The following is a 144,179-nucleotide window of genomic DNA, read 5'->3' on the forward strand; positions in this document are numbered from 1 at the left end:
ATCCAAAGAAATTTATTGAAAAAAAACAAAAGTTACAGGGACGTCATAGTTAGGTTCTGAATTTACTGGTACAAAACCATAGAAATTCAGCAGTTAGAGTTAGAGTTCTTTCAAGTAACTATGACTCGCGCTCTAAGGTAACTGTAACTCGCGCCTTCGCCATGCACAGCTAATTACGCCATATATTATGTTATTGATGAGATCTTGTATGGCATCTTCGATATCCTGGCAACATTTGCAATAACTTTATTGATATTACTATAACATCCCTGTAACCTTTGTTTTTTTCAGTGAATAAATATATATATATATATTATATAACATCCCTGTAAACTTTGTTTTTTTCAGTGAAAATATATATATATATTTATATTTATATATAGTGTTAAATGGTACTTACATGTATTTAGTTTACATTATATTAATATTATATAGTGAAATATTCAAGATTTACTATTTTAAACTATATTTTAAAAATCTATATTTTTTAATGTTTTATAATGAAAGTAGTGTGAAACGATATTTTTAAAAATATTTTTGACTCAATATTTATGTGTCACAATATTTTTGTGATCAATATCATGTCACTGACCCCATTATTTTCTAGGCGAGGATGTTGCAGCACTGGAGGTGTGTGATGCTGAACACCAGGTCTGGCATACATTTACTACTGTGTTGGGGCCTTTTAGCAGTAGTAATTGTTGAAGTGCATTTTGTGGTTAGCAATGGTGCTACTGCTATATGGGTGGGAGCATGCCCGTGATTACGCCTCACCCAGACCCCTGCTTAACCTCATTTTACTCCTCCCAAAACTCCATCGAATTTAGTAGTAAGTATTCCCCATTTTCCAGCCACGTCCCTCGTCCTCCCCACATTTACTAATAAAACGTAGGCGCATGTGTGCAGAGATCTCCACAGTCAGGGTGAAGACCTCCGCACATCATAGACAGACGAGGCAGAGATCTCTGCATATAGGTTAGTGAGTAGCATTTTGTAGTATGTTAGTAGTACTATTGTAGTACTAGCAAGACTACTACAAAATTCAGTTGGTGAATAGACCCCTCAGCATGGGTGACCAAGTATCACTTTTTTACACTTCATCACATGACTTCACTAGTCCTTGAGAACAAAGCACCCACCACAAATATAGTGAGTCCTTCCCCTTTCAAGCCACTCTAACACAGGACACATACAACCACATCCTGTGCCTGGCATCTCTTGTGAAACCAGCCATGGCACTTCAAAACGGTATGTAGAGCTGAGGCAGCGCCTGTACTGCAATGTAGTTGCCCTGTCAGTGAGGGCATATGTACGAGCACAGAGACCAAGGTTAATGCATGTTTGCGTAAGTATACATGGTCAAGTAGTCCTAAAATGTGCCATCCTGTGGGAGAACAGGGCCGGCTTTTGGGCAGTGCGAGCGGTGCGACCGCACCGGGTGCTGGCCTCAGGGGGGCGCTGTGTTTAGCAATTACTTACGAAACTTGCAATTTAAAAGCACCTGCTGAAAAGTTCCTTGTGTGTTTAGCCTTCAAAAATAATTAAAATGTCAAGATATCTCTTGTGATTAATGTTCGTGTTAGGGAGAGAGATGGGAGTTTTGATTAGTAGCAGCTTTGACTCAACATAAAGTAGCACAGAGGGTTAATATGCCTGCTGCAAAAAACAGAACTATGACTATACTATATTATGCCTACCACAGGCATAATATAGCATAAGGAGTTACAAAGTGGCACAATGCATGCATTGCGCCTCTTTGTAAATACGGCGCAGCGTTTTTGGCCTTCTAATGCCACATTAGTGTAAAAAAAGTGACAATAATGTGGGGTTAGAATGGCACTGGGGCTCTTAAATATGTCTCTATGGCAGTGCTTAATTTGTGCTTTTTGTTTCCGGTGAGGAGCACTGGCACTTAATTTTGAAGGCCTGCGCTTATATTTCTGCCTCAAACATTTACTGTGAGAAAAAGACACATATGGGAAAGACCGAGGAAGAGAAACACAAAAAAAAGCGTGACAATGGGGAAAAAGCAGAAGTCCGCAAGAGTGAGCTGAAAGGGCAGGGAGTGACTGTAAATGGACTGAAGAGGCCAGAGAGGCTTCAGGATTACGCTGCCTCTTTATTACCTGTTCACACATTTAATTGCAGCAGCCGTGTGTTTAAGAGGAGGGCTTTGGGCACCGGACCCTTTTTATTTCCAATTTAAGCACTCCCCTATGGGGCATATTTGAAAAAAGTGGTGCTGCACACAGTGCTCCGCCACTTTTCTTGCACCCATTAGCGCCCCCCTAACACCACCATGTGTGCGTCATATTTAAATTATGGCGCACCATGGAGATAGTTAGAGGACTAGCTTCAGAAGTTTTTACGTTAGTCCGGCGCTTTGCACGATTAGTGTCAAAAATGTTAACGCTCATCTTGCAAAGCACCCAGAAGCCCATTGTAACCAATGGAAGCCTCCTTTTATTGCCTGCTCTGAGCAGGTGTTAAAAGTGCCGGAAAAAATGACGCAAAGAAATCTGACAGATTTCTTTGCATCATTTTTTTGGCCCCCTAATGGTGGGATGCCCCCTTTGCATACATTATGCCTAGCACAGGCATAATATAGCGTAATGGGTTACAAAGTGGCGCAATGCATGCATTGCGCCTCTTTGTAAATACGACACCGTGATTTGGCCTTCTAATGCCACATTAGTGTAAAAAAGTGACAATGATGTGGAGTTAGAATGGCACGAGGCGCTCTTAAATATGCCCCTGTGGGGCATATTTGAAAGAAGTGGCGCTGCATACAGTGCTGCACCACTTTTCTTGCGCCCCTTAGCGCACCCCTAACGCCACCAAGTGTGCGCTGTATTTAAAATACGCCACAACATGGCAGTAGTTAGGGGACTCATGACAGACTTTTTGACGCTAGTCTGGCGCTTTGCAGATTTAGCATAAAAATCTTTTATGCTAAACCTGCAAAGCACCCAGAGGCCCATTGTAACCAACAGACACCTCTTTTTAACGCCTGCTCTGAGCAGGCATTAAAAGTGCCGGAAAAAATGGCACAAATAAATCGGACTGATTTCTTTGCGCCATTTTTTTGGCCGCCCCTAAAGGGAGAATGCACCTTTGCATACATTATGCCTGGCGCAGTCATAATGTAGCGCAAATGGATACAAAGTGGCGCAATGCATGCATTGCGCCACTTTGTAAATATGGCACATCGTTTTTGGCCTTATGCGCCACATTAGCGTAAAACAATTATGCTAATGTGTCATTAGAATGGCACTAGCGGCTCTTAAATATGCCCCTATATTTTATGTGGCTAGCTGAGTGGATTAGTAAAGCCAGTCTGTACAAGTGCTTTAAAACACATGAATGTATGTAAAAGGGGAACGATGGAAAGATGAGGGGCACATTTGCAGGGTGGTAGTGAGTGAAACCGAGGAGGAGGTCATGGGGTGCGGGGCGCCACAATAAACTGTCGCACAGGGCGCCACCAGTCCTAAAGCCGGCTCTGTGAGAGAATACAGGGGTGAGTACCAATGGCGTAACAAACTTTCAGGGAACCCCTGCAAAGTACTTGGAGTCCCCCCTTTGCCAGCCCACTAGCTACCACTTTTGCTGAGGGGGCCCCTAGAGTTCAGAAAACCCCTTCCCAGCACCGCAGGGGCTACGGGAGCTTATGTTACACCACTGGAGAGTACAATTAAAGCTCAGACAGTTTTTTGGGTCAGTGGACGTATCCACCAGTCCTGTTCCTGAGGAGAACCCACAACTAACTCGCAAGGGTTGCAACTTGTCGACGTCTGATGTGAGGAGGTGCTGCCCCTGCAATCATTTAGGACTTTGGCCAATAGGAGTTGAGGATTACAAACTATTTCAGCCTGCGAGGAGCATGTAGCCTCCTCATGAGATATTTAAGCAAATGCAAAAAGAGAGGGTATTTCAGCTAAGCCATCTCGTTTATTGTGGGAAAAAAGGTTTTATTGTTTTGGATTGAAAACAATGAACTTGTATTTTTTTAAAAGAAAATGAAATCATTCCTCTACAGTCCATTTTATTTATTCAAGCGCGGCACGCCTGGAATGCTTTTTATTGTGTGAATATTTACATCCCTTTAACGTTATTTTCTGCAAAATAGATTTTATTTAGAAAACGGAGAATGGATTAAATATTATGCGATTTACAATAATTGCCCCCACAGTTTTAGGTCTACGCGACTATCCTGTTCAGTTTTCTTTTCACTGTAAACCGAGCAAAGATTTCATTTCTTTCACAGAAAAATCCAGGACCGAGCTTGTCTGTGAGAGCACAAATAGTCATTGAGACCTAGTACAGTGCCTGGCTGCGAGAGTATACATGAAGAGACCTAAGGCAGTGCCTATATGCTTGAGTATATATTAAGCAAGGAGACCCTAGGAAGTGCCTGTCTGTGACAGTCTAGATGGGCGCGGAGCTCCAAGGCAGTGCAGTGCCTGTCTGTGAAAGTATTCATGGGCACAGACACTCAAGGCAGTGCCTGTCTATGAGAGTATGCATGTGCATAGAGATCCAAGGCAGTGCCTGTCTATGAGAGTATGCATGTGCATAGAGATCCAAGGCAGTGCGTGTCGATGAAAGTATGCATGGCACGGGCAACTAGGCAGTGCCTGTTTGTGAGAGTATGCATGGGCGTGGACATTCAAGACAGTGTATGCTTTAGCAGGGAGACCCAAGGCAGTGCGTCTATGTGAGAGTATGGATGGGAATGGAGAGATTCAAGGCACTATGGGGGTCATTCTGACTCCCGCCGGACGCGGTCACTGCGTGCCCGGCGGGAGCCGCCAAAATACCGTACCGCGGTCGGAAGACCGCGGTGGGTATTTTGAGGTTTCCCCTGGGCTGGCGGGCGGTCGCCAAAAGACCGCCCGCCAGCCCAGGGAAAAACTCCCTTCCCACGAGGATGCCGGCTCGTAATCGAGCCGGCGGAGTGGGAAGGTGCGACGGGTGCTGTTGCACCCGTCGCGTATTTCACTGTCTGCCAAGCAGACAGTGAAATACTTGTAGGGGCCCTCTTACGGGGGCCCCTGCAGTGACCATGCCGGTGGCATGGGCACTGCAGGGGCCCCCAGGGGCCCCGCGACCCCCCCTACCGCCATCCGGTTCCCGGCGGGCGGACGGCCGGGAACTGGATGGCGGTAGGGGGGGTCGGAATCCCCTCGGCGGCGCAGCTTGCTGCGCCGCCTTGGAGGATTCCAACGGGCAGTGGTAAACCGGCGGGAGACCGCCGGTTTACCCTTTCTGACCGCGGCTGAACCGCCGCGGTCAGAATGCCCTCGGGAGCACCGCCAGCCTGTTGGCGGTGCTCCCGTGGTCGGTGGCCCTGGCGGCCACCGGCCGCCAGGGTCAGAATGACCCCCTATATGTCTGAGATAGTATACATGGCCACAGACACCCAAGGCAGCGCTTGTCTGTGAGAGTATGCATGGGCATGGGCATTCAAGGCAGTGCCTGTCTGTGACCGTATGCATTGGCAGGGAGACCCAAGGCAGTGTGTCTCTGTGAGAGTATGCCTGGGCACGGAGAGATCCAAGGCAGTGCCTGTCTGTGATAATATGCATGGCCACAGACACCCAAGGCAGTGCCTGTCTGTCAGAATATGCAGGGGCATGAAGACACAAGGCAGTGCCTGTCTACTTGAGTATGCATAGGCATGGAGATCCAAGGGAGTGCCTGTCTACTTGAGTATGCATGGACATGGAGCCCCAAGGCAGTGCCTGTCTACTTGAGTATGCATGGGCACGGACACCCCAGGCAGAGCCTGTCTGTGAGAGTATGCATGGGCATGGACATTCAAGGCAGTGACTGTCTGTCGGTGTATGCATTGGCAGGGAGACCCAAGGCAGTGTGTCTCTGTGAGAGTATGCATGGGCACGGAGAGATCCAAGGCAGTGCCTGTCTGTGATAGTATGCATGGCCACAGACACAGAAGGCAGTGCCTTTCTGTCAGGATATGCAGGGACACGAAGACACAAGGCATTGCCTGTCTGTGACAGCATGCATGGGCACTGAGACCCAAGGCAGTGCCTCTCTCTGAGAGTATGCATGGGCATGGAGCCCTAAAACAGTGCATGTCTACTTGAGTATGCATAGGCATGGAGACCCAAGGCAGTGCCTGTCTACTTGAGTATGCCTGGGCATGGAGACCCAAGGCAGTGCTTGTCTACTTGAGTATGCCTGGGCATGGAGACCCAAGGCAGTGTCTGTCTACTTGAGTATGCATAGGCATGGAGACCCTAGGCAGTGCCTGTCTACTTGAGTATGCCTGGGCATGGAGACCCAAGGCAGTGCCTGTCTACTTGAGTATGCACGGGCACGGACACCCAAGGCAGTGCTTGTCTGTGAGAGTATGCATGGGCATGGACATTCAAGGCAGTGCCTGTCTGTGAGTGTATGCATGGGCAGGGAGACCCAAGGCAGTGTGTCTCTGTGAGAGTATGCCTGGGCACGGAGAGATCCAAGGCAGTGCCTGTCTGTGATAGTATGCATGGCCACAGACACCGAAAGGCAGTGCCTGTCTGAGAGAGTATGCATGGGCATGGAGACCCAAGGCAGTGCCTGTCTACTTGAGTATGCATGGGAAAAGGCACCCAATGCAATGCCTTCTTTGAAAGTATAATTGAGCAAGGAACCCCTGGCAGAGCCCGTCCTTGTGATGATACAAGGTCAAGGAACCCAAGGCAGAGCCCCTCTCTTTAATAAGTGCACAAGCAGCAGGAGGGCAGTGGAGGCCTGTAGGACGGTGCTTGGCCAGGAGCCCCAGGGCAGTGTCTCTCACCAGGACATTACATGGACATGAAATCCATGGGGAGTGTTTGAGTATGGGGGGGTGAGGTGATGCAGGGCAGTGCGAGGGTACATGGCCCAGCTCCAGGACACATTGCTACTCTCTACCGCAGCCTTGCATGGCTCCCTGTGTCAGTATGCCAGTGTAGTGCCCACTTTTGTCCGTCTACGTTGGCCGGGAGAGTCATGGGAGTGCCTGCCTACATACCAGTGCCAACATACCAGTGCCAACATCTGGCTACAATAATGTAGTGTATACTTGTATGAGCACGCTTCCAACAATTACTATGGCAGTACTTGTGTGGCACAATGCCAGTCAGTGTGACGATGAAATTGTGGTGTGTTGATGTTCCTGGCACACTGTGAACGATTCGATGGGGTTTCCTCTGTTTGGTATGCACACCTAAGCCACTGACCCTACACGTTGATGTACGCACCAATTCATGCACACACTAATGTACGCACCTATTCATGTATACATTGAGGTACGCACCTATTCATGTACACATTGATGCACGCACCTATTCATGCACACACTGATGTATGCACCAATTCATACGCACACTGATGTATGCACCTATTCATGTACACACTCATGTACGCACCTATTCATGTACACATTGCTTTCTATAGTGCAGACTCCGCCTGTCCAGACTTCAGTGTGTTTACCTTCGAAATACCAAGCTAAGGAGAAGCAGATGCTAACACAATAACAGAGCCCAGTAGAAAGCATTGCAGAAGCAATTGAACTGAGACAGGTGGAGGGATGATATAAGCACACAGGAGCAAGCATACTGTGAGTGGGGCGTAGCAAAGAGTAGACGAAACATAGCGAAACGATTCCAGTGCTGTACAAAGTTTGCACATACAAGTATGTAAACAAAGGAGTGGAAGATTTTGGAGTGCTGACAGAGAGCATTTACAATTACCGGAGTGAAATGATAAGTCCAATACAACAGCATGCCAGCTGGACATATGGACATACCCAAGTGCACATGAGTGAAAACACAAGGGGGCAGATTTTAGAAAAGTGGCGCTGCATCCAATACAACGCCACTTTTCTTGTGCCCCTTAGCTCCCCCCCAACGCTACCATGTGTCCAACGTATTTAAGTTACGGCACGCCATGGCAGAGGTTAGGGACCTAGCATCAAAAATGTTTACACTAGTTTGGCGCTTTGCAAGATTAGCATAAAAATGTTGACGCTAATTCTGCAAGGAGCTTTGGGGCTGATTGTAAGCAATGGTGTGCCTCCTTTTAACCAGGCGTTGAAAATGCTGCAGACAAATGTGCAAAGAAATCATTTAGATTTATTTGTGCCATTTTTTAAGACCCCCTAACAAGGGAACACCCCCTTTGCATACATTATGCCTGGCGCTGGCATAATGTGGAGCAAGGGGTTACAAAGTGGCACAATACCTGCATTGCACCACTTTGTAAATCTGGCATGGCGATCTTAAAGGCCTAATGACACGTGGGCATCAAAAAAATTATGCTAATGTAGAGCTAGAGCTTCTTAAATCCGGGCCAAGGTGAGAAACAGGAGGTGATTGGGTGTAGACTAAACACAAAGAAGTAGCAAATTTATATCACGAGGCTGAGCGTCACCTGCAAACAGATAAGCCATGGATAGCAGAGATCATTAAGAGAGGCATCTGCAGGCCACAGAAATAAAAGGTGGTTTGCAGTCACATGAAGATGTTTCTCAATTAGCATTTTTTTCGTAGGTGTTGGACAGCAGAGGGAGCAGGGGGTTCCAGGTATGTGCCAGAAGAGTGTTCCAGATTGTGCAGCATTACCCTAGAAGCACCTTACAAGGTGCATTTTAAAAAAATGCTGGGTGCCGAAAGATTTTTTATGGTTGGGTCACATGTTTTGTGATCCTCCAGACATAAATAATGTTTGAGGAAGGTAACTGGTAGTGGCGAACAGCAAGAAATTTTGGGGCACATTTACTGAAAGTTCACGAAATGCAGGGCAGCAAGGGAAAATTCTGCTCTGTGTTGTGTGAACGGGAGAGAGCTGAACAGTGCCACACCTACTAAGATATGACACTCTTCAGCTCTCTACCTCTGCTGGAGTGAATGAGGCTGCCTAGCGCTAACGCAGGCACCTTTGCATCATGATGCGAGGATGTCTGCGTTACAGGCAGGATTGTTTTTGCGTAGGAAGCAATCCCTTCCTGCAGAAAAACAATCCTAAGAGGCAATTTCCTCTTTATATGTGTGATGCAGAATGTATCACACATAGAAAGAGGAAATAAAAAAGGGAAATATACACATTTCTCCTTGTTACGCCATGGTCATTTTGGCGCAATCCCGTTCCACGGGTAAATGCACAGGAACGCCCATGCTCCACCCACGGAACGTCTACCACAACAAAATGTAACACAGCACAGTGCTGCTGCTTTGCATTGCATTTCTTTACAAAGTCACACAAGGAGGAACAAATCACAGTTTGCACAGCTTTGTAAATCTTATTTAAGCCTTTGTGTTGCTGTCACCTTGTGTGACGCAAGGACAATGCACAGTCTTAGTAAATTTGGGCCTTTATCTCCAAGGGTCTTCCAAGGAATTTGCACCCCTAAGCTAGACATTGCTGGCTTGCCTTTGAACATATTGCCAGGCTGAACATCGTGCAGAACAGCCAGATTTAGCACGAGCGCCACCTCTAGTTTCTGTCTATCCACTTTCTGTGCTTGGCTGTGCTTATCTTTAGTAATATAACAAATGGACATTTTTAGATACATCTCTCCATGCGCACTCCACACGATGATCTTGGACCTGGATTTTCATTTAACAAAAAACTGCATTCAGGGATGTGTTGTCTCCATTAATTTGCCTGGTTGCGAAATAAAAGATTTTTTGCTCCAAAGTGACTGAGAGCTTGCGAAGAGAGTGCAGCTGCAGCCGAGTTACAATTTTCACAAATCGCGGGAGTAGAAAACAACGTGATCGTTTGCAATATCTTCTTAACACCTTGAGGTGTTTTTTTTAATTCGCCGAGAGCGCCCATCTAAATGACCGCTTATGTGAAACTTTTACTTTTCAGTTTATATGGCAAGAAAAATCCAGTTAGTTATGTGAAACTGTTTTATTTTCATTTTTAATTTATGTAGCGAGAAAAGTCCGGTTAGGAGTTTACAACGCTAATTGCTCTAACTCAAGCAAACGCGAGACCGTTTGTATTGCAAATGCTTGTTTTTTTTATTTTTACGGCACGGAGACACATTAAACAGTTACAGCCATTTTTTATGGTTTTTTTAAGGTCGATGCGATTAGGTGATTTGCTCAAAATCACACCCTGTTGAGCCGATGCCGAGACTCGAACCCGTTTGGTGCTTTGAACTGATAAAAACCCTTCCCTTTGTTGCTTGCTGAGCTCACACACCAGACCAGGAGGTGGGAAGCCGAGCTCCCTGCTGCACGCAGCGCTACAAACCGAGGGAAGCCACGCCCGGAGCCTGTGCGCGTAAGTGAGCGCAGGTGAATAAACAGCGCGCCATGTCTGTCAAATCTACATCATATCACCTTCAGCTATGGTGAACCTACCCTCCGCCACCGCCGGCACGACTGCTCTGGGAATAACAAAGGCTCATGGTGAACCTACCCTCCCGCCACCGCCGGCACGACTGCTCTGGGAATAACAAAGGCTCATGGTGAACCTACCCTCCCGCCACCGCCGGCACGACTGCTCTGGGAATAACAAAGGCTCATGGTGAACCTACCCTCCCGCCACCGCCGGCACGACTGCTCTGGGAATAACAAAGGCTCATGGTGAACCTACCCTCCCGCCACCGCCGGCACGACTGCTCTGGGAATAACAAAGGCTCATGGTGAACCTACCCTCCCGCCACCGCCGGCACGACTGCTCTGGGAATAACAAAGGCTATGGTGAACCTACCCTCCCGCCACCGCCGGCACGACTGCTCTGGGAATAACAAAGGCTCATGGTGAACCTACCCTCCCGCCACCGTCGAGGCTCCTCTCTGCTGAAGCACCACAGCCCTGGATTTGCACCGCAGTCTTAGTTAGACTTGTTACAAGGGAAGGGTGAGCCAACGGTCAGCTATTTCCTCAAATCCGAGTTTACTCTGAGAATTTTGAGATTTATTAGCGCACGTCATTTGGTGATTTCAAGGAAAGAAAACTTGTATTGTCAGGTTTGAGAGAAAGCGGAGCGAATCTGGCGACCTTGTTAGGAACCAGGGGCCAGATGTATCCAGCAATTTTGCATTCGCAAACGGTGCGAATCGCAAAATTCGGCCGTTTTGGAATGCAAAAATGCCTTTCAAGATGTATGAAAGGCATTCGCTGTGCAATTTTAAGGAATCGCAAATTGCGATTCTTTAAATAGGAAATCGCAAATAGGGAATTCTTATTTGCGATTTCCAAAGCACATGTATCAAGCATTTCTGAAATGCGAATTGGGCATTTAGGAAATGCAATTACCGCCAAATCCAATTTGGTGGTATGCATGTGCAATTTTTAAAAATGCATTATAAACGCATTTTTAAAAATTACATGTAGCACACACATGCCTCTAGGGCATATGTGTGGTTCACATGTCCGCAAATATTTTTGGGGGTGCATCAGAGGGCGCCTTAGGCTGCCAGCATCCTGGGGTTTGCATTACCTAATTTGCAAATTCCTAACTGGAATTCGCAAATTGGGAAATGCAAAACCATTCGCACCTCTGGGCCTACAGGCTCATAGGGGTGAATGGAGTCCCATTCCCTAATTGTGATTCGGTAATAGCGATGGCGAATTTTAGGAAATCGCTATTAATGACTTGCAAATTTCATACATCCCGTTTTGCATTTCTTAAAATTTGCTATTTAAGAAGTGCAAACCGGGAGCTTGATACATCTGCCCCAGGTATTTCCCAGGCTACTTCTTATTAAGTCATCTGTTTTGGAGAAGTGCCCACCACTGCGTGCCTCTTTACACTGATACCAAATGCAGTCTGAAAAGCACTTGGCATTGAAGAAACAGACCATTTCGTACTGTTTTTATTTCTCCAGCATTGCTTCACTTTGGGCCATATGTATGAACACATTTTCCCATAGGCACAGAATGGGTAAAACCCTTTGATACATCTGGCCCTTTATGACGTGAAGCAGCTAGTTTCGATTTTTTAAGTGTTTAATTATTTTGGAGTAAGTTTTCGTCATTGTGTATTTTTGCTCTCTCGCGTCGAGACATATATGTCCATCTAATGTTTGTTAAAGGAAGCACAACAATTCCCTGATGCCCCTGCCGAACCCACCGCCCCCGATAACATTTCTGGAATGTTAGCAAGTGTGTTGTTTAAAACAATCAAGTCATCCAATTCCTGAGGGTTTGTTGTTCAAGGGTAGCTAAAATGCTCTTTGTCTTTTATGCTAGTAAATGTTATTCTTGGTGAAAGTTATTTTTTGATTTAATATTGCACACTATGAAAGATTAGCAGTCACTTAAACAAGCAGGGTTTTGTTTATGGACCCACCTATTTTAAGAAACTGCCACCATATCGTGATCATGGCCAAACATAGCCATGACTGTACAACATGACTTAAAAAAATATATAAACAAAGCCAACGGCTCTCGCATCGGTGAGACCTATTGGCTTTGCCAGTGCTTGTTTTCAAAGCGCACGGGCTAACCTCACGAAAAAACATAGGATAACATTAGTAAATCTGGAGGCAGGGCCGCCTCAAAAGCAAAAGCCTACCACCTAGATTGGTAATGTTGGCATGTATGCATCTGTTACTGAAAGAGGGACTCAACACACCGGGAAGGTGCTGCCAGGCATGGGAAAATTAACAAGATGCCCCCTATGTTTTGTCTTTTTTTAACCTTTCGGTTTATATGTGTTAGATAACTGGGCTGATTGGAGAAGCCCCCTAACTTTTTCCCCCCAGAATTTAACTTTTTGATAGTGTTTTCCTGACTCTGATGGTGCCCTGGGCACTGCTAACCAGTCCCAGGGGCTGTGCTCTGTGTAAAATGAGTATGGAAATTAGGCTCATTATAATTGGCTATGTCAACCTATCTATAAGTCCCAAGTGTATGGTAGGGCATATAGGTTTAGGGACCCCAGCATAGGTAGTGTACCCATAGTTGCACTGCTGAGGTGCCCAGGGTCATTTTAAAGGCAGGCTTGCCTTGCTGGCTGCTTTTAAATTGAAGTTACATGCAAATTCGACTTTGGAATTAAAAGTACTTTCAAAGTCTTAAAGTACCTTATTTTTACATATGTCACCCCTGAGGTGTGGCCTTGTGTAGGAAAGTACCCTCTTTTTGGCATGTTACCCCCAAAGTCTGCCTGATGTCAGTGTGTTTGACTGTGTCACTGGGATCCTGCTAATCGGGACCCCAGTGCTTATGCTCTCTCTCCTCTAAATGTTGTCACTGCATACTGGTAACCCAATATTTCATCCACAATGGGCATACTGGTCACCCCTTATAAGTCCCTAGTGTATGGTACTTAGGTACCCAGGGCATTGGGGCTCCAGGGGATTACTATGGGCTGCAGCATCACTTTTGCCTCCCATAGGGAGCCCATGCAACGGCTTCTACAGGACTTCCATTGCAGCCTGTGTGAAATGGTGCATGCACCCTTCCACTGCCATTTACACTACACCAGGTCACTTATAAGTCACCTATGTGTCAGGCCTTCCAACCCTGAAGGCTAGGTGCAGAGTACATGTCTGTGAGGGCACCCCTGCACCAGCAGAGGTGCCCCCACGTCGTCAAGGACCATTTTCCCAGACTTCGTGAGTGCAGGGATGCCATTTTACACGTGCACTGTACATAGGTCACTACCTATGCATAGCTTCAGAATGGTAACTCCAAATATGGCCATGTTTGGTATCAAACATGTTGGAATCATACCCCAAGGCTTTTGCAAGCATCGGTTGTATGATTCCATGCACTTTGGGGGCTCCTTAGAGGACCCCCAGTACTGAAATTACTGCCTTCTGAGGTTTTTCCAGGCATCCCCAGCTGCTGCCAACTCACAGACAGGTTTCTGTCCTCCTGTTGCTCAAGCAGCTCGTGCCCAGGAAGGCAGAACAATGCAATTCCTTTGGGAGAGAGGTTTTACACCCTCTTCCTTTGGAAATAGGTGTTATGGGCATGGGATGGGTAGACTCCCAGAGCCTCTGGAAATGCTTTGAAGGGCACAGATAGTGCCCTCCTTGCATAATCCAGTCTACACCTGTTCAGGGACCCCCAGTCCCTGCTCTGGCGTGAAACTGGACAAATGAAAGGGGAGTGACCACTCCCCTGTCCATCACCACCCCGGGAGTGGTGCCCAGAGCTCCTCCAGAGTGTCCCTGGGTTTTGCCATCTTGGATTCCAAGATGGCAGGGCACTTCGGGAGCATCTGAGTGGCCAGTGCCAGCAGGTGACGTCAGAGCCCTCCCATGATAGGTGCTTAGTTGTGTAGATGACCACCTTTCAGGGCTATTTAGGGTCTCTCTCTTCGGTGGTTCTTCAGATTCGAATTGCAAGGCTCCAGCAGGAATCCTCTGCATCCTTATCTTTACCTTGTAACCGACGGAAATGCATCTGGACCCTCCAGGAACTCTACAAACTGCAACAAAGAAGCAAAGATGACTTCTGCAACATTGTATCTTCAGCTCCTGCCAGCAACTGCAACTGTTTCCAGGTCGTGCATCCTCCAAGGACTGCCTGTCTTCAGCCTGCATCAGAAGAACGAAGGAATCTCCCTTGAAGTGAAGTAGTCACTTCCCTGCTTCAGCAGGCGCCCCTCTGCAGCGACGACTGGTGGCCTGGGTCCCCTTTTCTGAAGAAGTGCGTGGATCCAGCAACACGGGTGGTGGACTGAAGTGGTCCAGACGTCCAACTGTCCAACTTTGGTGGAGGTAAGAGCTTGCCTCCCCACGCAAGTCAGTACCCCCCTGTACCACGTGTTTTGCAGTTGCCAAGGCTTGTTGGCATCCTTTCACGAAGTTCTTTGTGCACCGTGCAGCACCAGCCCCCAGCACTCTTTCCTGCGACGCACAGCCTCCTGCGTGGTTCTCAGGCAGCGTGGGAGTCCTTTGTGTAGTGCTGCGTGGGCCTCCTTTTGCACCTTCTTTGTCCCTGTGCTGTGGGACTCCTGTGAGCGCTGCCTGATCTTCTGAGAGCCCCCTCTGCCTCCCCCTCCTGGGTCGAGTCCACCAGGTCTCTCCTGGTCCTGGGCAGCACCATTTTCCGCAAACCGCGAGCTTCGCGTGTGCCAAGGCTTGTTGGCAGAATCCATCGACGCAAACCAGACTGTAATCATCCATCCGCCGTGGGACATCATCTGCGCTAACCAGGAACCCGCATCTGTCTTCTTGGGTGCAATACTGACTGTTGTTCTTCTCCGGTGGTTCTTCTTTTGCTACTTCATCCGGGTTAGCAGGGGCTCCTGTTCTCCCTGGACTCTTCAGTGCTTCTTGGACTTGGTCCCCTTCTTCCGCAGGTCCAGAAATCCATTGTTGGTGTCTTGCAGTCCTTCTGGTTCTTGCAAACTCTTCTATCACGTGTTCTTGTGTGTTCTAGGAAAGTTACTGTGATTTACTCCTGTTTTCCTGGGCTCTGGGTGTGGGTTCTATTACTTACCTTTGGTGTTTTCTAAAACTCCCAGCGCCCCTCTACACACTACACTTGCCTAGGTGGGAAACTGACTTTAGAATTCCACTATGTTAGTATATAGTTTGTGTTCCCCCAGGCCCATTTCTAACTATTGTGATTTTCACTATTTGCACTGTTTTCTAACTGTTTTATAGCTAATTCTGCATTCTAGTGTATACACTGTGTATATTACTTACCTCCTAAGGGAGTATAGTCTCTAAGGTATTTTTTGGCATTTGTGTCACCAAAATAAAGTACCTTTATTTTTGTAACACTGAATATTTTCTTTCATGTGTGTGAGTACTGTGTGACTACAGTGATATTGCATGAGCTTTGCATGTCTCCTAGTCAGGCCTTGGCTGCTCATCCACACTACCCCTAGAGAGCCTGGCTTCTAGATACTGACTACATTTCATTAATAAGGGATAACTGGACCTGGTATAAGGTGTAAGTACCTTTGGTACCCACTACAAACCAGGCCAACCTCCTACAGCTAGGTGCTCCTAGGGTTGGGTACAGTGTAACTATAAGCAGGGACCTTATAAAATATGTTTTATAAGCCCTGATAAGGAAAAACACCCACATTTGTTTTTCCCTCATAGTAGTGAATAGGCTCCATAGGCTAAAATGAGGAGACTTTATCTTAATTAATAAAAGTCTCCAAAGAAGCTAGATATGCCAAGTTTGGTCTCAAACAGATTGTCATAATAAATGCAACAACTTGCCATTGTTGGATTTAACATAAGTAGTTCAGGGAAAGAGTTTTAGGATTCTTCCTAAGAGTTACCAGTTTCAGCCCCATAGTGCCCTTCTCTGATTGGCCAGCGTCTGGCAGCCTGTCCAGGGAAAGGACATTTTGGAGCAGCCTAGGACCCCCCCCCCCCCCATTTCCTGCAAACACAGACAACCAGGTGCCCTCTTGATTAGATTAAGAGAGGGCAGGAGAGATGTGTGTTAAGGATGTTTAGCCACACCAGTGGGTGGGCTCAGCCAGACCTAACCTCCAAAATTCAGTTTCTGCCATTTTGGATTTTTAAGGATTGTTGCTCCCTCGGATTGATCTTTGCCACACTTCCCAATAAGTGGCCATCCAAAGTGGTAGTGGCCTGCCTGTGATTGGACAGTTGCCTCTCCGGCTTTTCATCCTAGGAGCAAGGATAAATATAACAGAGCTGCACCCACACCTCAGATCCATACAAGGCACAACGACAGAAGAAGAAGGAATGCCCAGCTGGACCCCTGACCTGCATCTGGACACTGCACTCTGAAGGACTGCACCAGCTGTACACTTGGGCTTCACCACTAAAAGGACTTTGCCTGTCTTCAACTGGTTCAAGAAGGGACTCCCTGCTTGCTACAGGTGGAAAATAGCTAACCAGAGTCCCCTGCATCGAATCCTGAAGAAGCTGACTGCTGTCCAGTGGTCATTTTGGAGTTTGAGCCTGGTGCATTCTGGGAGTTGGAGAACTAGCCCTCAAGGAGCAACTCAGAGCTTCTGGATCCTTGGTGTGGGCTGTGGACTCGTAGAGGATCCTCAAAGACCTTCTAAAAGAAGATCCAGAAGTTTGGAGAAGATTGGAGAATGTTTGGAAAAAAGCTCCATGAAGTGATTGACCTGCTGTGGTGAGTCAAGCCGGCTTACCTCAACTGCAAGCTGGCTTACCTCAACCACGACCCGGCCTGACTTGTAGGTTCGTCCTGCTGAAAAGCTCTGGAGCCCCAGACTTCCAGGATTTTACCGGGGGCTCCTGGAAAGGTGATCCGATGACCCTGCATCGAAATCAGCTTGCTGTGGAGGGTCGACCCCTGTTGGAAGGAAAAAGCTCCAAGAAAGTGACAAAATCCGAACGTAAACAGTTGACCAGGACTTCCTGTGCAGGACATCCGAGGAGGGCTTCAGGGGCGTCACATCAAGATTCAGCTTTGGCCCAGACAAAGATTTCCATCCTAAAAAATCATTTAAGTCCGAAGGTAGAATTCTTCACCGAGGTCTCCTGTAACGCCTATCCGAAGAGGACTCCAGGGATGTCGGATCGGATTGGTGACTTGGTCCCACTGAAGAAAATCTTCAAGAAAAAGACTAAGTCCAAAGGCAAACTCTTGACTGAGGCCTCACGCTTGCTGTAGCCGAACAGGGCTCCATCACGGCCGGCCTCAAACTTTGAGTTTGCCCCGGTCTAGTGCGACCAGATGACCAGATTGGTGCTTTTAGTTTCTATGCGCTAGAAAACATTAATTCTTTAAAAATTCATATCTCTGGTTCCCCTTATCCGATTGTAATCGTTTTGGTGTCATTTTAAAGATATAAATATAATCTAGTTTTATACATTGGTGTTGGAGTTTTATTGTATTTTGTGTTTTACTCATTTACTATTTTGTGATTTTGAAATGCTTTACACACCTGCCTCCTAAGTTAAGCCTTGTCGCTCGTTGCCAAGCTACCAAGAGTTGAACGGGGATTAATTTATTGAGACCTGACTGAACCTAGTGGGGGTTAGTGGCCTATTGCTAAGTGTAGGTACTTACCTGCCCTTACCAATAATCCACTTTCCAACAATATTCAATCCTCCCTAATGTTCTAGATGCCCAGAACTTTATAAAACTGTGTACATTATCAGCATATTTATGTAAAGCTGGGATTAGTTCTCACGTTTCCAAGTTCCATCACCATCTAGTGGTAGTGTCTGCCACCCCCATAAGTTGCCCGTTAGCACTTCAACTTATCTCAAAGCAACCAAAAGCACAATAAAATGCGCACATAGGCATGCTCGTGCGCAGTACAGACATACACCCAGGCAAGCATGCACATACATATATGCACATGCACGTACACACACAGCCACACACACATTAACAGACAACATTCACATGCAGACACAGAATTACACATGTATGCTAGAGAAGCTGGGCAGTAGGCGTGCATTTCCAGCTTGTGGCGCCGCCTCCCAACACTTTCTGTATTGCCGACATAACAAAGAACAAAAAGAATACCTACCACAAACAGAGATAGAAGCAGGAAAAAATAGTGTGCACAATGAAACGTAAATGCACACAAGTGAAAGGAGACAAGTAATGCAGGCGTGCTCCCTAGGCAGCAACAACACGTGAAAAGGAAGAACATTAAAGCTACAACAACCACACACAAGCAAGCTTTTGCAAACTACGGCAAAAGTTACCAGTTAGAAGCGATGGGTGGGCTAGAAACTCACAAAGTGAATACAGCATGTCTTAACAAGACAGTGCACACTCTGCCTAGGCTCGATCTAAAAATGACAAACCTTCTGCGTCTTTCAGTTTATTTTACTAGGTTTTGTAATGTCTTTTTTTTTAAAATGATTATGGTTGTTTTTGATGAAGATGTTTTGAGTCTATTATAGAGAGCCAGTTAAAACCAGACCTAGAATAATAATGAACAGGCAAAATGTAATGAATCAGATTGCACCAATAGTTCTCTCATCTCAGCAGCGGAAAAATACATCTCATCCAATGAAAACAGTGTGAGCCCAAAATGCTTCTCAATGAAACAAACACAAGAATAGAGAGGAAAACCATACATTTAACAGCAGGGTTCTGAGATAGACAACACAACCATGCAATCATAAACAAGGGGTTGATCCAAAGCTTACTCTAAGAGTATTGAAAACAATAGGTCTGCAACAGACAGCTAAAGCTGGCTAGAGAGCGATTTCAAAAGGTGGTATTGGGTAGGTTTTACTAATATTGAAGTTCTGTACTAAGATCATTCAAATTACATCTATGCCAATTACAGTTTTACAGCAACAATTAAAACCTTTTAGTATGGATTTTTCATCGATGCTGCTCATGACTACAAGTTTCAACTGTTTCAAAAATTTAAGAAAAAAGCTGATGTTTCAATTTCTGAAAATCTCAAACGACATGATTTGAGCACACATTTCAATCATGTAAAGCTGCAATGAGTAACAGTTCATGTTGGGTAAGTGGGTAACAAGTTATTCCTACTCATTTTAAATATTAAAGTCTTTGATCATGATTTTGTTCCACTATCATGAAAGTAATAACACAACATGTCTATTTTAAAGTGTTCCTGCCACCCAGGGGTATCAAGGCCCTGAATAAAAGATGTTTATTGTTACCCAACAGTACTCATTTTATGGACGTCAGTAGGATGCAAGGCTGACTGGACTCACCGGGATTTGAACCTGTGACTATGAGGTCGAACACAGGCCCCTACAGTGAAGGCATTAGTCCAATAAGTCACCAATTTCCCTGGCAGGGAAACCACTTGATCCCTCATTATAGGCATAGACAAATTTTTTTCTTTGCATGTGATATGGAAAGTACAAATGATCATCCCTGCAGAAATGTATGTGGAAATGAATGCATTAAAACAATTACTTATATTTCTTTCTTCTGATCAACATGAAAGCACCAAGCAGCCAGCCCATGCCGGGGGTTTCAAGTTCCAGCAAACCCATTTCAGATGTGATTAGAAACCTAACTTTAATCTGTGTTCGTTCTACATTAATTGTGTGTTGACTTTTAAGTTTTGTTGACTGCATTGAGATCTTGGAGTTATTGTGATTTCTTAGGGAGAGCTGTGGTCAGCGTGACGGTATGAAAGATTGTCTGCCAAGTAGGGAGACTTCTGGATTTAAGGAAGACTCTTATGCACTTAGATCTACCAGGAGGGACCTTCCTTTATTTGTTTACCATATGTATGTTTTGTTATGATTGTTTGTGCATTGGGAGTGGCAAGGGGTATGGAGGTCTCAACAATGCTCTATTTTTTTAGGCTCTGTGTGGAATTTCTAATGCTGTACTACTTGCCTCTGTTCACAGGCACTGTTAGCATATTTGCATATTCATGTACCTTCTTAGCTCACAAGGCCTATGATCAATGTGTGGAGAACAGTATACCCTCTACCTTACCATCCCAGAAAATGACGGCAATACATCTCTGACACGATTGCTGTGCTGTCTGGATGGCTAGGAACGTTCTCCATAGTACATTTCTCTCTTTTCTTCCAAATACCCAATACTTACTTCTCTTCTCTTGAATGTGTAATGGGTGCCACTGTGCTGGAAGATGCCTCATTTATGTTGGCCAGGGTGCTCTGCCTGCTGCTGTGCTGACTGTGAAGCAGGTCCTGTGGGAAAGGACACATGTATCCTGGAAACCCCATGGCAGTAGAGAAGCTCATGCGATCAGGATTCGCCATGGAGAATGGAAGCAGTGGGAATGCTTGCAGCTGGTAACTCCAGTAAGCTGAATGCGGCTGGAACGGTTGACTGGACTTGGAAGTCGTTGTCCCTTCCTGGCTTTTCCACAGGTTATCGGCAGACCAGGAAACCTCACCCTGCTGTGGTGGGGTCAGACAAGGGTTGGTGGTGATGACAGTATCTCTCAGCTTCATGCCTCCTTTGCTAGAAATAGAAGTCCTCCTGGCACACTCCATCGCTGTGCAAGTCCCACTCAACAGAGATGGAGACCTCATTTCTCCTGTCTCTCCTGAAATTTCTTTATGTGGTTGTCTACCCACTCTTTTAAGGGTCACCTCAATCGTGTCATAGTGCTGAGTCCCTTCTGGGGATTGCCTCATCTTGTATGGAATACTAGGAGGATGACCGGAAACCATTGAGGGTGGCATGCTGTTTTCACTTGGTGATATCCTATGAGATGAAGGTATGAAGCTCTCAGAACAGGGCATACTTTTTGGCACGCTAGTTATCAACCTACTGCAGCATGCTGTCTCAGCATCAATCTTTGTTGTTATTATTGTATCATTGTTGATGCTTCTAGGTAGATCCACCACATTTTCATGTCTTTGAGGAGAAAGCTTCCCCAGCATCTTGAGGCATTCCTGCTCCAAGGCATCCATCTGCAGAAGCTCAGCAGCCGTCAGGAGGCACCTCAGGTCTTCAGGATTCACACTGAGATCCTCTGAGTAGGAGAAGTCCAGGATCTGTTGGAAGGTCCTGTCCGAGAGGAAGTCTAAACTGCAGTGCTTTCCTGCACCTTGCAAGAGGCTTTGAAACTTCCTGCTGGAGCAGCCCAGCACCAGGCTGTGAGCGTGGAACTCCTGGTTGCCCACCACAATGAGAGTGTCACACAGTGTCCTTGATCTTTGCATCTCGCTTGCCCTCTGCAGCAGCAAGCCAGAGGAAAGAGGGTTCTGCAGCCTCACCCTTGTAGACATTTTTAGTTAGCAGTATGTACCTCTACAGGCCAAGGCATGGACAGCCGCCCAGTCTCTGTGAAACAAAGGTCTCCTGAAACAAAAGAACAGGATATTTGAAATAAAAGCAAAAGGTGCCCAAGACATTACATAGCTCCAAGCTTTGGAGGAGGGGCAAATACTCCCTGAATAAGGATGTTATACATACAAAAGCAAAGCTGATATTTGAATAATGGGTGCCTGGCCACATCTACAGACATTCCGAGGCCATGCATATTGTTTGACCTTATAGATAGAGATAATTTCTCCTGTCTCTTCACAATGGAAAAAGCCAACAAAATCTTTGTCCACTAAACCCCTGCGGGGAGCTCCACTCAAGCCAATTATAGTGCAGTTATCATACAATTCTAATTGGGATTTCTATGTCTGTCAAGTGAGAAGAGCGTAATGCTTTACCAGGAACCCACAATCTCTTTTATGCGTATTAAAATCCAGTGGTACAGGAGTCTATTGAACCCTTCAGCAAGATCAAGAAACAGATCTCTCTATGGGAGGTGCAACACACCAAGTTTGTTCCAAGCTAGGCTAAAGGTGATAATTAATGGATAAAATATTATCTTTGCAACTCTGACACAGTCATTCAAATTCATTAAGAAACCTATGGGTTAAGGTAGAAAGTCGCAGAGGAAAATAACATTGCAGCAGTAGAGGGACCCTCCAGGGGGGCTGATTCTACTAGTGACATTGACTAATGGATGCCTATATGCAAAGTTGTTTGCTTTAATGCCAGGGCTCAGTAACTGTCAATATCCTGTCAATAAGTTGCTATTTACTTATTTCACCATATAAATGTTCCACTATTTGACCATATTGAGCTGAGTGAGCTATCAGATCTCTTAAAGCTTGTTTAGACTTCATCTGATTTGCTCCTAGCCAAAGACATTACAATTACATTCCAAATTGATCACACTCATGTAATGGGCTGTTTTTATGTTTTAAGGGATTAAATAGCCTTACAAAAGCCTGTCAGGTACTGGAGTACCTGGATAGACACAGGCTGTTTTAGTTTCCTGCAGGAGACATCTTAATCCTACCAGACATGTGCAATTTGCAGCAACATTCTGCCTCTTTAGGTATTTCTCCTCTTACAGTGCTTACTCCAGGGGAGTTGCAATCCTCAACAATGGATCACTAGACTTCAAATGCACTTGTGTTACTACAGAGGCATTTAGTAGATATCTTGTGGCTCATAGAATCATATGTGACATTCCACTCCCACTTTTCAATATACATGGCCATAACACAGATTCCCTAGAATTCTTCCTTGAAATCATGCTTTGTCTGAGCTGTGACCTGTTGGGGTGGGATGGGGCAGATTTCAATGTTATTTTAGATTCAGCAATAAATAGATCCCAGATATCACATGTTCCTCCCAATTCTGCATCCAAAATGCTGTCTTTCATTATGGATATGCTAGAGTTGGTAGATATACTCAATGTCCTAAAGCAACTTTTGGTTGCTCCTTGGATGTTGGCATTGGCACATGCACAACATTCACTTTATCACAACTCTCCACTCCAAATATGTTTGTAAGTACTACTCATTGATACCCCTTGCAAATTTTGGAGCTTCCTGTCTGCCGACTGAGACTTGATATTTCCACAGGAGATGACTGAAGACATAAGGGAATTCTTTGACATCAGTTTAGGCTCAGTCTCTTGATATGCTATGGTGTGGGAAACCTTCAAGGTCTTTATTAGAGGAGTCAGTATTTCCAAACAGGCTAGAGTCCTTAAGTCAATCTGCAGGCATCTAGACTGGCTGGAGTTAACTTTGCAAATGCTAGAAGCTTGCTGTGCCACTGACGATTCCGAACAGGTAGGACAGAAATATAGGTGGAGCTGAACTTGAAGCTACTGTATATCAGGGATGCAGCTGATAGTAAGGGTGGCTTTCTAGGCATAGAATTAATCAAGCAGAACAATGGTCAAGGTGTACATTTGTACAAAACCTGGCCTGGCTTCTTTATGGTCCTACTGTTCCAGGTGTGTCACATCTGTTATTAAAGGTGTTGATGGGAGGGAGGTACTGTTGAGTAGAAATATCTTTCATCTTTCTACCACATTTTAAGAATGCCTTTATGCCTCCCAACTGGTAATCATGGCTCCGCAAATAAGGCAATTCTTAAGTGATCTAACCATGGCATGCATTAATGACAATCATATAGTAGATGGGGGACATTAAGAAGGCCCTAGATGATTTTGTGAATTTGAATAGCCTTACTTCTGAGTTTTATAAAACTTAAAAAGACGTCCTGACTCCACCCTAGCCAGAGTTGTATGTTGAGGCACTGAACAAGACGATTCTGCCCTTCTTCTAAAAAAGCAATTATAAAGGTCTTCCTAAGCATGAGAAAGACTCAAGTTAGGAAACTCATAAAGGCATTGTTGCTGACTCACTTAGACAAAAAGATTTTTGCTCAATTAATAGCCAGCAGACTAAGGGCCTCATTACGATTGTGGTGTTCCAAGGACCACCACACTTGTGTTGACGGTCAGACTTCCGCACTCGAGGTGGTCCGACCACCCAATTAGAACTTTGGTGAGCGGAACCGCTGAAAGACTGCCATCCCCACCAGGATCATAGATCCCAACGGATGACGGCGGTCAGGCTTGTAAAAGGTCATGGCAGCGCTAAACTCAGCACCACCAGCTCATTACAACCCCACTTTCCAGCAGCCTTTTCATGGCGAGGACCACACCATGAAAAGACTGGAGGAAAGCCAGTGCTTGGGGCCCCCATGACAATATCCTAGCCCTGTTCCTGCCGGTCAGCCCGGTGAGAACGCGTATTACAATGCTCCCGCCGGTCAGCCCGGCAGGAACACTGTTATAGGCTTGGGGGGGACGTTACCGCCATGGCGGTGGCATCCTGCCAGTGAGTTTGGCGGTCCCGTAGTGGGACAGCCATACTCACAATGAGCCCCTAACTTCACTGGTCATTGGTCTGGTACTCCCAAATCACAGACGTTACATGATAGAGCTGGTTTAATCTTCATTTTTGCCGTCATTGACCAAATAAACCAAACTACAATCAATCTCTATGTTTCCTGCGGCCGAAAAAACATTTAACTCTCTGGAGTGGCCATTTCTGAGAGAGTTGCAATACAGCCTGGCAAGGCAGATTTCATGCTTTGCCTTAATCACCTACCCTACTCTAGACCAAACACGTAAGTGAAAAAAATGGTTTGCTTTCTGATATCTTTCATATGCGTAGGAGTACCTGGCAGGATTTGCCCCACCACCCCTGCCACTATTGCCCTTGGTATAGGGCAACTGGCACGCTGATTGCAATATTTACATTAACACAGAGGGTAGCATTCACCAATGGGCATTCTCCGTAAAAGGATGACATTCTGCTGTTTGTGAAGCATCTAGTATTAAATGTTCCACCAATTGTGTGAGAAATTATGGATTCTGTGCTTTTCAAGGATTAAAATTAATTGGGATTAAGCTGACCTGTTCTCTTTGTCAGTGGCTGTGGCACTCCTGAGTATGGAATACTGGCTTCGATGCTGCACTGATTTTGTTAGGTATCTAAGGATCAATTTGCTCAGGTTTCTTGAAGTTGTTATCCCTGATAACTACGGCCATCGAAAAGCTGTCTGTACAAGTGAAATTCAAATATCCCTAGTCTGTTGTGAGTAGTACTGCTTTAATTACAATTGTAGTACTACCCAGATTTCAATAGCTGTTTTGTAAGTCAGTGGTAAATTGGAGCGATGGGTTACTCAAGAGCGGAAGTGCCTGGGAGTAGGGATGAACATGTTCACCAGTTGCCCAAGGTATATGGAACTCTATTTGTTGAACCCCGTATGGGAAATAGGTGGGCAGATGGATGACACTGGTTGTAGGGTGCATCTCTCTGACAGGTCTCCTTCTGTTGAAATATGAGGTAAGTTGGCATCAAGTGGAACCAGTAATGAGCAAAATGTGCTACACAAAAATACCCCTTAAAATCTGGGACTGAAAATCCACCTTCTACAAATGACAAAGTTGAAATATTCCATTGCAGCCAAGGCCAAACAAAAGCCCACAAGATTCCAAGCAACAGGAGACAAGTGTCAAATGAATGAGGCATTGGTAATTTCCAGCTCCCATTACCTCAATCATTTTTCACTCGTCATTTCAACTCCCTTGATATACATAATATTTGTTTCTCTGTCCCTGGGGAGAACTCCTAGCTGACAAGTAATCCCTTGAGTGGGCAGGAAGACACCTCCTTGGATCCACTTGTGAGGGTACATCTGTCTCCAGCAACCAGACCTGGACACTATGGGCCTCATTACAACTTTGGTGGTCAGAATACTCTGACTGCCCAAGCCGCAGGGAGGAGGCAGCTGTCATACCGGCTGCCTTCCTCCTGGTCATATTACGTTGTTCCCGACAAACTGTCCGGCAGGTACATCGTACAACGTTCCCATTGGTCAGACTGGCGGGAAGAGTGCTACAGTATTGGCCCGGGCTCCCTTAAGGGAGCCGGGGCCAATACCGTAGCAAACCAGCACCCTTGGAATGAGCATTGCCTGCAAAGCAGACAGTGCACATTACGAGGGTGCTGGGCGGAGGACGGGGCCCTGCATTACCTATAACATGGTCGTGGGCAGTGCAGGGGCCACCCTGTGTCCCCCAGCACAGCTTTTCCACCAGCCTTTCCATTGCGGGTGAACTGCCATGGAAAGGCTGGCAGAAAGGGACTCATGCTTAGCACGGTGGTGCTGAACTCAGCACCGTCGTGGCTGACCACGAGTCAGACCACCGTCAGCACATTGGGAACCATGTTCTTGGCGGGCACGGTGGTCCCCTGGTGGTCTGACCACCAAGGTCGTAATGTGGCGGTTGAACCTCCTGGAGTACGGCGGTCCGTCCGCCGCCCGTGAGTCTGCTGGTTCTTCGACCACCAGACTCGTAATGAGGGCCTATGTTTCAGTTATCCTGTATAGTCTGACTGCCGTAAGCTTGTAGCGTTTTATAAGGGGCCATCCACATTTCTGGCGGACCAGCTGTCATTCACACCTAATTCTCTTTGTGGTGAAAGGACCAGAAACTGTGCTTCAAAGGGAGGCCCACACAGTAGGCCCTGGCAGGTCTTCCAGATCAAACCTTATTAAAAGAGAGATACTTTGAGCTACAGGAGCAGCCTTCAGAGGTTTACAGGAGCTGGTGCAGATGCGCAAGGGTAGAGTGTGGAGCAAGAGAGAGACAGGGAAAGGAAAAATCTGCCATAACACTTTGTCAGGGCTCAAACTTGTCAAACTGTCCCTTTCAAGATGGTGGTCTGTCCAGAGAGCGGTAGTCTGATAGAATATCAAAGCTAAAAATATTGTGTTGACAGAATATTGTGTCGAAAATATCAAGGACCAAAATATCAAAAAGGGCGAGAAGGTAAGTGCAAGTAGGTAAGTATAGATTTACTATTCTTAACTCCATATCTAGGTACCTAATCTATATATATATATATATATATTTCTTTTTTAAGGTACATATATGTGAAGTTAGGTATAGTAAACCTTTGATTACCCATAGAAATGTACCTTCACGATATTCGTGTCATGAATATTTTTGAGATATTTAGTCCACATGATAATTTGAACTAGATATTTTGTTCAAACACCCTCACAAATCCACTAAAGGTTCACAACCTAAGCTGCTGTTATGGGCTTTTCTGTGATGTTAGTTCATGTTTGACTAAAATATAAAGGAGGCATTCACAAGTGGAAAATGCATTGCAACAGATTAAATCCCTATTTGTATCGTATTTATAACCCTCTGGTTTCTATTCCAGTGCTTGTTTTCTTCCTTGCAGTTTGATGCCTTTTGGATCTTCTTATGGATGAATTGGGCCAGCATCTTTCTCTTCCCTGATGTCTGGGTGAGTTTAGAGCCAGACCTACCTGCAGCTACATCAATCTCCATCTTCAAGCATGAGCTGCCTGATTGGCAATGGGTCTTTCACCTTTGTTGTTTTTTTCCCCTATTTTGGATTCTAATAAGGAGACACGTGACATGTTTCATGTCTAATATTGAATGCGAGGGGCACAGTGGCTACTGGAAGGAGCCACCTTTTCATCAGGCAATCAAGAATAAAACCTGTTGCTACCTCCAGTCTTTGGCACATACCTACCTATCGCCTACCACTTGGACACACATGAAATAAACCCTCACCTGCAGCATAGCAGCAGATGAGAAGAAGGCTCACAGGGGCATGGTGGCAGAGACAACATGGGCAGATGTCTGGGCCTAGAATGTGCCATACAGAGAATTTGGCAGTCAGAGTAGAAGGGGTTATGAATGTGTTAAAGGCTCGAGATGTAATCTTTGCTGGCACTAAAGTCACTTGAGCACTGCAAACCTCAGCAGTCATCTTGGTTTTGAGGAGGTAAACATATCACACCTAGATATCAAAAGCATTGATTGCCAATAGGGATCTAGTGGAGATTTACCCTCAGAAAAGGTTAGTGATAAAGCATCACCTGTTCACAAGTTAAGATGTATTGAATCTGCAAATAAAGAATTACTCACATGTGCATAATGCGCAAGCCAAGAGGCATACTGATAGTGCTGAGAACTATTACAATGGAAATACTAAGCAGAGCAGCGATTGTTGATCTCAGAGACTGCACCACAAACTATAGCAAAGAGCAAGACTATCAAATACTTACTCAAGGCCCAGGTCACATGATCCAAGGTGCACAACCTAAAGGAAAAAGATACACGAAATGGTGTAAGACAGTTGATAAGACATTCATTTTGGTTTCAGTTGTGTTTGCAGTGTGTAGCACATAAATCAGAATGCAACTCAGCATCAATAGAGAGATGATGAGAGATTTGGGGAGGTGTTGGTACAATCTGTTATGTCAAGGGATAGAGTATTGTATGAGGGTTATAGCAGGATGATTCCTGTTTCTCAGTTCTTTTCTTTGGAGCAATCCAGTGCTTAATTTGTGCTCGTTGTTTACGATGTGGAGCACCGGCACTTATTTTTTAGGGCCGGCTCTTATTTTCTGCCTTAAGCATTTACTGCGAGCAAAAGACTCATATGGGAAAGACGAAGGAAGGGAAAAACGCGTCACCTTATAGAAAGCAAAAAGCTGCAAGAGTGAGCTGAAGGGGCAGGAAGTGGCAGTAAATGGATCAAAGCAACCCTAGATGGTGTCAGGATTACGCTGCCTCAGTATTCAGTGCTCGCACATTCTATTGCAGCAGCCGCAAGTTTAAGAGGAGGGCTTTGGCCACCGGCACGTTTTTATTTACAAATGAAGCACTGGTGCAATCAGTGTGTCAGCAGAGGGTGCTAGATGGTGTATTCATCAATGGACGACCGCCCGTTCCTGTCTGTGCCAGTATCTTTCTTTCATTCTCTCTGCACCATTGTCCTTCCCCGGTGGGGGGTACAACACTGCCACACTTGTTGCTATGGATGCTGTCACAGGAGGGAAGCCGAGCTGCATGGTTCCCACCAAAAAACAGACCTAAGCGCTGGATGATACTGCTGCACAGGAAATGAGGGAAATGTCTGGGAATTTTAGTTGGATTTTGACAACCAATCCCAGACTGTTTTTGTCCTGCTTGACCAGCTTCTGGCAGAAATGGGGCAAGAATAGCAGAAAAGAGAAGACTTGCCTGCTGCTTCTTTGGTGAACTTCCAACTGCATGAAATAGGACGGGAAGAATCTTGTCTCCTGCTTTGTGTTGACTCTTTAGAACTGGGCCATGGAAACATCAGTATCAAGGCAGTATATACAAATAAGGTGGTATGAGTAGCTCCAAGAAAGGGCTCCTGGTGCTAGCCCCCTGCTACCACTAAGTCCATAGAGGTCCAGGTACTGTCAATGAAGCCTGCTGGACCTTCTTGAACTCTTCTCCTGTGGCAGGAGAGTAAAGAACAAACTGTAACAGTAAAAGATGTGCCCTGCCAGTACGGAAACCAAGGACCAACGACAACCAGGCATTTCTAGGGGATCCATAGCAACTTCAAGGTTAGAGCTGGAATGCTCAACAGCCATATCTGACCTTGTGGCATCCTCAGCAGGTACAGTTTCCGGCCTTGACACAATATTACTATAGAAAAGCATCAAAGTCTGAAGGTAAAAACTTTGACCAGGACAAACCTCTGTGGCTTTCCTTTGAGCATTTCTAGGTCCTCAAATTCAGCTGCCCTGTGACTAACATTGGATTTTTGGTTGCATGTTGGTTTTAACCACATGTTTTTATTTTCATTTTCGACACAACTTTCAATTTCACCAACTATTGTTCTTGCTTTATTTGGTTTTGTAATCCTTACATATCTTTTTTCAGGTCCGACTTGGTTTGAACATTATGGGGGTTATTACAACTTTGGAGGTGTTAATCCGTCCCAAATGTGACGGATATACCACCAGCCGTATTACGAGTTCCATAGGATATAATGGACTCGTAATACGGCTGGTGGTATATCCGTCACTTTACTGTCACTTTTGGGATGGATTAACACCTCCTCCAAAGTTGTAATAACCCCCTTTATGTTCTTTATCTCATAACAATATTGTGGTTTTAGAATTTCTGAACATGTATCATCTCTATTTCTGTGGAGAAAGATTTGCTGCTTGCGATCAGTGCCAAGTGTGAGAAAGTGATTCCTCATACAAACCAGTTTTGCTTTTAGGAGTCAAATATTTTGGCTCTAGAGGGAGCTCTGTGGCAGTTTAAATCTAGATTGTTTCCTCTCTCCTACACAGCTTCACATTTTCAGTTTTCTGGGGGGATCTTTTTTGATTTGGCTGCTTTGCCAGGTCTGTAAACCAGAACTATGAAGGTGCTGTGAGCCCAGAGCTGAAAGTGGTGGTGCTCAACCACCCTGCTTCATGGATACACCACACTGAACCGGAGAACCACCGGCAACCCCCACTGCAACTCTTTCACTTACACACAGAGCTCCATGAGTGCCAAACCTCAGAGTGGGGGTAATATAAAACAATAACAGTGCTGGTTAACTGTTTAAAAGTTGACATGAAAATGTGACTTGTACGGCCATGTAAAATGTTTTGATCCTATGAATAAGATGATGTACCACCTGAAATACCAATAAATAAACATGTTACAAAAACTATAAAGGTGCAGTGTAAGTCTTCAGCCTGGCAAGGAGCCATGAGCTGGCAGGGTCCTCAGATTCTGGGAGGAAACAAGGGGGGGCAGATCACTGTAGTGTATGAAGAAGAAGAGGGGGTGGGAGATCCTGCATACGATAAACCACCTGCCTCTTCATCTCATGTGCCCTGCATAGAAAGGGACACCACCTCTCCCCAAAGCATGCCTCCTCCAGTGAGTCAGCAACGCACATAAAAAACGAAAACAATTGTAAGGCAAAAAAGCTCCAAAATGAAAGAAAGGCTCCCTTGGCCTATGAACAGCGCGTGAAAGGGGTGGTACTTGAATCAGCAGCACCAGTGCTTGGCGCTCATGGTGGCATGAAGGTAACTATACAGTAAATCCCATGCAAAGGTCCTGGATCCTGAGTCAGACATAGAAGGAAAGGAAATAGCAGAAAAAAGCAAGAACTCCTGCTGCTAAAATGAATAAAGATCCATGCTTTGCCAGCTGGAGAAGACACCACAAGAGCTGTCTAACCTCCAGATGAATCTCTGCCTGCAAGGACTTGTTCCTCAGTTTGCTGGCAGGGTCCTGATAATACTGAACGCTTGGTCCACGGTGGGGACCTTGTGGCCTGCCCTGGAGCCTGCCTCTTGCATCTGAAGCTATCTACAGCTGAAGTTATCCATCCTGGAATCAAGCCTGAAGAAACAAAACCACAAGAAAAAAACAAGCATTTGTAATGCAATGGGTCTCAGGTTTGATCGAGTTAGAGTTATTAGAGTTGTAAACTCCTAACCGGACTTTTCTTGCCACATAAACTGAAAATGAAAAGATAAACAGTTTCACGTAAGCGAGCCGTGGCTTCCATGAGCATGAAGCAAACACACAAAAGGAAACAGAAGTTAGCTTGCAGTGAAACGTATCAGCAAAACTACAATTATCCATGTTACGGGCAAAAGGGCAACTATCTATGTAACAGGATCGATGTCATGCAAAGTGCTCGACTACTGCCCAGCAAGATCGTGCTGCCTACAAAACTAAGAGAAAAAGTAGTCCAGAAACCATATGGAAAACATGGAGCCTCATATGTTTTCAGTAGTTGGCCGGTGAGCTGGAAGAGGGCTAAATACCGGAAAAGGCATGATGTATGCATGCCTTTCACTAATCAAATCAACTGAATTTTAAAAGGCAAACCCACAAATTAACCAAACTGATGGGCGTGGTTACAAGCCTGTAGAGAGATAACGACAGGGACACAGCGCTTTGCACACTCAACCCTAACAACGTGGAAAGTTCATGTGCCAGCTTGCGGTGGGGAACTCTGACTTCTGCTGAAAAAGCTCTAGCTTTGGCTCAGTGTCTGTCACCGTGTGCGTAGTGGGTTAGCCATGATTAGTCCTTAGCTCCCCTGAAATTCTAAGAGGGTATTTTGTCTTTTTTTTAAAAAAAAATCTGCTACTCCACCTACATATTTGGAATGAAACAATTTTCCCAAAGCTTTCGACTAGAATTGTTACATTTTGTTTAATAGCTATTGAAACTAACATGTGGTTTAAACTTAAAGTTTTACCTTTTATTCTACTTAGAACATTACGTTCTTTGTGTCTATAACTTTATTTTTATTTGGATGGGTTCGTTACAATGGCGTAACCAAGGTCCCTGCAGCCCCCGCGGTGCCGGGGTGATGTTTCGAGCTCCAGGGGCCCCCCTAAGCACAGTACCCTGGCCTGAGAGCCATTGAGGTAGTCCAGATGAGCCCCACTCTCTGTTCTTTGCAAGGGGGGCCCTGCAAGTTTCGTTACCTCCCTGGTTTGTTCCACCTAATACATCGCATGCATTCCTCTGCAGAATGACCTTGCTGCACAGGCTCAGATCAAGACTGCCTCCACAGTCTGCTAGCAGGTTCTTTGGCATGACTAACACAAGGCATCTTGTTGGTTGCAATGAGTGAGTAATCAGTAGAAAGTGTGGGAAATACTGCACCCCTCAAGCAGTGATGAACAGAGTGTCCCACATCCCCCATGCCCTCCCGCCTCATCAAAAGCATAAGAAACTATTAAATGGCAGAAATGAAGCACTGACAGACAAGGGACAGACCCCTCGCTGCTCTGAGTGACTGGAAAACTGTACTGAGCATCTGAGTCACATAAAGAACATCCTGGCACCCATGCGCACTCATTGGTGCCGCAGGTGAAGAGGCACAGGGGCCCAGAGCCATGAGTGGTCCATTGAAGACTGATAAGTGCTGTATATTTTGTAGTCACAACAACAATCAAATGGGCCATCTTCCTTGCTTGCTCCAGGGCCCAAGGTATGACATCCTTGCTACTGGCCCAGTGATGTACATATATACTACCAGCAGCTAATGCGGGTGATTCTGCTGCGTTGGTTCCAAAATTGGCGATTTTGGAACCCACAGGTGTCTTTGTAGGTCCACCATTTTGTTTTCTCTCAAAGCCGCGCCCCACGTGGCCTCTTTCATGTTAGGCTCTCGTGGTTGGAAAGGAGCTCTCTTGGCTGGGCTGTTTACACCCTGCACACTGTCCACATCGAAATGCCTACATTACTCCCTCTGTATGCGTTGGATTTCTTACAGTGGTGGGGGAGGGGGCAGCAATGATCTCCTGGGAGAGTGTGGGGTAAGGCGCAGACAGTAAGGTACTCTAGTGCAAAATGTTTCTGCCTCCAGCTGAAGCTTTTTCTTTGCGATGGACTGTTCATGAAACGATGGGGATCTAGCAGGATCTGGCAGCTGTTACTGAACTAGATCGGGGATCCGCCCGGCCCTACTTTGTCCCTCTGTCACACGCTGGGACCAGGACACAGTCAGCAGGGCCCGAACCATGTTTGGGTTCCATTTGGAACAGCAACCTGCAGGGGGTGGGGGAGTCTTGCTATTTCTGCTTCCAGCTGGGCCATAAATCTAGGCCTAAAGCAAAGGATTTATGGGACCATCAGCCCTCATATCACTCTAGCTGGCAGCTATCTGGAGCCTAATACCGACATACAAATGCAATGGAGGGAAACAAAGGCACACAACTTGTTGTCACTGCACAAGTTGTTTAAAATAAACTATTATTTGTAGTCAGGAGTTTGACTATGCTCAACCCTTGTATGTAGAAGTTATGTACGAATGTCAGGTGTATCTGTAAGAGTGATTACACTAATAATGCTTTAAGTACCACTTAGTCATTTACTTTCGTAATTCATTCTATAGTGCTGCTCTTCCAGTGTAGTGTGTCAGAGCGCTTTATATCACACATCATGTAGCGAGAATAAATCATATGTGTGAAAATCAATCTAAAGGAAATGTTACATAAGTGAATGAGGGTCACAAGGTATAGGAATCACATAACATCCTCATTGGTAGGGATTACTTTTTTAAAGTGCATGGTCTAGAGAAACACAAAGTCATGATTTAAAAAATAATGCAATTGATGGGGTTGTTTGTACTAATAAGAATGCATTACTACTCCAAGAAACCCTTTTAGCAATTTAAGAATGATGAATGATTGAGAACAAATAAGGTTCAAAACCCATGCCTTGGCGTTTGCATGCAGCTCTTTGATGCCAGTGAACAACATAGATGCCAAGGCCATTCCTACCTTACAAATTTATATAGATAGTAAACGATATAGGCACCTTGAAGCCTTTGGGTATATGCACGCTTTACAAATTTGTTTTCATTTAATTTCATAAAGATCTATGAAGCCAAAATGGCCATTAGCTGCTTCCTACAATTGAAAACTCTTAAAAGAATTTTTAATTTCATCGAGCCAGCTTGTACGCTATTGTCCTGAACATGCTATTTCAGTCGATTAGGGGAACTCGGTCTACCAGTGGCTAACTTATGCTTTCTGAGGCAGTTTAAGGAGACCTCTTGTTCAGGTTGGATCTTCCTTGCATCCTTAAGGAAAGTTTTTTTTTTCACCCAGCTGACATCTGGTCATAACTCATCTTTGGTCCTCCCCCTTTTCCCACCCTGCATGTCTGCCATGTAGAGATGTTTTCCATGCTCTATGTCCATTCTTCTGCCCGTTTACTTCTTGCGCAGAAATCCCTGTCGCACCCTTCCTGTTGACCAGCCAATTTCCCTCCATTTTGTGTAGCTCCGCTCCACCCTCCCCGTGATGGCCTCAGACATCTCATGCATTGTGTGCATGTTGGTGAATTTGACGTGGCTCGTGGGTTCAAGTCTCACCTGCTGCATCAGGGTCCTGGAGGAGAGGGCCACCGTCTGAACAAGTAGTTCTACCTGGGGAAACACTCCTGTCTGCTAGCTGCCTGGATATTTGATGTAAGGCATAGGGAAAAAGAGATGTGCAATGCAAGCATGTGCAATTTGACCTAGGGTGTCTTTGCAGTGTAACATAAAGTAGGGGGATGTGCATTTCTTGCCTTCCCTCTTTGTGGGTGCAGGTGTTCTGGGGCATCCAGCTCAGCAGACAGCTGATGGAGAGCGCATGGGGCTTACAGTTCTAGTTCTAGGCAGGCTAGCAGCATTCAGAGTATGCCTTGTCCCCCTCACCAGGAGACCATGCTGTGCATGTAATTTAGGATTTGTTTATTCTATCTTTGCTTTCTTTCTTTCTTTTAATTTCATGTCATGTCATATTATCCGCATTTGCATACTGCCTTCTGCTGTCAGCATAGCATCAAAGATTTTCTTAATCTGGGTGCCCTTTTCATATGGTTCTTGGATTTTTATCAAGTGGTTGTTTGTGGTTGTTTTTCTGTGTTGGTTTATTTCTTTTCTTCAAAGTATTTACAGTACTATCCTGGTCTGCCTCTTCTCTCGCTTGACCAGTTTTAGTTTCCCTTTGAAGTTTTTCTCCTTCTCTTCGTCAGTTGGTTTCTGCCTTCCTCACCCCTTGTTTATTTCATTTAACTTTATTTCTCATCCCGGAAATAATTCAGCTTAAAGTGATATTTCAGGTACATGCTCGTCTCACTCTGCTCTCATATGGTCACTCTTATCATATCCCCAGTCCTTTTAATGTTGGTAACTATGAGGGTGCAACTGTCATGGTTCTTGTTGTTTACGTGTTATTGCCCGTTGGCTGCGCCCATGTAACTGTTATCAAAGTACTAAGCACTGTAATGCCATTGGGCCATATTAGCACTACAGAAAACATGAAGCTCTACATCGAAGCGCGAACATCAAGTCTCAGACATTAAGGGAAACCTACAAGAACTAATGTAATGTGAACCTCAGTACAGCAACAACTAACCCAAAGATACAGATGCATGAGGGGTAAATCGTGGCTTAATTCCATAACTCCAGGTGCATCAAAAGAGGAGGATAACACACGCCAAACCTATGACTGTGTGTCCTGTGGAACATGCGTCCTTATGCCTCCCCTAGAGGAGTAAAGACTTTTTCTTCCTTCCCAACTTTAGGTCATCCATTGACTAATTCCTGTGTGACAACAAAGTGGTTCTGGTTCCCTGTAAATCACAAACACACATGGGCCAGTCCAAATGGCTTGTCTTAAAATCAGGAATGTGCACACACGGGGGTTAACTTTTACATTTTAATTAAGGTCGTACCAACCAGTAACATGCATGTTTGATAATGACTTCATAATGGGAGATTCAGATCTTGATGGTGAACTCTAACTGGTCCAAATAAAACTGGTCTGACTGTCCTTGGGTGTGAAAATGCTTCTCTTCTACCGTGGGGCGCTCTGCAGGATCAGAGTGAGGCAAAGTGGATAGCAAGCTGTGCCAAAAACAATATAGCTAAAGGCTTTCACTTGGTCTTTTCATTAGAATTATAAATGTAGCCAGCAAAAAATACTACAAAACAGAAAATCAGTTGTATGGTCTCAGCACATGAATTGCACAATACACGATCCAGATCCACAATAACCAGGTCGTTTAGAATAAGTAACAAATGCTCTGTACAAGGAAAAATAACAATTGCTCAGAGAGATGTCCGGTGTTGGACATGGGTCTCCTTAGGGAAAAATCCTGAAACGTTTTGCTTTTTTCCCTCTGCCTATGCTGTCGCTCCATGCTGGGCCTTAGGACTCTGGACGCTTCCACTGCTGCCTGGCAGTGAGTTCTCCGTCCTACCTTTAGTAGGAAGAGGATGGGGGGACGTGGCAGGCAACGCACCACGGTTGGCCCTGTAGGAAAGGTGTATTAGATACCTGGATGGGGGAGACCGTCCCTGGTTCCTAGGAGTCATATGGGTGCCTATGTTGTCCCAATTGGCAACCACCTTAGCCACGTCCAAGACCTGATTGACTAGGCCAGCGGGCCAACCCCATCCCCAGAGGACCCCAATATAGGGTCAGAGCATGAGGTAGAACCAGACAAGTCCCAAAGGATGTGCTTTGGTAGGGAAGGCCACCTAGAAGGGGGGCCCCTGCCAGAGGGAAACCGTCCGTGACCCCAGGTTTGGAGCCAGTTCCCTTATAAGCGGCTGTGGGGTATGAGCCCTGACCCCTGTATGGTAAGGGGGGAAGGGGCAAGTGCGGGTGCCCCCCAAATGTGGAGACTGCTCTGACCTGCGTATTGCGCACCGGGTCTTGCTGGCACTGGGCAGACCCCTGTAAGGTGTCCACTTATGCCCCAGTACACGTGGGGTTCCCTATCCATGGAGGGCCGGGGCAGTGGCCTGCCTGATGCCTAAACTGCATTGGGGCATGTAGGAAGTTGGCTCTGTATGCACTATTTCAAAGTAAGGAATAGTATGCACAGAGTCCAAGGGTTCCCCTTAGAGGTAAGTGGCAAAAAGAGATAATACTAATGCTCTATTTTGTGGTAGTGTGGTCGAGCAGTAGGCTTATCAAAGGAGTAGTGTTAAGCATTTGTTGTACACACACACAGGCAATAAAGGAGGAACACACACTCAGAGACAATTCCAGGCCAACAGGTTTTTGTATAGAAAAATATCTTTTCTTAGTTTATTTTAAGAACCACAGGTTAAAATTTTACATGTAATACTTCAAATGAAAGGTATTGCAGGTAAGTACTTTAGGAACTTTGAATAATCAAAATAGCATATACAGTCTTCACATAAATCACATATAGCTATTTTAAAACTAGACAGTGCAATTTTCACAGTTCCTAGGGGGAGTAAGAGTTTGTTAGTTTTTGCAGGTAAGTAAACCACCTACGGGGTTCAAGTTTGGGTCCAAGGTAGCCCACAGTTGGGGGTTCAGAGCAACCCCAAAGTTACCACACCAGCAGCTCAGGGCCGTTGAGGTGCAGAGGTCAAAGTGGGGCCCAAAACGCATAGGCTTCAATGGAGAAGGGGGTGCCCCGGTTCCAGTCTGCCAGCAGGTAAGTACCCGCGTCTTCGGAGGGCAGACCAGGGGGGTTTTGTATGGCACCGGGGGGGACACAAGTTAGCACAGAAAGTACACCCTCATCAGCACGGGGGCGGCCGGGTGCAGTGTGCAAACACGCGTCGGGTTTGTCGTTGAAATCAATGGGAGACCAAGGGGTCTCTTCAGCGATGCAGGCAGGCAAGGGGGGGCTCCTCGGGGTAGCCACCACCTGGGCAAGGGAGAGGGCCTCCTGGGGGTCACTCCTGCACTGGAGTTCGGATCCTTCAGGTCCTGGGGGCTGCGGGTGCAGAGTCTTTACCAGGCGTTGGGATCTGGAAAGCAGGCAGTCGCGGTCAGGGGGAGCCTCGGGATTCCCTCTGCAGGCGTCGCTGTGGGGGCTCAAGGGGGGCAACTCTGGCTACTCACAGTCTCGTAGTCGCCGGGGAGTCCTCCCTGAAGTGTTGTTTCTCCACAAGTCGAGCCGGGGGCGTCGGGTGCAGAGTAGCAAGTCTCACGCTTCCGGCGGGAAACGCAGTTGTCTTGAAGTTGCTCCTTTGAAACAAAGTTGCAGTCTTGGGTGAACAGAGCCGCTGTCCTCGGGAGTTTCTTGGTCCTTCTAGAGCAGGGCAGTCCTCTGAGGATTCAGAGGTCGCTGGTCCCTGGGGAAAGCGTAGCTGGAGTAGAAGTGGGGAGACAGGCCGGTAGAGCTGGGGCCAAAGCAGTTGGTGTCTCCGTCTTCTCTGCAGGGTTTTTCAGCTTAGCAGTCCTCTTCTTCTTAGGTTGCAGGAATCTGAGTTCCTAGGTTCTGGGGAGCCCTTAAATACTGAATTTAGGGGTGTGTTTAGGTCTGGCGGGTTAGTAGCCAATGGCTACTAGCCCTGAGGGTGGCTACACCCTCTTTGTGACTCCTCCCTGAGGGGAGGGGAGCACAACCCTAATCCTATTGGGGGAATCCTCCATCTGCAAGATGGAAGATTTCTAAAAGTCAGAGTCACCTCAGCTCAGGACACCTTAGGGGCTGTCCTGACTGGCCAGTGACTCCTCCTTGTTTTTCTCATTATCTCTCCTGGACTTGCTGCCAAAAGTGGGGGCTGTGTCCAGGGGGCGGGCATCTCCACTAGCTGGCTTTTGTTTCTGTCCTCAGAGAGCACAAAGGCCCTCACCACATGGGGTCAGAAACTCGTCTCTCAGCAGTAGGCTGGCACAGACCAGTCAGTCCTGCACTGAACAATTGGATAAAATACAGGGGGCATCTTCAAGATGCCCTCTGTGTGCATTTTTTAATAAATCCAACACTGGTATCAGTGTGGGTTTATTATTCTGAGAAGTTTGGTACCAAACCTTCCAGGATTCAGTGTAGCCATTATGGAGCTGTGGAGTTCGTTTTTGACAGACTCCCAGACCATATTCTCTTATGGCTACCCTGCACTTACAATGTCTAAGGTTTTGCTTAGACACTGTAGGGGCATAGTGCTCATGCACCTATGCCCTCACCTGTGGTATAGTGCACCCTGCCTTAGGGCTGTAAGGCCTGCTAGAGGGGTGACTTACCTATGCCACAGGCAGTGTGAGGTTGGCATGGCACCCTGAGGGGAGTGCCATGTCGACTTAGTCATTTTCTCCCCATCAGCACACACAAGCTGGCAAGCAGTGTGTCTGTGCTGAGTGAGGGGTCCCTAGTGTGGCATAAGACATGCTGCAGCCCTTAGAGACCTTCCCTGGCATCAGGGCCCCTGGTACCAGGGGTACCAGTTACAAGGGACTTACCTGGGTGCCAGGGTTGTGCCAATTGTGGAGACAATGGTACATTTTAGGTGAAAGAACACTGGTGCTGGGGCCTGGTTAGCAGGGTCCCAGCACACTTCTCAGTCAAGTCAGCATCAGTATCAGGCAAAAAGTGGGGGGTAACTGCAACAGGGAGACATTTCTTTACAGGGCACCATACGATTCAAGAGCCCAGGGGATGAAGCCCTTTCCCTCTAGCAATGCTGAGTGACATCGCACACGCCATCCATATGGATTGAGACTGGCACTGATACCAGGTTGCAGGGTTAGAGTACCCCAGCAGAGCCAGGTATGGATGGGGGGTTAGCCTCCCCGACCACGGGCATACATGATCACGGCCGAGTGGAGTAGTTCCTGTGGGGGGCATGCATGGCCTAGTGACCATCGTGAATATATTTATGCCTGCGTATTTCCTAATAGGAACTGAGCCTGTGTGCTCAGGCTAACTCAGGGCGCATAAACACCATGTTGGTGGTTGAACCGAAGTGTCACCTGCATTAGCAGGCAGGTGCGTGCAACCAGGGCATGCATGCCTGGGAAGTGCCGAATACCCATGTGTGTTCGCACTACCCATGATAGTTGCTCTACCCATACTGTTATATGGGAAGCCGACTGGTGCAATATTAAATTGCAAGGGGGCTGCCTCATACTGTTTGGTATCGTTAAACTCAGGAAGACAAACTTGCATGGTTGAGCATGGTAGTTTCGTCACCACTGCCTGAGAAGTGGCACTTCAGGAAAGTGGTTCTGGTTCCCTGTAAATTATGTTTCATTCCATCGGTCCCAGGGGAAGAGCACATCTGCACATTCCCCAGATGGCAGCTATAAAACTCAGGCATCCAGAATGACAGATTCCTGCCCTTTGGGACCTTGTCGGGTAGATGTGGGGGGGATGTGACACTTGGCCTCCAGGAGCCAGAGCCTGGCACCCATAAAGATACAGATCTGCATTCCAGGACCCGAGGGCAGACGGAGGAAATTTAGGGGAGATATTTGTGGTTCAAAGGAATACCCTTTGAACCATCCCTGACTTCAAAGCATTAACCTAGTACAAATAGGGGTACTCAATGCCCGCAACTCAGCGTACCGCATGATACGTGGGACCAGTGCGGCTGGACCGTGTCAGCGGAACCTGGGTGACCAGGAGGATAACTGTCCAAGGAGGGGATCCACGCACCCTTCCAGGTTACAGACTGGCCTGTGGCTGGTTGTTTGCTGCTGTGTGTAATCCTGAAAGTGACTCTCCAAGGGCAGGTTGGCTTGCCCTTGTTGTCAGCATAGGTCTCAGGGACATCAAAGACCACCAGAGGGGGACTGTGAGAAATTGGATTATTGGTTGACTGGGGTGTGAGCCCTTGTCACACAACAGTCATAATCCCTTCCATGGTGATCCACAAAAAGTCATTGGTTTTATCTATGCATAACCATGGGTAGCTTGGCACAAAAAGCAGTCAGGCCAAACCAATTTAGAACAATAGAGAACATTTTAATAAATGATTTGACACCAAAACCATGAAAATACAATTAGTAGAACCAGAGTCCTTAATCTGTAAAGTTTAAGGTTCAAAATAGCAAGTCCTCAGTTTTGGAAAATAGCCTTTTGGGCACCTTTAGCACCACAACCAAGGGAGACCTCTTGGGGGTTCAAGACTCATTCAGGCTGGGTCCAGGTGCAGATGTAAGATGGTGTGAGCCTGTTATGTCCCTGTGGCCCAGAACAGAAGACCAGCTAAACTACCCCTTGGAGTCACTTCTGGAGTCCTGGGTGCAGGTGGTGATTCAGGGCTCTACAGGAGGGCTGGTCTCTAAAGGTTCCAAGCAGGCTCCAGGCAGCAAAGCAGTCCTTCCAGGTACAGCAGCAGTCTGGCAGAGTGTACAGTGGGTCACAGCAGCAGGCAGTCCTCTTAGAGTCCTCCCGCAGGTCCAGTAGTGAACTGAGGAGCAGGTTTGAGAGCCGTATTTTTATACCCTGGTGCCATGCAGCTAGGCGTTGGGTGAAGTTTCCAGAAAGGTTTTCTGAAGTTCCAGGAATTTCCTACCTCCTCTGCCCTCGATCCTAGCTGGCTGCACTGAAAGTGCAGGGTCAATTGACCTATTGTGTGGTGGCAGAGCTCAGACTATTCAGTTGCAAGTGGGGCTGTGCTTAGCTTCGCCCCCTTATCAAGTCAGTTAATGGCCCATTCAGGCTCTGCTAATCCCTCTATTGTGTGACTGTCTAGGGTGAATTCACAAAGTCCCAATTGCCAGTTATACCCAGTCATGTGACCTAAGGCAGGGTACAGGCACAGGGGACTAAGGGCAGGGAAATGCCTACTTTTTAAAAGTAAAAAGAACAGATGATGGACAGAATGATGAACAATGCAAACATTCACCCCCAGTCACAAAGACCTGGGTTTAATCCATCGTTTTTTTTTGCTCACCACGCCACCTCAGTTTGGACCCAGCCATATGCAAATCAGTTTTGACCCTGCCCCCTGTGGGAACAGTCCAGCCCAAACTGCCAAGCCAGGTCCTACCTGGACTGGAAACAAGCATCTTGGGACCAGTTTCAGGGTATCACCCTTCATCAGCCAGACTAGCTTGACCCCAATGGCCTTGGAGCAAGAAACCCACGTCTGGGCATACCCTTTCCACTTAGGGCAACAAATGCAAAAAGAACAAGTGATGGACGGAATGCTTAACAATATCAAACAGTCACCCCCAGTACAGAGATCTGGGCCTAAATCCATCGTTTTTTTCCTACCCATGCCATTCCAATTTTGACCCAGCTATATGCAAATCAGTCTTGACCCTGCCCCCAATGGGAACAGTGCAGCCCGATCTACCAGGCCAGGTCCTCCCTGGACCGGAAACAAGCATCCCGGGAACGGTTTCAGGGTATCACCCTTCATCAGCCAGGCTAGCTTGAATCCAGTGGTGTAGTGAGCAGGGGACCCATGTCTGGGCATACCCTTCCTACTTAGGGCGACAAATGCAAAAAGAACAGATGATGGACAGAATGCTGAACAAGGCAAACATTGTTGCTGGGTACCTGGGTTCTGCCAGGGAAGTCCTAAGGTTGCCATAACATTTTATTAGCCTGGAAGAGGGAGTGGGTCTTCGTTCGGAGTGTGTGAGTACTGTGATACACATTTTTGCTGCTACTGCCAGCCCCGGGGCTCACCCTGAATTACACGTGACACTGATTGTGGGGGAATATGAGCGTGGGCCCAGTGCGGACAGCGCATAGGCATTTTATGTGGCTGTGGGGAGGGAATGAGCATTTTCTCCAATGTATATACAGTAATTGATGTCCAACGCAGCGAGGCCTATTATCATGTGTTGCTTTGTTCATTCAGATTCACGCCCATGTTTACATTGTTTATTATTGTGCGTTGTGTGCTCATCGACCTTTAGGCTGAGATCGCATTGTAATGAAACTGTGTTGATCATATGTGTGTGTTGATTACAAGTTTTCTATACATAGAATCCGTGTGAAGTCTTTTAGGGGATGTTCAGCTGGGGTGTTGTGGGAACATGATGTGCTGTTGCCGTACACATTGGGTTGTCGGCTGAGAGGACGTTCGTGTGCAAGCGGGAGGGCCCTTGCCTTTGGCTTTCAATCAACCCAAGTACTGCCAATATTTGAACCTGCTTCCTGCTGGAAAAGCCACAATGAGTGTGGTGTATTGGAGAAGGAATGCATTTCATGGCGTGTGCCATCTGGGGAGCCACCACGTATCTTGCCGGGTGTAAGTGCAGTGCGCGCTTCATCCGTTTGGCGTAGCGCTGGCTCCAAAACCCCAGTTGAGGGTCGCTGGATCTGGTATTACCCTGATTGCCGCACCGTGTTTCCAGCGGCATCCCTCCTGCCATCTGGATCCTGTCCCTCCCCCTCTCTCTGAACGTTTCTTTGATCTGTTGTCTCAATGCCTGCTTTACTAGCTATTCCTTCCAGGATTAACCATTTTATTTCATCTGGTTTATGACCTTTGTCCGGGTAGTGCTTAACTAGAGGTGCATTAATCTCAGTTCCAGCAAAAACAGTATGAGGAGAGTCAGCTGGTGTGTAGGCTATTAGTTTGGTCGACGCACCTTAAGTAAGACTCACGGATTACTGAAATTGAAGATCCAAGCTTGAATTTTGGGCAGACAGATGACCATAAGATTTCTCAGATATGTTTGCAGCATTATAAAAACATTTATGAAAATGCCAAGTCAATCCCTAGATGAAGTCTTGAGGAATGTTTTAGATTGGTGCAGCTCTCGCATTTGACAGGTGCTCAGGTAGAGATATTTCAGGAGGCAATTTCATTGCAAGAGGCTGCCCTTGCTTTGCAAGGGATTTCCAATGCCAAGGCGAGTGGGAGTGATGCGGTCCCAACTTAGGTGTATAAAATGTTGGCGGAACTATTCAATAGAGTTCAAGGGGGTGCTGACATTGTATTTACCTTTAAGGAATCAGTGGTGGTAAGCTTTTTAAAAAAGGATAAGCCATCTTTGAATATAAATTCATATTGCCCAATAAGCCAGATCAATGCAGACTGTAAGATCTGGGCAGCACTATAGTCGGGTTGGGCAAACGGTGGTTCATAGTGACCAAAATGGGGTTTTGCCAAATAGAACAATGGTGGCGAACATTCATTATCTGGTACAGGCAATTGACATTTTCTCAGGTTGCCAAGAAGAAGCTGCAATTGTAATGGTTGGTGCCGAAAAGGCATTCGATCTTGTCAATTAAGATGTCTTGTTTTTCTGTACTTGATAGGTGTGGATGTCCAGATAGCATGGTGGAAATTCTTAAAAAGTTATATCAAGGGGCAGAGGCACAAATTATAATCAATGTAAAAGTAGCTGGTATGACAAATTAAGCGAGGCACCCGCCAAGGCTGTCCAATGTGATGAATACTTTTCTCTTTATTGAGCTACTTGCGGCTAGAATACATTGTGCAGATACTAGGGTCCCTCAGCTTCAAGGCGTGTCCAAGCTCAAATTGTTTGCATACAATATGGTCCTATTCCTAAAAGCAGATAGGGCCTAAATATTACTCAAGATTATACTAAGCTACTTGGCTATAGGGTCAATCAATCCAAAACCGAGACACTTTTTTTCACCCCCAGCCATCGCTAGTGCCTTTCAGCTCAGCAGAGCAATATAATAGCAGGCACCCAATTCGCTATCTTGGGGTGTACATGAGCAATAATTACGCAGACTTGTTCAAAATGAATTACATAAGGATGCTGGAGAAGGTGAGAGGTCTTCTGACTAGATGGTCGCTCCTGCCTCTCATGATAATAGGGAGAGGTTTATTGATAAAATGTCCATTTTGCCCCCGTTTTTGTAAGCAAATCTTCCAGTTAACGTCAATAGGGCTTTTTTAAGGAGTTAGACTTTCCTATAGTTAGGTTTTTATGGGAGGGTAAAAGCTCAGGGGTGAGGTCTACAATCCTTCAACTCGATAAAGAACAGGGTGAGCTGGCCGTGCCTGATTTGGAGGCTGCATGGTTGAATATTATAGTTAGAAGGGATTAGACAGAGGGTGGGTTTGACACTTTATTTGGGAAAAAATGGAGCAGGAGTTTGATGGCAGTCTCCCCGCATTATAAAGATGGCAAGATTGCTGAAAATAACAAGATACAAGGTGCTAGGGGAACTTAATTGGATAGTAAAGATTTTGTTTCGAGCAAGACAAGTCCCTTCGTGCCACCGTTTATTAAGGCTGCAGGACCGCCAGGTGTTAGTATTTTCTATCTCAAAAGCCCCATGTAGGGTTTGGAACTCCCGAGGATATCAAGTGTTAGGTGATTTTTATGTTGGGGGTAGGATGTTAACTTGAGAAGACGCCCAACAATGCCAAGTGCCACAAGCTCTGGCATAGTTTTATGCAGATTATAGGTTTTATGACTAGCCACCTGCAAGAAATGAGCCAACCTAATGAGGTCTTGATAAAATTATCGTTTAAAACGCAATTGATTGGGCTAGGAAACTGGTATAGGTCTCTTTGGAATCACTCAAACTGTTTTCCATTTGGGGAATATTTGAGTGAAATAGAGCAGGAGGCAGAATGCTGGGTGTCAGCAAAACAATGGGGGCATATTTCTATGCTAGGTTATAAATCCCTCAGAGCAGCTAATTTTGAGAGAATGGGCTTCTTAGCAAGGTGGATGGCATACTATACTCCACTGGCAATGCATAAGATGTTTCCGTCCATCCCAAATAAGTGATCTAGATGTGCTCAAAATGACCAAGGGGATTGGTTGCATACTTTTTTCCTTTGCCCCAAACTGTCAGAGTTTAGGGAGGAGCTTTTTAAAGCTTTGAGTGAGTGTTTTTAAGCCATAATCCATCCCAAAGCAAAACTAGTCCTTTTTTGGGGCATCTTGTTCGACCTCCCAGTTTAATATTCATTGTCAATATTTTATTGCTGCATTTCTAGCGGTAGCTAGAGCTTTGATATTACAATGCTGGCGGACGACTAAGGTTCCAACGTTTAAGATTTGGTTAGAGAAATTTAAAAGGATGAGTAAATTTGAAGAAGTATATGCCAGGAGAGTTGGCAATACGAAAAGATATATGACTGTATGGACACCATTGGAGGACCTAGCCAGGATGAACTAGCACCTTAGTACTTTATATTGGGTGACCTCGAAGGGTTTACGCCAGGTGTTTTATTATTTTAGCACCTTCATTGCACAAACAATGCTGCTATCTTTAAAATGTGTTTGGAGACTAAAGCCTAAGCACCCTAGCACTTTAAATTGGGGGGTCATTCCAAAGGGCTTATTCTAGGCACTTTGTTACCCTTGCAAAATGCTGCAATCTTCTCTAACGTAGTTGTGTATGGTTTGAATGTGCTTCATTTATGCACTGTGTATTGGGAATGTTTTCAACGTATGATAGGTAGGGGCAATCTATTTAGTAGTAAGCTAGCCTGATGATGTGTCTCCAGTCGTACTAAGCCGGGTAGGTTCGGACTGTAGGATAAGATGGTAGGATTGCCTTTTCCAAAGAGGGTGCGCTACATTAGACGCAGTGGATGAGGGGTAAATTGTGCTTCTTCATCTGTATTCTTGGCGCTATTTTGTGGTACGGTTATAATGTGGGAGTTATGAAATTTCATAGTGTGTGTTTTTTAACTATTGTTTGTACATGACACTTTAACTTCCAAAGTGTTGCAATTTTTTTTTATGAGGGGTGTTTTACAATGTCGGGTCCCTCAGAAGTCACGATATTCCGAGTTAGGTATTGAGAGCAGCGAAACAACTTTTTAAGCTTAAGATAGCTTCAAGCACTAGGGAACTCTCCATTTCTCTTCACTGTATTTTGCAATGATTTTGATTATTGTTATTGCTCTTCTTTTAGAAGGAGGGTTTTATTGTATATCGTTTGTTAATTATCTGGCTATCTGCTCAATAAAAATATATATTTTTAAAAGGAACAATACATTCTGATAACATATATGGTTTTATCTTTGTTTCAATTAAATGTAAGTGTAATCTGCCTAAAGGTCTGTTTGGTGACTTCCAAGAGACAATCCACATTCCTAAGGGGCTCCTGTTCAAACTTAATCCACAAAGTGGCTAAGGGAGTCATCAGCTGTTAGTTGAAAGAGGACCAACAACATAGAACTAGAGTAGGAGGGAAGATGTTTCACAGATGTTGCAGGTCAGATATTCTTGTAAATTTCCCCAGAGAAAACTTGTATTTTGAGCTGGTGGACCAGCAGCAAACTTTGGAAGCCTACAGCAGCATGTAAAACAATGGAGATGGAGAAATTAAGCTGGGATTATTTTTTGATCCACGGTGTGAGTGACTGTCTTTATGGGGAGAAGGAAATAGGTGAAGAGCAGAGGGCAGTAACAATTTCAACTTTTTGGGTTTCTGTGGTGAAGAGAACTGTTGCTTACGATTTGTGTAGAGTATATTCTGAGAGAAGGAACCAGAAAATATAGCTTCACCACCCAGGAAGGAGTCGGTTATTCTAGTTTGATTTGCCCGGGCGGTATCACCAATCGCTGCCTACTCACTTTTTTGTTTTGCCATTCTATATTGATTAAGGCATCACAATACACCTGGCATGGGGACACCTGATATGAGCAGCGAGTGTCTGCTGGAGGTCGCCAATGGTTCCATTGCCAAAAGGAACAGCAGCGGGAACAGTGGGCAGCCTTTACGAGTCCCATGTTGAATATGGAATGGGTCTGACCGGAAGCCTCTCCAACTCACCTGTGCCGTAGGTGAGTCATAAAACCAGCAGACTTTGGCTATAAAGTCATCGCCTAGGCCAAAGCGTTGCAGGATCATGAAAAGGTACCACCATTCGATCCTGTCGAACGCCTTTTCAGCATCCAGGGAAACAGAAAGGGCTTCATCCCATAAGTCTCTGGCCAACCATAGGGTGTGTGCAAGGGTATGGAGATGGTTCCTGGATGATCGGCTGGGTACGAATCCCACGGGTGTGTGGTGTATGAGGGACAGGCATCACCTTCCTTAGGCAGGCTGCTAGGACTCCTGCCAGAATCTTAATATCCCTGCAGAGCAGAGAAACGGGCCTGTAGCTCCAACAGAGAAAGGGGTCCTTCCCCTGCTCTGGTACGACTGCTATTGTTGCCTTATTAGAAATGGAACCTAAGTAGCCCATGTGTTCCGTCTCATGAAAGACCTTGTACAGGAAATGAAATACGTCTTCACCTGCCCATTTATAGAATTCTGTAGGGAACCCACCTTCCCCTGGAGACTTATGGTAGGGAAGCCTACAGGTGGCCGGAGCTTTCTTCATTTTGCTTATTTCTCCCCATAATAAACTCCTGCCATCTTCATTAAAGCTGTGCCTTCAACAAATGCATCAAGTTGGGTGGGATCCTCTTCCGTCTCTGGGGTATACAGGGTCCGGTACAAGTCTGCGAACTTGCAGACAATATCTTGGGGGCAGGTGAGGAAAACTCCGTCCGCGGCCTGGATAGCTGGGATGGCTAGTGCAGCCTCCTGTTGTCATAGTCGGGTGTCAAGAGGTGGCCTGCCTTCTTCCCCTGCTCATAATAACATCCCTTAAGCCATTGAAGGACATATTCCGCCTGAGAGGCATTCAGGGCGTTTAGATCTATTCTGGCCCATTTGAGTCGAAGGTGGACAGAAGGTGAGGGGTCCGGGTGTAGCTGGCCTATTCACTTTTAACAGAGAATATTCCAGAAGCAAAGAAGGTAAAATAAATTCACCACAGCTGCATTGAAGGTGGTTATGACTACCCAGGTGCAGTGCTTGATCTGTAAAACAAATAAGTGCCAGGGCCCTCGCAGGAGGCCAGTTGACCCATTGCCCTGGCAGCAACTTCAGTGACAGAAACAACACAACTATTAAACATCACGACCTACAAAGCTATAAGAATGGCTTAGGTGACAATTATCAGTCAATGTTAATGTATATTGAATTAATAAACAACTGTTGTTGTGTTCATCTCTAATTTAGACAAACAGTGCCACCATTTGGCAGACTGTTATATGTGGCGTTGCTGAGCACTGGAAACCACTGGCTGAAATTAAGCATTGCAAGGTGAAACCTGAGAAGAAATATTCCTCTCTATCATGTTCTGTAATATCTAGAGCTGGAAGGCTTTTCTAAAGGCTACTGGCTGTAGGCTCTTGCTGGCCACAAGGACGAGGAAATCCTGGTCTTGCAAGGAAAGTCTTTTCTGTGTTTAGAGTTTTGCTCTTGTGGGTGGAGAGTAAAGAATGTTCTGGAAGAGCGTTCTGCCTGAAAGAAAATCTATGACCCAATAACAAATGGACATTTCTCCTGCCTGGTCTGTGAAGTCTTTCCTCTGTGTCCTGGTAGCGCAGAAGGTGTTGTGGGTGAAGACAGTTTGCGGTCCTGCAAGGAAATCCTAAAACAAACTAATCAGATTGAGGCATTTTCAGTAGACCTCAGCTGGAGTTGTAAGGTGCAGCTTGCATCTGAAAAACCTGCCTGCTGTCCAAGGAATCATTTGTGTAGATTTGAATGCTTAAGAGGTTCGTTTCAACAGAAACCACCAATACATCTGTCTGGAGGCCACTGGCAAGCCGACAGCCTCCAGACCGCCATATTATGAACTTCTCGCAAGGCTGGGCGGCAGAATCAGTGCCTTGGCGGCATTGGCTTCGGCTCTCAGGGAGGCTTTTGCAGACAGTGCACATTCCGAGTGTGCTGACAGGGGGGGCCTCTGCACTGCCCACGACATGGGCATGGGAAGAGCAGGGCCCCCCCTGTGGCCCCATCTCTGCCTTTCTACTTGCCTTTTCATGGCAGGGGAAAGGCAAGTTGTGACATTGGCATGGCTGTACTTGAACTGGGGATGCATGATCTGGCAGTGGCGGTGGTCTTGTGACGGTCCGACCGCCAGCCTCCCAATCTAATGGTCAGACCACCAAGGATGTGACAGTTGGACCGGCACCGTGGGTATGCGGTCCATGGACCGTTGTGCTCATAATCAGGCCCTAAGTGCCTTCTAGTCTACACGCGATTACATTTGTTAATATTTAGAGCAAGTAATGTCTCAATATTGGCTACAGCAAACAAAACTCCCACATAATTGGTTGTATTTGAGAGAGACAGGAGGCTTGACTCACCCAGTGTAGCAGGCATACAAAATGGAGTCAAGTGAAAATACTATAGGCCCGAAGTGGAGATCTCCACAAGAAAAGATGGGAGAGGTGGAGGCAGAGCTGTCCAGTCATAGGTTAGTGAGCTGCATTTTGTGGTACACGAGTGATAATGTAAGTGCTGGAACAGAGTGGGATCCAGCCCGATCCTGGATCTGGCAGCTGTTATTGATCTGGAACATTGCCTACTAATATGCTGAATTTGTCACTGTGCAAAATACCAACACCTGGATACAATTCAGCAGCGTCCTCACGCTGTCTGCTTTCTGGCCAGAGCAGCAATGTACAGTCAGATCTATTATTTTCACTTCTACTGGGCTCATTACAAAAGCCTGATTCAAAGGGACATCAGCCCTCCTTTTGTTCGAGCATGATCCTGGATGGGAGCTACTTGGAGCCTAATACTTAGACACCAATTCAATAGAGGGAAACAAAGGCACACAGCTTATCCATTCACAATTACTTTAGAGAAACTACCATTTGGAGGCAGGATTTTGATTTTGTTCAATCCCTGTACATAAGAGATATGCATGCACTGTAAGGATGCCAGATGTGTCTGGCGGTATGAGTATTTACTCAAATAACAATCGAAATAGCACTAATTTTATTTAATTCTTTTATACCGGTATTCATCCCAGTGTAGGGTGTCGGAGGGCTTTACATCACATTTATACATTGATAGTAAATCACTCAAGTTTGTAAGTCAATCTATAGGAGTGAGGGGTTCAAGTAGTAGGAGTCACACATCGTCTTTACTGGTAGGGATTATGGGGGTCATTCTTACTTTGGCGGGCGGCGGAGACCGCCCGCCAAAGTAACCCCGTCAGAACACTACACCGCGGTCGAAAGACCGCTGCGGTGATTCTGAGATTTGCCCTGGGCTGGCGGGCGGCCGCCAAAAGGCCACCCGCCAGCCCAGGGGAAATCAACCTTCCCACGAGGACGCCGGCTCAGAATTGAGCCGGCGTAGTGGGAAGGTGCGACGGGTGCAGTGGCACCCGTCGCGTATTTCAGTGTCTGCATAGCAGACACTGAAATACTTTGCGGGGCCCTCTTACGGGGGCCCCTGCAGTGCCCATGCCATTGGCATGGGCACTGCAGGGGCCCCCAGGGGCCCCGCGGCACCCCTACCGCCATCCTGTTCATGGCGGGTTTCCCGCCATGAACAGGATGGCGGTAGGGGGTGTCTGAATCCCCATGGCGGCGGAGCGCGCTCCGCCGCCATGGAGGATTCAGAAGGGCAGCGGTAAACCGGCGGGTGACCGCCGGTTTACCCTTTCTGACGGCGGCTGAACTGCCGCGGTCAGAATGCCCTTCGGAGCACCTCCAGCCTGTCGGCGGTGCTCCCGTGGCCGGTGACCCTGGCGGTCACCGGCCGCCAGGGTCAGAATCAGGCCCTATATGTTAAGAGTGGTTGGCTGGGAGAAGCACAAGGTCAGGATTTAAACATATCACAGTGCTTGGGGTTGTCTGTACTTATAAGTCTTATTACTACCTAAAGAACCGATTTTATAGCAGCCTTGTAATAACAACAGATTGAGAAAAAACAATAAGGTTTAAACCCATGCTTTGCAATTTGCATGCAGGCCCTTAATGCAAGTTCATAGCTTACTGTGCTATATTAGAAGGATTGCAATTTATATCTACAAGAAAGAGAAGGATCTCTGTATCAAAAGCAGTAACCAACGTACCTATGTACATAAAATAAAAACCTGTAATTTGCATGTTAGACGGTGTGCTTTTCAAGAGGAACAATAATCTTCCATGCTACTTTATGAGTGGAAATTGAAACTAAACAAAACACAGATCTCTCCATTAACCACCAGGGTTATCTTACCATTAGTATGATCTCCTGAGATTTACTGGGAACACAAAGCTCTCTGCAGGAGGTGCCTGAACCCCAATAGGTGTTTTAAAATGCAGCCTTTGCAACCAATTAAGCCAGACCAAATTTACTATCACATTTCCCCTTGTTGCCAATTTCCTTGTGGCAGAGTATTTAAAAAATAAATGTACAAGTTGACTGTCAGACTGCTTGTCATGACTCCATCCTTCATGGCACCACCTTCTTTTTGTTGTCATGCCTAGACACACAATGTTTTGTTTCCCAGAGGAAATTGTTTTTTGTGAATCTGGCTCTATGACTTCCATTGATTTAGGAGGTAATCAGAGATAGCAGCTTAGTTTTGAATGTTTATGTTAGGAGGAATGCAGCAGAATCAGCATACATTTATATCTTGGAAACCAACATTCCCTCTTATGTATATTGACGTCTTTCTATGCATTTACTACCAGCAGACCACAGGATGAGAAATGGCAAAACAGTCTAACATTGTCAAATGATATTCTATTTTAGAGACTAACTGCCTTTGTCAGAATGAAGTATTACCTGGTTAATCAGTGCTAAAACCCCTTCATATACCTTTCAGTCTTGGTTGATTAGAGAGATGGGTCTGTAGTTATGTGTGAGAGTGTAATACTCATTGTAGGACTGATAACAATAAGAGCATCCCAGAAAGATTCCAATACCACAGCATCAGAAACGTACTCCCTCACTGAAAATAAACATATAGGCGCATAGAAAATATCAGCTAGAATCCCATGTGTTTTTCGAATTTTACAGTTGCAAATCGAGTTTTATCCCAAGTCAAGATTCTGAAACATTTCAGACATTGAGTCACTTGCAGGGCAAGTAAGCAAGACAAAGCCGTAGAGACTGAGTTCATGCGGACACTAGACCACTAAATGCAGTTTCAATTGGGGCCTGACTTAGATGTGGCGGAGGAGAATACTCCATCACACGTGATGGATAGGCCGTCCGCCGTATTACGATCCCATTATATCATATGGGGATCGTAATACAGTGGACGGGATATCCGTCAAATTTGTGACAGAGTATTCCATCCACCAGGATCTAAATCAGGACCTTGACATCTTCACTTTCTGATTAGCCTGAGCACTTCTGGGGATTTTGTGGAAGAGTCAGTACTTAAGGCCCTTTCAAAATGGAGCCAATGCCTGACAAAATGTTGTTTATTTCCTATCGCTCTCTGATTTGCATTAGTTTGCTTTTAGCTGTTTATCAGTCCATTCACCTTTGTTGTTTTCGTCCTTTTCAGGTCTCCGTGGTTAGGGCTTCACCTTGGTTGCCTTCGATAAATATTGGTCTCTACACTTGATTCCATGGGTTGTCCTGTTTACAGGTTCGGTTCTGAGCTTGAAACCAGCCAATCTATTGGTTACTTGGGGTTCCCGCCTGGCATCCTCATCTGACTGCAGCTCATTACTGCACATTCCACCATTATGATGAAAAAGCCTCATTCTTCTCATCTGCATAGCTTTTTGGTTTCACCAAAATACCATATCTTAACTGTTGTATTCTGCTTACCTTATTGCTGTTCCATAATCCCTTGAAATCCTAGATGTTCCCTGCTAGAGGTCCCCAGAAGGCTCCACTGTTTAGGACAAATCGACCTAGTGAGCGAACACAGTCCTAGATTTCTTTTAACCCCTTCTCACTGTTTTCCACCAGTTCCTCCGAGCGGTGTATCTCCTAACAGATACCTCTACACAGGGATTTAAGGACATTGAGTTTTGTAGGTAGGTCTGCCTACTCGGAACCTGGCATCTTGTGAGATCGGTGCTTCCACATTTGTGCTGATAATTCAGCGATGTGTAAAGAGGTAAGAAATTTGTCAGTTAATCCTTATTGATGTGGGGGCAATAAATATGAGTGACAATAGAATTTGGCATAGATTGTGGACATTTTTAGAAAAGTATTCTGCAGAGCCTAGCAATTATTCACTGTTAATCCATATGGCTGAGAATGTCAATTTGTTTTGACCTCGGACTATTAACTATCATTCTACGTTTCTTACTGGATTCTGCATCTCTTTTAGGATACAATTCTATTCATATCTAGCTTTCTGTAGCTCGTCGAATGGGAATCAGCATGAGAAATTATAGATACATGCAGCAGTTGTCTGAGATATCACTCCATCTGCATTATCTTTAAATGAAAGCATTACTCTGATATTTTATTGCGGATGTGGGAGCACGTCATCGTGACCTTTGAAAGGTCTCAGTCAACATGAGAAATTGTCAGATGTTTTTTAATTTTCCTTAAATAATGCTGCATAGTATTATCTAGTGAGATTCGTGAGTAAGCAAGAGAATGTTCTGCTCGATGGCCTCCAAACCTTCACTCTGTCCTTAAGGGCATTTTACATGCCACAACAAATCTCTTACAGGGCCTAAGCAAATATTATCACATCACCCTCACACTGCTGGAACTCCATTGGCTCCCCTTGCCGACCTGCACCATCTTCAAAACCAGCTGCATCATTTACAAAGCCATTACTGCCAGCACCCTCACTTATCTTTCAGATATGATCACCATCGGTGGAGGTGCTCAGTACGCCCACAGCCAGGATACCATCAGACTGTAGACTGAGAAACGTAGAAAAGAAAAACAAGGCAGCAGGTTTTTTCAATTGATATACTTTGGATCTATAACAACATTCCTGTATCTTCTGTATCATCCCACGCTGCTCCAATACAGGAATGAGTTGAAGTATCACCCCTTTAAAGAATACTACATCACAATGAATTAATTGTCCACACCTTGGGTACCTCAGGGACCTCTTTTATCAAAAGATTTTATGCTTGTTGTGACATTGTACAACCCTCCCCTGCTTCTTGCCTAGGTTTCAGCTATAGAAATACTATATACATACATATGAATACACATGTGCATACAATGATATATGTGTTTATTCTACATCTTGCTTGGGTGATTTAATATCAATTGCCGACTACCCAGCAGGAGCCAGATCTTTCATGCTTCCTGTTCACATTAGATATTACATCCCCTCTCTTAAGACTGAGGTCTAATAGGTAGAAGCCCCTAACAGTACTGCACAATTCTGTGGTATCACGTTATATTCACTGCAACCTTAATGTCCTTGTAAATAGTGCCATGTTCACAGAATCCAGTTCACTCAATATTTGAGAAGGCGAACGTGTCACCCAGGATATGAAAAGTCAATTCTAGACTGAGTTTTATTGACCATGGAGAAGATGATAAACGTTTTGTGCATAACAAATGACTATAGATTGGGAGGTGGCCTCTGACACAAGTTAATTCTCAACCATCAAGTACTATTTAGATGGTAACCAGCTGGATTGAGCCTAAGGAACAGTGAACACAATGCAGTTAGAGAAAAACAAAAAGGGATAGGGTGACTTAGCTCTGCAACCCTCCAGATACATATCAATGCTGTAGTGCTGCCCCTGCAAAGAACAGAGTGTAGCATTTTTAGAGGGAGTAAAGCAATCCATGGGTACCTCTCCACTCTACTCCTTAACAACAGTAGAGAATGGGAAATTCATTAGTTGGGTTCTAGAATACAAACCAGGCAAGTTCACTGGGAGGAAAGGTAACCGGCAACCTGATTAGAAATTACCACATATTATTATGCAACCAATAACTTTCTGAATAGTGTGCTTGAGGCTCAGATCGGCATCAGCATGCTGAACAAGTGATGCAACCACTCACAATGCAGAGAGAAAAAAAATATTCTACACGATGCTATCATTAAAGTTATAGAACAGTTATGATACTGCCTTCACATAAGACATTTAATTAACTAGTACTGGTAATGTATCATACTCACTGGGCAGAGAACACAGCCACCACAAAACCATTTTACAGTAGGATTTCTATAATAATACAGCTCTTGACTCACACATGTCTACCTCGGTTAATGGGTAGGAATTAAGAAAAGCAGTTAAGCCTGTAATACAGACTTTTACTAACTGTGCCCCACATACTATGGTAAGTATTACAAGGTATTACAAGGTAAATGGAGCATGACTGCTAGGTGGGTTGCCACTGCCCTCAATTATAAGTAGGCCGGTGTTCACCCATCAGAATTCTCTAGATGTGGGAACAACAAACATGATTTACAAGCCTTAAAATATGGTCCTTAAACTCTCCTTGGGAATGAGCTGCAGTGTAGCCTAGCTCCGGTCCTTGGCCCCTGTCTAATCCTCTACCAAGGCACAGGGGGAACATGTAATGCCCCCACCACAAGGCAGTGTCCCTGTCTCCCATCCCCTATCTGTCCCCCACTGCGCACTGTCCGCCACACACACGTCTATCATCTGCTCAGAGCAGGTGGGAAATGTATTCATTAAACCTACTGAATTTGGAATTTCATGCAGGATTCAACCTGGTAAATATAAGTCAATGTGGTTATTTCCCATTCTGTGTGTTGTAACTGATAGGAGGAGAATACAATGGGATCTAGTAGCCTAATGCATGAATTCAGGCCATCCAGTGTCTCTGCACTTATATCTTCCTAACTCACAATAAAGCCCTAGGTGGTTCAAGGTTTGTGTACAATCTCAAGGATGCATTTTGGCAATGCACAGGAGGCTCCCAGGAGCCCCACAAAAATCTCCACATAGGTGGATGTAGTCACACAGTGCATATGTCTACCTATCCCCACCCCTTCTTCAGATTATTGCTGGTCCTCTCTCAGTGAAATTTCAGATTGGCAATTTTAAAATGCCCAACCCGTCTTTCACTGCTGCTCTGTTCCTGCTGTATGTTTGTGTTCATCTCTGTAATGGGGACACAACATTTATTTTGTAATCCAGAACACAGTCCAGGTCTGTACAGTGTGCACATGGTATGTATGGTAACTACAAAATGGGTTGGAAATATCATTTGACCACAAAAACATGGTAAAAATATTGCAACCGCAAACATTTTATGGGAGATAACATCAAAGATAATTATATTGTTTCTTTAAGTTAGTCAATAATATTGATGTTAAAATATAGCATACTAAAATATTGTACCAAAATAATATATAGCTTGTATTAATATTGACATTTGTATGTTTATGTTTGCTGACATAAAGATGTGTTTTTTCTGGGGTGTGGGTTACTGAGGGGGTTTTGGGTTGGTAGTGTTTTTACGAAGCTTTTCTTACTTCACTTAAATAATGTCTGTGTTCTTTTTATTTAATAGGTTCACGTATGTTGCTATTTTAATTTTTTATGGGTTTTGGGGCTTATCAGGGGGTTGCATGGATAGGGTTTAGTATTATGGTAATTGTTTTGGGAATAAAAGTGTAATTAATGTTTTGGAGATTGGAAATGTTTCCCAACCCCATCATTTTTGCACTTTTCAAAGTGTTTGTGGAACTGGAGTTAGACTCGCACTTTATATTCCCTTCCCCCAAAATACGGGGACTGAAGTTAGACTGGAGTATAGAATAGTAAACGTAACTTCATTCATTTTTATACTTTTTCCAATGTTTGTGGTAGTCATGTTACAGTAGTAAATCTTACATCTCCCTCCCCCCACATTTTCTTCACATTCCCTAATGTTCGCAGAAGCTTAAATGGTGAACCTTACCCCCACTATTTTTCGCTTTACATAATGTTCATGGAATTTTTGAATAGTAAATTATAACCCTGTCCAATTTAAAAAAATGTCTCCAAATTACGTGGCTCTTGAGTTTGAACAGGTAATTTTACCGCTTCACACTAGCACTTTCCCCAATATTTGTCATCCTGGAGTTTGAATAGTAAATTATAACAAACCACCACTATATGTTTTCACTTTTCTCAATATAAGCAGTTTTAGCAGCAATTTATTACATTCCCACATGTTTTCGAGATTAGAGTTAGAATAACAAATTATGATCTCCCTACCCATTTAACACTTCACCCAATATGTGTTGGATTTGAGTCGGAATAGTACATTTACCCCAATCATTTTTGCACTTTCACCAATGTTTGTAGGACTCACGTTAGAATAGGTAATCTTATCTCCCTCCACAATTTTTGCACTTGGTCCAGTGTTTGTGAGAGGTAGAAAAGTACATTATAATCACCATAATATGTGAGACTGGAGTTTGAAAAGTTAATTTTACTCCCTAAAGTTTGGTACATTTCCCAATGTTTGTGGGGTAAGAGTTTTAATAGTTAACTATAAAACATTATAACTCCACCCTTTTTTCTCAGATTTCCCAAATGAAAGTGGGACTATAGTAAAAATAGTAAACTACAACCTCCTGAATGTTATCACTTTTCCCAATTTTTGTGGAACTGGGGTTAAAAAATGAAAATATAGCTTCCAAAATTTAGGAATCCATTCAAGGTATGTTGGGTCAAAGTTAGAATAGTAAATGAAACTCTGTGTCAACATCAGGACAGTGCGCGCTCTACGGGCGACGTAAATGCTAAAACCCAGTCCTTGTGCAAGGGCATATTTCATGTATTGTGTTTCTATGCAGTATGTTAACCTTTTGCATTGCAGAGCTTTTGCCTTGAAAAGTCATTAATGCTGTTTGTAATACATTGTTCATTTGCAAGGCTTGTTTGCAGGATTACAGGGTGTGGTCCTTATTCTAAGACTTTCTAGAAGCCTTTCTTGCAGCATGGTTGGGTGTGGTTCACGGGCGGGTCTGGGCTCTATGTAAGGGAGCCAGCCCAGCTCCACGTGCTCACTATTCAGAGGTCCCGGTGCAGAGCAGCAGTATTTTCCTGAGCTCCTGTCCCGGAGGCCAATCAAGTCATTTCCAGGCCTGCCCTCATTTATTTGGTGATCTTCAAGCAGGGCGGTAAGGCAGAGGTCGGGTTAGGCCCCCGACTCCGTTTCCAGTGACATTTGAGTTTTGGGCCTAAACATAAAACCGCATGTGAGATTGTTTTCCTGGCATTTGGCTCTTGGCAGCAGTGTACGCAATCTTTTCATGGCAATTGCATCATGATGTTCAAATTGGCAACAGTGTGCGCAATTCATTCCTGGCATTTAATTCTTGGCATTCAGGTCGGCAGTGTGCGCAATCATTTCATGGCATTTGCATTGTAAAGTTCGAATCGGCAACAGTGTGCGCGATTCATTCCTGGCATTTGGCTCTTGGCATTCAGGTCGGAAGTGTGCGCGATCACTTCATGGCAATTGCATTGTGATGTTCGAATCGGTAACAGTGTGCACGATTCATTCCTGGCATTTAACTCTTGGCATCCAGATCGGCAGTGTGCGCGATAATTTCATGGCATTTGGTTCTTGATGTTCGAATCGGCAACAGTGTGCGCGATTCATTCCAGGCATTTAACTCTTGAATTACAGATCGGCAGTGCGCGTGATCGTTTCATTGCATTGCATTTGAATCTAGATGTGCGAATCAGCAACAGTGTGCGTGATTCATTCCTGGCGTTTTAACTTTTGAAATACAGATCGGCAGAGTGCGCGATCATTACTAGACATTGAAATCTTGATGTGCAGTTTGATTAAGGTGTATAATAATTCCTGAACATTTGAGTCTTGGAACTCTTAATCAGAGTGTGACGTAGCAGTGTTATTCATGATTCTAGTACAGTGCATCCATGCAGAGAAAACCAGGTGCTCTTTGATTTTTGTTGTAATGCAGTGATTATTCTAAGAACTATTAGGAGAGCGTTTATTGTTCAAAATATGATATGTTAATTCTGAAATGTTCATATTAAACTTTGCACAACCTTTCTTGATTTCCAGGTACCTAGATTCCTGAGGCCTAGTTATAGTGAAGCTTTAGGCCATTCATGTTTTCAGTATAAGTGTTATTTGAAACAAAGCTTATTGAAAGTCATTGTGATTAATCTTCCAATTGTGTAGTTTAACTCTTGCTTCCACAGGTCTCCTTCCCCGCTGTTCCCAACCCAAAACTCATTCCCCCACTTGGCCATTCTTTAACTCTGTGCTATAATAACTAGTGGAGTTTGGAGCTGCCAAGAGGTGGACATGTTGGGAACATGCGCAAGCCCCGAGGATCTGGTCTCCTTGACAGAATAGTGAGCCCACAAATTTTTAATCCTCCTGGTTTGCGCTAGGTTCTCAATATGGCCACATTGGATGAGTTAGTTAAAGTTATCACGCAGCTCCAATTAGATGTAGTAGCATCCAAAGACATAGCAACCAGCTTAGCTGAGAGAGTGAGTCAGTTACAAGACCGAGTAGAAAAGAAGGAGCAAGGTTCTTTGGGTGCGGGTTGGCTTGGTCCTCCTTCTCAAGGTTCAGGAGGTAATCCTCCAACTAACATTTCCCTCAACGTTCCTTCAGCCATTCCTCTGGCTCCTCCAGAGTGGTTTTCAGGGGATCCTCTGAAAGCGTAATCCTTTTTGATTCAAGTAGAATTGCATTTTACCTGTCGACCAAGCACTTTCCTCGATGCCCGATCCAGGGTGGCCTTCCTGTTATCTTATCTGACTGGAGACGCGGCCACCTGGGCAATTCCTCTTGTTCGTAAAGACAGTCCCCTGCTTTTAGAACTGGAGAAACTTTGTCCATGAATTTGAAAGAGTGTTTGATCGAAGAACAGTGACTCTATCAGCAGACAGAGAACTGTTAGAATTGCGACAAGGCAATAAAGATTTAGGGGGTTATTCCAACTTTGGAGGAGGTGGTAATCCGTCCCAAATGTGACGGATTTACCACCAGCCGTATTACGAGTTCCATAGGATATAATGGACTCGTAATACGGCTGGTGGTATATCCGTCACTTTACCGTCACTTTTGGGACGGATTAACACTTCCTCCAAAGTTGGAATAACCCCCTTAGTTTCCTACTTGGCTAGTTTTAATCGGCTGATAGCAGAGACATCCTGGCCTGAAGAAAAGCAAGCAGCCATGTTCTACCAAGGACTCAAAGAAGAGCTAAAAGACATTCTTGCCCAGATCGATCCTCAGCCTACAGATTGTCAAGATCTGATAAACCTTGTTTTGAGAATAGACCATCGTCTTGCAGAACGACAGGGAACACGCAAAAAGACTGAGAAATATTCCTGGCGTATTCACGAACGCAGAGAATCAAGAACTCAGAAAGAGAGTACTCGCAAACCAATGGAAATTGGAACTATCAGGCAGCCTTTGACAAAAGACGAAAAAGACCTACGTAGAAAGAATGGACAATGTCTTTACTGTGGGCGCAAGGGTCACTTTGCCAAAGAGTGTCCTATAAAACCAAAGAGCAAACAAGGTCCTATCAAGAAAATTGCAGCAAATGTACAAACCGAGCAGGAAAACTAGATCACCCAAGATGTAAAGAAGGGTTGCTCTTGGGTGTCACCATGGACCCTTCATAGTCAAGGCATCTTAAGTTAGACATCGAAGTACAAGTAAAGAAGAAGAAATATCTTAAGAAAGCCTTAGTGGATTCTGGGGCTACTGGTAACTTTGTGGATGCACAATTGGTTCGAACATGGGGGATCCCATGCACCAAGAAGAAAACACCTGAAATAATACAAGACGTAGATGGAAAACTCTTAACTGGCGGTCCAGTGACTCTGCAGGCCATCCCCTTATCGGTGACCTGTAATGGGGGAAATCAGAATATCAAACATGAAGAGAAAATTATCTTGGATGTCATCCATGCTCCTCAGTATGGAATCATTCTTGGACTGCTGTGGTTAAGTTATCATAACCCTGAAATCAACTGGTCAGAACGAAAAATCATATTCTCCTCCATCTTGTGTAATGAAAAATGTCTCCAGACATCAAGAGTCACAAAACCTTGCAAATCTCACATAGCAACAGCTGCTGAAAAAGATGTAACGCTGCCCTGGCAGTACTCATCCTATCTAGATGTATATGATGAAAGAGAAGCAGAAACCTTGCCACCTCACAGACCATATGACTGCCAAACTGATCTGACTTCTGGTGCTATACTCCCTAGTTGTCATGTGTACGCATTGTCAGAACACAAAAATCAAGCATTTTTTAGGGTGGTGGTACAGCCATTAAAAGGCTGGTGAAGAACGAGGTCATAATCCACATGGCAGAGCTGCATGCAGCGCTGCCCTGGCAGATTCCAACCTCCACCCGCCATCAACCCATCAGAATCACCGAACCAACGTAGATGGCGGAACCCTGGCAGTCGCGGGGCTGGTGGTCTTAAGACCGCCAGCCTAGTAATGAGGCCCCTAGTGTCTCTGTTCCTCTCTTTTATCCAGTTGCCCTTTTCCCAGTTCTATGCATAACCAACATACTGTCAGTGTATGAGTGGAGTAATATCTAAATGTCAGATGCAGAGAATCTTTGTTTTCTAATTAGAGAGCTGCAGCACACAAGGCTCAACACTTCTAGTGTTAAGTGACAGTACAATTTAGAGCTAGTGCGATTAACATCTGGTGACTCCAGAAAAGTAAATAATTTGTTCCTAATTTTGATTTTGATGAATCTGGAGTCTGAGGGTTATATGTAATTTCATAGAAAAACAATTTTACTGAATACTATTATTGGTAAACCAATTGACCTAAACTGTTTAATAGAAAATGATGGATGCATGGCATTTACCTTTTCATGGAAATAACTCATTGAATGTCTTTTATTTCAAAACTGGCTTTTGCGTGTTTATTTTTTGAAGTGTAAATATTGCAGGTCTTACTTTCAGAAACATTCCTATCTGAGGTTTATTTTTCAGTGCATTACTTCAGGGGACATTACTTCAGTTGTATATCTTTACATTGCAAGTTATTTCAGATGCTTTCAATTCACTGACCCCTCACCTCCTCCTCTATACACCATCCATCCCTGACCCTTTATAGCCACTAATCATGATTAATTTCCCCCCTTAGCATCCCCTCACTATGCCTAAATCACACCTGTCTCTGAACCCTTAACACCCATCACCGCCCTAAATTCCATCCATTCCGAACCCTAAAGCTTTTTCTACCCTTAAGCTTTGTCCATCCCCCAACTACTAAAATCCCTCACCACCGCTTAACACTGCCTAGACCCAAACCCTATAAAAATCCTCACCACTTCTAAACTCTAATCATCACAAAACCTTAAAAACCCTCACAGCCTAAACGTTGCCCATCCCTGAACCCTAAAAGCCCCTTAACACCCCTAATCTCCACTCATCTGTAAAACCTAAAAACCTTTCACCACTCTAAACTCCACACATGCCTGAATCTGAAAAAGCCTTTTGAAAACTGAGTTTTACACCTATCCCAGAACTCTAGAACCCTTCACTACACCTAAATCCAATTTTTATGTCATTTAGGATTTTTCCTTATAATTATCTTTCCTTTAAAATGTATCTTTTAATTCTTTGATTTTTTTGGATTTCTTTACAATTATCTTTCCTTAAAATTGTTTTTCATAATTTGGTTTCCTCCAATGTGGTTTCTCAGGGGAAACATCCTCAACAACGACTCAGGAACAACGATTACATGAAGCAACGCAAGCGTAACCACGCTTACTGGAACAGCAACTGCCTTTTTCTCTGCTTTAACCATGCATGTGCTGAACAACACATATGTATGGTTAAGGCAGAGTGGATCGGGAGAGGATGCGGTATGGTAAGTGGGGTTGGGGCTGGGTTGGAGGTAGTTTTTTGGGGTGTGGGATGGACTAAGGGCTTGGGTGGGGATTGGGGTAGTTTAGTTTTTAGAGGCGGGGGTGGGGAGGATCGGGGTAGTTGTGTTTTTTAGGGGCAGGGGGTCGGGGTAGTTTGGTTTTTAGGGGCGGGGTGGGGGATCGGGGTAGTTCTGTTTTTAGGGGCGGGCGTGAGGAATCAGGGCAGTTATGTTTTAGGGACGGGGTGAGGGTTTGGAGTAGTTTTGGTGGTGGGGGGACGGGTAGTTTTGTTTTTGGGGGTGGGGGATCGGGGTAGTTTTTTTAAGGGGCGAGGGGGGGTCGGGTAGTTCTGTTTTTAGGGGCTGGGTGGGGGGTTGGGGTAGTTCTATTTTTAGTGGCTGGGGGTCAGGGTAGTTTCGTTTTTAGGGGTGGAGGAACGGGGTAATGTTGTTTTTAGGGGCGGGTCGAGGTAGTTCTGTTTTTAGGGGCGGGGTGGGGGTGTCCCAGTACCTTTGTTTTTGGGGGTGAGGTAGTTTTGTTTTTGGGGGTGGGGGTTGGGGTAGTTTTGTTTTTAGGGATGGGGTGTGGAGATCGGGTAGTTTGGTTTTTAGGTGTGGGGTGGGGGATCAGGGTAGTTTGGTTTTTAAGGGCGGGGGTGGCAGGATCGGGGTAGTTTGGTTTTTGGGGTTGGGGTGGGTGTATCAGGGTAGTTTTGTTTTAAGGGGTGGGGTGGGGGGCTCGGGGTAGTTTTGTTTTTGGGGCAGGGTCGGGGATTGGGGTAGTTCTGTTTTTAGGGGTGGAGGTGGGGGATTCGGGTAGTTCTGTTTTTAGGGGCGGGGTGGGGGGCCAGGGTAGTTTTGTTATTAGGGGCGGGGTGGGAGATCGGGGTAATTTTGTTTTTAGGGGCAGGGGTCAAGGTAGTTCTGTTTTTAGGGTCAGGGAGGGGGGGTCGGAGTGCTTTTGTTTTTGGGGTGGGCTAGTTTTTAGGTGCAGGGTGGGGGTAAGGGCTGGGGTGAGGGGATCGGGGTAGTTTGGTTTTTAGGGGTGGGGTTGGGGGATCAGGGTAGTTATGTTTTTAGGGGCGGGGTGAGGGTTTGGGGTAGTTTTGGGGGTGGGGGGTTGGGTCGTTTTTTTTGGGGGTTGGGGTTGGGTGTATCAGGGTAGTTTTGTTTTAAGGGGCGGGGTGGGGGGTCGGGGTAGTTTTGTGTTTGGGGCAGGGTGGGGGGATTGGGGTAGTTCTGTTTTTAGGGGTGGAGGTGGGGGGTTCGGGTAGTTCTGTTTTTAGGGGCGGGATGGGGGGCCGGGGTAGTTTTGTTTCTAGGGGCGGGGTGGGGGATCTGGGTAATTTTGTTTTTAGGGGCGGGGGTCAAGGTAGTTCTGTTTTTAGGGTTGGGGAGGGCGGTTGGAGTGCTTTTGTTTTTGGGGGTGGGCTAGTTTTGTTTTTGGGGGTGGGAGTCTGGGTAGTTTTGTTTTTAGTGGCAGGGGTGGGGAGTGCGTGTAGTTTTGTTTTTAGGGCGGTGGGGGAGGTTGGGAAGGTATAAGGGCTCAGGGTGGGTGGGCTGTATCTGGGGTAGTTTTGTTTTTAGGGGTGAGGGTTGGGTTAGTTTTAGTATTAGGGGAGGGGGACTTCTGGGCCTTAGGGCAGGTGGGGGGTGGCGTGCTAGAACCACGCATGCTGTTCCCACACATGCCTTTACTAGGCATGCTTATGCAATGAAAATTAGTTGTAAAGGCATCGTGGTAAAGGCATTCATTGTAACAACCTCTTACAGTTATCTTTTTCTGAACCCAAGAACCTCCTTACTATTTCTTAGTGCTACCCTTTTCTGAACCCTAAAAACCCTTACTACCATGTAACGCTACCCTTCTCTGAACCCTACAAATCCCTTACTTTCACGTATTTCTAAACTCTACCTGATTTTGAGCCATAATAAACCCTTAATGGCACCCTCCCTGAACCCTAAAAACTGTTACTACCCCTTAATGTTACCCTTCCCTAAATCTTAGAAATCTCTTGCTAACATTTACCTCCACTCTTTTCTAAACCCTAAAATGCACTTCCCACCTCTAACAGCTACCATTTCCAGAGCCCTAAGAAGCCCTCAACACTACCTTTCCCTGATCCCTAAAACCCCTACAACCTCTTAATGAAAGCCGTCCCTTTATTCTAAGAAACCCTTACTACCCCTTACAGCTACCCATCCCTGAACCCTGAAAACCCATACTACTCTTTAATGCTACTCTTCTCTTGACTGAAAACCCATACTATTCTTTGACACTGCTCTTCCCTGAACCCTAAAAACTCCTTACTTACCCTCAATGCTACCCTTCCCTGAACTCTACAACCCCCTTAATGCAACCCTTTCCTGAACCCTACATATCCCTTAATGATACTAACTCTTGAACATTGAAAACCCTAACTACCCTTAACATTATCTTCCTTGAACCATAAAAACCCCTTACTACGCCTTAATTCTACATATCCATGAACCCTAAAAACCACTGCTACTGCTTTACACTATCCTTCATTCAACTGTAAAACCACCCTGTTACCACTAAACACTACTCTTCCCTAACCCAGACACCTTTACTCCCCCTTAACGCTGCCCATCCATGAATCCTAAAAACACCTGTTACCCAATAAAGCTACCCTTTTGTGAAACCTTAAAGACCTTACTATGATGAATGCTATCCATTCATGAACCCTAAAAAATCTTTTCTAAGCCTTAATGCTACCCTTTACCACCTCTGAACAGTAGCTTTCCATGAACCATAAAACCCCTTGCTGCCCCTTAGTGCTATGCTTCCCTGCACCCTAAGAATCCCTTACTACCCCTTAATAGTACCTTCCCTGAACTCTAGACTCTTTGCTATTCCTTAACGCCACCCCTCCTTGAACCCTAAAAAGCATGACTACCCCTAAACACTATCCTTATCTCAGTCATATAAACCCTTTATTATCCCTTAACACCACCCATCTCAGAACCATAAAAACGCCCAACTACCCTTGCTTGAACCCTAAAAAACCCTTACTACCCCATAACAGTACTTATCACTGTACCATACAAATCTCACTACCCCTTACTGCTACTCTTCCCTGAACCCTAAAAACTCATACCACCCTTAACACTACCCATCCCTGCTCCATAAAAACCCTTACTACCCCTTAACGTAACACATCTCTGAACTCTAAAAAGCCCTTACTACCCCTTAATGCTACCTTTCCATGACCCCTAAGAAAACTTACTATGCCCTAACACTGCTCAACCCTGATCCCTAAAATAACCTTACTACCCATAACACTACCCTAAAAATCCTTCCCAGCCCTTAACAGTACACGTCCTTGAACCATAAAAATCCCTTGCTACCCTTCCCTGAACCCTGAAAGCCCCTTACTACCCCTAAATGCTACCCTTTCCTGAACCTACAAAGTCCTTACTACTACAGATGTTCTGGTTATAGGTAAGATTTATTGATAATCAAAACATCTAAGCACAGTACTTCGGACACCCAGTCTCTGCTCTCCAATCCACGCAGCTCTCCTCTCTGAATTCTCCAACCGTTCGGAATTCTGGGAGCGTGCAGTGGAATGAAGAGCGACTAAAAATAAACAATAATCCTATACAATTAAATACACGTAAAATAACGTTGTTTACAAATATAATAAAACTTAAAAGTACATAACACATCTTTCCCCTTTGAAGGATGAATGAAAACCTATATACAAAACGTATACATTATGTCCACAAACAAACTCTTCTAACCATTTGGGCTTAACACTTAGGGACTCATTATTAGTGTGGCGGTCCATAGACCACCACACTTGGGGGGTGGTCTGCGTAGGAGGCTGGCCTGGTTTGTAGTGGGTACCAAAGGTACCAACACTTTATACCAGGCCCAGTTATTCCTTATTAGTGAAATGTAGTCAGTGTCTAAAAGCCAGGCTGTCTAGAGGTAGCTGTAGGCAGAGCAGCCAAGGCTGAACTAGGAGACATGCAAAGCTCTTGCAATACCACTGTAGTCACACAGTACTTACACACAAGAAAGACAATACTCAGTGTTACCAAAAATAAAGGTACTTTACTTTAGTGACACAATGCCAAATATATCCTAGAGGCTATACTCTCTTAGGAGGTAAGTAAATTACACAATATATACACTAGTAACCAAAAACAGGTAAGTACACAGTAGGAAAACAGTGCAACTACTGAAAATCACAATAGGTTGCAGTGGGCCTACAGGGAACACAATCCACATACTAAAATAGTGGAATGAGAAAGTCGGTTTCCCACCTAGGCAAGTTTAGTGTGTAGAGGGGCGCTGGGAGTGTAAGAAAACACCAAAGGTAAGTAAAATACCCCACCCCAGAGCCCAGGAAAGCAGGAGTAAAACACAGAAAGTTTCCTAAAACACTAGAAGTCGTGATAGAAGATAATGCAAGAACCAGAAGAGACCGCAAGACGCCAAAGATGGATTCCTGGACCTGAAGACCTGTGGAAAAAGGGGATCAAGTCCAAAAAGCACTGAAGAGTCCAAGGAGACCAGGAGCCCTTGGTAAACTGGAAGAAGGTGCAAAAGAAGAACCACCGGTGAGGAGACAAAGTCAGTATTCCACCAAAGAAGACAGATGCGGGTTCCTGGTTGGTGCAGAAGATATCACACGCCGGATGGATGAATGCAGTCTGGTTTGCGTCACTGGATTCCGCCAACAAGCCTTGGCACACGCAAAACCCGCGGTTAGCAGAAAATGCCGCTGCCCGGGACCAGGAGGGACCTGGTGGCCTCTACCCAGGAGGGGGAGACAGAGGAGGCTCTCAGCAACTCAGAGAGCCCTCAGAAGACCAGGCAGCGCACACAGGAGTCCCACAGCACAGGGACAAAGGAGGTGCAAATGTATGCCCACGCAGCACTACACAAAGGATTCCCACGCTGCCGGAGAACCACTCAGCAAGCTGTGCATCGCAGGATGAAGTGCTGGGGGCCTAAGCTGTGCTTGTGCACAAAGAACTTCTTGGAAGGACGCATACAAGCCTTGGCAACTGCAAGTCATGCGGTGCACAGGGTACTGTCTTGTGTGGGAAGGAAAGCTCTTACCTCCACCAAAGTTGGACAGCTGGACATTGGGACTGTCGGCATCACTTTAGTCCACCACCCGTGTTGCTGGATCCATGCATGGAGAGTGGACCCATGCCACCAGTTGTCACTGCAGAGAGGTGCCTGCTGAAGCAGGGAAGTGACTCCGTCACTCCACAGGAGATTCTATATCAGGACCGGAGGCTCGGATTATGCTTTCTCTTTCTTTACTGAAAATCACAGCAGCCAATTAAAACACGATTAAACAAAAAACAACATTTCCCAAAGTGCTCTAGTGTATAAGTCACATGCACCAATCAACCATAGTGACCTTAGTCCATAAAGTCCATAACCTCTAACGTCATATCCTCTTTCTTTGCTGCTTCGCAGCAGATAAGTAACTTTTCACTTTTTCTATTCCCTCTTGTCAAACTGGGGGGAACGCGATCCAGAATTTTGGCGGAAATTGCCAAGGAATTTTGGCATTATTGCCTGAAACACAGACTAGTGGTGTTGGCGGAGTATCTTCCGGGAGATCAGAACTTAGTAGCAGACTGGAACTCCAGATATCTGACGGATCCCAGCGATTGGAAGCTGGATCCACAGATATTTTAACAAATTATCCAGGCTTGGGGTTTCTGCGAGATAGACCTTTTTGCGTCTCGCCTCAACAATCAGGTTCCGAAATTTTTCAGTTGGAGACCGGATCCTCAGGCCTCGGCAACGGATGCTTTTCTACAGAACTGGAACTCGTTCCAGTGTTATGCATTCCCGCCGTTCCTATTGATACCCAGAGTCCTGGCTCAAGTGAGGAGACAGAAGGCAGAACTGATTCTAGTGACCCCGTCGTGGAGGTCTCAGCCGTGGTTCCCTATTGCCCTTCAATTAGCATGTGCTCCTCCACTGCTAATTCCTCCTCGTCTGGACCTCTTGCTCAGTCCGGAGGGCCATCAACATCCCTTGATTGTTTCGGGGACTCTAACTCTGATGGCTTGGAAGGTTTCAGGGCAAGATGGAAAGCCCCGGGAATTTCGCAACAGGCTGAAGGCTTTATCAAGCGAGCATGGGCAAAGAGTACCCACAAGAGATATGCATCGGCATGGCGTAAATGGGTTAGTTGGTACAATGGAAGAGATCTTAATCCCATGGGGTCAGGTATTGACATGATTATTAATTTTCTGGCTGAGTTAGCCTCTTCAGGTTTGGCCTATAGAACAATCAATAACTTTAGATCTGCAATTTCTGCAGGTCATTCACCTATTGAAGGCAAGCAGGTAGGTGAACATCCGCTAGTATGTAAACTGTTGAGGGGTATCAGATTTTCGAATCCTCCTCAACCTAAGTACTCTGTACTTTGGGATGTGAATGTTGTGTTAAGATTTTTGGATTCTTGGCCCAGTAACAAATACTTGTCCCGGAAACAACTGTCAGCTAAATTAACTATGTTACTATGTTTAGTCTCATGCAAAAGAGTCTCAGACGTGAGAGCCCTAGATCTATCGGGGAGACTTTATTCTCCGGAGGGAGTAACCTTTAGTATCTCCAGAAGAACCAAGAGCAATTGCAGGTCAGTAACGTACCCTTGGTTTCCAGATAATTCAAAATTATGTGTGGTACAGTGTCCTAAAGATTATGAAATATCTACAGAAGAACATAGACAGGACAAGAATGGGCAAGTACTAATTGCGCTTCAGAAACCCTTTAAACCAGTTGCTTCGGCCACTCTTGCGAGATGGTTAAGATGGCTTATGAATGAAGCAGGTATTGATACTAGTCATTTTGGAGCTCATTCAGTAAGGGGAGCAATGGCTTCTAAGTCTTTTACACTAGGTTCCAGTTTAACGGATATTATGAAATCTGCAGACTGGTCGTCTGAAAGTACTTTTCGTAAGTTTTATTTTAAGCCTGTTTTGGATGTGGCCTCTGTTGTTATGGGTCAGCTTTGAACTAGCATAATCCGAGCCTCCGGTCCTGATATAGAATAAAAAAAATTCTATCTTACGCGCTAAGAATTTTCAATTCTATTAAGGACACGGAGGCGAGGATTATCCCACCCATTCATGAATATAGATAATTTTATTGCTCTTAAAAAATTTGTATTCATTGTTACCCTCCCACTGTTTATATCATATAATAAGACGTGAAAGATATTAAAAGGTTTTTACCATTATTTTGAAGATATTACCGGCTGGTTTTTTATTTTTATTTCTTAGGAACTGATCAGAAGAATTCCTGAAGTTCTTTCCATCCAGATGTCTACATTATTGGAAAACCGACTTGATGTTCAGTCTGGTCTCCTTCGTTGGTTTCTTCCTTCCTAGATGAGAGTTGGTATCATCTAAAGACTTTGAGATCGTGAGAAAGAAATTACAGTTTTTGGTTGAAGCAAAGAAAGAGGATATGACGTTAGAGGTTATGGACTTTATGGACTAAGGTCACTATGGTTGATTGGTGCATGTGACTTATACACTAGAGCACTTTGGGAAATGTTGTTTTTTGTTTAATCGTGTTTTAATTGGCTGCTGTGATTTTCAGTAAAGAAAGAGAAAGCATAATCCTCGCCTCCGTGTCCTTAATAGAATTGAAAATTCTTAGCGCGTAAGCTAGAAATTTTTTTATTCCTTTGGTTCTTCTGGTGCAGACTTCAGACAGACAGTCCTCAGAGGATGCACGACCTGGAAACTGTTGCAGTTTCTGGCAGGAGCTGAAGATAGAATGTTGCAGAAGTTGTCTTAGCTTCTTTGTTGCAGTTTTGTAGAGTTCCTGGAGCAGTCAGCAGTTGATCGTCAGTAGAAGATGAAGTAAAGGATGCAGAGGATTCCTGCTGGAGTCTTGCAATCCGAATCTGAAGAAGCATCCAGAGGAGAGACCCTAAATAGCCCTGAGAGGGGAATTGGTCACCTAACCAGGTAAGCACCTATCAGGAGGTGTCACTGATGTCACCTGCTGGCACTGGCCACTCAGATGCTCCCAGAGTGCCCCACCACCCTGGAATCCAAGATGGCAAAACCCAGGGACACTCTGGAGGAGCTCTGGGCACCACCCATGGGGTAGTGATGGACAGGGGAGTGTCCACTCCTCTTTCCTTTGTCCAGTTTCACACCAGAGCTGGGACTGGGAGTACCTGAACCGGTGTAGATGGATTATGCAAGGAGGGCACCATCTGTGACCTTCAAAGCATTTCCAGAGGCTCTGGAAATATAACCCTCCCATGCCTGTAACACCTATTTCCAAAGGGAGAGGGTGTAACACCCCTCTCCTAAAGGAAATGCATTGTTCTGCCTTCCTGGGATTGAGCTGCTCAAGCCCCAGGAGGGCAGAAGCCTGTCTGTGAGGTGGCAGCAGCTGAGGCTGCAGTGGAAACCTCAGAAGGCTGGTATTTTAGGCGTCCACTGTGGAGCCCCCAGAGTGCATGGGATTGTGCAACCAATACTGGAATCAGTATTGGGGTACGATTCCCAGTTGCTAGACACCTTACTTGGCCATATTTGGAGTCACCATTGTGAAGCTATACATAGGTATTGACTTATGTGCAGAGCACACTTAAAATGGCGTCCGTGAATTCACGAAGTGCGAGAAAATGGGCCTGGATGATGTGGGGGCACCTCTGCAAGTGCAGGGGTGCCCTTACACACAGGTACTTTGCACCCAGCCTTCAGGGTTGGAAGACCTGATAAATAGGTGACTCATAAGTGACCTTGTGCAGTGAAAATGGCTGTGAAATAGTGCATGCACTATTTCACACGGGCTGCAATGGCAGTCCTGTAGAAGCCTTTGTATGGGCTCCCTGTGGGTGGCAAAATAAATGGTGCAGCCCATAAGGATCCCCTGGAATCCCAATGCCCTGGGTACCTAGGTACCATATATTAGTGACTTATAAGGGGGGACCAGTATGCCAATGTGGAGTGAAATACTAAGTTACCAGTATGTAGTGACACATTTAGAAACAGAGAGAGCATGAGCACTGGGGTCCTGATTAGCATGACTCCAGTGACAATTTAGAAAACAGTGGAACACACTGACAAGCAGGCCATTAACCATAAGCACTTTGGTCCTGACTAGCAGGATCCCAGTGACACAGTCAAAAACACAATGACATCAGGCAGAAATTGGGGGTAATATGCCAAAAAGAGGGTACTTTCCTACATTCTGGCTGCCGCCACTGCGGCGGTCCAACCGGCACATTACAACCCTGTTGGTCAGACCACCAGGAAACCACCAGCTCCGCCAGGATCTTGGATTCCGATGGTCTGGCAGAGGTCCTAATCTGCCAGGGCAGCGCTGCAAGCAGCGTTGCCCTGAGGATTACGACCTTGTTCTCCGCCAGTGGTTTCATGGTGGTAGCACCGTTATGAAAAGGTGGGCATAGAACAGGCGCAGGGGGCCAGAGGGGGAACCCCTGTACTGCCCATGCAGTTGTCATGGGCAGTGCAGGGCCCCTCCGGCCAGCACCATCGCAGTGTTCAATGTCTGCAGACAGTGAACATTGCAAGGAGTGCTGGTGCACTCTGCAAGTGACAGCATTGCCGCCGGCTCGATTACGAGCTGGAGAACATGCTGTAGCCTGTTTCCGACTAGGCCAGCGGGCGGAAACTTACGTTTTCGTCTATCGACCTAGCAGGATACCCATGATAGCTCCGGTGGGGAGGTCACCACGTAGGCGGCGGCCACCCCTGGTAGTTTGGTGGCCCGGAGTTTTCTGTCCGCCAAACTCGTAATCAACTCCTTAGTCTTTTGTTACATTTCTTCTGTTGTCCTTTAACAGGTATACCCTCTTTTAGCTTTTGTTCATGTACAGTCTTGTTTTCTCCTTGTTCCTCTATCTGATTCCTTACAACTTCTGCTGCCATATCTTGACTATCCAAATGTGGTCATTCACTAATTATTTCTGCATTAACTTGCTCACTCCCTAAATTCCTAATTTCTATGGAACATTCATTTTCTTCTTGCTCAACATCCTCCATGAAAAATGTTTCTGTCTGCTTAGACAAAGAGACATTATTATACAATTCAGCGTTACCCTTGAGAATGGCAATTCTTTCGAGATTCCAAACCTTGCCATCGCTTAAAAGAACAGCATTGCGTATAACTTTAGTTACTTGTAAATGGTTCTGAAAATTGACTTTCTCCTTTTCTTGATTTCCATGTTTTTTTTCACTTTTACCCACATACCTTTGTAGACATTGCTTGAACCTCTCCTAGAGTCATAAACTTCTTTATATTTTTTGTGCTTATTGATTATTTTTTCCTGATTTCCCCAAAATACAACTTACAATCAGCAGATTGAATCAACCATTTTGGGTTGGATTTGGTTCTCTTCAGGTTAAAGGTAACTTATCTACAACTATTTTGTTGTTTATATGACGGTAATCAATACACAGCCGGATTTTGCCTTATTCAATTTCTCTAATTCACTTTCCACATGTTTTCTAAGAATAATAAGAATGTGTCTCGCCTTATGCATTTTTGACCAAGCCTTGCTTTTTAATACTATTTGGTGCTCAAAGCCTTTTAACATACCAAGGTCTCCACTGAAGACCTTTACATTTATTTAATATCTCCTTCCCCACAATCTTTATATCATCAACAATCATGACCGACACAGGACTGTTGGGGTGCAGAATCATATGTAAATCTCCTTGGTCTCTCCACCCTAACACTGATGGTCCTTTCTTTGCTACATGTAATTTTCCTACAGACTCCCTCCCTTAACGTTAGAGTTATATATCCTAAAATATAGATTTTTTCGCCAGACAATATTTCTAGATTTATGTCAGGTTCCAATAAATGTTTTTCAAGGTTTTTTTTTTTAATTTAGAGCTCCATACTTCTTCATTTACAAATGTAAATGGTGACCCTGAATCCACATACATTTGCACATCCACACCTCCTATGGTCATTAAACTTATTGGGTTTTTTTAATTATTCACTTCTGAATTCTCACTTATGTTTAACACAAAAGACTTTGTTAAATCATTTTAAGATTTTTCTTTTTGTTACATACCCCAGCAAAGTACCCAATTACTCCATACCCCAGCAAAGTACCCAATTACTCCACATGCTGAACACCTTTGCTTTATTGCCGGACGGTTTTTACTAGAAGCTAAATGAGAACTGCTATCACATCTATTGCATTTTAATCCTTCTTTTTTTATATAAAATTCTAATTTTTAACACTCCCTTTTTTACCTTGTTGTTACTTTTGTTTTTTATTCTATTGACTACTTCACCACATGACTCTTTGTATTCTGTTTTGAAGGCTTTTGCACTACGACTTGATTATTCAGCCTTCCTTACTATCGCTAATATATCTTTTAAATCAGCATCTCCATTTACCCACAATCTTTCTTGAATTGCATGATCGTATGTATGCATGACTACCTGAATACGAATAAGTTGTTCTTGTGAGTGATCAAATTTACAATCTCCTGCTAATTTCCTCAGAACTGTTACATGTTCATCAATTGTTTCCCCTGCCTCTTGTTTTCTCTGAAAGAATTTGTATCTTAAAAACCCAATGCACACTTTAGGTGCGAAATGATCATCAAAATCTCTCAAAGTATCCTCAAAAACGTAGTCACCTCCCCCAGATGATTTTGTCATTCCTTCATGCAGTTTCAATCCTTCTGGACTAACTAAATGTAAAAAATCTCTTTCCTTTCTGGTTTCATATTTCCTTCCTCGCCAATAGTTTCCAAAAAGTTTAGAAAGTACGCCTTCCATTCTACCCATTGCATACATGGATTTCCTCCTGCTGGTGCAAAATTATGTGTTGTCATGTTGAAAAAGTTGAAGATGTACGATAAAAATTTAGGACAAAACCAGTGCCCTTTCTTCACACTAGGAGTGGTTCGATGGCAATATTAAATAACCAAGAGTAATAACATCTCACCTTAGGGACTAGATCACTGGTAAATATAAATAAGGTGAAAATTAATGTTGCAACGCTTACTGGAAATGCCCCCCCTACAAAAATGTTCCACTTGTACTTCCACTTTCGTTGCACATAAAGAAGGAAATACCTCTAGCTTGACGTTCGCTGGCGATAGACAATTCCTGAACAGTGAAACTCGCCGGGGCTAGTGAAAATATTATAGTTATATCGATGACGGTTTCTTTATTTCTGCGTTAACTACAGCCGCATTAAGCCTAGAACTGGATTTCCTTCAAACTGTAACTAGAAAATGTCCTTTAAGATGGTCGCATGTAAGGCTGTGAGGTACTGCGCTCAGGGCGGCAAAACATACTGACGTTTTATAGCTATACATGGAATACGTTCCTTGCAGTGTAATGCGTAGCCAGCCGAGAATCTTCAGAACAATGGCTGCAATTTATTGAATGCCATCCCACGAGCCTTAAAACGCATTTAATGGAGTAATGATTTAACGCAAATTCTTGTTGTGCTTCAGTTATTTCCAAAATCACTACGTATATGCAAAGTAGTTTTCGCGGAGAAAAAAAATAAACAGTACCTTGCAATATTCGATAATGCACTGTGCCAAAACGGAATCGCAGACACTTTTCCAAACATGGTGGGTTCTTTCATACGATGTTTTGACAGCAAAAACTTGTCGCCAAAATTGTTATGTTGGATGGACGGAAGTTCAGGTTGTAAGTAAGATTGATTGATAGTCAAAACATCCGAGCACAGTGCTTCAGACATTCAGTCTCCACTCTCCACTCCACGCAACTCTCCTCTATGAATTTTCCAACTGTTCAGAATTCCAGGAACATGCAGTGGAATGAAGAGCAACTAAAAGGACACAATATTACCATACAATTAACCCCTTCACTGCCAGGCCTTTTCCCCCACAGGTGCCAGACTTTTTTTGGCTATTTGGGGCAGTTTGCACTTAGGGCCTCATACCTTTTTGTCCACATAAGCTACCCACACCAAATGTGCTTCCTTTTTTTCCAACATCCTAGGGATTCTAGAGGTACCCAGAGTTTGTGGGTTCCCCTGAGGGAGACCAAGAAATTAGCCAAAATACAGCAAAAATGTTGTTTTATTTAAAAAAAAAAACAAATGGGAAAAAGGGCTGCAGAAGAAGGCTTGTGAATTTTTCCCTGAAAATGGCATCAACAAAGGGTTTGCGGTGCTAAAATCATTATCTTCCCAGCTTTCAGGAACAGGCAGACTTGAATCAGAAAACCACATTTTTCAACACAATTTTGGCATTTTACTGGGACATACCCCATTTTTACTATTTTTTGTGCTTTTAGCCTCCTTCCAGTTAGTGTCAGAAATGCGTATGAAACCAATGCTACATCCCAGCGACCTAAACATTTCTAAACAGTAGACAAAATTCTGAATTCAGCAAGGGGTCATTTGTGTAGATCCTACAAGGTTTTCCTACAGGCAATCCCAGCTAAAGTTAAAACATATTGAAATTGAGCTGAAAAAAAACAGCATTTTTCTCCACGTTTTACTCTGTAACTTTTTCCTGCAATGTCATATTTGTGAAAACAATATACCGTTAGGCCTGCTGGACTCTTCTAGTTGCAGGGTTATATAGGGATTGTAGATTTATCAAGGACCCTAGGTTCCCAGAGCCAATAAATGAGCTGCACCTTGCAATGGGTTTTCATTCTATACCGGGTGTACAGCAATTCATTTGGTGAAATATAAAGAGTGAAAAATAGTCATCAAGAAAACCTTTGTATTTCCAAAATGGGCACAAGATAAGGTGTTGAGAAGCAGTGGTTATTTGCACATCTCTGAATTCTGGGGTCCCCATACTAGCATGTGAATTACATGGCATTTCTCCAACAGACGTCTTTTTTACACATTGTCTTACATTTGAAAGGAAGAAATGTAGAGAAAGAAAAGGGGCAATAACACTTGTTCTGCTATTCTCTGTTCCCCCAAGTGTCCCAATAAAAATGGTACTTCACTTGCGTCAGTAGGCCTAACGCCCACGACAGGAAACGCAACATGGACACATCACAATTTTACATTGAAAACTGACATGTTTTTTGGAAAGTGCCTAGCTGTGGATTTTGATCTCTAGCTCAGCCGGCACTTAGGGAAAACTACCAAACCTGTGCACTTTTTAAAACTAGACACGTAGGGGAATCCAACATGGTGCGACTTGTGGGGCTGTCACCAGGTTCTGTTACCCAGAATCCTTTGCAAACCTCAACATTTGGCCCCAAAACACTTTTTCCTCACATTTCGGTGACAGAAAGTTCTGGAATCTGAGAATAGCCACAAATTTCCACCCAGCGTTCCCCCATGTCTCCCGATAAAAATGGTACCTCACTTGTGTGGGTAGGCCCACTGCCCACGACGGGAAATGCCCTAAAACACAACATGGACACATCACATTTCCCCAAAGAAAACTAAAGTGTTTTTTGGAAAGTGCTTAGCTGTGGATTTTGGCCTCTAGCTCAGCCGGCATCTAAGGAAACCTACAAAACCTGTGCATTTGTAAACACTAGACCCCTAGGGGAATCCAAGACGGGTTGACTTGTGGGGCTCTCACCAGGTTCTGATACCCATAATCCTTTGCAAATCTCAAAATTTGGCCAAAAAACACTTTTTCCTCAGATTACGGTGACAGAAAGTTTTGGAATCTGAGCGGAGCCACAAATTTCCTTCCACACAGCGTCCCCCCAAGTCTCCCGATAAAAATGGTACCTCACTTGTGTGGGTAGGCCTAGTGCTTGCGACAGGAAATGCCCCAAAACACAACATGGACACATCACATTTTCCTAAAGAAAACAGAGCTATCTTTTTAAAAGTGCCAACCTGTGGATTTTGGCCTTTAGCTCAGCCGGCACCTAGGGAAACCTACCAAAACTGTGCATTTTTTAAAACTAGACACCTAGGGGAATCCAGGATGGGGTTGACTTGTGGGGCTTTCACCAGGTTCTGTTACCCAGGATCCTTTGCAAACCTCAAAATTTAGCCCAAAAACCCACTTTTTCCTCACATTTCGGTGACTAAAAGTTCTGGAATCTGAGAGGAGCCACAAATTTCCTCACCCAGCATTCCCCCAAGTCTCCCGATAAAAATGGTACCTCACTTGTGTGGGTAGGCCTAGTGCCCCCGGAAGGAAATGCCCCAAAACACTATCTGGACACATCAAAATTATCAAATATAAAACTACCTGTTTTGCAGGGCGGGGGCACCTGAGTTTTTGGTCCAGGGCTCAGCAGCCATACAGGAAAACCTACCAAACCCAGACATTTCTGAAAAACTGGACACCTGCGTTTTTGGTCCGGGGCTCAGCAGCCATACAGGAAAACCTACCAAACCCAGACATTTCTGAAAAACTGGACACCGGAGGGAGTCCAGGGAGGTGTAACTTTCGTGGATCCCCTAGTGTTTTCTTACCCAGAATCCTCAGCAAACCTCAAATTTAGCTAAAAAATCAAATTTTTCCCACATTTCTGTGTGGGATCACCGCACCAGGACAAATTTCCTACCACCCAATATTCCCCTCAGTATCCTGGTAAAAATGATACCTCACTTGTGTAGGTGGGTCAAGTGCCTGTGACAGGGAAGACCCAAAAACATGTTAAAATTGAGGGGGAATCAAAGCGGGTCCAAAAGGCAAGTTTGAAAAAAAAACATTTCTGGGCAGACAAGTGGGGCAGAATTGTTATCGGTATAGATGAGACTATACTGGATGGTAGGAATTTTGTGGATTCCTGCAGATTCCGTAAGGTTCTATCACAAAAATGTGGAAAAAATTTGTGATTTCCAGCAAAGTTGGAGGTTTGCAGGGCATTGTGGGTTGGAAAATGGTGTGGGGTGCATGTGCCGCACACCACCCTGGACTCACCCAGATGTTTAGTTTTCAGATGTGTCTAGGTCTTCTGGATTTTCCTACATGCCAGTGTCCCAAAGTCCAAAAAGTGCAGCCCTCACCATTCCAAGGGGGACGATTTTGAGAGTTAGCCAAGCTCTCATGGCCCAAATGTAAAACCAAAACCCAAAATAATCAAAGGTCCTCTTGCTTGCTGTGGGATAAGATGTTTTAGTGTGCGGGGTAGAGCTGAAAGACTGTTACCCCTTTCAGTAGGGGTGGGGGCAGAACCACCCCACCATGCAGAACAACTTTGGCCCCATTTATTTGGGGTGGGGTATGGCCATACCGCCACCCTCTTATTTTGAGGAAAAAATCTTCCCTGGTCTCAGCTGGGCTTTCTGCCCCTTAGGGGCAAATGGGCCTTCCAAAAATATGTCGATATGCCCCCATATGGGGCAGATATGGCCAACGGTAATGTGCCCCCATGGGGAGCGACCCTTGCTCATGGGGCTGCCCCACCAAACAAAACACACACATACACACACACCAATCCCTAGTGCCTAACTGGTGTCTGCCCCCCCCATCCCAGTGGCAGATCGGCCTAATAGAAATAGGCTGATCTGCCCCCAAGGGGAGCAGAAATGGCCTAAAATAAATGTGCCTAGGGGGTTGCTCCCCTTACGTGAAACTGACAAAAAAAATCCTTGTTGTCTAGTGGTTTATGCCCTCCTTGAGAGCAGAGTGGCCTAATAAAAATAGGCCGATCTGCTCCCAAGGAGGGCAGAAATGGCCTAGGGTTAATTTTGCCCCCAGGGGAACAACCCTTGCCCAATAATAAAAAACTTACAAACTCCCTGGTGTCTAGTGGCATTTCTGGTGCCCGATCTCATTGTGATCGGGCAGCAGAAATGCTGAGCGAGACATGAAAGGAGAGGAAAGGCCTTTTCTCTCCTTTCATGCCCCTCTCGCCCCCACCACGTGATCAGAGGAGGAATGTTTTTGCACTTCTCCTCCGATCTGGAAGCTGAGCTTCCAGCGTGGAGTGGTAGGCCTCTGATGAGGTCAGCGTGCAATCGCACACTGACGTCATCAAATGCCACGGGAGGGGGGGTCAGGAGAGGTGGGGGTGGAAGAGGAAGCGATTCCCCTTCCATCCCTGCCCCGGGGATGGGGGTGTGAGGCCCCCAGGGGTAGCGCTAGCGTTTCCCCGAAGGCCCCTATCGAGATGTAACGGTTACGCTGTGGGCACCCGAGCGGTGCTGTCCAGGATGTAACCGTTATGTCCAGGGCACCCTAGGCGTTAAATAGACATAAAATAACTTTTTTACAAATATAATAAAACTTAGAAGGACATGACACCCCTGTATCATAATCTCTGGTGATGAGTTAATAGGTGGTTTCAGAAATGTTGTGATAAGGTCTAGTGGCGTAACATTAGCCTCCGCAGCTGCCGCAGTGTGGGGAGGGGCTGAGCTTGTGCAGGGCACCCTCCGCACTGCTGGCACTGTGCACGAGCAGCAGGCCCCTGGCCTGAGAGCTTCAGACTGGGTCCGAGCGGGTTGGAGGGGGCCCCTCCATGTACTCTGCAAGGGGGCCACCTCAAGTTTTACTACACCACTGATAAGGTCCTTAGTGGTGTCAAGTAGCACAGAAAAGCTTACCTCTTACCTCTTTAACGAGTTAAAGAACGTTTTTAGGGCATCAGTGGAAGCACTTTCAAGACTACATTTTGAGGTTTATATAGAGCGGAGCTGTGGTGCACTGTCGCTCACTAATGGAGTCATTTGCAGATTGTCAGATGTTTTCCTGTTATGCCACAATTTGGTAATACCATTACCACAACCTTTATCCTGACATTAACACAGATTTAGAGATACATGTGAAACAATTGTTTCAGTCTCTTTTTCCACATTTATTAGTGTATTAAGAGGCGCTGAATGCATTACTTTTTTATTAATGAGAAAAGTATGAAAAGCATTGAAAACCTCTTACCACACATTTTACTCTATTCTTGGCAAGTCATCACATACTCGGAATGACCCCCAAAGTAGTATGTCAATGAATGACAAAACACAGCAAATATTAGTGCCTTACTTTTCTAAGATAAACTTTCCTTTTAGGTGTGGCTTGATAGTGCAGCTTTTGGCTGACACATTTTAAGTAATTTTAAAATATGCATAGAGTGCCCCAGTGCTTAATTTGTGCTTGTTGTTTCCGGTGCTGAGCACCAGCACTTATTTTTGAGGGCCGGCACTTATTTTTCTGCCTCCATCATTTACTGCGAGCAAAAGGCATATATGGGAAAGACCGGGGAAGAGAATAACGAAAAAGCGTCACAATGAGAGAAAGCAGAAAGCTGTTTTGCAAGAGTTACTTTGGAAAGGTTTGTGAATCCAGATGTTTCTAAATTTGCACTCACGCAAGACTTGAAACAGCCAAACGCAAAGTTTCAAATATTTTTGAGATTCGGATCCCGGTATCTCGGGTAAAATACATGCTACATGTTAACAGCCTTCAATTCCTGGGCAAACATGTTTTCCGAAAGCAGCGAGTTCTACAATAATCGTTCTTCTGAACCCATCTCTAAACACACCTTTCAGGAAGTGCCGAGACATCACGACAAAAACCATATTGTGCTGCGCAACTATTCACCGTGTCATCTGAGCCCACGTGCACTAATGCAAAGCAAATACCTGAATACTGAACCACAATTTCTAAATCTGCAAGTCTAGATTCCGGACGCCGCATTTTTGTAGTAATGTGAGCCTATCCTGCAGTCAACAAATCTGTAAAACAAAGCCATGGAACAGAACACGCTCACACCGAGAGAGGGGAATGAGCGTCGAAAGATTTGAGGTAAACAACAGACACACCACCATTGTCTAAAAAAAACTCTCTGCTCGCAGGCAAGAGTGCAAAGTTCCAGGGCCGAACTGCATAGCATGAAATTGCAAAATAACGATTTGTTGTTCAATTTGAATTCTGGCCTAGTGAACGTCTCCCGTTGTGTTGCACGAATATTCGACTTCAGAAGTGTGATTTATAACCACTCAAACACAATTGTTTTAGATACAATAAAAAATGTGTGACATCTTCTATACTCCAGAAAATTAAACTGGTTAATAGTAAAACCTGTTTGACATGCTCTTCAACTGAAAGAACTTTCCCACTACCCCGTGCTAAAAATCCGGGTTTAAAATCTGGGTGAAATTTATGGGTTTATTTACACACGTTTCTTTATCATTTTCAGATATAATGTTGGATAATTTGTTAGAAGACTGGTCAGGTTTTGCTGTTTAGGGGAATCTTGACCAGTTGTTATTAGCCACTGCTTTTCAGCAAGTTACATGTAACTGGAAACATGGAAATGATTTAGCGTGCAGACTATGGTGCCCATGCATCTCATCATCAGGGCCGGCTTTGGCACTGGTGGTGCCCAGTGAGACAATGTTTGTTGACGTCTCCCAGTGACCTCCTTCTCCGCGGACACCCTCACGTCTGCCTTCCATAAGGGCCCCTCATCTCTCCATAGCCCCTCTTTCACGTGCAGTTTATTTGTTTTATAGCACTACTCATACCAGTGTAGGGTGTCGGAGCACTTTACATCACGCACATTATACAGAGGCAGTGAATCACACGTGTGTGAATCAGTGTATAGGACATGTTCCAGAAGACAATGAGGATTACAAGGCGTAGGAATGACGTGTCATCCATACTGGTAGTCTGTGGCCCATATTTATACTTTTTTAGCGACGCATTTGCGCCGCTTTTTAACGCAAAGGCGGCGCAAACTTTCAAAATCCAATTGTATTTTGTAAGTTTGCGCCGCTTTTGCGTTAAAAAAGCGGCGCAAATGCGGCGCTAAAAATTTATAAATATGGGTCTGTATATTTTAGGAATGTTTGGTCTGGAGAACCACAAATTCAAGATTCCAAATACGCCCCATTCGTTGGCTTTATAAGAAGAATTTATTTCTACCTAGACAAACTCTTTATAGCAACATTAGGATACTGAAAGGCTGTAGGGAAAAACATAACGTTACAACTTATACCAGGGAGCTCTTTGATGAAAGTTCATAGGTCACTGTGCTATATTAGGATTGTAATTTATGAAACGCAGAGAACAAAAGGCTCTCTTTGGCAAAAGCAATAACGCATTGAGCTACCCACATAAAATACAGTTCTGTGATGTGCATGGTACACGTTTCTGCAGCAGGCGTATTAACCCTCTGCACTACCTGATGATGAGTCCAAACGGCCACTAGACAACACCCTGATCTCTCTCCAGCAGGAACATTAATCACCAGAGTTATCTTGACATGTTTACAGTTGCCTGAAAACTGCTGGACACACAAGGAACTCAGCAGTAGGTATTTATTTTTAAACCCATAAGTTATGACTAAACACAGTGCCTCTGAGCTCAATGCCAGGTGGGGGGCAGCAGTCACACTGCCCAGAAGCCAGCCTTGCTTACAATCACAGACTTGAGAGAGCACATGATACTTCTTTATATTTGTCATCTGCAATTCTTGAAAAATAAAAGCTTGCGCATTTCATTACATTTATTTCTATTGGTGCATGATAGAATAATTTCTGTTCTCTGGGACTGTGCAGTCAGAGATAAAATTAACTGGATTAAAAGAGGTAAACTTTTGTCAACAGCGATTTAACTGTCAACATATGGAGTCAGCTCTGTCTATAGTTACTCCAGTTTCTATTGAGGCCTGCAGTTCATTTTTTGCAGTTTTTATAGCACAATCTCAACCAGAAGATAATGGAGCACTTTGCATGAGCACCAGGTACATTATACAAGAACACGTTCCATTTTTTGGTAGGCACAGAGAGATTAAGTAATTTGCCCAGAATCACAGGATGTTGAGCCAATGCCGAGACTCGAACCTGCATCATCAGCGCCAAAGTCAGCTCTTTAGGCCGTTAGGTCACATCCGCATGCATAAAATGCTCATGATGGTGCCGGTAACATAAATCGCTCATCAAATATGGTATTCTATTGCCTTCCTACCACCAAACGATCCAAAGGAGATGGCATCAATTTGAATGCAAAAAAGTGCAGAAAATCTTAAATCATGATATGGAAAAGATTATAAAAAGACTCTGAAAAAATAACACTATGGAACATGCTGCTTGCATCCAAGGCCTTTCTTTATCAAGGTCACATTGCTTGGAACCTGACACAAGTACCCAAACAACTTAATAAAAATCACTGGAAACATTTGCCTCATACATTGAATCATGGTTCTACAAATCACTTTATTCTGTTGCTACAATCTAAAGCATGATTCTCAATGATAATTACAGCTGCCTCAGGGTTTGAAGAAAGCATCCTTTAAACAGAGACTCAAGTGTCCTACTATTGTTGCTGCATGTGCCGTTTAAAAAAATCCAATATCTATACACCACATCGTGTTGCTAAAACAGTATATCAGTTAAACATTCTCTTTTTCCTATTAATAATAGATTTCTTATTAGTAACTCAGTTTCACGAGGCTTGGTAAAATTGTTTATAATACATGGACAACTCCATCATATCGAACTTGCTGCATATATCCCTTAGATAATGAGATAAGACAAATCTTGCTCCACCGTGTAATTAACACCTGATTAAAATGAAAATGCAATCTCAGAAAAAGAAAAATATATACTTTTTTGGACCTACTTTACAATAGTAAGTATGTTTTATTCAGAGGTAAGTCACACCTAATCACAGAAAACTCATTGTGGGTGAGGCCATAGTTTTCAATATAATCCTATTGAATTAATTGACTGAAGCATGAAAAAAATGCATGTAGGTAGGTACTCTACAAAACAAAAATAATAATATTTATGAAACCACGACCCTATTAAAAATAGGGTTTTATTTACCTGGGAAATATCTGGGATATTTGCTAAACTTTCCTACCCAAACAGGTGATATCTGACTATTGCAAGGAAAGAGCAAACATGTACAGAATAAAATTGTCTGCACATTTATGTCAATTTTCCTAGATTATTCCTAGTTATTTTATACAGTGCATAATATCTACCAGTTTACCAGTAGGAAATTAGACATTATTAACGTAAGATTCGTCACTTTCATCTGAACGCTTCAGGTGTACTTACATGTACAGAAAATTACACTGTAATTTTGTGAATTTTGTGTTACACTTGTTAAGTGAAATGACAGTTTTGCACACCCCTAATGTAGACTGAGGCCCTCATTACAAACGGCTCATTAATAAATCACGGTAATTCAGTACCTAATAATACTGATAGTACAAGGTATCCCTACTTTTACCAGAGCATTATGACTTTAATATCTGAAATGGGGAATGACATGGAAAATGGTATTATCACACCAATTTCTGAATGTGATTTCTCAATTTCATGTCCTTTCGTGTGATTTCCCAATTTCATGTCGAATTTCATATTTCAACCTGCTTTTAGAAGGTGGATTTGTGCTTGGAAGACCATGAAGTATTGCTGCACGATTTGTAATCCACATTCTACCAACACGTTAGAATCTGTAATGTCGGGCAACTTGTAATAAAGGGCAAAATGTGGAAAGTTAATTTATGAATGTGAAGCCTCGAGTTAGACGTCAGTGAGTGTTCTTCATTGTCTGAGGTTCTTTTTAAAACTCTTCTCACACAACCGTGGGAATGCCTATGTATGTGTAACATATACACACATTAGTAAGATACACACTGATTTAAGGTGTAATTCTTACAACATGAATATCGTGTACTTACACAAAGTAATTACATGTCTTTACTAGTGTAAGTCAGATATAAATCTTTCATGGTCCTCTGTAAAGCAGAACCCAAATATCTCAAGGATTTGCAAGCCAAACCCAGGTGCAAAGTTTGATATTTTGAAGAAAAGTGCAATAAACTTTTTTATACATTAGGTAGAGCATAATTTGACTGACTGACTGACTGAGGACATTTGTAACATGCACAATTAAGGTCTCTTGGAGTGAATGTCAGTTTGATGGCAAATTTTCCTAACCTTTTTATTCTGATCATATTTGGAATCTCTACTAAGGTGTGCTTTTTAATTATTTTAGTGTTTATATTCCAGGTCATCAAGAACATTACTTTTCAATTATTTGTTTTAGTAATTTGATTGACGGCGTAAAGACACACATATTGTCCATGAAAATTATGCAGTGGGAAGAGTGTGGTCATGCTTTTCTTTTTTGTGAAAAAGTAGGTTTACACAGATATGTTATTAGATAGTCCAGGAAGAAAGGCTCACTGTCTGTAAAGAATTATTGGTTGATCATAGGTTTAATGTATCATTTAAAGGCATGTGTTCTCTTCTAAGCTCAATCCTTTGTGTTATCTTTATTTCCCAGAATGTATTTGTCTCTTTCTTCTCCAGACAGACACCATGCACTCTTACATCATAAAAGATACATTTCACCCTGAAAAGCAAGGAGCTAAACCCTAAAGCTATTACAGTGAGCTCATGTGGACTAGGAATTTTGTCTTGGTTGAGAATACTTTTCAATCACATAAATGCCTGGAGTGATTGCATCTCTGCAACTGTTGATTTGAGTGCTTGATTAAAACAAGAGAAACAATTGGGATTGACAAGTTTTCCTTTTCAGAACTGTGCTTCCAGAGTAGCTTCCCACTATAAGTCCGGGTGAGTCAGCAAATGTTAGTACTGGGCTATGTTCAAAATCTCTCACTGGCCTACCGGAGCAACTCCTAAACAAGTAGTTTGGTTGTATCACACAACTCTATCGCTAGTATACAGAGGCTTACCTCCACGGAAGCACTCGGGCCAGATTTAAGAAAAGTGGGGCTATAATACATGTAGCTCCTCTTTTCCTGCGGCCCCTTGCGCACCCCTACGCCCACCATGTGTGCGCCGTATTTAAAACACAGCGCACCATGGCGCAGGGTAGGGGCAACAACGTCAGAAATTCTGATGCTACTGATGTACAGCTCAGGGTTACAGACGCTAGCCCTGAACAGTACGTAGGGGCCCATTGAAAACAATGGTGTGGCCCCTTTTAATGCCTGCTCTGAGCAGGCGTTAACAGTGCCGAAAAAAATGATGCAAAGAAATCTCTCAGATTACTCTGCACCATTTTTTCAGCCTCCCCTTATGGGGTAATGTCCCCTTTGCATACATTATGCCTGGCGCATTCATAATTTAGTGTAAAGGGTTAAAAGTGGTGCAATGTGTGCATTGCGCCACTTTGTAAATTTGGTGCGGGGAAGAGGCCACCCTAGCATTAAAAAATGGATGCAATGGCAGCGCTAAAGTGGCGCTAGGCCCTCTTAAATCTGGGCCTTAGTCTGCATTGCAAATTTCTGCAGCAGGTCTACCGAAGCATCTCCCTACGCCAGCAGTTTGGTTGTACCACACAACTTTGTGAATAGTATACAGGCACGCACCTTGATTACATCACAGGTGTCTATGGCTGGTCTACAGCTTCATGTTAGCAGTTGGGTTGTAGAGAAAGTCATTCCGGCCGGCAGAAAGGCGGGGTTCCGCAATCTAGCTACATGTGCCACTACCTGCTTTAGCAACTGGCCACTGTCACAGAATTCTGCGACTTGGTTAAAGGCAGTGCATCATTTGGGCTCGTGTTTGCAGGTAGCAGGCAGCTGTATTTATTTTTCTGGACAGGCACGTTTTTTGATCAGACTTTGACCCAGAACAAGAAAGAGAAAAAAAGATGAGAGGAGGAGGAAGAGAAACAGAGGAAAACAGTTGCAAATGGTGACAGCGGGGATGATAAAGAACCCGCAAGAGTTGTACTTACAGTGTTTAATTTGTAAATAAAAACGTGCCGGTGCTCAAAGCCCTCCTCTTAAACACTCGGCTGCTGCAATTAAATGTGCGAACACAGAATACTGAGGCAGCGTAATCATGAAGCCATTGTGAAGCCATCTCGGGCCTCTTCAATCCATTACAGCCACTCCCTGCCCCTTCAGCTCACTATTGCAGCTTTTTGCTTTCTCCCGTTGTGAAGCTTTTTCGTTTTTTTCTTCCTCCGTCTTCCCCATATGTGCCTTTTGCTCGCAGTAAAGGCTTGAGACAGAAAAATAAGTGCTGCCCCTCAAAAATAAGTGCCAGTGCTCTGCACCGGAAACAAGAAGCACAAATTAAGCACTGGGTATTTAGAGACAGGAGGCTTAGGGTGGTGGAAGGCAGAGGCATGAAATCAATGCTAAGCTACCTCGGTATTCGGCAATACTGGCATTTGGCAGTGCCGGTAGCTAGTCACTAAGAATAATTGTGGGTCCCAGCACCCATTTTTGTAAACAAATAAGCCCTGGCTAAAGGAATGCCTCCACATTCTAATAGTTGGGTTGTATCAACAATGCAATGGCGAGGCTGCAGTAACAGCTGCCTACACTAGCAGCTGACTATACTGAAGAACCCTCCATCCGGCTTCATAAAGTTAGTCTATTAACTTTGGTTAACTGAAGTTTTTGACAAGAATAAAATGCAAAGAGTGCCAAAGAATGCTGAGTTATCAGACTCCCTCCAGTCCTTTGCTGTCAGACAGACATTCTGCATACCAGTCCAGAGTGTGTATTATTTGCACAAACATAGAACCTCAGCTCTTAAAATGTGATTAGTTTAAAGTTATATTTGTGGGTGCAGGCGGAGACCCAGAAGAAGGGACAGATGCAAGAGTTAGAGAGTCTTTCTTAGGTCAGGTGAACAAAATAATGAATTCAGCTGGATTCAAATTCAGTATGCAGTGAAGACAACAGGCACCACGTTTTGATTTTTAATAGATAATATAAAAGCATTTTTCTAACAAATACGGTGGTAAAGCACATTTATTTATGGATAGAAAGTATCTGCATGGGTATACATGGAGAGAATGACTACTAAAAGGCCGCTATTGCAAGCAAGGCTTGCCAAATTTCCCACTTTACAACGACGCAAAACTTTGCCTTTCTAAACAATCATCACAAACAATTTTTTTTGTGAATCGATTTGTGCTAAGAACATTTTTCAAATAATTTTACGCAGGAAAGGTGCTTTTCCTGGCGATGTCTTTTGGCACGCCTACTTATTCAGAGCGTTTTCTTGCCATTTTTAAAAATGGAAAAAAAAAATTTGCATCTATAAAATAATGGAGCCAGCAACCCACTAGAATATCAAGGGTGCACGGATAGATGAGGGCCCAATCCCAGCATGCACTACGATAACTGAGACACTAACACCATCCAGAGAAACACAGACACCAACCACGAAAAAAGGCAATAAGCTTAGCAACCAGTAGGATAATGAAGGCAGCAACCCAAACACCCTCTAGAGCAGTGCTCTCCAAACCTTTTAATGCCGCCCCCCCCCGTTGAAAAATAAAAAACATTGGGCCCCCCCTCAGAATTTTTCACAATTATTTCATAAAGATGGCAATGTTTAAATATGTCTAGACCTATTTAAACATTGCAGTTAAGTACTGTTAACTTTTTACATATGCAATAACATGCTTCTGCTTAGAACATAGGCCTGTTATCCGTATAATGCTTCTTTTAGCAAGAGTCTGGCGCCCCCCCTAGGATCACTTGAGGCCCCCCTAGGGGGCCCGCCCCCCAGTTTGAAGACCTAGTGTAACAAAATGTTAAACTCAGCAGTCACTAGGATAAGTGTGGCATCACCTCCAGCACACATTGAGATATGAGGTTGCAAACACTGAACCCACTAGGATAACATGGGGCCCAACTCCAATACCCACTAGGATATCTGAGGCATTAACCCAAGCACTCACTAGGATATCTAGGGAGCAGCAACGGTGCTGAGACCAGCAGGCACCAGGATAACTGAAGCATCAACCACAGCAGACAAGAAGATCATATCGGAACCACTCAAGCACACATCAGGCAAACTGAGATGCCAACCAACCCACCCACTAGAATGACGCAAAAAAACACCCAGCACTCACTGATATAGTGGAAGCATCAACATTAGCACACACATATGTGCCGGTCACAGCAGCGATGTAGGTAACAGAGGTACCAACCACAGCACCAACCACGATAACCAGGCAACCACTAGGATAACGCTTGATGTGAGCCCAGCACCTGCTAAGACAGAGGCAACAACCCTCCCACACGCTAAGGTGACATATGTGCCAACCACAGTGCCCACGTAGATAGCAGAGGTGCCAGCACACATTGGGGATTACACAACAAACTTCCACTGAACGCAGTATGATAACAGACGCCCAACCACTTCACCCACGGGGATAAGGGAGCATTTATACACATCACACCCTGTGGGACCTGGATGTTACCTGATAGCCACCCTGAAAAATGTTTTATTACTGGCACCATACCGCAGGTGGTGAGGCAGTGAGGGGGTTTGTGAGGGTTCTCCTACAGGATTTTTTTTTAAATGCACATATTTTAGCACAATCTCACAAATATATTGACAGGATTAACAAGCAGTTCTAAAGACAAATTCAAAAAGAATACTTCAGGGTGGGCGCAAAAGTAAAGAGCATTACTTATATGATGCCGTAAATCATGCCAGAGTCTATAAGTAAAATGTGTGCAATTTCCTAAGAGCTCCTCAGCTTGATCCAGCTCTAAAAGTCCACCAGAGGGTTTCCCTAAATCCCATATTGCCAGACTGGCTTTGCCCCCATATGGTCAGTTCAGCTTGGATTTCCTTGTGTCCGGCCTTTGGGGGCATAAAGGGACTATGCCTATGCACCACCCAAGCATCAGACTTACCAAAGCCATAAGTCCTGTCAGTCACTCAGTCACTCACTCACTTGAAGGAGAAGAAGGAGCCACGAACAGGGCACATGCCAGAAACTTACCCTAGGTTCCAATAAGTGCCAGCCTGGCGCAGAGTATCTCCCTGGGTGTGGCATGCAGGAAGGATGAAGGTGTTTCCCAGCAGCACTGAACTCAATGACTAAGTCCCACTCCGACTCACTCTTTCACAAGTTGCTGCCTACACTCTTCTATAGCTGCTTTCAAGCAGGTGTCAAAGTTCTGGTCCCCCAAGAACGAAATATCCCCCGCCCACTCACTCCCTCCCATTGGTTAAAATGTATCCGTCATCCCTCCCCCGATTGGTCTGCTGACTCACCACCCATCCAATCCAGCTCAACAGAGGGAAATTTCAATTTAAGGTAGCAGATGGAAGGCACATCCGAGGTGAATGAGGACACAACAGTCCCTGAGGTGGAAACGGCAGGCGTAGGCGTAAATACAAGGCATGTGATCGTCACACCTCCCCACAATCGATAAGAACACTTCCTGCCTTCTGCTTGTTCGTGTTGTGGTGCACCGGGGGAAACCCTGCACCGGCGCAGTGGTGTGAGGGTAGGAGCCTCTTCAGCAGGGGCCACGAGGCACGCACCTCTACAAGTCATCTGCTGTTCAGGCACTTTCTTGTAGGTGAACCTAATAGTAGGAATCTTTGAGTCATGGGGTGAACACATTTTTAGATGCTGGTCCTTCAGATTGCAGGTTGTTTTACAAAGTCAATGAAAAATACCTACTTTGTTAATCTGCACTAGCCAGCTACAATCTTAGGTGAGGTTTATGGTACATAGATTATTTTAATAGGCACATTTCATAGCATGAACCAAGTAGAGATGTAACTAAGTTAAAGGAATACATTAGGTGTTAGAGAATGTGGGTGAAACAATAAATCAATGCTAGGGGGACTTCCTAAATTGGAGGTGTGAACTGAGAGTAATGCAGTGTAGGAATAGACACACTATATGTATACCTATAACATTGTTACCCTTTACATAGTTAAAGTCACACAAATCCATAATCAGATCACTACATCAACACAGCCTGCCTGTTACCCTAACCCTCGGGCTACTCCTTGCCCTAACTCTTGCTCTGGCCCTGACAGTAGCTTCTAACCTGCCCCTTACCCTGACACTAAAGACAACCCGCATCCTAATGGTAATCCTACACCTAACTCTTATGCTAACCCTAAACACAACTCCACCCCTTACGCTAGCCCTTAATCTAAACTCAGACCTTTCCCTAATGCTGAGCCTCCCCCTACGCCTTATGCTCACTATTAACCTACCCCCAAATCCAGTGCCACCCCAAACCTAAACACCGCCCACCCCTAACCCTAAATGTTATCCTTGTCATAACTCTGAGCCTTACCCTAAATCTAACACACAACCCAAACCTTACTCTAGGCCCAATCCTAAAATGCACTAGTCCTCGCTCCAAGCCTGCTCCTTACTTTATTCTTCAAAATCATCCTATCGCTGATTCTAAGACTGATCATAATTTCACACCCTCACCCTCCTCTTACACCTTATTCTTAACCTAACCCTGTGCTTACCTCCTAACCTTACACTGCTCCTAAACTAAGCACTGACTATACCTTACCGTACAACTTATCCTGTCCCTACCTATCACTAACCACAATCCAATCGCCTATGTTCTCATTTTAACACACATTGATGCAAATGCTAAATACAAAGGTTTTTTTCAGTGCTTAATTTGTAAATAAAAATGTGCCGGTGCCCAAACATCTCTTTTGTAGTACACGGCTGATGCATTTAAATTGCGAGCCATCTCTGGCCTCTTCAATCGATTTCCAGCTACCCCCTTTCCCTTCAACTCACTCTTGCAGCTTTCTGCTTTCTCCCTCTGTGACGCTTTTTCGTTTTTCTCTTCCTCCACCTTTCCCATATGTGTCTTTTGCTCACAGTAAATGCATGATGCAGAAAACTAAGTGCCTGCACTCAAAAATAACTGCCGGTGCCATGCACTGGAAACCACCGGCACAAATTAAGCACTGAGAAAAGTAGGCATATTCAACAGTTTCTACTGAAAATGTTATTTGCAGGCAATTAATGATTCCGTATTGTACTGAAACGCTGGAGCACTATTTTATTTAGACATTTGCCTTTCTAACTCTGAGAGTGAAACATAGTTTGTGTTGATGAAGTATGTACCTTGTTGCTGCACTCATCCGAAAACACACCAATATTTGCGACATCAATTAATAAAAGCTGCGCCTGTTTTATTTGCATATTCCAGTTATGTTCTAGAAATGATCTTCCTTTCAGGTTTTTTCTGTGTCCACACTTGGGCCTTTGTCAAATAAGCCTTTCCATTAAGAACAAGCATTTGCAATGCAACCGGTCTCACGCTTGCTTGAGCTAGAGCAATTAGCACTGTAAACTCCTAACCGGACTTTTCTTGCCACATACATTGAAAATGAAAATAAAACAGTTTCACATAACTAACTGGACTTTTCTTGCCATATAAACTGAAAAGTAAAAGTTTCACATAAGCGAGCTGATGGCCGCCATCAATGCAAAGCAGACACACAAAGGGAAATAAAAGTGTACTCGTAGTGAAACCTATCGGCAAAGGTGCAATTATCCATTTAACAGGCAAAAGTGCAATTATCTACGTAACCGGCAAAAGTGCAATTAACTATGTAACAGGGTCGATGTCATGCAAAGTGCTCAACTTCTGCCCAGCGAGATCGCACTGCGAAAAAAGAGAAAAAGTAGTCCAGAAACTGGACGGAAAACAAGGAGCCTCGTATGTTTTCAGTACTTGTTCGCTGCGCTCGAGAAGGGCTAAACACTGAAAAAGGCATGGTACAAAAAATTATGCAAAATGCATTTTGTGATAGCAAGTGCAAACAGAACGCGAGGGAATACCTCACTTTCAAAAGTCACACATTTTCTGCTGCAAGACACTTGCTGCTCAAGTTGGCTCTCGCAGGCAAACAATTGTGCAAACTGCTGCACTGGCATAATTTCCAACATTTTACATGATTTGCATAGCAAAAAAATTGCAAGACTTATGTAAGTTGCACAGTGTAATGGCAAATTTCGCATAGGCCTAGTAGAAGCCAGACAGATGCCTACCTCACACCTGACATGTAATGTGGTTGTTTGTTCTAATACAATTTATACTGCCTGTGATCAGCTTAACCCTGATAATATATGTTCTGTACAAGCCTTTAATAGCTGTATTAATGACAAACTATCATATAGGCCTATTTCTATTGCTTTTGTAAATTGCAGGTGGCGGAATGTACTGAGAATGAGTTTGCAAAGTGTTCCCCTACCACTTAGTGCTACGTCCGAGGTGTACAAACATCTACAATTCAAACCCTAAATAAAAAAGGAACAACTATGTAAGATGACACATTTAGGAACATAACATGTATATTTGTAAAGCGTCTGTCTTATCCAGGTGACTGGTTGACACCTGTTTGAGATAAGTCAATAAGGACGCTCAATGAAGGACCACACGCCAATTATAAATAACATTTAGCTTTACTAGAATTTCAGGTAAATGTAGGCATTTAGCACATTAATAATAGTAGAATAAGAATAGCAATCAAAAGCATCTATTTATATATAAGTACACTACAAAGAGCATCTATGCATATATATATGCAAAAAGTTCATTGACAGATATACGTTTTGATTAACTGTATACCAAAATGCATCACACTACGATGTTCAGGAAGCAAAATATAAATGATTTGAATACTTCGGATAAGCTTTGATTTACTGCACACCAAAATGCATGTTTCAATTACTGCAACAGGCTCACACTACGATGTTCAGGAAGCAAAATATAAACAAGCTGAATACTTCAGATAAGCTTTGATTTACTGCACACCAAAATGTATGTTTCAGTTACTGCTGCAGGCTCACACTATGATGTTTAGAAAGCAAAATATAAACGAGCTGAATACTTCAGGTTATAAACACAGTGCAAGCATAAATAATCAATCATAATAATAGAGCAGAGAAACAAAGGCCTTTCATCCCTGTGTGGAACTTAACTTAGACACGAAATGCTGGGAAGCCCTCTAACGCCTGCTTGGACCTCTCTCTCCCTCAAGCATCACGGTCAGCAAAACAGGGAGGCAGCGCTGGGCCATGGCAGCTTTCACAACTCCATCTGCGAGCTTCCAGTCCCTCACCCACACTTCAGTGCTTAGATAACTTGAAGCTTGGATTCTATCTCTTTCTGGCATTTCCTAGCTATGTTATCAGCACTTGGCTGCTCTGCCCTTCCTCAGCCTTTGTTTTCATTCCATCTTCTCCCTGTACTCTTGTTCTCAAGGTTGAGACGGAGTCTTCTACACAAACAAGCTTAAAAATAATATCATGCACTTTTCATAGTTGTTCATGGGGGGGTTTCAGCAGGCATCACGCTCATCTACACTGCTCAAGCTAATTAACCCTTCGCGTCACAATGTCTTCCGCACCTTTCCCTATACTGATCAGCGTCTATTCACCTCTTGGGGTACCTTGGTGGTACGTAACAGATCTTTACTGTTCACCAAGTCAGCTGTACTCATTTTATTGACCCTGGAAGGATGAAAGGCTGTGTGGACCAGCCAAGAGTTAAACCTATGTCCCTTCCTAAAACCAAATTGCAGCTGAATGTAGGAATGTTTGTGAACCAAATGTGGTCGCAAAACATTTGCATTTTACCACCTACCTATGGTAGTAAACAATTCACAAAGGAGAAGGGATCCCCAGGGGACCCCTTCCCCTCTGTGAATCGATGCAAAAACATTTCAAGAGCAGGCACTGGTCCCACGGACCACTGCCTACTCTTAAAAAAATGAAAAGAAAACTTTTCATTTTCTTTTTTTAAACGCATCACATTTTCCTTTAGGGAAAACTGGCTGCATTAAAAAAAAAGATTGCTTTATTTAAAAGCAGTTACAGACATGGTGGTCTGCTGAGCCCAGCAGGCCACCATCCTTGTGATTTTAGCGTTTCCTAGTTGGCCGCAAATTGCGACCTACCTCACGAATATTAATGAGGTAGGTCGATTTGTGAGCCATTAAGGAAACGCTAAATTAAACTTTTGGAGTTTCATACATTTAAATAACGATTACCTAATTCAAAGAAAATCACATTTAGGTAATCGTTATTCAAAATAATGATACATCTGGCCCCTTATGTCTTCGCCACAGAGCGCTTTTTCCTCCCTATTCTTAGTTCTGCAGGTTGGAATGAGGTATAATGTGCCATTTTAACTGCATGTTTTCCTTCATCCTTAGCTGCAAACTTTAACCTATTTTCCTTTGCAACTTTTACCAGGAGTTAGTTGTTGACATTTGCACAGAAATAATTGAGAGACCACATGTTATTAGCCCAGGACTCGGAATGTCAAACCAGGCATAAACACACATGAGTGCCTTTTTTGTCTTTGATAGCCACTCAACATTGAGGGGCTGTTATAGGAGTGCAGCAGGAAAAGAGTGATCTGTAGCTTCAAGAAACCTACCGCATGTTGCCAGACTCTGGTAAAAGCGCCCTCTATGCTAGAAAAGCCTGACATTCGTGGGCGGTGGATGCTGGAGGCATATGACTGGCAATCATTTCATATCTGAATGGATCTATATAACTGCTGAGAAAGGATTCTCACAACTCTTGTTCTGATAGGTCAGTCTTATTCATTTGAGAAAATGGCACTGGAAAGATTGGCTACTGAATCCCACCAATCTGAAGTTATCTGAATGCAGAGAGTGTGGCATCAAAATATCAAATATTGTCCAACATGAACATAGTGTCCTAAAAATTGTCTACAAAAATAGTGCGCCATTAAAGTTAATCACAAAAAATCTACAGTCAATGGGATGATATCATTAAAAGACAAAATGTATGTCGGCGATAATTCTGTGCACGATATTCAGACATACATACCTATAGAGAACTGGCAAACAGGTTTGAAGGATTGCAATCCTTAATGAAAAAAAACACAATACCGTCTTTCTGAAAGTGAGTACTAGCAGATCACATGCTTTGTGCCGCCTAGTGGTTCTGCCACTTTTAAAGATTGGTTGATTAAATAAAGACATAGACAAACTGTTAAATTTATAAAATGTACTTGGCGTTTCCTCTTTAAACATTTGTTAAAATCGAATGGATACCATACGCGTGTATAAGATACTCTTGAGATTTTCTATAAACCAACCACCTTGATCAGCAAAGGAGACTTTAGTCCCTATATACACACTGAATTGATATAAGTTAAAGCTTGCCTACGAGTGTACAACCGCTATTTACTTATCAATCTGTTCACCTGATATCTCTAAAGACTCTCAGCTGGATACATGAGTTTAGCATCTTTACCTTTACTCATAGGTTTGTATGGCAACTTTATACTGCGGTGTTTGTGTATATTCTGAGCATTATCCATAAGGAGAACTTAAGCAACAAGGTCCACATTAATACATTTGAACACCCAAATAACAGGAGGCTGGATGCTGTGAGCTTTAGAGACAAATTGACTTTCATACAGGTCTATTGTGTGCAGAGACTTGGATGGCGAGAGTCAGTAGTGAAACTGAGTCCTAAGTAGGGTCGCCATCTGAATCTATGTCATTTAACGACATGGGGCCTGATTATGATCTTGGCAGACGGGGTTACTCCATCACAAACATGACCGATATCCCATCCGCCAAATTACAATTCCATTACATCCTATGGAACTTGTAATACTGCAGACGGAATTTGTGACGGAGTATTCCATTCGCCAAGATCGTAATCAGGCCCATAGTTTCCATCCCTTTGCTTTCATGTGAATGACTAATGCATCCTGGGTATTGTAGTCATGGTTTGTTTCCATTGAACCAATTAAACTAGAACAGCTGATAGCAACAATTTGAATACAAGCAGCTCAGAAAGGGAAACAATACCCATAGTGATATGGAGTTCTATTGAAATTATATGCTATATGTTATCTCCAGTGCTCTTCAGGAACATATGCAGTGTTCTGGGGCTCTCTACGCTTCTCTCTCTTAGCTTCTTTGTCAGTCTAAGAAATATAATCTGACAAGTCTTTCCATCCAGCAGTATGGTGCATTGACTTGTTTTTTTATTTTCTACTGGGCAGTGTGCAGCAAGTTCAGGAAAACATAAGCTCTTGGTGTTCATACTGCTCGTGTTTCTTCTAGCGCGAGAGCTGAAAACTACCCTCATTGACTTGGGCTTGTCGGTTTGATGTGGTCAGTGTGTACCTTGAAGGTGAAACATCACAGGAAGAACAGGAGGCAGCCAGGTCGGTAACTGAACATGAAGACTATTTACAGAGGCCCCCCACAAACCTACAAGCTGACTTCATCAGATGTGCTCTCTGTGTTGTTATGCCATGTCATGGCATTCAGGCTATAGTTTGGTATTTTATTTTATGCTATGCTATGTTATGTTATATATGCTATGTCATGTCTCATGTCATTTTATGTCATGTTATGTTATGCCATGCAAAGGTATGTTATGCTATGTTATTTAATGTTATGGTATGATATGGAATGCTATGTTACGTTACGTTATGCTGTGTTATGTTATACTATGCCAGGTGTCTTCAACCAGTGGATCCAGAGCTACCAGTAGCTCCCAGACCCCTTCAGAGTAGCTCACAGCCTAGAGTTCATCTCTAAATAAGCACAGGGTCACATTTTTCCTTTTAAAGTTAAGGAAAGGCTGTGCTTATTTTACATTATTATCACCAGGCTGCAGATAGCAGGGCCTGATAAGGAGCAGTGCTGGAGTCAGATTTATGACGCAGGTCACAGAGGTGAAGAATTGAAGCACTGAGGTATTTAACTCTTGAATAAAAGTCCTTCTCAACTCAGTATTGGAAGTGAGAACAAGATTATATTTCTCAATGATTTAAATCATAGAAAATGAAAATGAAAATTTATCTTATAATAAAGTTAACTTTTCATTTTAATTTTCTCAAGTTATCTTTCTAAGTGTTGCATTTACAAACAGCGGGGCCCTTGTTTCCAGTGACCAGTAGAACACTGTAAAATATTTATAACTGAAAAATACAATCATTTTTTAAATGGGAGAAATTTAAAGTGTAGAAAATCTTTCCACATTATGAACATTTTTGAACTTTAAATTCCTCCCATTTAAAAACATGGTTGTATGTTTGTGCTATACTTGTAACTGTGCCACATATGGCGAAAGGTATGCCCTGTACCACAAGTACATATGACACCGGCTCTCAGTTACCCTTACACATTTCCTATTTATAGGCACACATGTTCATACATCCCCAAATACCACACTCTCACTGACACGCATGGCAGCCCTGTCATAGTGCCCCTAGTCCAAGTATTATGTTCAAACTGTAGTATCTGGCTCTATGAACATTAAGCTTAAAGTCAAGGAAGTTTGGCGTGGGGGATGTTTGGTAATAATGAGTGAGTTGTTTTGCCTTTGGTAGCTCAGAATGATTTTCACTGTTTAGAAGTAGCTCTCGCTACAGAAAAGGTTGGAGACCCCTGTACTATGCTATACTCTGTTATATCATGTATGTTATGTTACGCTAGCTCCATCAATGGATGACAGTCTCTTCCACTTAATTCTACTATGGACCACAAGCATTCTCACTTCTCTAAACTCTACCTTTATGTAGTGTCCAAGGCCAAACCAGTGACTAATGGAGTTAGCCCATTTTCCACAAAGCATATCATTTCTCAATTTGTATGCTCAGTGTAACGTGTTTTTTCTTAACCAAAAATCTTTACTCTGTGTCTATTAGCAAGTAAGTCTTGATTTTCATTTTAGATTTTAGAGGTTGTGTTATTTCCTGACCCAAAAAACTTCAGAGAACATGGGGTCTAAAAAGAAATATAATATAATATGCAAATGATGAAACTTCCTGATTTATATTCACAGCCAAGCACCATCTAACTTTACATTATTAATTATTAATTAATGGCACAGAGTTTCAAGAATGTTTATGCTCCATGTAACATAAAGTGTTATGCATTGTAGTGTATTTATGTTTTTTCATGTTTACTTCAGGGAACTACATCAACTTAATAATTGTAATGTGTGAGCAGTTATCCCATGAGTAACCATAGAAAAACGGTTTTTGATGTCTTTAGAATTTGACTTTTAGCACTCAGTGAGAGCAGAGCTGTTGCTTCCTCACACCAACACCTCCTTTTGGGTGACTGCTCTTACTGCCCCAGTTTTTTACTTTTACTCTCAAAGCTTGCACCCTCTTCCTCCCTATTATGTACCTTCTTGGTGTCTCCTTCCCCACTGATGTGCCTTCCAGTAACCTGCACTCTGGTCCCCTAATTCCATTCTCTTCCCCTGCCTACTCTCTTGTGCCATGATAGTTCCCATTCCAGTCTGCCCCATTAACCCTGTCTTTTTTTGGTTTAGTATTTTTATTGAAAGAAGTACATTCATACAGGAGATCAAACATACTAATTGGTTAGCCAAGTATATTACAAATAAAAGAACTTACATCTACATTAACTTTCGGCTGAAGTGGTATATTTGGAAAAAATATGCATAACGAATTGTAACTATTGAAAATATTTATGTAGAAGAGAAAAGACGAGAAAGAAGGAAACGAAGAAGAAAAGGAAGGAAAGCATTTAGTATTCGGTTGAATATAAATCCAAAACTCCCTGAAACAATATTTAGAAAATAAGAAATATGTTGCACGTGAAAATGGGATACAAAACAACTTGGACTATTAGCTAAACAACAGAATATCATAATACTTTATAACTTGAGAAATCTTAAGGAGTGCACTTTGCAGTCGAAGACAGAAATGATGCTAATGTTTCCTGTTAGAAATGGGGTCTCTAGTTGGCAGAGGTATACACCCTTGTCCAAATAGGGATCACAAACCTAGTCAGGGTAAGTCACACACAATACAAATTATCCTGTGCCAATCCTCTGGTAGCTTGGCACTCAGCAGTTATGCTTAACTCAGAATTTCCAGCGCGGTACAGAAAATGCGTTGTTTCTTTCCACGCTGCAAGGTGCTTTGTGTCGATTGTGGGTGCGCAGGCTTGATTTCGCACTGCGATGCGGGTTTCTCTCTGACGCCGCAGGATGATGCAGGGAAATCCTGGGCATACAGGACGAAATCACAGGCGTTGCGTCAATCCGGTAGGCGATGCGTCGAATTTTCTGTCATACGACAGGCGCTGGGTCGATTCATCACTCGGGAAGTTGGGCTGTGTCATTCCTGTTTGGCCATGCATCGATCTGGTGGCCTGCACATTAAATTTCCGGCTGCAAGGCATGCGCATCATTGATTCTTCACTTGGGAGTCAAGCCGCGTCGTTCCGGTCAGCTGTGCGACGATTTTCTCGACGCAATGCAGGCTATGCATCGTTTCCAGCAGGCTGTGCGGTGATTTTCGATGCACAGGGAGTTTCCCCAAGAGATGAAGTCTTTTTGGTCCTGAGACTTCAGAAAACAGGAGGCAAACTCAATCCAAGCCCTTGGAGAGCACTTCTCAGCAAAGTCAGAGGGCAGCAGGTCAACAGCAGGGCAGCAGTCCTTCACAGCAAAGCAGTCCAGATGAGTCCTTTGGGCAGCCAGGCTGTTCCTCTTGATAGGTTGCAGGTTCAGGTCCAAAACTGTCTGAGTTGAGGGGGTCAGAGACCCAGTTTATACTGTATACCCAAAATGCATTTGAAGTGGGGGACACTTCATAGAGTGGTTTTGAAGTGCGCAAGATCTGAACTGGTAATGTCCCTCAGGAGTAGAAAAAGTGGATCTCTCTTTAGCCCCCTCATTCAAGGCGATCTGCCAGTACCCTGATTTGAGATCAAAGGTACTGAGGAATTTGGCAGCACCTAGACTGTCTATGAGCTCATCAGCTCAGGGGATGGGGTGAGCGTCTGTCTTTGTGACAGAATTGAGACCCCTGTAGTCCACAAAGAACCTAAGTTCTGGCTTACCACCGGGTGCGGCAGCCTTGGAACCAGCACCACTGGGCTGGACCAGGGACTGCTGGACTTCTCAATCACCACAAGAGCCAGCATATTGGCAACTTCCTCCTTGATACTGGCCTTCACCTTGTCTGACAACCTGTAAATGTTATTCTTTACAAGGGGACTGTCTCCCGTGTCAGTATCAGGGCCACACAAGTGTGTGAGTCTAGGAGTGAGGGAGGTGGCAAGTTATGTGGTGGGAGATGACATTTATCAGTGGTTTGATGCCTATGAAGTTGCACTAAGGGCCCATGGGAAGCAGGTTTGTGGAAACACATACCAATAATTGGGAGGGCCAGACTTCTCACATTAGAACCAGAGGGACTAACAAATACCCGCTCATGAAAAGCCATTTCAATTGCCAAGTTTGGGTTGACCCCTGAAAAGTATTACCAGAAATTCAGGGACGGTACCACACTCTCCATACAAACTTGGGTAGACTTTTTTGACCTTTCTAGTAAGGCACTGAGTGGATGGGTGCAGGCAGTAAAGTAAATTATTATGTGGGGTTATATAATTTGATCCTGAGAGAGCATATGCTCAGTATTTGCTTTATAGTGTTGCACTAGCACCTGATTGACAGTAAGCTGACTGATCCCAATAAGCTTGCTGGGGAGGCGGACCTCTGGGCTAGCACCAGAGTGTCCAAGAATGTATCTGGGGGGGACTCCCACAAAGGTGGTCAGGGTTCCCACCAGAAGAAAGAGGGGGGAGACAAATTTAAAAATAAGGAGTTCTCAAAATATCCCTATCAAAGAATTCAGTTTTAAGGCAAATCTTATTTAAAAGCATCACTTCAGATATTTCTCTATTAATTTTATATCTGAAGAACTCTGAAAATTAACGCAGCTAATCAAAGAAATATGGAAGGGAGGTATCTGGTTTAGAAATGTAAAGTAGTATATCATCTGCATACGCAGTGAATTTTATATGACATCTTTCTGTTGAAAGCCAAAAAATGTTTCAGTCTATATAAGAGAGGTTCAAGTTTTAAGATAAAGAGTAACTGCGATAGGTGACACCCCAGCCTTATGCCTCTATTTAGAGAAAAATATGGGGATTGAATCCCATTGACAAATACTGAGGAAAATGGTAATGAGCATAATAAAGAGATTAGTTAGAGGAATCCCAAGCCGAAGTCATGCCAATGGAGATCGGGTGTTAAGAATTGCCAATTAACTCTATTCAACGCTTTTTCTGCGTCTAGTCCTTTCGCCGCCAGAGAATGTTTAAGTTTAGGTGCTTTACTGAGAAGAAAAAAGTGTGAATTGTCTACTGCATTCCTAATTTTAGCAAAGCCCGAGTGTTCAATGTCAACTAAATCTGGCACAATATCATTCAGTCTGAGAGTCAGTGCTTTAGCAAAGATTTTACAATCTGTGTTTATCAAAGATATAGGACAATAGTTTTTACACTGTGATAAATCTCTCTCTTTCTTTGGAATGACGTGAATTATAGCTTCTGTAAAAGAGCTAACTGTGACAAAATAAGTGATTCATTTAAATAGTTTAGGAAGGATTAAGTTTGAAAAATGGAGGTAAAATTCAACAGTGAACCTGTCTGGTTCAAGTGCCTTGAGAGATGGGAGACATTTGTCTAAGAGGGTCAAATCAATCTGAAAATGTTTACGTATTGAAGGGCGAGAAAAAGAGGTGTTGAGAGTATCCTCAGAAGGTGTAGATTCAGGGGTATAGAGAGCTTGATAATAATCTGCAAATGTTTGGGCAATGTCAGAATCTCGAAAAAGGGTATCACCTGATTGATTGATAATTGATTTAACAGAACTTTTTTCTTTTCTGCCTTTAAGGTACTTGTCTAAAAGAGTACCAGATTCATTTTTTCCACCATAGTATTGAGCATAATTTTTTAGAAGAGTACTGCATGCTTTCTCTGTTGTGACCTTATTGAATTCAATTTTGGCTACAACTAACAATTCTAAATCTGTTTTATTAATATTTATGTTCCGATAATTTAATGTAGATAGAAGCTGATTCTTTTTCCATAGCTTTTTGTTTGTTGGAGACATAATTAATAATACATCCTCTGGAAGCAGCCTTGAAAGCATCCCAGACAAATTGAAAGGTAGTCTGTATTGTTCATTGTTATCGAAATGCTAAAAAACAACCTCTTTATATAATGAGAGAAAGTTTGTTCAGAAGGCAAATGGGTATTAAATCTCCAACGAGAATTGAGGGATGGTTTCCTGGGAGTCTCTAAATCCGTACAAACTGAGGCATGATCAGAAATCAAGATAGATCTGATCTCTGAATGTAAAATGGATTGGGTTCGATTTTTGCTACGGAAGATATAGTTGATTCTAGTTTGGGATCTATTGGGAACGGAATAGAAAGTAAATTTCTGAAGACTAGGATACACTAATCTCCAAGAGTCTGAAAGATCATTGTGTTTGATGGTGTGTTAAAATGCTTTATGGGCTTTGTTAGAGATAGATGTAGTTGTTGAATGACGATCCAGGATGGGGTGAAGAATAAGATTCCAGTCTCTCCCCAGGATGAAGTTTTCACTATAATGTTCTGTAATCTTTTGGGAAACATTCGTCCAAAAACTGGAATCAGGAAGCGTGGGAATATATACATTCATAATCATATATTGAATGTCATCAAGTTAACTCTCCTGTTTTACAAATGTTATATTTAGCATTTGATGGCAAAGAACTGCCAGCCCATCCTTACATTGGACGGAAGGGGAACAGTAAAGATCTCCCACCCATTGTTTTTTAAGCTTAGTAATGTCTGTATGTGTGAGACGTGTTTCCTGAATTAATGAAAGGTGGCAGTGTAAACGAGAAGAGTGAGACAACACTCTTTGGCGCTTGTCCGGGTTCTTCAAACCTTTAACATTCCAAGTCGTAATTCTCAATGGTCTAACAGAGGAAGCCATCCATGTGCTTCAGATATATTTGGTAACTTCGTTAAATTGAAAAAGTTTTAGTAATGAAGGAAGGAGTTGGAAAGAGTATTAAATGAAAAAGAAAGATAGTGAAAGAGAGGAAAAGGGAGTAGAAGGCCCACAAAGAAAAAAAGTGGTAAAAAGGCAACACAGGAGGAAGAAACCTTAGTTGTAATATTACCATTGTGGTGAAAGAGGTACATCCCAAGGGATGAAGAGAGTGCGTAGCACAAACAAGGGAGGGGCTAGACTCATCCCCAGCAAACAATGACATAAAGACTAGTAGACAATTGGAATAGACACATATTATGTAAATTAAGAAAAACAAAAATGCTTATTAATATAACAGCATAGATGACATGAAACTGACAGCATGAGACAAATAATAGGTGAAAAAAGAGCATGAGGATCAAAAACATATTAATGAACATACCAGAAACAACAAGAATAAGGGTGTAGATGAATCAGCGAACAACAACAATGGAAGAATGTACATAGGAAACACTCTGGGACTGATGAATGCTAGGAAGAAGACATGAAACAATAAGTTACAACAAATTGTTTTCAATTAATACTATATAATACAGAATAGGAGCAAATGTTATATGAGGCAAATAGACAAACAAATAGAATAAAAGTTAAAGTGTCAGTTAAGTTTTAGATGTAGCTCCAATTTCCACATCTTCAAGTCTGCTGTCAAAGGAAGTCTTATAATTTGGCTGGCTCCTCAAAGTGTAGGAAGTTTCTTTGTAGGCAATTTTGAAAAAACATTGGTGAACTAAACCATATTGTATATTCAAAGATTTGAGTTGTGGACAAAATCCAAGATAAGGCTTCCGCCTAGCAGTTGTCTCATTAGAAACATCCTGAGAAAAGCCTTGTGACCAGAGCATTGCAAGGATTTTGCATGTGTGGCAGCCCGTAGAATGCACATTGAGGGGGTTATTCTAACTTTGGAGGAGTGTTAATCCGTCCCAAAAGTGACGGTAAAGTGACGGATATACCACCAGCCGTATTACGAGTTCCATAGGATATAATGGACTCGTAATACGGCTGGTGGTAAATCCGTCACTTTTCCGTCACTTTTGGGACGGATTAACACCTCCTCCAAAGTTAGAATAACCCCCTGAATCTGTACGCTGTAACACAAGTCATTTCTCCTGTTTCTGTTTTCCAAGTCCTCGGCGTCCCGCTTGTGTAGATTAATTTCCTTTGTAAATAAGGCTACATCAGGAATTGAGTGCTCTGCATCACAAATCCTTTGCTCCACTGCCATTATTTATTTGTCATGGGAGGATCATTTCTCCTCAATTCTCAGAAGAGAGGCACTGGTTTCCACAACAAAAGGTTTCAAAGCTCTAATTTTCTCCATGACGTCTTCTAAAGTGAAGGTGAGGGTGATTTAGGCGGTGATTCTGAGTATTTCTTATGGTGCTTAACTAAAGTAGAGGGTTTTTTTGAGATGGCACCAGATATTGGAGCTATACAGCCCGTTCCTATTTCATTTGCGCCTTCAATTAGAACTCACAAAGGCTTAGGAACTAGATCTAGTTGATCTAGTTGATGTGTTTTTGGACGAGTGATGAGATGAGAAGAGGAAAGTATAGGTGTGTCTTTGTCCTTTTGCTTTAAAGGTTTACCCGTATAGGAGGATGGGGCATAGAAACTAATAATAAAGTTGCCAAAGAATTACTGTCCCAGAACTTTGAATACTAATTGGGGTACTGGCAATATTGCTGAGACTAATGATCCAGAAAGCCAATAACTTCAGTCAGAGTCTGGATTGCCAGACTAAAATAATCTGGTAGGAATGGCAAAAGAAAGCCAATTTCACTGCTATATCTAGTATAGAAGAGAGCTGTCAAGCGTCTTTAAAGGAAACATATGAATTGCCTCAGACACAAAGTATTTTTTGTAATTTAAGAGTGTTAGGAGCAGATTTAGCAACAGTATGCACTGCAGCAAAGGAAGGCAAAGTGTTAATAAAGTACTTACTTCACAGCTCATTCTTTTGCGCTGGAAGGTAGCCCTTAAAGTAACACAAATAGCACTTGGAGCTACGAGGGCACATTCCGTGGGTGGCACATGCACAATACTGCGCAACCACCCATGTTTTTTTTTACACAAACCCTATCTGCTTAATTTGATAGGCAGACCTTTGCACCAAACCATAACACCTTCTTGAGGCAAGTGCCAACGAGGCGATTTTTTTTTTCGCCATACGTTTTTCACATTGTGTGTTGAGCTGTACAACACCCATCAAATGTATAAAAAGTTTTAAAGTTAGTCTAAGCATAATCTTCCAGTACAGAGCCTACCCTAGACATCTCACACACATACACACACATTTGAACACGCCCTTTGACCTCTTAGGAAATGTCTATCCACACTCACAGATGGAGGTGGAGGGGAAGGGTAGAAAAGCAGTGACAGGAGGGAGGTAAGGAGACAGGAAGTGGAGGGTGTTGAAGAAAGAGACAGGAGAAGGAACACGACTGGGCAGTCTGAGTTTTGGCAACCCTGGCATTCAGCAGCACATGGGGGGCGGTGGAATGAGCCATCAACAAGAGTCCCCTGCATCTATCTCTGTAGTAAAACAGCACTACTCATGCACGCTTGTCCTGCACTCTCCTTTCACCTGCACCGAAGTCATTAAATATCAGTGCCTGAAAATTACAAACAGTGCATAATTTGTGCAGGTGTTTGGCGGTCGAGGGCATTAGCATTTATATTTACAGGCCAGAAGTTACTTTTTATCCTCAGACTTTGATCGAGAGCTAATGGAAAAAAGCAGAAAAGGACGACAGAAGGAGAATAACCATAGGAAAGCCAGGACAAAGTTATAAACCAGGCATGAACAAGATCCTGCAAGAGTGAAATTAAGAGATAGGATGTGCAGAGTGGTGTGCAAAAAGAATTATGGAATTAGAGCTACATAGCCTTGGTATACCTCGACCCCAGCATCCTGCAGGGCTCGGAGGAAGGTGAGCCTCTAAAACCTGTTACAATATTTTTGTTTTTATAAATTCAGCATTTCTTTTAGGGCTCTTAGCAGTGTTTCATAGCTACACTGCAAAATGCCATTTCAATGATTAGATCTCTGGAAAAGTGTGAGCTTTAGTGAAGACAAATAAGTCCCACAGGACCAATAATAGATGGGTGTTTATGTTTCTTTCCGTTTTGCATTTTACCATCAGTGGGTCCCCACATTTCCAATTGTATCATAGCCCTTTGACCTTTGGCTATGCTGGGCTTTACATTTCCTCTCCTTTATTATAGACCATTGCCTGTGGCTCGAGCCTTTAACTAGTGAAAGGGCTTAAATATCCAATATAACCCTGGAAATTAGCTATAATGCTGTAATACTATTTGATGGCCTGAGTAGGACATATGAAGACTACCATATATGTGAGCCATACTGTCACAGTGGCAGCTTGGACTGGTACAGGGTGACTCACGGGGCAAGCGGTGGGTGTTAGTGCTAAAGACCCCTTACACTCTATGATGTGCTTCTATGGACAGCTAATAGGGGAGTTTTTGTGCTGCAAACCTGAGACCCAAGCATTACGGTTTCTGCAGAGGGGGTGATTCAGATTGAGAGAAAGATGCAAATACCGCAGGGCGGAAAACTGTCCCTCTCTTTAATGCACCGGAAAAAACTGAAAGACAATTGGAAACAAAGGCATCAGAGTGACCTGTTGTAACTTTCATTTCTTTCAAAAGCATAACTAGCCAGATATCATCTGGAGAAGTAAAGATGAATTCACAGCAATACTGTTGTGAGGGTCACAATCTGGAAACTAATTGTTAATAGATATAGTACAGCCCTGTGTCACTGTCTATCGTTAAAGGGTCCGGTGTATTGGTTTGTGCATAAATGATTAATACGTCCAATTCTGCAGTCAGATGTCACTTATGGGGCTGACACTCTGTTGCTTTGAGTGAATAGAGGGTTAAGACTACTACTAGTGTGTTTCCTGTCTTGCTATATGCAAATAAATGCAGTTCCAGGGTCTGTGCCTAAGGGATTCATAACAAGCAAAATAGTGACACTGGGACCAAGGAATCATCCCTCAGTTTCAGACATTGACTGTGGGATACAGAGATCAGCCCTCAGTTACACACATTGACTCTCAGATACAAAGATCAGCCCTCAGTTGCAGGTATTGACTCCAGTATACAAAGATCAGCCTTCAGTTACAGACATTGACTCCGGGATACAAAGATCAGCCCTCAGTTGCAGACATTGACCCTTGATACAAAGATCAGCCCTCAGTTACAGACATTGACTCTGTGATACAAAGTTCAGCCCTCAGTTACATACATTGACTCTGGGATACAAAGATCAGCCCTCAGTTACCGACATTGACTCTCAGATACAAAGATTAGGCTTCATTTACAGACATTGACTGTGGGATACAAAGATCAGCCCTCAGTTACACACATTGACTCTCAGATACAAAGATCAGCCCTCAGTTGCAGGTATTGACTCCAGTATACAAAGATCAGCCCTCAGTTACAGACATTGACTCTGGGATACAAAGACCAGCCCTCAGTTGCAGACATTGACCCTTGATACAAAGATCAGCCCTCAGTTACAGACATTGACTCTGGGATACAAAGATCAGCCCTCAGTTACAGACAATTGGCCTTTGTATCCCAGAGTCAATGTCTGTAACTGAGGATCGATCTTTGTATCCCGGAGTCAATGTTTGTAACTGAGGGCTGATCTTTGAATCCCAGAGTCAATGTCTGTAACTGAGGGCTGATCTTTGTATCACAGAGTCAATGTCTGTAACTGAGGGCTGATCTTTGAATGCCGGAGTCAATGTCTGTAACTGAGGGCTGATCTTTGTACCCCGGAGTCAATGTCTGTAACTGAGGGCTGATCTTTAAATGCCGGAGTCAATGTCTGTAACTGAGGGCTGATATTTGTATCCCGGAGTCAATGTCTGTAACTGGCTGAGGGCTAATCTCTATGTCCCAAACTCTATGGTGCCTGATTCACAAAGGTAAATTTTGACTTTTGGTCTAAGTTTAGACCAGAAGTCTAAGTTTATGACTTTTTGATATTCACAAAGGTAAGTTACGAGTAGTATCTTTACATCTGCACTTGGGGCAGAATCTCCTCACTTGGGGCGGAGATCCACCCCGTGTGTGAAGACTCCACTCCGGTTGCGGAAAGTACACTCTGGATGCGGAAATTACACTCCGGGTGCTGAGTGAAATCACCGCACTCGGGTAGAGATTCAGCCCCTAGTGTAAACATAACTTTCCTTTGTGAATACCGAAAAGTCATAAACTTAGACTTTTGGTCTTAATTTACAGCAAAAGTCTAAGTTTAGCTTTGTGAATCAGGCCGTGTCTGTACATGTTGCTGAGGACTAACCTCAGTGTTCCAGACTTCCTGTCTGCTATGGTGGCTAAGGGTTGATCTGTGTTTCCCAGTCTTCCCTGTTGGCCCTGAGGCCCATCTTCCTATGATCTAAGTGCTGATCCTGTGGATGAGGGCTGACTTCTGTGTCCGAGTCACCCAGTCTGCCGTGGTGGCTGAGGGCTAATCTCTAGCTACAAGTCTCCGTGTCTGCCATTGTGGAGGAGGGCTAATCTCTAGCTACCAGTCTCTGTGTCTGCTATACAAGGTGGCTGAGGGGCAATCTGTACCGACAATGGTGGCTGAGGGGCAATCTGTACAGACAGGTCTCCATGACTGTACATGGTGGATGAGGGCTAATCTCTATCGACAAGTCTCCATGACTGTACATGGTGGACGAGGGCTAATCAATATCGACAGGTCTCTATGACTGTACATGGTGGACGAGGGCTAATCTATATCGACAAGTCTCCATGACTGTACATGGTGGACGAGGGCTAATCGATATCGACAGGTCTCTATGACTGTACATGGTGGATGAGGGCTAATCTCTAGCTACAAGTCTCCGTGTCTGCCATGGTGGAGGAGGGCTAATCTCTAGCTACCAGTCTCTGTGTCTGCTATACAAGTTGGCTGAGGGGCAATCTGTACCGACAGGTCTCCATGACTGTACATGGTGGATGAGGGCTAATCTCTATCGACAAGCGTCCATGACTGTACATGGTGGATGAGGGCTAATCTCTATCGACAAGTCTCCAGGACTGTACATGGTGGATGAGGGCTAATCTCTATCGACAAGTCTCCATGACTGTACATGGTGGATGAGGGCTAATCTCTATCGACAAGTCTCCAGGACTGTACATGGTGGATGAGGGCTAATCTCTGTCTGCGATGTTGGCCGAGGGCTGACTTCTGTGACCCTTTGTTCCTGCCTCGGGTCCCGTGTTACTATGACTGAGGGTGCCCTCTTTAAGACTCAGCCTTGATTGTTACAGATTACCTGGTGGGCGAGCTGGAAGGCCGCCTCTCCCCATCAGTCGCCAGGCCCTGAGGAAGTGAAGCTCCGGCAGGTTTCATTTCTGTCTCAGCCCTCCGCTCTCTCCCTCACAAGTGTCTCTCCCACCATCACGGCCTGGTTAACATGAATCACATGCCTCGTGAGTGCTCCGGACCGGGGCTGTCCCAGAAAAGATGTGACTCGCAAATGGGGGTGGTGCGGGTCACATGTCGGTACAGAGTAAAGCAGTGATGGAAACATAACCATAGCAGTGGGGGTTGGGGGGGGGGGGGCTGCGCCACTGTGATAGCAAGGGGGAAAACGATAGATAGATAGATAGATAGATAGATAGATAGATAGATAGATAGATAGATAGATAGATAGATAGATAACCCGGTTGTTTAGATGGATCACCTAGTGATTGATAGATAGATAGATAGATAGATAGATAGATAGATAGATAGATAGATAGATAGATAGATAGATAGATAGATAGATAGATAGATAGATAGATAGATGACCCGGTTGTTTAGATGGGTGGATGGATCACCTAGTGATTGATTGATAGATAGATAGAAAGTTAGACAGATAGATAGATAGATAGATAGATAGATAGATAGATAGATAGATAGATAGATAGATAGATAGATCGATCTATCTCCCGGTTGTTTAGATGGATAGATGGATCACCTAGTGATAGATAGATAGATAGATAGATAGATAGATAGATAGATAGATAGATAGATCACCCAGTTGTTTAGATGGATGGATGGATTACCTAGTGATTGATAGATAGATAGATAGATAGATAGATAGATAGATAGATAGATAGATAGATAGATCACCCAGTTGTTTAGATGAATGGATGGATTACCTAGTGATTGATAGATAGATAGATAGATAGATAGATAGATAGATAGATAGATAGATAGATAGATAGATAGATAGATAGGTGGATAGATAGATAGATAGATAGATCAGGTGAGTAAAGGAAGAAAAGAAAGGGAGAGAGAACGAAAAAGAGTGAAAATGTGTCAGAAAAAAAGAAAGGTCAAGAATAAGTCTGTGACACAAGGCGAGAGAGGGAGTCAGTAACAGGAGAACAGTGTTAGGAAGAGAGATAAAGTGAGAACATGGGCATGAGACTATAGGGGACTATTGGAGCAGTAGTGTGAAGGAGGTGATGGGGGAGTGGCCAAATGAATGAATGGGAGAAATTCCTAGCAAAGAGTGGCAAGGAAAGAAGCAGGGGAGGAGGGAGGATGGGAGCAGGGCAGTCATTTAAAGGTTTCTAAAGAAGGGCAATGTGACATCATTTGATAATAAAGGGTTGACACCAGGGATTTGTAAGAAGGGAAGCATGGCTACAGGTATATGTAAGAAGCAATGCATGGCTACAGGTATAAGTAAGAAGGGACGCATGGCTACAGGTATCAGCAAGAAGAGAAGCAGGGCTACAGGTATTAGCAAGAAGGGAAGCAGGGCTACAGGCATAAGTAAGAAGCAATGCATGGTTACAGGTATAAGTAAGAAGGGACGCATGGCTACAGGTATAAGTAAGAAGGGAAGCAGGGCTACAGGTATTAGCAAGAAGGGAAGCAGGGCTACAGGTATAAGTAAGAAGGGAAGCAGGGCTACCGGTATAGTAAGAAGGAAAGCAGAGCTACAGGTATAAGTATGAAGGGAAGCAGGGCTACAGGTATAAGTAAGAAGGGAAGCAGGGCTACAGGTATAAGTAAGAATGGAAGCAGGGCTACCGGTATAGTAAGAAGGGAAGCTGGGATACAGGTATAAGTATGAAGGGAAGCAGGGCTCCAGGTATAAGTAGGAAGGGAAGCAGGGCTACAGGTATAAGGAAGAAGGGAAGCAGGGCTACCGGTATAAGTAAGAAGGGATGCATGGCTACAAGTATTAGTAAGAAAGGAAGCATGGCTACAGGTATAAGTAAGAAGGGAAGCATTACTACAGGTATACGTGAGAAGAGATGCATGGTTACAGGCTATTGGTGTTAGTGGGAAGCATGGCTACAGGTATTAGTAAGAAAGGATGCCTGGCTACAAGTTTAAGCAATAAGGGCCGCATTGCTACAGGTATTAGAAAGAAAGGAAGCATAGCTACAGGTATAAGTAAGAAGGGAAGCATGGCTACAGGTATAAGTAAGAAGCAATGGATGGCTACAGGAATAAGTATGAAGGGAAGCACGGCTACAGGTATAAGCAAGAAGCAATGCATGGTTACAGGTATAAGTAAGAAGAGGCGCATGGCTACAGGTGTAATTAAGAAGGGACGCATGGCTACAGGTATTAGCAAGAAGGGAAGCAGGGCTACAGGTATAAGTAAGAAGGGAAGCAGAGCTACGAGTATAAGTAAGAAGGGATGCAGGGCTACAGGTATAGTAAGAAAGGAAGCATGGCTACAGGTATTAGTAAGAAAGGAAGCATGGCTACAGGTATTTGTAAGAAGGGATGCCTGGCTACCAGTATAAGTAATAAGGGCCGCATGGCTACAGGTATTAGTAAGAAAGGAAGCATGGCTACAGGTATAAGTAAGAAGGGAAGCATGACTACAGGTATACGTGAGAATGGATGCATGGTTACAGGATATTAGTGGGAAGCAGGGCTACAGGTATACGTGAGAATGGATGCATGGTTTCAGGCTATTGGTGTTAGTGGTAAGCAGGTCTACAGGTATAAGTAAGAAGGGAAGCAGGGCTACAGGTATAAGTGAGAAGGGATGCATGGTTACAGGATATTAGTGGGAAGCAGGGCTACAGGTATTAGTAAGAAGGGATGCCTGGCTACCAGAATAAGGGCTTTTTTCTCTTCTCTTTTCTTTTCTTTTTTCTTCCCTTCTCCTTTTCTCCTTTTTTCCTTTTTCTCTCTCCCTTTTTCTCCTTCTTTTCTCTTCTCTTCTTTTTCTCCACTCCTACTTTCTTCTTTTTCTTCTCTCTCTCCCCTTACTAGCCCTTTTCCCCTTTTCGGTTTTTTTCTCCCCCCCTTCCTCTTTTTTCTTTCCCCTTTTTTACTTTTCCACAGTTTTGCTTCCTCCTTCTCTTTCTTTTTTTTCCTCTTTTCTACCCTGCTTCTTCTTTTTTCTCCTCCTCCTCCCCCTTTTTTCTTCTTTTCTTTTTTTCCCTTTTCTTCTGTTTTTCTTTTCTCCTTCTTCTCATTTCTTTTCTTCCCCTCGCTCAACCCTCAATCTCCTCAGAGTGTGACTACAAGGGAAACCCCCCCCCCCGGCACTAGACAGACCAGAGGCCATCCGCCCCCGACTCCGGGGTAAGTCACTAATGCATGTGTGTGTGAGTGAATTTTTTTTCCATACACTGTCACTTTTTGCTGTGTTGTGTGCAGTGGTGTGCCACTTCTCACTCTTATTAACTTGTGGTTTATCTATCAGCTATTATAGACCTACCACACCATGAACTACCTGTTCAGGTAGGCCATTCATTATTCACTTTGAGCACTTCACCTATTGCTAGTGCTCCGACCCTGACGAATGCCCCTGACCTACCAGCACTTTGTGAGGGCAGAAACATGTTGGTCATACGTATTCCTTTTTAGACTCTAAGAGACATTATCCTCGAATGAGCCTCCTCCCCTGTTCTTAACCTTACCAACATGCACCCCCATTAAAACTAATTAGTAGCAACCGGTGACATGTATGGTAATTTTATTTCCACCCCTTCTGGATCTCTGTAAATTATCCAGCCAGTCTAATTTCAGCAGTCCCTCTGGTTCTTTTAACCAAGAGGTTGAGTCCGCCCAAGTAGTATCATCTTACTTGGGTGGGGCTAGGTGGTCAAATGATGAAGCAAGACACTATTATGTGTGTGAGACCACCTAGTCCGTAAAGGAACTCCCCCCTCCCCTGTAGGACAACATAGCACCCCGTTGCTGGAACACTTTTCACCCATGCCTTCCCCGTTTCATAGCTTAAGGCGACCTAACTGACACCGCCTACTGAGGGAAAACTGACCAAATTCTACCCTCAGTCTCTACTACCCCACACCTTTAGTGATTATATAGATTTCTCTTGGGAGGTGGTGTGGGATAGCAACACTCCCAGTACTCTCTTTTTTTGTTTTATAAGGGCCGCATGGCTACAGGTATTAGAAAGAAGGGAAGCATGGCTACAGGTATATGTAAGAAGCAATGCATGGCTACAGGTATAAGTAAGAAGAGAAGCATGGCTAGAGGTATATGTAAGAAGCAATGCATGGCTACAGGTATAAGTAAGAAGAGAAGCATGGCTACAGGTATAAGTAAAAAGGGATGCATGGCTACAGGTATAAGTAAGAAGGGAAGTATGGCTACAGGGATTAGTAAGAAGGGGAGGAGGGCTACAGGTATAAGTAAAAAGGGATGCATGGCTAAAGGTATAAGTAAGAAGGGACGCATGGCTACAGGTATTAGTAAGAAAGGATGCATGGCTACAGGTATTAGCAAGAAGAGAAGCATGGCTACAAGTATAAGTAAGAAGGGATGAATGGTTTCATCTATTTGTAAGAATGGAGACATAGCCCCCACAATATACGGGATTTGCAGTAAGTGAAGCCTGGTGTAATGTGTTCCTAAGAAAGGAAGCTCGACTCCAGGAGTTTGTTACGAGACACGCACGGCCGGAGGTATTTGCAGGTGGAATATGTGCCTGTCAGAGATGGTAGATTTGCCAGACTTCATTGCTCTTCTACTTCCTGCCTCCTTCCTGTGGTGCATTTGTACAGCAGTCGTCAGTGCCCTTAAAAGGTGCACGGCTACTGCTGACGTCACTAGTGTATGCACTTTCGGCATCCTTTTACACATCCAACACCCCCTCTGCCGGTCGCATGATGCCACATGGAGCACTGGCTTTCTCTGATCACATCCTCTTTTTGGTTTCCAGACACTGGGCCCTTCTGGCCCGGCCTGTTCCGAGTACCTGCCTATATGTGTCAGTCCTTTTTACAATTATAGTTTGTGTGTCCACCTCTCACGTACCCTCACACATTACACAGCCATGTGTTGTATCCCATAACACGATAACTCTACCTCGGTGGGCATCATGCACAAAATGAAAACACGTCCCACATAGACACAAATCTAAACAAAAACAACATCCTTCCAACTACACAACCTGCATGGTGTAGTTAAGCGCTGCAGTGCTCCACCAGGAGGTAGTAAGCACTGTACAAATGCTACAATACTATTCATCACAGTACAATACAATGCAGGATTGGAAGCATGACTGCCGCTGTTTGTAAGAAATAAGGCGAAGGTTTGGGGTTTTTTAAGAAGGGATCCGGGGATTTGGTATTCTTACACATTGTATCATTTGAGAATTATTCCATCAAGAGTTTATATATAGAACTTACACTTTATATGGGTACCCAAGTGCTCCTAACCATGACTCAGAGGAGGGGAAAGAATGAAATATTTGAGTTCCTTTTAAACGCTAGTTGTTTTTCCAAATGAACTTCCAGCCTTGGTCTGATCCACCACTTCAATGCCAAGAACTGGGAATGGTTTTCCTGTTCAGGTCTGGTTGAAGCTGGCTTTCTCAACCTTGTAGAAACATGCAGGTCTAAGTGATTTGCCTGTGGTGAATTGTTGTATTCTGGCAGTCAAGTGGTTTGGGGATGTTGCACGTGATACTCTACCCTGTGTAAGGAAGATGTTCATTTGAATCTCTTTGCAGACTCTACAGGAAGTACGTCAGTGCTTCTTCTAAGCTGGTGATTGCCAGAGATCAGCATCTGATCTTCTTTTAGAGCATCTCGGTCCCAACTACTCATTGCATGCACTGGACCTGTTTAGGCTGCCCTCCTCCCCCATTATAAAACAAATGTGACGCCCTCGGTGCGGGCACATACTCCGACAGTTCACACCTGGACGTTGGAGATTACATTAGTGAAAGACAGCGCCTTGACTGAAACCGCAGCGCCATCTTTCCTTGGAGGGAGGCCGGACGCTCTTTGACATGGGAGAAAGGTATTCGCCTGTTGTTGGGTGCAGCTGTACTGCTTCCACATGCAGGGGGTGCCCGGTGGCTTCATGGGCCCCCAAAACCCCTACCCAAGGCTCTCCATTGGTAAGACACACAACTGTGCTCTAACTCTCTCTGGTGACAGTCAGTGCACCTCCCAAAGAGTATTTTGCCTCAGCGCTCACATCACACAGCGAATACGGCGAAGGCACAGAAGCCTAAATTGTTCGCTCGTGTGTAATGGGTCACACCTCCACCCAAATACGGGAACGCCCTCTCATGATCATGCAAGCCCAAATAAGTGTCCATGCGATCTGAACATTTTAGGTGGTAGGGTGTCCGGGCGTCCCGGATTTTTTACCTGCTGTCCAGACAGATTTCGGGAAATTTAGCTCATGTCCGTGTTTTAAGAACTGGATGGCTGAAAACGGTGAGAGGCGCCTTTTTATGTTTTCCAAACCAGGGGTAGTTAGAAACGGTTCTAAGAAGACAATTTAACCAACAGGCATGATGCTGGGTTTAAAAAGCGCCTTTTATTTATGTTCTTAGTGCCTCTGCTCTAACATTATGCCAATAAGCGCTGTCATTCTGCGCTCTCGGGTGAAATAAAATGATAGTCCTTTTTCTATTTTTATGAAATGTCTTGTTGATTTTTACTTTAAAATTCTGATCACTCTATTAGGGGGTCACACAATCATTTGCAGCACAATGGCCCGCATTACAGCTTTCCACCCACCAAGTTGTATCCGCCGTGCGGCCCCCAATACAGCCGCACTCCTGTGGTGGCCATCTGGAGATCCCGCAAAACGGGAGCCGGCTCAAAATAGAGCCGGCGGGGTTGCGGCGGTGCGACGGGTGCAGTTGCACCCATTGCGCTTGTCACTGCTATGCAGACAGTGAAAAGCTCCATGGGGCCGTGGCAGGGGACCCGCGACTCCCCTTTCTGCCAGCCTTTTCATGGCGGTTCCTACCGCCATGAAAAGGCTGGCGGGAGGGGGACTCGTAATCCCCTGGGCAGGGGGATTACAACCGCCGGGACCAAAGTGGCGGGAAACCGCCGGACCCGGCGGTGCGATTGCGGCGCTTCTGCCGCGGTTGTAATTCCATGGGAAGCACCGCCAGCCCGTTGGCGGTGCTTCCGACGAAACAGCCCCGGCGGTCTTTGACCGCCAGTGTTGTAATGAGGGCCAATATGTTTTATAAAAGTGCTCTGGGAGTGCAAGACACTCAGAACTAATTTGAAATGATAGCATTTATGTCTTCACAAGCTGACTAATGTTAAGAAAGTTGCACACTTCTCATGAAACAATTGCTGCTGCAGCACCATTGTTAATTGTACGAGAGATTTTTATTTCAAGGAAGGTGAACTGATTTCAATTCGCAATATTCCCACTGTGGGTGCACCTTGAATGTGTATCTTAATCTATAATGATCAGTGCGATGATTCTTGTTATAAACCGATATTTCTTTGTTTTCAAGGAGTCGTATTGCCTTGTGGCTCAAAGCAACTTCACCTGTTTCTCATGAAGCGCTCCCAAATATGAATCCATTCATTAAGCAACACATCTATAGCTGTCTGCAAGACCTACATAAACGTTTTTTTTTGCCTCAAACTCATGGAAGCCTTACATTAAAAGGTGTATTTTATTTTGGCCATTTGTGACCACTTTTAAGTGAATCTATGAGTGGAAGATGTCTATTTACGTATCGTGAAGAAGGTGGTTAACAGCAATATAGACAACTGAAACGTGTTGATGAACACTGAGAACCTTCTTCTCTCCTCACTTTTTGTGTGTTTGAAGTAGGGATTTAAAATTATTTAACCTTATTTATGATGAAAAATTAGAAGAGGTAATTGAAGCTGAAAGACTGGATGTTGGCGTTTTTTAATCTTACATGTTTAATAAGTTGTTTATTCATTTATATGTATGTATTGTTATACATATTTTTGGGTAAATAATACTAAATGTATATATATGTATATATATACACACACACACACACAAACATAACTATATATATATATATATATATATAGGATTTTGATTCAGTTAGATGTTATTAAGTAGTTTTTGGTGCTAGGGGGTTCGTCTTTTTCTGCCATTACCCTCTGTCCATATTAATTCCTTTATGTAAGGGAGACCAGCCATGCTGCTGGACGTTGCACCTGTTCTAATGTATGGAGAAGCATGCGTTGCCCTAGCCTGCTGCCCATCTTGCACGGTGCGTATGGTGGAATGATCATCTGCTGCTGCCAGGGCCAGTGCTACATTAAAGTCTCTGTATGGAACTGCAAGCCGGGGCCAAAAGCTCCCAGAGACCTTGTTACAAGCAGAAGGAGTTGTCTAGAGCTTCAATTATCCCTGCACAGCATCCGGTCGCAGACACCCATCCTTTGGTTGTTTTTGTGTGACTTGTGCGTGTGCTAGTGAACATTGGCAAAAACCATTCACTAAACAAAAGCCAAAATGGTCAGCATTGCCAATGCTTTGTTGTTTAGTCTTTTCATTCCGGTCTTTTTACGTTTGCTTTTAGCAACAGAAATTCTGTAATGCAGGTCCCAGCATTGAACGACAAAAAAAGGCCCTGGTGAGCTCCTCGCATCTAATATGCGGCATCTTGGTATTTCCTATTAGCGCCTGGATGTTTCTGTGCAGGGATGGGTCAGTCTAGAATCAGCGAGAGCACGCCACAGTCTATGACTTCTTGTAAATGTCTCTGTGTTTGAGTCCACCCTCGCTCAGGAGGTGTGACACATCCCTCTCTTTTCCCAGCTTCTCTGCCTTTGCTTGTTCGGCCCCAGCTCCCGCCCCCACATGACACCGGAAGGAAGTGGTCACTGCACTAGAGATGAAATCTGCGTGGAACATCTCATTCCTCCGCGCGTCAGCTTTCGAAGAACCAGCCCATGACGTGACATTCAAGGAGTTCCACGCAAGGAGGGCCGTGGAGAGCAAAGACAGATTCTATGTCAGGACCGGAGGCTCAGATTATGCTTCTCTTTCCATGCTTTTATTTAACAGCAGCCAATGAAAACTTGTTAAACCAAAAAACGACATTTCCCAAAAGTCTCTGTATCACGTGATGACCATAGAGGAGGACTCCTATAAAGTGCAGCCTCACCGGGAACAACTCCTCTTTCTTTGCTGCTTTGCAGCCAGTTAAGTGCATTCATTTATTATACTGTGTTTACTTTATTTACAGTGTTGTTGCAGCTTGTTTAAGAGATTATTGGGAGCAGTTTTGCCCTTCCTGGGGTGACCGATCGGCTCGCACCCCTTATTAGGTGGAGTGGGAGCAGGGGAGTCAGGACACGCATGTCTCAGCACAGTCCTCTTTTTCTCTCCAGTCCCAGTTTCGGTTTCATTTTACAACGCTCGTGTTTCAGAACTCCGAATGCCTTTCTATATTTAGCGCGCTGGTGATTTTAAGGAGAGCTTTCATTGAGCACGAATAGACGCTTGTTCCTTCGTTTCTGCGCCGGACTGAATGATCAGGAGTATGACTCTTCCTCTTCAACCTTCTACCCTTCACGACCAAGAGCGGGTCGCTCCAGGTTCCGTAGAGGGAGATCTAAAGGCCACTAATCTTTCTCCCAGGAGTCAGGATCCACGTGAGCCTTATTGCAAGTTCAGATGTAATGTTGGGGGGCAGAACAAAATGTTTTTTGCAAGCATGGTATCAAATTACTTCCGACACTTGGGTTCTAGAGACCGTGCAAGGGTTCAAGCTGGAGTTTTACGAGTCCCCGTCCAAGCAATGCCTTCCCTGTCCAACATACTTTTCCCTTCAAGAGCGCAGTTTCATCTCCGCAGAGGTTTCGGCTCTGCTAGCGAAGGGCGCCATTGTCAAGGTATCAAAACACCCTTCCGGTTTTCTTAGTCCAGTATTTCTGGTAGGCAAAAAAGGGGGTGGTTCACGCCTGGTTCTGAATTTAAAATAATTCAACGGTTTCCTACTGTACCGTCATTTCAAGATGGAGGGCATTCACTTGCTGAGGGACATTCTCCAAGAGGGACACTGGATGGTTCGATTAGACTTGAAAGATGCTTATCTGACCATTCCTATTTTTCCTCCTTACCGGAGATTCCTTCAATTCCTTTGGGAAGACGTTTATTACGAGTACAAAGTTCTCCCGTTTGGCCTGTCCTCAGCCCCTTGGTGCTTCACGAAGGTGATGCGTCCGGTTGTAGAGTCCCTGCGTTCTTGAGGGGGTCCGTCTAATAATATATCTAGAAGACATTTTGATCATGGCCCAAGATCCGGATCTTCTTCTTTCTCATCTGGCGTGGACTGTGTCTTTGCTGCAAGACTTGGGTTTTATAATCAATGCCCAAAAATCTGTTCTGATCCCATCTCAACAGAAGGATTTTCTGGGTTTCTGGATAGATTCTATTCGGTCTCAATTGATTCTTCCCCCGGGGAAGATTCATTCAATCAAGAGGGAGTTGAGATCTCTATTGTCCAGTCAGACTGTATCATTGAGGGCGATTGCCCGCATGGTGGGCCTGCTTCCTTCATCGATCCAGGCGATCTTTCCAGGTTCTCTCCATTACAGAGCCCTTCAGTGATTGAAGATCTCCCATCTTCAAAAGGGTCTCAGTTATGCGGACCAAATTCTCCTCTCGGAGGAGGCTCGGTCAGAAATGACTTGGTGGTTAGAGCACATGGAGGTGTGGAACGGCAGAGCGATCTTCAGCTCAGCCCCAGACGTTGTGATAGAGTCCGATGCCAGTCGTTGGGGCTGGGGAGCCCATTGCAGATCAGTCTCCACGGGAGGCCGTTGGTCCAGTACGGAACTGAGTCTCCATATCAATTGTTTGGAGCTTCTAGCAGGCTTGTTTGCGATCAAGAGCCTCTCCCCTATAAAGGCGAACTGTTGTATCCTTCTGCGCATGGACAATATCTCGGCGGTGAGGTATGTCAACAAATTGGGGGGAACCCGTTCCCGTATGTTAGCAGAGATTGCCAAAGATTTTTGGCACTTCTGTCTACAACACAGGATCTCGGTTATTGCAGAATATCTACCAGGTAGCAACAATCTAGTTGCGGACTGGCATTCTTGACATCTGAGGGATTACAGCGATTGGAGACTTCAGCCCAAGGTATTCCGGGCGCTCTATGCCCGGTGGGGTCCGTTTTCAATAGATTTATTTGCATCCCGCCTCAACTGTCAGATCAAACATTTTGTCAGTTTGAGGCCAGACCCGGAAGCATCAGCCACGGATGCTTTTCTTCAGAATAGGTCTCAGGAGCGCGGATACGCTTTTCCTCCCTTTTTAATGATCCCCAGAGTGTTAGCGCAGATCAGGCGTCAACAAGCGGGTCTGGTTCTGGTGACACCTCTGTGGAGGTCTCAGGCCTGGTTTCCGCTAGCTATGGAGTTGAGTTGCGATCATCCAATAATACTTCCTTTCAGGAATAACCTTCTCCAGGACCCTCTGTGCCTCCCTCATCCATTGGTTCTGTCGGGTCAGTTGTCCCTGATGGCGTTTAGGGAAAGATGGAGTATCCCAGGACTTTCGCAAGAATCTTTCGACTTCATTGCAGGTTCCTGGTCATCCAGTACACACAAAAGATACGCTTCTGCTTGGAAACAATGGAGTACTTGGTGTAGTGCTTGGGGTGCAAATCCTTCTTCAGCGGATTGCAGTCTGGTCCTAAATTTTTTATCTTCTTTAGCTGCGTCAGGTTTAGCTTATCGATCAATTAATAATTATCGATCTGCTATATCAGTGGGTCATTTACCTATTGTGGGCAAACCCATTGGAGAACTTCCCATTGTTTGTAAACTGTTGAGAGGTATTAGATTAGCTAATCTGCCTCGTCCTAGTTACTCCACTTTATGGGATGTAGACATTGTTCTACGTTTTTTGGAATCATGGCCGTCCAATAGATTTCTGTCCAGAAAGCAACTTTCGGCCAAACTCACAATGTTGTTATGTTTAATTTCTTGTAAGAGAGTCTCGGATTTTAGAGCCCTAGACTTGGCAGGCAGAGTTTTTTCTCCCGAAGGAGTGACTTTTTTCATTCCGCGAAGAACTAAATGTAATCTGATATCGGTATTTTATCCCAGTTTTGTGGCTAATCCCAAATTGTGTGTGGTGCAGTGTCTCAGAGCTTATGAGGTGAGTACAAAGGAGTTTCGTTCGGATATGGGGGGGTCAATTACTAATTTCATTAGTTAAACCTTATCACCCTGTTTCATCAGCCACTCTGGCTAGATGGATGCGATGGTTAGTGAATGAAGCAGGCATTGATGTTTCAAAATTCAGTGCTCATTCCTCCAGAGGTGCTATGGCATCAAAATCTTTTGCTTTGGGTTCTCGTTTAGAAGACATTTTAAAGGCAGCGGATTGGTCTTCTCCATCTACATTTAAAGCATTTTACTGTAATCCTATTGTGGATATTGCATCGGTGGTGGTGAATCAGCTTTGAACAAGCATAATCTGAGCCTCCTGTCCTGACATAGAATAAAAAGTGTCTAGCATTCGCGTTAAGAATTTTTCAATTCTATTAAGGACACGGAGGCGATGATTATCCCACCGCACTGTTAATATGTTATATTATTCTTAATATTGTACATTATGGTAATGTTAAAAATGTTATGTACATGGTCATTGTATTTCAGTGCTTTCCCCACCCTTTTTGGTAGAATGTTTAAGGATCATTTTATGATGTTCAGTTTTTATGGCCCGGTTTTTTCTTTTTTTCTAGGAAATGAAGACAAGTAAATTCTCTCGTTGTTCCTTCATGATCAGTTTCCCGGGTGGATGGGATTCTCCTGTAGATTCTACAGGTTGTTCCTTGATATGGAGTTTTTCAAGATTCAGGTTAAGACTGGAACTGTTATCTGTTGCGGTTGTTGTGCAAAGAAAGAGGAGTTGTTCCCGGTGAGGCTGCATTTTATAGGAGTCCTCCTCTATGGTCATCACGTGATACAGAGACTTTTGGGAAATGTAGTTTTTCGGTTTAACAAGTTTTCATTGGCTGCTGTTAAATAAAAGCATTGAAAGAGAAGCATAATTATCGCCTCCGTGTCCTTAATAGAATTGAAAAATTCATAACGCGAATGCTAGATTTTTGTTTACTGAGAGCAGCACCTATCTTAACCCTTCAGGCACCGGCCATATTGACGGCCCTTACGTTTTGAACAGGTGCAGCACAGAGACAGGGATTGCAAAACGCATGGCGTGCACGCGTTCAGAACCTTTTCAAACAAGCTGCCACCTGTGTGCTTCTCTGGAGCATTGATTCCCAACATTTTGACTTCTGTGGACCCCCACTTTGTCAATACTGGAACTTAGGGACCCCCACAGAATCATTATTGGAATCTGGGGACCCCCCACTGAATCGTTACTGAAAGCTGGGGACCTAATCTGTTAATTACATTTTCTAAGCAGTCACGGACCCCTTGGGGAGGCATCGCGGACCCCCAGGGATCCCTGTGCCACAGGTTGGGAACCACTGCTCTAGAGTATAAATACTTAGGGCGTGATTTAGATCTCGGCTGAGGGGTTACTCCGTCATAACGGTGACGGATATCCCATCCGCCGAAATCTAAATCCCTTAGAATATAACAGGCTTTATATTTCGGTGGACAGGATATCCTTCACTGTTGTGATGGAGTAACCCCTCCGCCGAGGTGTAGATCAGGCCCTTAGGCTGTGGCAGGGCTGCTTCAGATAACAAGTACCTTTGCGGTAACAGCTGCTTTTCAGAATGTGGAAAACATAAGATTTTCAGGATGGTGACGAGAATTTGACATGCGTGAGAACAGTGCCACATCTCACAAAACCACAAACTCCTCCACCAAAATATTTTGCTTAGTGAGTTAAGCCCTTACTCCTGAGTCCTGTCTGTAACCTACGTGTCATTCATACCTTAATTGGTCATGTTGTGTGACCATTGAAAGCTTGCATTACAGTGCTCTGCGTGACCTGTTCTGTGGGGAATTGAAGATTGCACTTGCTGCCTTCTGTGAGAGAGGGAAGCTTGGATTCTACCACCATATGAGAGGAAGCAAAACTTGCACTGCTGCTGCCCGATTTGTATGTGTCCTGTGATGGGGAAAGCTTGCATTGCTGCCGCCCTACCTATACTTGTCCTCTGAAGGAGGGAAGCTTGCAATGTTTCTTCCCAAGGTGAAGCTGCTGTATGAAGAAGAGGTGTTTGCACTGCTATTGTGCATTGTATGAATAATATATAGAATGCACTTGCATAACATGCCCTATGGACCATAGACTATTTTACAATATTGTGAAAGGTTCCTCACAGCAAGGGCAATATTCAAGTGCCGAAACATGTCGACAGAAAAGAGAAGCAAGGTCCATTGCTCTTCCCTCTATTTTTAATCCTGTTCTAGGGAGACACTATTTTAGCTCACCAGCTACATTTTTAATATAGGTGTGAGGGTTTAACAAAGAGAAAACATAAATATCAAGCGAAGGGACATAAACTCATCTGAACTATGGACACTACACTTAAGATACTCTACTACCAGTGCACAGTAGTACCTTCAGGTGCTCCCAGTGCTAGATGTGGAACCCAGTGATAAAGAATGCTACGCTAGGTAGGTGAGGTTTCATCATCCTACATGACTGCATCAATGCATGATGATTCTATCGGAGGTTTGGCTCCTTCTTCCACAAGTTTTGTACTTCTTGAATATTTATGCATGTTTACGTAGAGCTCACAACAGTCCTTCAACTCCGCTCACTCCTTCTTTAGTGTATTTGTGCTGTACGTGACATGTAGATGTGAGAGAATCGTGTGATTTCCTTCTGCTACTGCAAGCTGCCCTTTACTGATTCTTTGTGTTACATGAACTGTCCATGTTGTACCTTTGTTGTGAAGCTCAATGTAAAACATTCTACTACACAAAAGACAAAATCATTTGCATTGCTAATGTTTGTTTTCATGCAAGATGTGTGTTTGAAAAATAATTTACTATAGCTTTACATTTTTTTTAATGGACTAAATGACTTTGTAATATTTTAAAACGTAGCTGACAATTGGCTCTATGGCCTGCATAACACCCTCGGCCAGTTTTGGCAATTTTGCTAACATCATTTTGCTTAACTGGGTCCAGATTTATGATTTTTTCATGCAGCTCAACATAGCATGACACCCTGCTGTGCTGCAAGGTGTGAAAGGGCAGACATACGTCATATCTATCTAGATTTGGCACTTCCTTTCCTCTTCTGGTGCTGGCGCACTCAGTGCAGTCTAACGCCAACACAAGCAACTTTGCACCGTGGTGCAAGGCTGCCTGAGATACAGGAAGGATCTTTTTGCGCAGGAATGGACCCCTGCCTGCAAGAAAACAAAAATCTTTAGAGACATTTTTCTCTTTCTAAGTGGGCTGCAGATTGCAGCACGCGTACAAAGAAGAAACAGCAAAGGAAAATAAAGATATTTTTCCACTTTTCGCCTCCATCAGGTAAGCGCACAATTCTGACGCATTCCCTAGTCCAGTGGTTCCCAACCTTTTAACTTCTGTGGACCCCCACTTTATCATTACTGGAGCCCGGGGACCCCCACTGTATCTTTTTTGGAATCTGGGGACCCCCCACTGAGTCATTACTGAAAGATGGGGACCTAATCTGGTAATAATATTTCATTTTCTAAGCAGTCGCGGACCCCCTGAGGAGGCTTTGCGGACCCCCAGGGGTCCCCGGACCACAGGTTGGGAACCACTGCCCTAGTCTACCAGTTTTGGTAAATCTGGGAATGCTTCAGAATGCATGGATGGATGCGCAGGAACACCCACATTCCACCCATGTAACACCTTTCCCGTGCAGTGCAAGGCATCTACTTGTACTGCCTTGCATTACACCAGATTTATCCAGCCACGCATGACCACCCAGGGCGCCTCTGCGTGGCCTGGTACTTCTCATTCTGGGTTTTGTGCCGCCCTGCATCGCCTTGCGTCACCAAGGGCAACGCAAAGCCTTGATAAATATGAGGCTTGGGATTTTGAGCCCAAAATGAAAGTGTTACAAGCAAAAGTACATGCCCTGCAATGCAATATGCTTTTGGCTGAAAAGGGAGGTATGGCTGAGGTATTGTGTCACAGTGAATTTGGCAGTCTTCTGAAATACAAACTAAAATGTAATTCCTGTCTTGTTTCTTGAAGATAACCAAGGATTAAACAGCCCAGTGGATGAGAAAGCAAAGAGAGCCTTTTAAATGCAACCATCGCAGTGCTAATTGGCTACCATTAACAGTGTTTGGAAAAAATGGCATGCTATGAAGACTCTGACCCAGATTTATTAAGGTTTTTCATTGCCATTGGGTCATGCAAGGGGATGCAGGGCGATGCAAAATCTATAATGAGATTTACCAACCCACGCAAGGCCATCTTGTGTGGCCCTGTGAGGCTTAATTAATCTGAAGTAACACAAGGCAAAGCAAGTTGCGGTGGTGAATATTTTCAGTAACATGTAATTTTGCACCATATTCTATACTATGAGGGAGGGCGTTTTTCATCCATTTCTTTTTGAGGTGGCCATTGAGGTTTCATAGCAGTAAAATTAATGTTTATATTTTGCCTACATAGCATTGGCGTTTGCTGCTGATAAAACAGTGCTGTCATGGCATTATAACATTGATGATAAAAAAGTACCTAAATTAGAGCGCTGCTGGTGCTGCAGCACATGGTTGGGGAATTTTTTGCAATGCCACCTCATTTCTAGTTGTCCTTTAATGGGTGAAATACGCACCAGTGAACCTCTCTCCCCCTCAAAAAGAGATGGCGCTAGCAAGCATCATGGCCCCAGGCGCGCAAAGCCCATTGGGCGGAAAGGTCATAGCCTGGGCTGCATCTTAAAGGGAACTTGTCTCAGGGAAAGCCCGGCCAACAATGCGTAGCTCTGCTCTGGGTTCCTCTCGGAAAGTGGCATCAGAGGAGATGCTTAATTTTCTTTACAAAAGGCAGGTTCAGCATCTTCTGCTGCTAAGATATGTTTTCCCATGAGGGGTAGAGGTTACTGGTGATTCACAAGCAGGTGGAAGGCATCCACCCTGCCAAAAAGGTGGGCCCCACTGTAAAATATGCTACACTCCTCTCTGTGTAATTTTCAAACTTCAGGACACATTCAGCAGGGCCTGCACGTTGTCTGCCTTTAATCCGAGCAACAACGTGTAGGCGGGTACGGGGCTTTCCAGTTTCAGACTCCAGCTGGGCCCATAACAAAAGCGTACGTTAAGGGGCCATCAGGCCTCCTTTTGTTCAATATCCTGGCTGGGAGCTATCTGAAACCTCACACTTAAATGCAAATGCTGTGGAGGGGGAACAAAGTCACACAGCTTGTTAGCACTTCACAGGTATAAAAGAGAGGCACACTTTGTCCATCCCTGTATGTAAGAAATGTGCATGCACTGTAAGCATGTCAAATGTGTTGGTCTGTCCCAGTATTTACATAAAATAACAATTTAAATACCACTATATATTTTTTTTTTTTATAGCGCTGCTCATCCCAATGCAGGGTGTCAGAAGTCTTTACATCACACATACACATTACATTGACAATTCATACAAGTGTTAAAATCAATATACAGGATGTCTTACAGAAGACAGTGAGGGTTACATGATATAGGAGTCACATTTCATCTTTGAAAGCTCACTGTGCTATACTAGAATGATTGCAGTTTATGAACTGCAAGTAACAAAAGGATCTCTCTTAAAAGCAGTAACCCACTTACTTATGTACATAAAATAAAAATCTGTCATCTGCATGTTACATGGTGTACTTTGCAGGAGACACATTGGCTCAGATTTACCAGCTTCCCATGCTGCACAATGGCCACAAAATCTGCACTGCACTACGTGAGAAGGAGAGAGCAGGAGAGGGCTATATTTACTGAAATATGGCTTTCCGCTCTCCCTGGCACCAGCACCAAGTGCATGGGCAGTGCAGAGGCCCCCATGGGGCCCCCTACACCCATTCTCGCCAACATTTTCATGGCTGTGGTACTGCCGGGAAACCACTGGCTGATAAAGGGGTCATAATCCCCGGGGCAGCACTGCTTGCAGTGCTTCCCTGGTGGATTAGGATCGCCACCACCCCCAGACCACTGGGATCTCCGATCCTGATGGAGTGAACAGTTCACTAGCGGCCTGACACCCAGGGTTGTGATGAGGCGCTATGACCGCAGCATTGGCAGGTGCTGGAGCAAGCACTATATAAATGCAAAGAAGTCGAGAAATCTTCCCTTTTTAAATGGATTTGCAGTGGTTGAGTGACCACCAGATACTCCAGACTTTTCTGTCAATAACATTGCATATAGCATTTTGTTAGGGTGCAGGGGACGTGTGATTTTTCCTCTTAATAAAATCCAAGTAGTGGCTAAAAAAATAAGAACCTGCAAAGTGATATTGGCAAATAGGGTTATGGGCAGTACTGTGTTTCTGTGGTTGCTGGTGGATGGCACTTATTAACAGGACCACTGGAATTATGTGACAGGGAATAACCAAATTATGTGGCAGGGTTGACTATATTATGCGACAAGGCTAGGGATACTATGCGGTGTATTGTGGCACATTTTGTGATATCATTACTTCATTAGTTCCTCATCCTTAGGCATCTAAGCTAAGGTTTGACTTCAGTAGTACTAGCGTACCTCCTGAATACCAGAATAAGCAACTATTGATGGCCAGTCAACCTTTGCGTAAGGCCTTCCACTATGCATCAAGCTGCATTTTCAGAAACTTTTGATCCATTTGAGTTGGAAACACATTTTGCTGCTGTTATATCTGCAATATCTGACAAATGCAAATCCATAAAGATGCAAAACAAAAATCGGGGGCTGAATAATTACATAATTCCAGTGGCACTATTATTAGTGGAGACGGGCTCTTTTAAAAATGGTTCTGCAGGCAGGAGTCCAGATCCCCAATTTTCTGTTCTATCTCAGAAGGAAGGCCAGCTAAGACCCCAGCAGTGATGGTGCTCGTGAGACTTGGGAGACTGTCATGCAGCATTGGCTTCAGGGTGATGGCTTGACAATAACGACACATTACACAGTTACTCTAAGAATCAATGGGGCAATACACAGACAGTAGTGCAGAGCAGCCCGTCACTGTGCCCCTCTGCTTCATATATGCTCGTTGGATGAGTTTGGCGAGAGCAGGACATACACACTACAGAAGGGATCCACATGAGGTGCAATATTCCCTTATGCCTTGTCGAGGACTACTGGGTGCTAACGTCACATAGTCCACTTCAAAGAAGGCCCTTGTGTTCCTACCCCCTGTGTGTTTGGTGGACGGACAGATAATAGACTGAAGAGGTGGGTCAGTTTGGCACTGTGCATGGACAGGCCTGGCACTGCACCTACTGAAGCTTTCTGCTGCAGCAGCATGGTATGCCCCAGACAGCTCAGCAATCATAGGGCCTTTCCATCTTTTCCATCTCTGTAAGTGACAGCTATTGCTTGGAAAACATTGGGATGAAGGGAGGAGGGGGTCATGCTCTAGATCTGTGACACACATCCATTTCAAAGGCTAATTGGCTGCCAGATGCTGGGCTTTCTGCCGTTCTTCAAGCTGATCCATTTTTGCAGCTCCTTCTACAACTCAATGCCAATTTCAAACCAGCAAGTGCTGTCCTGTGGGCTAACACACTTGCTGCTGTGACACAGTCCAGGTACCTTGCCTTTTTAATTTCTGCATAAAGAGTGGATTTTACAGCTCAAGCATGGGAGGAGGACAATATTAGTTGCCTTTTGTTTTTCTCCCCAAGTATGTTTTTTCCTTCCTGTGTGCTACAGTGCCTTTCAACCACTATCGCATTATCCATAGGTGGTCACCTGGGCCTTAACACTGTTTATCCTGCCCTCTATCCCTGTAGTGACTCGCTTCTTTCCTCATTTCACTTCTGTTTCTCCTGCTCTGTCATCTTTCCTTTTCATTTTTTCTCCATCTGCTGCTTCCCACTCCTTAAATTTCACTTGTGTATTCTTTTTTATTTACTGCTGTCTCCATCGCTTGCCTCTATATCCCTGCCATTTCTAAATGTCCTCACTACAAAGGAAGATCAAAAAGTATATCAAATTGAATTGATCTAGAAGAAATAACTGTCAAGACAGCATTCACAACAAAGTGTTGATGGTGAGGAAGAAGGGGGGGGAAGAGAGGTGTACAGTAGAGAGTGAATTAGAAGATGTGGTGAATACAGATGAGAGGTTCAACTGCAATGCAAGGCATCACATCCAGTGTGTTGCTGCACTATGTACCAATCAAAGGGTTAGGACTGCTTGCGATTGAGAAGCACATTTCAGTGCCTGTTTTATCAAGGAGAAGAACCTAAAATTAAAGTTGATTACTTGTCTCGAGTTAGGGATGAATATCTAGCAGACATAAATGAGTTCATGTGCTGATAAAATTAGTTGCTGCACATTTGGAAAGAGTGGGACTGCCATTAACAGGTCCCATCTTCTTGTAGAGCTGCAAAACAGATACAGCTGAGTCCCTGCATACATAGTGCTGGACCCCTGTCCACACAGATTAGAGTCCAAGCACAGATGAAGCGGAGGTCATATATATTTATTGTTGAGCTCATTTACAGACAGTTGATTGCTAGCACTGTCCTACAGCTGATTCCCCAGTATACTTAGATAGCTAGTTCACAGGCCCAGTTGAGCTATTTCAGTACTCATTCCAACAAGGTAAACGCTGATGTCTGTGGGGTTTGGTATACTTAGCACCAGTGCAAATTCAGTGGAAGTCTGCCAGCCCTCTCTCTCAGGTGAGTCTCCAGCATGGCCTGTCTGATAGGAAGTGAGGGTGAGGAGAGAATGCAGATGAGAGAGAGGGGATTGACAGACGAAATTGAGGTAGAAAGGAGAGATAGAGAATAGTAAAAGACAATGAAGCTAAAGTTTTACAGAATATGGAGGGAAAAGAGGAGAAAGAAATGAGAGGAAAATGTGACTGAGACAGTAAAAAAAAGAGAGGAGTGTGAAATGAGAGACGGCACAGTGAGTTGTGAACAAGCAGCACAACAATGGTGCGAAGGCATATTATACAGCAAATTTCATTAATTCATTTTGCTTCCTTCTTCACCTGATGTGTGGATGTCACTTTGTCAGTAGGTGCTGCAGCCCTGGCAGTGGATGCTGCAGGTACCAAATCTCCAATTAAACATTTTGAACACCAACACCTTGACAGCTGGAGACCTGGGTTTGAATCCAGCTTGGCACTTAAATGAAAATTGTGGAATTCTAGGTAAACCAGTTATTCTTACTATGCCTAAACTTTAAACATGTGAAATGCTAGTTTAAATGTGTGTAATTCAAAGATTTACGTCCACACTTGACATTATTACCCATAATGTAGAGTGCTCTGTTGCTAACCAGTTAAGATCATGCAATATAAATATCACAACATCCTTTTTTAGGTCGAGCCTAGACAGCGCTTGCGCTGTCAGGTGATGATCTGTTGTATGTACTATGTGGAGTTTAACTCCTCCCATCAGCTTGGATTTGTCTACTCGTTTGTCTTTTAAAAATCCTTGCTTTCCAGTGGTTAATTTGCCTTCCCAGTCGTCCTTTTTGCGAGAGGTTCACACCCCTGGAGTATCGCCCCAGGACTTGCTGGCTTCCGCTTTCCCCCACTTAACTTTCTGTTCAGGAACTTTTTTTTTATTCCAACTCGCGTTTCCCTGGCTGAGCGTGTTTCCTTCAAAGTGATGTTTTTAAATTGAAAACATTGCGTATGTAGGCATTCGTAACACTTGCAATTTAAAAGTATAGATAAGAACGTACACTCTGCCTTTAAAATGCTCCAAATGCACGGTATCAACATTTTAAAAAGTTAGCGTTTATGGTTTCAGTTCGTTTCCTGCTCGTGTTATTATTTTCCAGCTTGTTTTTCGAGTTTGGCTCTGTGATTGGGACTCTATCAGCATGTCACTTTTCTTTTACTGTGAAGAGCATTCTCGCTCTGACATTTACACCGGATTTTGAAACAGCCCTGAACTGCATCTGGCTGCCTTCCCCTTTCCAATCTCAAATGGCTCTGTGTCTGTTTCCAAAATGGTAGTGTGTCGCTTTTACTTGAATTTTTATTTTCAGAACTCCGCTTCAAGTCTATCAGACAAGTTTTCTTTCCCTATCAGAGCAAATTTTCTGTTTGATTACTTTCCTGCTTGTTTTCCAAAGTGCATCCATAACACTGCTTGGTTCAGGTTGGATAGTTTGCTGCTCGTGTTCCAAGCTTGCCACCCCCTTTCAAATCACATAAAGGCACCTATATATGGCAGTGTGTCTCTTTTGTCAGTCGCTTTTTATTTATAATTTTCCTGCTTTTTTTTGCTTTTTTTTAAATCAGCAAGAGCATTTACACTCCGATATTTGAGAAACGTGTTTTCCTTCAAAGTGATGTTTTTATGTTTTATTAAGTGCAAACACGACATAACATTAATATGTTTGCAGTTTAGCAAACACGAGAGACACCCTGCGTTTTAATTCACAAAGTGAGTGCAAATAGAAAGGCAGCGTCTCTTTCCCTCGTTAGCTAAACTGCAGCAGTATTTTCATTCAACATCGTGTTTATGCTTTACTACAAAGTTTGTGCATATTTATTAAATTTTACACAATTATGAGTGCATTTATGCGATTTAAAAGGTTGTGTGTCTCTTTTAAAAATGTTTGTACGGTAATATGCTTTAGAGGCATCTAAAAGGTAGTCTATCTTTTCCTTCTAATTTGCACACAAAAAAAAACGAAAACAGAAACAGTTTTATTCATACTCTTAAAGGATGTTTCCCTCCAAGAAACACTTAACTATTTACTTTACAAAGACTAAAATATACATACACCAGATGTGGTTTATTAGCTTCACCAAACTTAGCTCAGTGGGAAGTTTCCCATCCTGTAACTGCGAACAATCCAGTAAAGGTTTACATTCCCAAATAAAAGCTGTATGCAGAGAGCGATATTAATCTTTATAGCTATCTGTCTGCTTTCACAACTGAACCAGAAACTTTTCAGCTCTCCTCCACCACCCCTCCCTCCTTGTCACACCCTCTCACTGCCAATACAATAATGTGTCAGCGCTTTCCAAACAGCCTGCATGCTGACAGCCTGTTTCTCTTCCCAATGAAAAACAATTGACCCAACCAATGTGCCTACACAATCGCTTTCCAACTTCAAAAAATTATTTATAATAGAAACAAATTGCATACACAATAACACATATGCAACATTTTGGACCTATTTATCTAACCATCCCATCAGAATGCAACATTTGCAATATAAATACAAAGCAACAAAGTCACGCTGTCCTTAATATGCTGCACAAGCATATTACCAATAAGCATAATTAAGCTATAGTGGATACCCTGCAGGAGAAGGATTGACTGAGAGAGCCACAGTGTCATAATGCTGCCTCCTCATGGCAGTGTGGGTAAAGCATCTGCTCACTCTCCGCCCCAGCCCCGCAGTACACACACAGTGTTGAGTCCTTCACAATTTTTTATTTTTGAAATAGCTGGTACATGTGAGGGAAGCTTGCATTGTACCTTCCGTGTGAGGGAAGCTTGCATTGTACCTTCTCTGTGAGGGAACCTTGCATTGTACTTTCTCTGTGAGGGAACCTTGCATTGTACTTTCTCTGTGAGGGAAGCTTGCACTGCTGCTGTGTGGTATCTGCTGTGTGGAAGAACCTTGCACTGCTGTCTGCCCTGTATCTGTTCCTTGTGTAAGGGAAGCTTGCATTGTGCATTCTCTAGGAGGGAAGTTTGCACTGCTGCTGTGCTGCATCTGCTGTGTGTGAGGGAAGCTTGCACTGCTGCTGTCTGCCCTGTATCTGTTCCTTGTGTAAGGGAAGCTTGCATTGCACATTCTCTGACAGGGAAGTTTGCACTGCTGCTGTGCTGCATCTGTGTGTAAGGGAAGCTTGCACTGCTGCTGCCTGTGCTGTATCTGCTGTCTGTGTGAGAGAGAAGCTTGCGCTGTATCTGTGCTGTATCTGTGCTGTTTGTGAGGGAAGCTTGCATTCTACCTTCTCTGTGAGGGAAGTTTGCATTGTACCTTCAGTGTGAGGGAAGCTTGCATTGTAACTTTTGTGTGAGGGAAGCTTGCACCAGTTCCTAAATAAACTACCTATCCCTCTCTATAGTCCTTTCCATCTATTCTATGCAGCTCTCACCCACATATATTCACCATGCCACATAATTCCACTACACAAGTACACTTCATACCACACAATTCCGCACTGCACAATTCCACAAGTAACAATTAAAATACAAATCACAAATTTCCACTCCACAATACATACATCCCCTACACTCAAACCAAAACATATAAATAAAATACATTGTCATTTACAATGCCAATACTTGTAACTCTCGCAAATGCAAGACTATTGCATTGCAAATGCTTGTTTACATTTGTGAACAGATATTCCACTTATTCCGCTTTATGAATTCCACTACCATTTGAGCTCTCTGTGACCCACCCTCATTTTGTGACAGACAGATATAAGCCCCCCCATAATTTTATTAATTCTAGTGCATTCTCCACATCATTAATGGGAGTCATTTAAGACTACTTCTGTGTGTGTGGGAGCACATTCATGTGCTGATTGGGAGATCCTCACCCATTTTCTTGTTCCTTCAAAGCATTTGAGGCATATTTCCAGGCCCCTAGCACCACCTTGCGCCACAATAGTGTCATTTGTTTTTACTCTAAGGTGGCTTCTCCCCACCCCGTATTTACAAAATGGCGCAATGCTTGCATTGCGCCACTTTCAAACTCCTTGTGCCACATTATGCCTGCGTCAGGCATAGTGTATGCAAGAGGGGCTTTCCGATGCAGGGAGGCCTGAAAAAATGGTGCAGTGAAATTTACAACATTTAACTGCGTCATTTTTTTCACCATTGTTAACGCCTGCTCAGAGCAGACGTTAAAATGGCGCACCCCTTTTAATCAGTAGGCCTCCCTGTGCTTTGCCTCACCAGAGTCAACATTTTTGATGCTAGTGCAGCAAATCACCACAATTGTGTCAAAACGTTTGACGCTATTGTCCTAATGACCGCCATGGTGCGCCATATTGTAAATATTGTGCAATCATGGTGTCGTTAGGCGGGGCGATGCAAGAAAAGTGGCGCATCAGGACCGATGCTCCACCTATGCAATGGGACTTCGGTGCTTTCTTTTCTGTCTGTCAGACATGAAGACCAGACACAGGACTCACTTGGTACCACCTTACCATCCTGATACTCACAGGCCTGGGGGACACATATGAAGCTCCAGCAGTGCTAAATGTGTCAGGGGAAAGCACTGGCAAAGCCAATAGATCTGGCTAGAAAATACAGTCATAAGCAAATGCTGTTTGCATGCGTTAGCACATTAAAGGCACACCTGCTGGCTTTGCCAATATGTTTTCTCATACTGACTAAGAGGATGACTCCGCCCCATAGCTTAAACTACCAAACACCCACCTCCCCCCGAACTTCAAGTCTAGTTGCACCCCTGCATGGAACAGCAAATATCTCTCGACTCACCCTGTTTTTTGGCGACAGTGTTCCTGAAGGGTTATCAGGAACTCGGTGCCCCAGTTGTGGTTTCTGCTTTCTCGCGACACCTCGGGCTCCAGCGGAAGCTGCCTCGAGGGGCTGAGGGCACGTGCAGGGCCTGCAGCCTCTGCTGCGGTCAGCCCTCCGGCGCGGAATAGCACGAGCTGCGTTTGATGGAGTCTGTGGTGACCACGCAGGAGTGACAGCAGGTTAGTGAGGGCAGACAGTGTCACAAAGAACTTTTATCTAACTTCCTGAGCCAGTGACCCTGTAGGAGCTGAACACGAGGCTTCAGAGGCGTGTATGACGCGCACATAGTGCACAGACCACAGGCTAATGGTTCTAAAAGAAATCTGCATAGGTGCCAAGTTTTCAGATCGCTTATGTGTGACAATTCTATGGTTTCAGTTCAATTATGAGTGACATTCAACTATTAAATGTGTGACATTAAGAGTGACACTTTCTTACGGGTAAAACTGAGCAATGAAGTGCGCGGAAAGGGATAAGTATCAGAAATTACACTGTACTGAGCAATGGAAAGCTCAAAAAATGCCTTGAAACTTCTACAAAACCCTTGCACTAGAAGGTTAATAATTGCTTCCCAAGGAGCACTCTTTCTGCCAGTCTGGCTAATACTGCATGTAATACAATTTTAAAACAATGTGCATATTGACAATGCTTTCAGGCGCATGCTGGGGCTTTCGTGGCACTATAATAAAGGAGTCACTACTCCCCACTGCATGAACCAAAACTTAATTCTGCTTCTGTCTGGTTACACGCCAAACATCTGCAGTGGTTGCATTCAACTCGGGCAGCACCATATCAGATTTCAGCAGATGCTGACAGTGTGGCTTTTGGGCTCAGGAGCAGCGGCAAATCACCCATTGCACGTGTACAACCTTCTTCCTCGATGTGGAACAATTTGACCCTGCATTTTGGTCTCAGTCTCTAAAATGTAACGTCTCTTGTGTAAACTAACTGGAATAATTGCAGTGGCCAAGTAGGGCTAAAGTGCATGCTGTAGGGTTGAGTGAACAGTGCGGCCAGAGGTCACCTAGGCTGGCTGGCAGTGACTGGCGCCTTGAGTGCCTGTGACTAATTCTGAGCGCTTGTGTTTGGGATTGTGACATGCTCCCTCGAACGTCTCTTTCAAGTTCTGCTTCCAGCCGGGGATGGCAGTGGGGCCACGGGCCGCCGCAGAGGCAGCAGTTGTGGGCTCACACTGAGTCCACGCTCTAGCTTTTCAATCTGGTGTGTCCAGCTGGCTGCTGCTGGCATTTAGGGCCGTATTTACAGGCCCCTAGCGCCACAGGAGCGTCACTTTTTGTGACGCTCCTGTGGCAATAGCCACTGCGCCGTATTTACAAGGTGGCGCTAAGCCACTTTTTGTGGCTTAGCGCCACCTTGTAAATACGGCTCCTTCCCACACAGCACTGTGCGTGGAAGTGGCGTGCAATGCGTGTTCGTGTGGGCGTGCCACAGCAACACCCATTGCATTTTGATGCTGCCTCAGATTTATGAAATTTTGTAGACTTGAGGCAGCGCCAAGATCTAACGCCACCTCCAGGGGTGGCAACGAGGAGGAATACTTTTATTCCTCCTTGTTTGTTGCTTTTTCTATTTCTAGAAAGAGCAAAATGCCAGAAATTATTGTTTATGTGCGGGAAGGTGTCCCTTCCTGCACATAAAAAATCATTTGAACATGACGCTTTGGCACTTCTGTGTGAGCTGCTTCGTGCAGCACACACAGAAGTGCCAAAGCACCATTAGCAATTGTTTGTGTGCGGAAAAAGTGTCCCTCAACACAAACATCCTTGCACGATGGTGCAAGGATGCCTGTGTTGGCGCTGGCAGCTAAATTTAGCACCAGCGCAGGGGGAATCGCAGGGGTGCTCCGTATTCAGTTAAATATGGCGCACCCCTACGTTTCTAAAGTGACGCAGTGCGCCGCTGCCAATTTTGGCACAGCACCGCACCACTTTTCAGTAAATCTGGCCCATGGTACTGAACTGAATTGAAGCTGTTGACCTTGCCAGCCGGGAACCAACCAGACAAGAGGAAACCAGCGCATGGCATCCCCAACCCACATGGCTGCACACGTAGATGCCGAAATCCAGAGGGGGGTGTGGGGGCCCGTCCAGGAGTACTGGGGAGATCTACATCATATGGCCCACGTCGCGCTGCACCACTTGACTGTCCAGGCAATGTGCCTGCACAAGAAAAGCAATCACATACAGACTGATGCCAGTTCCCTGGAGTAACCATGGTGCGGGCCTCCGAAAAACGAGGAAACCAAAATTAATCTTCTGACTCCTGCAGCCGCAGTGAGTGCCTCAAATTATAACCAGGGACACTGGAATCATGCGGCATAAGAGGGCCAAATTATGCGGCAGCATTGAGTAAGTTACATGGCAAGAAAAAGGCAAATTATGCCATATAATGCGGCACATTTTGTAATAGTATTACTTCATTATTTATTCACTTTAAAACTTGGTAACACTGTGTGGACATTGGTTGCACCTCATTAGAACCAGTTTAACACCCAGATATAGCAGTAAGCAACAGAAAGGTGACCAGTCTACCTTTGCATAGGGCCTTTCCACTATGCAGCAACATGTGCTGTTGCATTTTTAGTAGCTTTTTAACCGTTTGAGCTAGAAATAAAGATTTTTTTGGTTACAGTCTGTAGATTATGTGGCAGATGATGGATTATGTGGGAAATGTGGCACGTCTACAATTATGCGAAAATCACCATGGCCTCACAGTCACATAATTCCAGTGGCGCTGACTATAACCTGCAGTGGCCACAGGGCAGGTGCCCCATGCTGGAAAAATAAACAGGCCAGGCGCAGCCCCTCGGATCCATGTCAGTTACTATAGTCTGAAATTGACAGATGACAGCACTTTTTATTAGTACATGCAGCTGAGGTTCTTCCATAGGATTGGAAGCGCGTCACCCCCCACTGTGCTTAATTTGTGAATAAAAACGTGCAGGTGCTTAAAGCCCTCGTCTTAAACACGCGACCGCTGCAATTAAATGTGAGAGCACGGAATACTGAGGCGGCGTAATACTGAAGCCATCTCGGGTCTCTTCAATCCATTTAAAGCCACGCCCTGCCCCTTCAGCTCACTCCTGAAGCTTTCTACTTTCTCCCTTTGTGACGCTTTTACGTTTTTCGCTTCCTCCGTCTTTCCCATATGTGTCTTCTGCTCGAAGCAAATGCTTGAGGCAGAAGAATAAGCGCCGGCCCTCAAAAATAAGTGCTGGTGCTCAGCACCGGAAACAACAACACAAATTAAGCACTGACCCCCCCACACTGCTGCAGAAAGTGTGAAAAATAAGACGGGAATTAAATGCTTTTATTACCATTTTATTTTTTACCCTCTGTTTGCCGAACAGAGTTGGGGGGCAGTGCGTCATTGTTGCTGATTGTCAGCAATGAGGAGTGGCCACTTCAGTTTGAATTGCTCATGTAGGTTTGGCTGGCAACCTTTCCATGGCGAGCCCGACATGAGCAGTTCAAACCCTGCAGCCCCAGACAGCTGGGTTGGAGAGCAGGCACAGGCCCCCAGTGCCTTTCAGGGTGCTGAGCCGGCCTCCTCTAGCCAATCCAGACGTGTCACTCATGCTGAATACTATTGTAAGCATGATTGAAGCTCCTGGATTGGTTAGTTTAGGAATAGGGTTCTCCTCCGAGTCCTGCGCAGGGAGACATTGGCCCTCATTCTGACCCTGGCGGTCGGCGGAGAGACGGCGGTCGGACCGCGAACAGACCGGCGGTATTAAAAATGGCATTCTGACCGCGGCGGTCCCCGCCGCGACCGACCGCTACTTCTCCACTCCGACCGCCGCGGCGGTCATGACCGCGGGGCTGGAGTTTGCGCACTCCGGCCCGGCGGTCGTCCCAAGACCGCCAAGGGTATTATGACCCTGCCTACCGCCGCGGTTTCTTGCGAGCGGGAACCGCCGTGCGAACCATGGCGGTAAGCACTATCGGGGCCAGGGAATTCCTTCCCTGGCACTGATAGGGGTCTCCCCCACCCCCCACTACCCACCCGAGTCCTCCCCCCACACCCTCCACCCCCCTGCCACCCCCCAGAGGTGGTACGAACCCCCTCCCCACCCCCACCCCGACATGCACATACATGTACCCCGACATGCACACACCCCCAACATGCACATATACACCCCCCCTACACACACATACACAACGGGGACACATACCCGCACACATACATGCCGACATGCGCACCCGCCGAACAGCACACATTACCCATAGACACAGCAGCACCCCCCGCCCGCATACACGCACTCACACACCCCCTCTACACACTCACACGCACACCCCCATGCACGCCCACATCACACAACACCCCCCCACCCCCTCCCCTCACGGACGATCAACTTACCTTGTGCGTTGGTCCTCCGGGAGGCGACGGGAGCCATAGGGACGTGACCGCCAACAGAAGACCGCCAACAGAAGACCGCCACACAGATATGTGGGTCGTAATTCTGTGGGCGGTGTTCTGCTGGCGTGGCGGTGGAGGTTGACCAGTCTCCACTTTCCCGCCGACCGCCAGTGTGGCTGCTGGCGGTTTTCCGGCGGAACGCTCCCAGCGGTCAGAATGCGCACAGCGGCACACCGCCGCGGTCGGCGGTCTTCACCGCGGCGGTAACTCGGCGGTCTTGCGAAAAGACCGCCAAGGTCAGAATGAGGGCCATAGTCTGATGTCCTCAAACGTAATTGCTAGTTTCCACTATGGCCCTGCAAGTCAGTAAGTTTTAAGGGCCTTTAATAGCGCTTGCTCTTCCGCGTTGGACATTCTGGTCATCAGCCTGCTCAGCGGTTCTGCTTCATCTTCTGCTACTTGGGAAACGAGTTCCCGGCCAACCACAAAACAAGTTCAGTGCTTTTGTCTCCATTGTACAGTGAGAGGAATGTCATTTACCACAATGCCTTTACCACTCATATGTGTTTACCACACATTGCTTTACCACGCATGCCTTTACCACGAAAATACCTTTACCACGCATGCCTTTACAAAGAATTTCGTTGCAAAGGCATGTATGGTAAAGATGTATGCATGGTGAAGGTTTTAAAGGTAAGTACAGGTAAGTATTAAGTGGTTTGAGTGTGTGTATATATATATATATATATATATATATATATATATATATATATATATATATATAGGGGTTTTGAGGGTTTATGGTGGGGAATGGCTAATCAGTGGTAAGAGTATTTATAGGTTGTAGGGTGAATATGGGTTTTTGGGTGGTAAGGGCATTTTTAGGTTTTAGGGTGGGTAAGGGTTTTCAGGTGGTAAGGGCATTTTTAGGTTTTAGGGTGGGTATCGGTTTTAGGGTGGTAAGGGCAGTTTTAAGGATTAGTGTGGGTATGAGATTTGGGGTGGTAAGGGGTGTTTAGGGGTTAGGGTGGGTATGGGGTTTCGGGTTGGTAAGGGCATTTTTAGGTTTTTACGGTGGGTATGGTTTTTGGGGTGGTAAGGATATTTTTATGTTTTAGGGTGGGTATGGGTATTGGGTGGTAAGGGGTGTTTAGGGTGGGTATGGGATTTTGGGTGGTGAGGGCATTTTTAGGTTTTAGGGTGGGTATGGCTTTTGGGGTGGTAGGGGCATTTTTGGGTTTTAGGGTGGGTATGGCTTTTGGGGTGGTAGGGGCATTTTTGTGTTTTTGGGTGGGTATGGGTTTTAGGGGGTGTAAGGCCATTTTTTAGGTTCTAGGGTGGGTATGAGTTTTTGGGTGGTAAGGGAATTTTTAGGGTTTAGGGTGGGTTGGTTTTTTGGGTGGAAAAGTGTGTGTGTGTATATATATATATATATATATATATATATATATATTTATATATATATTATATATATATTATTCTGCCTTTACAGCAGAAGTTTTGTGGTAAAGGCGTATGTCTGGTAGAAAATGTTGTAAATTTCATGCGTGGTAATGACGCATGCATTGTACTTACTGCGTTGTAAAGGCACGCGTGGTAAGTGCATGCGTTGTTCCGTCATACAATCGTAGAATGAAGTAAGAGACAGGCCCGCCAGAGTGGCTTGTTGCGTTTTGCATAACGGATACAGATGTAGGATAGAAATTTTATTTTTTATGACTAGGAAATGATTGTTTTCTTAAGAGAAACTGGAGCATCAAGAACTCAGGCAGGATGTGCAGTAATTTCGTGGCATAGGAAAAGAGACTGATTTCTCTTGTCATTCATTTCTAGTGTCAATAGGAACATATTTAAAGTGACAATCGTCAACAAATCGGTTACATGCTAAAACAACCATCAAAAGAATTCAGCTGCCAAAATGTGATTGTAAGAAAGAGTGCTGATGAAAAGCAACCCAATAAAAAGTGCTTGGAAACTACCAGGTCACATGTTTTAAATGTGATCAGATGCCACGCACTTTCTCGATAGTATTAGTAACTGAGTCACACCACTTGAGAGCTCTGGAGCTGAGACGGAGGTCAATCAGTAAGTGTAAAAGGTGTTCAGAAATCTTGATGACCATCCATTTCTGGGCCCCTCTGCAGAGCGCAAAGGGCAGGGTCACGTGCTCCAGATGTAATTGTGATTCTGTGCTTATGGGTTTGATGGGGGACACTTTTTTCAAAATAATGGCAAGGCAAAAGTAAAAGGAAATTTAGGGGGTCATTCTGACCCTGGCGGTCACCGACCGCCAGGGCCAACGACCGCGGAAGCACCGCCAACAGGCTGGCGGTGCTTCCTGGGCCATTCTGACCGCGGCGGTAAAGCCGCGGTCAGAAAAGGGGAACCAGCGGTTTCCCGCCGGTTTTCCCCTGGCCCAGGGAATCCTCCATGGCGGCGCTGCTTGCAGCGCCGCCATGGGGATTCCGACCCCCTTCCCGCCATCCCGTTCCTGGCGGTAAGGATGGCGGGAACGGGTGTCGTGGGGCCCCTGGGGGCCCCTGCACTGCCCTGCCCTGGCATGGGCAGTGCAGGGGCCCCCTAACAGGGCCCCATAATGATTTTCAGTGTCTGCTTTGCAGACACTGAAAATCGCGACGGGTGCCACTGCACCCGTCGCACCCCAGCAACTCCGCTCCATTCGGAGCCGGC

At 44.4% G+C, this 144,179-nt stretch overlaps 1 long non-coding RNA gene across 1 annotated transcript; it reads right to left on the minus strand.

The window, feature by feature from the left end:
- Positions 1-21,077: 21,077 nt before the first annotated feature.
- Positions 21,078-111,722, minus strand: LOC138247435 (uncharacterized). The gene is made up of 3 exons (XR_011194504.1): positions 111,595-111,722; positions 28,299-28,333; positions 21,078-21,671 (listed from the first exon to the last, which is right to left on the minus strand). It is a non-coding gene; the product is annotated as an uncharacterized lncRNA (long non-coding RNA).
- Between the last annotated feature and the right edge of the window lie 32,457 nt (positions 111,723-144,179).

Source organism: Pleurodeles waltl, chromosome 7 (genome assembly GCF_031143425.1).
Source record: "Pleurodeles waltl isolate 20211129_DDA chromosome 7, aPleWal1.hap1.20221129, whole genome shotgun sequence".
NCBI classification, from domain to species: domain Eukaryota; kingdom Metazoa; phylum Chordata; class Amphibia; order Caudata; family Salamandridae; genus Pleurodeles; species Pleurodeles waltl.